This window comes from Epargyreus clarus, unplaced genomic scaffold (genome assembly GCF_041222505.1).
Source record: "Epargyreus clarus isolate Ecla_fem2 unplaced genomic scaffold, WU_Ecla_fem_2.2 ptg000009l, whole genome shotgun sequence".
Classification (NCBI taxonomy): Eukaryota; Metazoa; Arthropoda; class Insecta; order Lepidoptera; family Hesperiidae; genus Epargyreus; species Epargyreus clarus.
The window spans coordinates 15511709-15655887 of record NW_027332217.1 but is presented as its reverse complement, the minus strand read 5'-3'; the positions used below and the strand labels follow the sequence as shown (position 1 = coordinate 15655887).

At 36.3% G+C, this 144179-nt stretch overlaps 10 protein-coding genes across 13 annotated transcripts; 4 read left to right on the top strand and 6 right to left on the bottom strand.

Moving 5' to 3' along the window:
• Positions 1 to 4631: 4631 nt before the first annotated feature.
• LOC140745160 (uncharacterized) lies at positions 4632 to 10148 on the top strand. The gene is made up of 4 exons (XM_073076930.1): positions 4632 to 5341; positions 6305 to 6593; positions 6678 to 9110; positions 9516 to 10148. The coding sequence occupies exons 1-4, from the start codon at positions 4632 to 4634 to the stop codon at positions 10146 to 10148; spliced, it is 4065 nt and encodes a 1354-aa protein (XP_072933031.1).
• Positions 10149 to 52858: 42710 nt separating this feature from the next.
• Positions 52859 to 80544, top strand: LOC140745089 (calmodulin). 2 transcript variants are annotated; one of them, XM_073076860.1, is made up of 4 exons: positions 52859 to 53020; positions 57645 to 57819; positions 76236 to 76478; positions 79812 to 80544. In XM_073076860.1, the coding sequence occupies exons 1-4, from the start codon at positions 53018 to 53020 to the stop codon at positions 79838 to 79840; spliced, it is 450 nt and encodes a 149-aa protein (XP_072932961.1). In that variant the 5' UTR covers positions 52859 to 53017; the 3' UTR covers positions 79841 to 80544. The 2 variants fall into 2 exon arrangements, with proteins under 2 accessions (XP_072932961.1, XP_072932962.1); XM_073076861.1 differs by lacking the exon at positions 52859 to 53020 and adding an exon at positions 53512 to 53532.
• A 4656-nt stretch (positions 80545 to 85200) lies between these two features.
• Positions 85201 to 87264, bottom strand: LOC140745083 (cytosol aminopeptidase-like). Its single transcript, XM_073076852.1, has 5 exons — positions 87162 to 87264; positions 86971 to 87076; positions 86350 to 86499; positions 86004 to 86077; positions 85201 to 85498 (listed from the first exon to the last, which is right to left on the bottom strand). Exons 1-5 carry the CDS (start codon positions 87225 to 87227, stop codon positions 85322 to 85324), a joined length of 573 nt encoding a protein of 190 aa, XP_072932953.1. The 5' UTR covers positions 87228 to 87264; the 3' UTR covers positions 85201 to 85321.
• A 44-nt stretch (positions 87265 to 87308) lies between these two features.
• Positions 87309 to 91819, bottom strand: LOC140745081 (cytosol aminopeptidase). Its single transcript, XM_073076850.1, has 7 exons — positions 91592 to 91819; positions 90812 to 90921; positions 90168 to 90303; positions 89192 to 89319; positions 88550 to 88718; positions 87875 to 88071; positions 87309 to 87462 (listed from the first exon to the last, which is right to left on the bottom strand). The coding sequence occupies exons 1-7, from the start codon at positions 91760 to 91762 to the stop codon at positions 87324 to 87326; spliced, it is 1050 nt and encodes a 349-aa protein (XP_072932951.1). The 5' UTR covers positions 91763 to 91819; the 3' UTR covers positions 87309 to 87323.
• Positions 91820 to 92195: 376 nt separating this feature from the next.
• Positions 92196 to 93294, bottom strand: LOC140745082 (alpha-ketoglutarate-dependent dioxygenase alkB homolog 6). Its single transcript, XM_073076851.1, has 2 exons — positions 93069 to 93294; positions 92196 to 92843 (listed from the first exon to the last, which is right to left on the bottom strand). The coding sequence occupies exons 1-2, from the start codon at positions 93111 to 93113 to the stop codon at positions 92202 to 92204; spliced, it is 687 nt and encodes a 228-aa protein (XP_072932952.1). The 5' UTR covers positions 93114 to 93294; the 3' UTR covers positions 92196 to 92201.
• A 571-nt stretch (positions 93295 to 93865) lies between these two features.
• LOC140745080 (ubiquitin domain-containing protein 2) lies at positions 93866 to 96770 on the top strand. Its single transcript, XM_073076848.1, has 5 exons — positions 93866 to 94069; positions 94141 to 94421; positions 95027 to 95224; positions 95596 to 95746; positions 96521 to 96770. The coding sequence occupies exons 1-4, from the start codon at positions 93988 to 93990 to the stop codon at positions 95740 to 95742; spliced, it is 708 nt and encodes a 235-aa protein (XP_072932949.1). The 5' UTR covers positions 93866 to 93987; the 3' UTR covers positions 95743 to 95746; positions 96521 to 96770.
• A 10301-nt stretch (positions 96771 to 107071) lies between these two features.
• LOC140745079 (heme A synthase COX15) lies at positions 107072 to 113938 on the bottom strand. 2 transcript variants are annotated; one of them, XM_073076846.1, is made up of 8 exons: positions 113748 to 113938; positions 113085 to 113242; positions 112257 to 112389; positions 110643 to 110775; positions 109419 to 109605; positions 108575 to 108836; positions 108006 to 108274; positions 107072 to 107408 (listed from the first exon to the last, which is right to left on the bottom strand). In XM_073076846.1, the coding sequence occupies exons 2-8, from the start codon at positions 113235 to 113237 to the stop codon at positions 107268 to 107270; spliced, it is 1278 nt and encodes a 425-aa protein (XP_072932947.1). In that variant the 5' UTR covers positions 113238 to 113242; positions 113748 to 113938; the 3' UTR covers positions 107072 to 107267. The 2 variants fall into 2 exon arrangements, with proteins under 2 accessions (XP_072932947.1, XP_072932948.1); XM_073076847.1 differs by lacking the exon at positions 113748 to 113938 and adding an exon at positions 113589 to 113710.
• Positions 113939 to 114187: 249 nt separating this feature from the next.
• On the bottom strand, positions 114188 to 116431 carry LOC140745075 (tubulin alpha chain). 2 transcript variants are annotated; one of them, XM_073076842.1, is made up of 5 exons: positions 116270 to 116431; positions 115862 to 116072; positions 115073 to 115545; positions 114627 to 114983; positions 114188 to 114539 (listed from the first exon to the last, which is right to left on the bottom strand). In XM_073076842.1, exons 1-5 carry the CDS (start codon positions 116414 to 116416, stop codon positions 114282 to 114284), a joined length of 1446 nt encoding a protein of 481 aa, XP_072932943.1. In that variant the 5' UTR covers positions 116417 to 116431; the 3' UTR covers positions 114188 to 114281. The 2 variants fall into 2 exon arrangements, with proteins under 2 accessions (XP_072932943.1, XP_072932944.1); XM_073076843.1 differs by having other exon boundaries at positions 115862 to 116090; positions 116155 to 116282.
• A 357-nt stretch (positions 116432 to 116788) lies between these two features.
• On the top strand, positions 116789 to 118319 carry LOC140745076 (3-oxoacyl-[acyl-carrier-protein] reductase FabG). The gene has a single exon (XM_073076844.1). The coding sequence runs from the start codon at positions 116960 to 116962 to the stop codon at positions 117722 to 117724; it is 765 nt and encodes a 254-aa protein (XP_072932945.1). The 5' UTR covers positions 116789 to 116959; the 3' UTR covers positions 117725 to 118319.
• Positions 118320 to 119641: 1322 nt separating this feature from the next.
• LOC140745078 (protein takeout) lies at positions 119642 to 128948 on the bottom strand. Its single transcript, XM_073076845.1, has 6 exons — positions 128796 to 128948; positions 123681 to 123909; positions 123056 to 123186; positions 122583 to 122720; positions 120818 to 120972; positions 119642 to 119870 (listed from the first exon to the last, which is right to left on the bottom strand). Exons 1-5 carry the CDS (start codon positions 128854 to 128856, stop codon positions 120821 to 120823), a joined length of 711 nt encoding a protein of 236 aa, XP_072932946.1. The 5' UTR covers positions 128857 to 128948; the 3' UTR covers positions 119642 to 119870; positions 120818 to 120820.
• Between the last annotated feature and the right edge of the window lie 15231 nt (positions 128949 to 144179).

Below are 144179 nucleotides of genomic sequence, written 5' to 3'. Positions count from 1 at the left end.
TGATGCTAGGGGTGTTTAGCTTATTATGCTTATTAGCTTACTTATGAACGTTTGGGTATATAGGTATTTTTGGAATTTTGATCTGCTCATCCACTAATCAAGCTAACTGTACGTGAACGTGAGAACAAAGACTCTTTACAAAGTTTTACGGTGTACGGTGTCCGGAGTTTTAAGGTGTCCGGAGAGGCTCCAGCGCTCGCACCAAATAAACGGAGTCCGTTTGAACGAAGCTGAAAAAGCATAGCAGTCGGTGACACTACTTGCTTGGGAATATTGTGGATAAATATTTTTATGCAATAAAAGTGCTAATGATCACGTTATTCAGTATTCCATGGAATTTTGGTGCTGAATTGAACAAAGTTAGATTACCCCCAGTTAATTTTTTAGACATGTCTAATAAATACTCTTTTGAAAAGATAAAAGTAGATTTTGGTGTAGCACCTCCCCCCCTTACCATGAGTTTTAAAAACATCCCACAATTTTACGTTACGTTTACTCAATTTATTATTCTGTTCCGTTTTCTTCAGTAGACTGAGTAATCGTAACAATAAGTAAGTGCTCAAGTATTTTTGTCTGACTCGCATGTTCGCAAAAAAGAGAGCCAAAACATAAAGCGCCATTTTCTGACACTATAGTTCTGATGCAATCCGCTTGGGGCGCTGATTGGAATTTGTATGGGCAAATACGTAAACAAATACCAAAACAGCCATATTTGTCAAAATGTAAAAACTCATGGTAAGGGTACTGTTGAGGCAGGTGTTAATCATATCTTCTTGAAAATTTCAGGTAGAAAACTAGCATACAATCAGTTATTGCCGCCCGAACGTAGATCGCTAGTTAACTACAATGACGATTGAAATTCTGTCCGATCGGCTACAGGTATCTTGCTACCTTAAAGGACTAAGTTGAATCCGATCACAAGAACATCTATCACTTAGTAACATGTAATCTGTCAGAAAAAAAAAATGCTTTCTACACTCATAGCTTAACACTAGCATTCCCTGTATTGTGGGTGTTATGGACTGATATCATAATTCAGATATATGTATCTCTGGCCGGGGGTCCGACCCGGAACCCTTTGTGCGTCAGATCGGTGACTACGCCGCAGGTCGTCAGAAAAAATAAAGAAGTAAGAAAAAAGAAGGATAAGAAAAAGGTATCCTTAACATTATATCGTTATAGATGGTAACACTAGCCTGTGGCGAGCGCACATCGCCGGAGGGAGGAACTGGCTAAATCACTCCCCGCCTTCCGCCCCCGACTCCCGTTGAATTCAGTTTTAACTTCGCTTCTGGTTATTTTTGGCGAACACTCCGGCTAGACTTTATTTCAGCACCAATTTTGTTACCAATATAATACGAGTAGACAAGTGCCAATCCAATCCAATTCAAGGTATGCTTTGTTCAGAAAATCCATAGAGTTTGATGTAAGTATATTTTCATCATACGATAAACTAAAGGTAATAAAATATTTTTGGTATTACGTATTTGGTATTAAAAATATTAGAGTTTCAATATTACCTTTGGCATTCAGTACCATTTGGATACTTCGCAATTCTCAAAGTAAATGTAAAGAAGCACAGTTTAAAAAAGCATTCACATCGTTGCCCTTACAATAATCATTTTTATGTCTTTTTGGGCACGGTCACCTCACGACTGAAAGAGACCGTGTCATGATCCATCGCAATTTGCTGTGAATGGTGACTGCTACGACTTAGCACTTGTCAATCGACACACATTTATTACAAACCAACCTATCCACATTTCACAATGTCTGGTAACTAGAAATCGTCAAATATCCATTTTTGATATGCAAAAATCGAAAAGATTGATAATTAATAGAGGACAGCAGTAATACCAGTCGATGATAACATCCAGAATCAGTAGCTTAACACACCCTGTAAAATGCACTACAAAAACTAGCAACCATATATCAACAAGAGACGATACAAAACAAAAGTGTAGAGGCCTTGAAAAAACCATTCCATCAATCGCGTCTTGAAGAAACAAAACAAAACGCACTACACATCGACAGCGCCATTAATAACACCCGCACGCGCGACCACTTCATTACCCGCCGAGATAATTGCTCGGCCGACGTGTTCCCGCGACAGACAGCTAATGGAAAACTAATTACTACCTGACTATAGCCACGCTTGAAATATATCTGCATGGACATTGCTATTAAATAAGGGAAATATTTACAAATTAACGAATTACATTACGAGCGTTACGTTACAGTCATCATATTAGTCAATTTTAAAATATGTGATAACATGTAATAGTAATTGTATACGGATAAGACCCAATTAGTTTTACAAGACATTATAGCGACGGAGTTAATTTATGTTTATTATTGTTTGATATTTACGCAATAGAGGCAGATTTTCGTAACAAAATAGATGATAAAATATAGAAATTATCTTTTATTCGTCATAGTAAACACTACCGTATATAAAAATACAATATGAAATACCCAAACGAGTACGAAATAAGCCCAATAACTATTAAATGTAAATTTGTATCACATCATAATTCTGTCATGAAGGTTCCCGAAATCGACCCGAGCGTTTACAACTGACATTGTTACAAATTATGACTCTGTACTAGTCCCTTTGTTCAGGACGGGGTGTGTGGAGCGGTCGCCGGTTCTACTGGACTGGGTAAACACCCACTGTTGCGGACATGAACAATAGCGTTAATTTTACGTCACAAAATAATTTTATACACGCTGAGCTTTAACAGATTTGTTTGGGTCAATGTTATTGATTGTTTTAATGGAAATTAAATCGATTTTATTCGGTAAAAAATGTTCGAAATGTAATATATAGTAATCAGTACTTTGTTAATTTTTATCATATGTAAGTATAATAATAATAGAAGCGATCGTGACTTCATATACATAAAATATTTGGATACCATATCAAATTAGTTAGGTGTAACGTCGTGAGTGAAAACTACTGTTCGTGTAGCATATTTCTGGCTTATAATGCGTTAGAAAAGCACACTATATGTCCGAATCATATGAACAAAACACGATAACGCACTTTGTATATCATAACTCATTCTTTCTCAGATTTCGTAGACCTGCTACGAAAAGCTACGATGTTCGTAGACGTTATTTATTACGCTCGTACGCATTGTATTAGATTCATACTCAAGTGCCAAAAATATTAGTATTTTTGTACGTGAACAGGTATATTGCGCTGCTATTTTCTGGTTTAAAGAGTGCGGTAAGGGCTGTAACATTAACTTAGTGTCCAACATATTTATAAGATCACAAGTTCTGTAGCCGACCTCATATAAGACTTTAATTTGATTATAGAGTGATCGGGGGGATTTATGTTCGGGGGAACTACATGTGAATATGGTTTTAATTACATTAACAAAAATAAAAAGATATGTCTAAGTTAAATTATCTACTGAGTGGACTTTTTAAGTAAACTCCTTATTTTATTGTATCTAGTTTTGTATACCTTTAATAATAATATAGATAAAGACTATTAGTAATAGGCACTAATATGACGTCACAATAGCAAGGAATTCATCATTGTATTATTAGGCTTGCACAGCTAGGTTACATTACTATGTAGTTAAGTAAATGTTTATTCAGTCAGCATTACGGCGGCTAACCAATTGACATTAGCGGCTTAGCGAGATTACTTGGATTAACAGTTATATGGATTACTCCATCCATAAACTGCCTCTGCATAATCCCTTGCTTATTTAAATAATTAGATATATGACCGAAGCGGACGACTTTCAATGGCGTGATTTTGCTGCTCACCTATGATATGGCCAATATCATGCAAAATGACATCAAATCCATAAATAATCTTTTATTATATAAATGCTCTTAAAAGCGAGTTTTTAATGTAAATACATAAAACAATTTAAATAAATAAATGAAAGGCTGAGTTGCAATAAATAAATAATTTTACATTTAATAACAAAAAAAGAATAAGCTTATGTTTTTCATATTCTTCTAAATACTCTTCCATTTAACACCCATTCAAAGGGGTGACGAAAATAATTGTTCCATCATCTTTTGACGTCCTCTTTATTTAATGAATAAATAATTCATTTAAAATGACGCCACGTAAATAATCTTGAAGTGTCAAATAAAAACGTAAAAAGAACACATGTTCTTTTGTTACATTACTGTTGCGGACGGCGAATAAAATAGTCTTAAGTTGTGATTATAAATTGTTTTTTAAATGCATAAATTGTTATTTAGTTAAGGTTTATGTTATATTACGTTTTGTTATGTATTAGAAATAAGTTTTATGTAAATAAATAAAGGAAAAATATAAAAACCCCTAGGATAGAAAGAGAGGGACATGTATGAGCGAGATAGCGTGTTAGAGAGAGAGGGCTATAGGAAGTGAGCGAGACGGGAATAAGAGCGACTGCTGCGTTAGCCCCCCGTCGGTTGTAACACTCACTTTGCCACTTAAGGTGGCTAGAAATAGGGTCCGGCACGCTCCGGAAAATAGAAGAATTGTGAATAAATGGTCAAGAAAAGAAAATACAGGAAGAAAAATTCAATTGGAGTTTTTATTGCAAACCCGTACTCAACATTGGTCCTTCGATCGGCGGATACAGAAAAAAGAAGCAACCAGCGCGTCTACAATGAACACACGAAGCAAGAAGACCCACTCCGAGTCCGGCATCGGCGAATCGGAGCACCCTCCGCCAGGTGGGCGGGGGCTGTTCCACCGTATATATGAAGAATCGCCGAGATCGCCATCGACCGCAGTCCTCACCGGGACGCCCGCCGGAACATCCGTCGGGAGGATCCCACCAGGAAGGGTCCTCGAGCGCTCACCTGTACGCAGCACCGCACACCCCGAGCACCCCACGTCGCAAGAGATACCGTCGCGCTCCAAGTCGCCTATATGCCGGCCCACGTCTCCGGCATATAGCGCGGCGCCCAGTATACGTTCGCATCGTTCGTCGGTCAGCGTCGCGGCACGAGTTAGGCTAGTCGAATACGAAGCGGAAAAGGAGCTAGCTGAATTAGAAGAGAGAAGAATACAACTTAAGAAGACGCTAGTAAAGAAGCGGCTAGAAGCGGAAATCTCTGCGATCGAAGCGGAAGAGGGGGGGGAAACTATCTGCGACCAAGAAAGAATACACGACTGGGTGAACAAGAGCCACGAACACGCCGGAACGCAAGTACACAGGGAACAGGAGGTCCTACCTCCCCCGTTAGAAGTACGGGGGGAGGAACGGCCTCGGCAGAGGGGAAGGGGCATCGAACAATTAGCAAACGCCTTAGAGAAGATGATGCACGTACGACCCCCGCCGCGGCAAACGTCGGAGCTCCCAGCATTCTCCGGGTCCGTCATGGAGTGGCTACCCTTCAAAGCAGCAGTAGAAGATTCGACGCGTCTCTACAAATTCAGCGCCACAGAAAATTTATTGCGGCTTCGAAACAGTCTCCGTGGGGAAGCGAGAGAGACAGTGCTCTCTCAACTGTACACGGCGACTCACCCGGACAGCATAATGAAGACGCTAGAAATGAAATACGGTCGACCTGAATATATCTTCGATAAAGCAATGGAAGAACTGAAGAGACTCCCCAAGGTCGGCAACTCCAGCAGCGAATTGAATGAATTGGCCATCAAGTTACAGAACGTCGTCTACACTATGAAGAGTGTGGACCACCGTGGTTATCTACGAAATCCATTACTGATAAGGGATGTAATGGAGAAGCTAAGCCCTCACCTGGTGAGCAAATGGGCGGAATACGCGGCGATCAACGAAGGGAAGATTGCATACAGCGACGAAATCACAATACTCTCGGAGTTCCTGATGGGTGAAGCAGACAGGGTACTACGCTACACGCACACGGCGAGGAACAGCGCTCCGGGGCTTCTCAGAGGGGAGAGGCCAGTAAGGAGGACAGCACCTCGGGAGAAGGTCTATTCTACGAGTGAATCGACGCGTGAAGAGCGAGCACCTAGCTGTCTACGATGCCAGTCTACAAGCCATCACACTCCGAAGTGCCCTCAGCTGAAGGAACTCACCATCAACGACAGGTGGAATTGGGCGAAGGAACAGCGGTTATGCTTCAAATGCATGACACGAAGACACAGTAGAACCACATGCAGAGCGAAGCCGTGCGGAGTCGACGGGTGTAGCATGCAGCATCACGCCATCCTACACAAGACTGCAGAGCCCGCCAGGAGGGTGGAGACTTCTGAGTGCACAGATCAGGGTGCACCCGCAGCGGTCATGAGCGTCACATCAAAGGTGGCACCAAGAGCGGTACTATTGAAGACATGTGAAGTAAAACTCAGCGGTCCACGGGGGGAGATAAGGACGCACGCCCTCCTGGACGAGGGGTCTACAGTAACCCTTATAGATGAAGAATTGGCAAGTCACCTCACCAGCGGCGGACCGAACCAACCTCTAAACATAAGAGGTATCAATGAACAAAGAAGAATCGACAGCAAGGCGGTCAAGATTCAAATCAAAGGTCTACACGAACATGAAGCATACTCCGTGACAGCCCGCACGGTGAAGGGACTTCAATTGCATCATCAGCGCGTACCTCAGAACCTGGAGCGGTATGCACACCTGCGAGTCGTAAGGGAGAAAATCAGCACGGGGGAAGCTCGACCTCGCATACTAATAGGCACCGACAATTGGCACTTAATAGTGTCCCGACAGCTGCGCGCCGGCAAGAAGAACGAACCTGCCGCATCAAGAACGAAGCTGGGATGGGTTCTACATGGGTCGGTACCTAGGAGGTTCGTCTATCAGGACCAGGCGGCTGTGCTTCACGTCTGCACGGGCGACATACAGTTACAGAAGCTCGTCGAGTCGCATTTCGACGTGGACTCGCTCGGCGTATCTACGAAAGAGAAGATTAACAAGTACGACAAGAGGGCCAGCGACATCTTCGAGGCGACCGCCAGACGGAAGGACGGACACTTCGAAGTGGGTCTACCTTGGAAAACTGACAACCCCACACTCCCCGACAGCTACGAGCAAGCATACAAGAGGTTACGCACATTGGAAAAGAAGATGGAAAATGAGCCCACATTCAAGAAGGAATACAGCGCTCAAGTGGCTAACCTGCTGAAGAAGGGTTACGCAGAAGCATGCGACGGCAACGAAGAAAGAAGTAACGTCAAGTGGTACTTACCTCACTTCGCGGTTGTCAACATTAACAAGCCAAACAAGATACGAATGGTATTCGACGCAGCGGCCAAGATTAACGGAGTCAGCTTGAACGACTACCTGCTGGAGGGGCCCGACCTGTTGGCGTCTCTGATTAAGATCCTGTTTGGTTTCCGCGAAAAGAAGATCGCGGTGACGGCGGACATAGAAGAAATGTTCCTCCGAGTGAAGATACGTAGCGAAGATCAACCAGCCCAGATGTTCCTGTGGCGGGACGAGTCCAGTGAAGCCCCGCGCAAGTACAAGATGACGTCAATGATATTTGGGGCCTCGAGTTCGCCGTACCTCGCTCACAGCGTGAGAAACAAGAATGCCGCCGATTACGAAGAGGGATACCCGGAAGCTGCGCGAGCCATAAGGGAACGCCATTACATGGACGACTATTTAGATAGCTTTCAGTCAGAAGAGGAAGCTATAAAGGTCATAAGGGACGTCATTCATGTACACGAACAAGCCAGCTTCAATCTGCGGGGATGGAACTCCAATAGCCCAGCTGTCCTCGCGAGTATTCCCGACACGAAGAAATCGAAGAATGTCAACGTGCAACTGACGACACACCAGTCGGAGAAGACCCTGGGACTAAGGTGGAACCCGAGCGAAGATACCATAGGCTTCAATACGGACATTAAGAGGGTCCCCACCGAAGTCAAGTGTCAACAGCGAGCACCGACCAAGCGTGAAGCACTGAGCGCCGTCATGTCAATCTACGATCCCCTGGGCCTCGTAAGCCAGTACACGATCACCGGGAAGATATTGCTACAGCAACTATGGGTCAAGAAGGTCGGCTGGGATGAAGAGCTACCTAGGGAGGAAGCCGAAGAGTTCCAGCAATGGGTCGCCGGACTACAAGACATCTCGAACTTGGCCTTACCACGTTGCTACAGCCGCGACATGACTCCGAGCTCAGAGCTACAGCTGCACATATTCAACGACGCGAGTGAACAGGCCTACGCAACCACGGCGTATTGGAGGATCACCCATAAGGATGGCACCGTGGAAGTTGTACAAGTCATGGGCAAGGCTAAGGTGGCGCCGTTGAAATTACTCACGATTCCCAGGTTGGAGCTACAGGCAGCACTCATCGGGGCGCGTATGGCGAGCACCATCCTGAAGGAACACGAATGGAAACCAGGGCGAGTCTACTACTGGACGGACTCCAAGACGGTACTTCATTGGATAAGGAACGATAAGAAGAAGTACACACCGTTCGTGGCGCATCGACTGGCGGAGATAGGCGAGCTGTCCCAAGTGGAAGATTGGCGACGGGTGCCCACGGCCGACAACGTAGCCGACGACGCCACGCGAATCGAAACGAAGAAGATCACTGGCGCAGACCGATGGTTCACCGGGCCGTCATTCCTGGGCTTACCAGAGGAGGAATGGCCTACCGAAGCTACAAGCAGTGACACTTCAGAAGAGGCGGCGTACACCATCACCACAGACGACATCACGGACCGCATGGGCTGCCTGCCGGACATAACGAGGTTCTCCGCCTACAGACGACTCATAAGGGCCACAGCGCTAGTTCAACTCTACGTACAGAAGCTAAGAACAAAGAACAGAAGCCTGCTGTTAGAAGTCTCCCACATACAAGACGCCGAGCTGCGGTGGATACGACAAGCACAACAGGACTCCTTCGGCGAAGATCTACGTAGACTGCGGGCTGGACAACACTTACACCGGCATAGTAAACTAGCGAAGTTGGACCCCGTCATCGAAGAAGGAACACTGAAGGCCCGAGGCAGAATAGGAGCCTCTAAGACGTCGACGCACTCGAACCGACCTGTAATATTGGATGGTGGTCACCCCTTCACACGCCTACTAGTGATGGACTACCATCGAAACGCCGGACACGCTAACAACGAGAGGGTCGTAAACGAGCTGCGACAAAAATACGTTATATTTCGACTACGACCGACAGTAAGGAAAATGGCTAAGGAATGTCAATTTTGCAAAATAAGGAAAGCAACGCCGCAAACACCGCCACGAGGGGACTTACCAGAAGAGAGGACAAGTCCAGGGCATCGACCGTTCAACTACTGCGGCGTGGATTACTTCGGCCCCCTAACAGTCACTATTGGGCGCCGACATGAGAAGAGATGGTGCGCACTGTTTACCTGCTTAACTACACGAGCAGTGCATTTGGAGTTGGTGTCATCGCTGTCGACCGACTCGGCAATTATGGCACTCCGAAGGATGGCCGCCAGAAGAGGATGGCCACAGGTGATCTTCTCAGACAACGCAACGAACTTCAGAGGTGCTGACGTCGAGCTAAGAAACGCGTACCGGGCATGGGGTCCGGAGCTACATAACTTCTGTCTACAGTATGGAACCAGCTGGCGTTTCATCCCACCGGGGGCTCCGCACATGGGCGGGGCATGGGAGCGGCTCGTGCGGTCAGTCAAGACCGCGCTGAGCACCACACTGAACGAGAAGTCACCCAAAGAAGAAGTCCTTCAAACGCTGCTGGTGGAGGCCGAGTACTGTGTCAACGCTCGGCCACTCACGCACGTCTCCGTGGATCCCGCCGACTCAGAAGCATTAACCCCCAACCACTTCCTGATTGGGTCGTCGACCGGGCTGCCGCTGACGGGACCCTGCGAGGAAGCCGACCGCAGCGTGTGGAGAAAAGCACAGGCGCTGGCGGACCAGTTCTGGGGGCGGTGGGTCAAGGAGTACCTGCCGACGCTGATACCTCGAGGACAAGAGACAAGGGCATCACGACAACTACGGGTCGGCGACCTGGTCATCGTGGTCGACAACACGCTACCCCGCAACACATGGCCACGCGGCATCGTCGAGCGAGTGCACGAGGGACCCGACGGCATCATACGCTCAGCAGACGTGAGGACCCGGGGAGGAGTCTTCAGGAGGCCCGTGGTGAAGCTCGCCGTCCTCCAGATAGGGAGGGCTACGACGGAGCTGCGCCGGGGGGAGGATGTTGCGGACGGCGAATAAAATAGTCTTAAGTTGTGATTATAAATTGTTTTTTAAATGCATAAATTGTTATTTAGTTAAGGTTTATGTTATATTACGTTTTGTTATGTATTAGAAATAAGTTTTATGTAAATAAATAAAGGAAAAATATAAAAACCCCTAGGATAGAAAGAGAGGGACATGTATGAGCGAGATAGCGTGTTAGAGAGAGAGGGCTATAGGAAGTGAGCGAGACGGGAATAAGAGCGACTGCTGCGTTAGCCCCCCGTCGGTTGTAACACTCACTTTGCCACTTAAGGTGGCTAGAAATAGGGTCCGGCACGCTCCGGAAAATAGAAGAATTGTGAATAAATGGTCAAGAAAAGAAAATACAGGAAGAAAAATTCAATTGGAGTTTTTATTGCAAACCCGTACTCAACAATTACATTATGAAATGATTATGCGTTTTTACCCGACTGCCAAGGAAGGGTTATGTTTTTCGCGCGTATCTTGTATGTTTGTCTTTCTTTATTTGATCCGATCTAACAAACGGCTGGATGAATTTCAACAGTTAAGGTGTCATTATATTTGTCTCAATGACCCGAGTGTCCTTAGATAGGTGTTAGTAAAAAAAAAAACAAAATGGCGGATTTTTGGCGCGAAATAGTAACACATTAAAAAAAAAAAGTTAACCGAACCTATCGAGTAGGGTATCAAATGAAAGGAAATAAAACGGAGATTATAAAAACATATTTGTATATATATAAAACAGCAAGGTGACTGACTTACTGACTAACTAAATGACTTTTTCATTTTTCAGAAATCAACGTACAGCCTAAACCAAGGTCCTTACACTTCTGAAATTTTGCACATAGGTTCTCTATATAGCGTGAATAAGTACTAAGAAAGGCCTTTTGGAAATTCTACCCTAAAGAGGGTAAAATAGGGGAAAACAGTTTTTTTTAAATCCTTTAATTTTGAATCAACTACTATAAAATTTTGTATTTGGCTTTCTGAATAGGAACAAGGACGTACTTATTTATCGCCCTCCGAAAAATCAACCCCGTAGAGGGTAAAATAAGGGTTTAAAGTTCATTTGAACAATCGTCAATTTTGAAGCAAACACTATGAAATTTTGCATCAGGCTTGTTAGATCAAAATAATGAAATTCTACCTCTAACGAGGTAAAATAATGACCGAAACTTTGATTTACTGAAGTTATATATTTTACAGACCGTAAATGGTGGATTTTTTCGCGAAATACGAGTAATAACACGTTTAAAAAAAAAAAAAAACCAAACCTATCGAGTAGGGTGTCAAAATACAGAAAATTAAGAGGAGATTACAGGAATTAAGAGGAGACACATACATTATATAATATATCTTATATATAAAATTCTCGTGTTAGTTACCGTACTCCTCCGAAACGGCTTCACCGATTTTCACCTAATTTTATATACATATTCAGTAGGTCTAAGAATCGGCCACTATCTATATTTTTTACCCCTAAGTGATAAGGGTTGTTCACCCTTAACATTTTTTTATTTATTTGGCAACACAACGTTTGTCGGGTCAGCTAGTACATATATATTCGTATATACACATCAAGATGACTGTCTGACTAAATGAGTGAGTTGCTGTTGCTGTGCGTGCTGGAATTTTACACATTTTTTAGGTTCTTTATATAGCGTAAATGATCACAACGAGGATAAAATAGGATAATATTGTTTGAACATCTTTTGTTTTTGAAGGAGACACCTACTATGAAACTTTGTATGTGGCTTTCTGGATAAAAATAACGAAATGCCTATTTCACTACTTTTGGAAATTCTACTTCAGCCTTTTTGGTGCAGTCGGGTTTTTGATTTTTTTAATTAATTACTTGTTATATAAAACAATACAACACATTAATAATACTTGAATTCAGGAAAATGGAAATAGAACGGATATTACCGGAACAAACTCTTTATGTAAGCGTGTTATTATGTTCTTATGTTTCAGTGTTTCGATTTATCAAAAGAAGAAAAGAATTCAAAGAGAATATTATGAGTACTCTTTGGTTTTGGTATGGTGCCAAAGGTCGCTATGTGTCTTGAATATGAATACGACTGTCAATGCGACATTTTTGTACTAACGCTGCTATGTAGGCATAGTTTGAAAGTATAATACGTTAAAATACTAAAAATCGGTCTGAAACGTTTACACTAAACCCAGTTTTAATTTGCATAGTGGCGTTAATTCTACAATTGTCAGTTTAAAGGTGAAGGACTAGTTGGTCTACTTCGGTGTCATCACTGCCACTGATTTCAGTCTAAAAATGATAGTGTTCTCGCTGCTGCGTTCTTCATTAAAAAGTGATAACAGCACACAAGGTGTTCCTACTTAGTCCTAAAGGATAGCTATTTATCTATGTTCCCCTTTGTGATTTTACACCAAGAGCACTGTAGTGTATTAGTAAGTACGCTCATAATTAGACACTAAACATACATACGAGTACTAGAGTACGAGTACTGGTATGGCGTGCGGTATTGGTACGCATCTGGCGACATCGAATAACTGTCAGTTGATCTGGTACGTCACTCTTAGTGTGGACGTCGTGCGGGTAGGACAGTAGTGAACCGATTTGTATTATATTTGTACTAACCGAACCAGTACAAGCACCATCGCCACACCTATGGCTGCCTTAAAACTGCAGTGTTATGTGTTGTTGTGTTCTGCATTAAAGGGTATATTATAACGGCACACAAGACATTCCAAATTAGTCCTCACGAGTAACAATGCATCTGAGTCCGTCTTCAATAATTACTTTAATCTTCAATCAGCAGTTTTGTATAAGATTGCAACTTCTATTATAAAAACGCTTGAGTTATTTATTAACTACGTAATAAGAGAGTACAGAAAGTATAAAAAGTTTAACAAGCAAGAGTACAAGCGGACGTCACGAACGCGGCGGCGCTCATTTGCATCTCTGTACAAATGAATATGCAAGTTGCCGCATTACTCGTAAAGGCAACTCACTCAGACTGGCTCTTTCAAACTCTGAGAAAGAAAACACTGCGGAAAATTTACACTGCGCGGTCTTAGCTTAGCCGCTAAATGTAGTTTTTATGTATTTATGTAAGCGAGCGTGTTAAAACATTGTCTATAATAACGAATCCTAAATAATTTATTATATCTTTTTTATTACTTTTATTTATTCTTGCAGTTCACCCGATAGTAAGTGGCTACTGCCGCCCATGGACATCTGTTATCAACCCCAGAGAAGATTAGACTCCTACCTGAGGTTGCCCACAAAAGTGCCGCTACCCCGAGTAAGTAAAGTAAGTATGTCTCCCTTACTACGCGTTACATTTCATAGTAACACATAGGTTTCTACACCTGAAGAATAATTAGATTATCTTATAGTTATGTCAGCCTTACTGTTTGAGTGTAGAATAACTATTTAAGTACCACGATGACTTTTAAAATAATGATAAATGTACTACGAAAGCAAATGCTACGTAACTTACCATAATGTATTTTTCCAAAAAATTCAACAATATAAAAATATTTTCACTAGATACATAGATACAAATATAATAGAATTAGAATATATTTTTTACATGTTCTATAACTTGCGTAATAATAGTGTAGGAGAAAATAATTTTATAATTATGTTCTTCATTAAATATAGTTATTATTCGCACCCAAGAGAGGTCATAGAGTAGCCAACCCATCTGGTGAAAGTTTCTAAGTCCCAAACCCTCTTACCGTGAAACCGAGGGGTACAAATGACTAAGAAATATAAGCTCATTGTGTGGTAACAAATCCTGCACAGTACGACTACGAGAGCAGATGATAAACAAACATTTTACCATGAGTAATGTTCGGGTGATGGCCTAATGGACTGCAATTTATCCCTTCGTTTGTGGGGATGTATATTTGAGGGTCGGATTAGAATTTACATACTAAGTTGTATTTATTTACACACGTGCTATGTACTTTTGTGGGTGTATTAAGTTGTTTAATATAAATTGCATTGCTTTTCATTTTAAATTATGAAATACCTCTTTACCTATTACCTCTTATTTGCTTTTTGATTGGTAAAGTTTTCTGCTGTTATAAATTATATAATAGCAATATGTTATATGTAATAATTTAATAAGGTTTAAAAATCAAAATATTTTGCTAAAATCATTTGTTTTGGAATTAGTAGGACAGTAATGGATTGACAACATGAGGCCAGTCATAAAAGTAGACACCAAATTATTAATTGAAACTGAGTTAATTTAAAATTCTATAAATTACTTAAGTTGAAAGTAAACATAATCAGAATTGACAAGCAAAAGACACGATTTACAAACACGACTTCAATTACGGTTCCATAATTTTATGAGCACAGATAATATCGCAGTTTTCGTGCTCAGTCAACAGATGGCGTGAGTCGGTCGCGTGACTTGGGGGTAATTTTTCCTTTCCATTTTATATTGGACCGGTTTCACATACTTCGTGAAAACCACAAACCACCATGCAATCGATTACTCCTGGCCATAACACTAAATTAATTTTAATTTATTCACAGTAGAAATGTTTTGATTTTAAATGCCGACGCGATGTGAAGGGTGGGAAAATTTCATTAGTCAGGGTGTTGAGGGTGTAAAAAGGGTGCGGCTAAAAGCTGCATTTGGAGTTTAAGTTGTCTGTGAACTAAAATTATAGTTAATATTAAATAAAACACATTTTATTCATATTTCTCTGTATTAACACTTGATATAAGTAGGTACCAATATTATCAGTTACGCCCGCGCATTAGTTCGAAGCAAAACTTGACCATCCTTTAAAATAAATTATATTAGAGCCCTCAGTAGTGTGCGAAAATCAATATTAATCGTGAAATAAGACGTTAATCTTAATAGTTAAACTACTAGTAATATCACTGATCATATTATGATTATTGAGTTCTTTAAAAAATAAGTGCATAAATATTATATATAAAATTCTCGTGTCACAATGTTAGTTACCGTACTCCTCCGAAACGGCTTTACCGATTTTCACTAAATTTTATATGCATATTCAGTAGGTCTGAGAATCGGCTACTATCTATTTTTCATACCCCTAAGTGATAAGGGTTGTTCACCCTTAACATTTTTTTATTTATATGACAACACGGCAAACGTTGTGTTGTCATATAAGTAAGTCAGCTAGTAACATATACAATAATAAGTCCAACATCGCCTGAATACTTAAAAACGAAACCTTACTTTTGGGATGACTACAGAAGATGTAATCTATGCCAAAGCTTTTTTAAGTCAGATGTAAGTAAAATAATACATGGAAACACAAAGTGGAGCTCAAAGCACTTCAAATTTAAATTCTCAAGGGTAATTGTGCATTGAAACCGCGCTCAGTACCCTTACCATGAGTTTTTACGTTTTGACAAATATGACTGTTTTGGTATTTGTTTACGTATTTGCCCGTATAAATTCCAATCAGCGCCCCTGGTGGATTGTATCAGAACTATAGTGTCAGTAACGTAACATTAAATGTCTAAATTGACAAAATGGCGCTTTATGTGTGTTATTGTCTCTCTTTTTTGTGAACATGTGAGGCAGACAAAAAGACTTGAGCACTTACTTATTGTTACATTTACTCAATCTACTGAAGCAAACATAGCAGAATAATGGATTGAGTAAACGTAACGTAAACTCTTGGGATGTTTTGAAAACTCATGGTAAGGGTACAGATAGGATAGGATTTTAAATAAGAAAGGAAGTACTCAACTCGGCTGTATGTTTTTATAACAATAATGCCCTGAATATCAGAGACACGTCTACCGTTCGTTTGTTAGGTCTACTCTGTTAATTCCATTAAGAAGAACAAAGAAATGCTATGAAAAATATTTTAAGATGTTTCAACTGAGAATTTTTATATTGAACAAAGAAAAGCATACGAAACATTATTCAGTACTCTAAATGATTCTACTTCAATTAGACAAAGAGTGTACGAATAGAAAAAAATAGCATATCCACGAAACTATAGCCGCTACTACGTAGTAATCGTCTTTTGCAATTAATAATAAAGCGGTGAAGAGCAGGACAAATACTCCGAACGGCTTAGTTCGTTTATATTAGACGAGCGCTAAGATAACATCTAATAAAGCAAGAACGTCTCAATGTTGCAGCTGAATAAGAGATTAAAGAACGCCCATTAAACTTTGATTACCTAACGTATTGCGTCGTAAGGAGCCTTGACTTCGCAGTTCATTCTCTTTTATTTTACGAGCGAGGCATCGGAAAAAGAAATGAAGCAATTATTGCAATAACGTTTACGTAGCTCTCTCCTTCCAACGCGACGTACATCGACGCTGTCGTATGGGAAAGAAATAAAAACGTAGGCGAAAAATCGTTATGGAGAGGGTGCGAATCGATGAAACAGTAGGAGGCTTATAAGAGGGAGCAGCGGAGACGACGGGCGCCGCACGTGGCTGGAGCGCCGATCGATAGGTACACACGACAACTGTTGCGCTGCAATCCATCCTTTTCGCTCCTACAGTGAAACCTTCAGTGGCGGGAGAGGGATGAAGGATTCTACTACGAGCGCATGGCGCAAAATTCACGCATCGCTGTTTCCGTTTCGCTTGTTAATAGGGAACGTCGCTTGTGGGACAGGGACGGGAGATGCGGCACCGCACGCTCCTAAAACGTCACAAAGGAGGTCGTCCGATGAATAACAATGCGGACTGCGGAATGATGTCCTTATCGACGAGCGCCCCGAGCCCGCAGCTTGCCTCGCGTTTAACTTTTAATGTTCAACCAATATTTATTTATGATAATTGAGTAAAGTCCTATTACGGAACTATGTCGAGATCAAAGCGGCGGTGGAGCGAGGACGCGCTGAACAAATAATAAGCGTTATAAATACAAAGAATAGTTCACTCTTTCAGGCATCGCTGCGCTGTTCTGGTTTTATGGTTTCAATTTAGTCATGTTTCATTAAAGAGCATTATGAACTATGAACATAAAAGAGCAAAATATTTCTCGGAGGGAGTTGCCCCTCCGAGAAATATTTTGCAATACCAATCCAACACAAAATTTTAAACACGTCCTTGAACAAACACTGTAAAACTCTACTTTTCTCAAAGGAACACCTTACAAAGTAGTAGAGCTAAAATTTAAAGAAAAGCAGGAAATATGTTAAATAGTTTGAATAAAATATTTTTATTCGCATAAGTAGCTTACAACTTACTGTATTACGGGAACAAAATATTTCTTTGCATTAACTATATCAAGAATATTCTAAAGATATAAATTGAAACTCTTAACACTTGTCGTATTTTTAATGTCGGGTTCTTAAACAAAAAAAGATGTCCGATAACTTCGGTACCCTTAGTATGAGGTTTTAATTTTACAAAAATTACTGTATTTGTATTTGTTTACGTATTTCCCATACATTTCTAAACAGTTCTGATACAGTCCGCTACGGGCGCTAATTGGAAATGTATTGGCAAATACGTAAACAAACACCAAAAGAGTAATTTTTGTAAAAACTTAAAAACTCATACTAAGGGTACTGTTCCGGCTTCTGTATTCAACAATGACCATTTACCATCGAAACATTTGATGCGTAAAATAACATCGGCGTCGGTACATTTATCCAACACCCCATCACATGTCAACCTAAATACGTTCACATCATTTGTCATGCTTTATCACTGAGCGTAGTGGAGTCGTCATCAAAATATTTTCGCCTACGAGGTTATCGCAGATTAATCTAGAGATAGGAGGAGGTATTAGGGCTTCAGCAAACATGCTATTTTTTTGTCGGTGATCAACGTTTCAGTCGATTTTTGGAATTTTAATTGCAAACGTTTGAGTGTCGGAAGCAGCTACTTTTGGACACTTTATGCAGTAATTGAAAGCGAAAAAGGTAATGCAGTATTAATGCAGTCGCTAAAACTCCCATTTAAGTTACTGACACTGTACGTAGCATGTGGTTACAACATGGCCCCGGGAAGGACGGCGGTATGTGTGGTCGCATATCATCGTACGCACCAGACGGTGTGGCGAGTGGCATGCTTACCTGGGCGGAGCACGATGGGGCAACGCGCTAAGAAGACTCCGGTTGCGATCCTTTGGAGATCTCTCGGAGCCCTCTACGTAGCTCCGAGGACTTCCATCGAGGGGTTTCACTGCGGTAAGAATCCCACATAACCTTGCGTCGCTCCCACGAAACCGGGTACCTTTTGAAGGTTTCGGAACCAAAAAAAAAGTAGTATCGATGCAATCGGCAAAACGCGAATCGACAATTCTAAAGTAGTATGCCTGCTAGGGCCGTTAGTCCTACTCAAGGGCGGCCATAAGTAAACAATGCTTTTACTCTTTTAGCATTTAATCCGGCTTTACCTCATCGATGCGGGATTTATTCCTTTGTTTTTGTTGTGTTGTTTCAGAATGAGAGGAGTTCAAGTCGTAATCTACCAAGAGCTGGCCAAGTGCGAACTGGTAGACTTCACACTTCAGGCATGTAGGTTTCCTCGCAATGTTTTTCTTTGTGATAATTAATTTCTAATAGGTACTCATTGCTCAGTACAAGTGTGAAATACAGAATAAATAAATAGCTCACCTATTTTTAGCTTTCTTTCTTCTCATCAGTTCTCATCTCTTCTTCACCAGTTCTTGCATTTCTGTAGAAGGCTGTGGTTGATGTTGATGTTGATGTTGGCTGACTTATATACGAGATGACCTACGAGATGACCTTGTTCTCAAAAGTATCTCTTCTTGACTTGTCTGACTTTTATATGGAGTTGGTTCCCGATGTCCATGGGTGGCAGTGACCACCTACCATCCACTAAACCGCATTGTTACCTCATCTCAAAAATATATATAAAAAAGGTTTCATTTCAGCGACATAATAACCTGATATTTTTTATTAAGTAGCCAAAATTAATTACCAGAAACTTTTTAATTTAATTCAGTAGCCTTATTAAAACCTTGAGGCTTCAAATTAAATAACTTAGACGTTGTTCGGAAAGTTACAAAATTAAGAAGTATTTCTTACTTACCTACTTACAATTTCGTTTTGTTTTCTACAAAATGTCAAAAGTCACGAAAATCTTAATATAAAATTCTCGTGTCACAATGTAAGGTACCGTATTCCTCCGAAACGGCTTTACCGATTTTCACCAAATTTTATATGCATATTCAGTAGGTCTGAGAATCGGCTAATATCTATTTTTCACACCCCTAAGTGATAAGGGTTGTTCACCCTTAACATTTTTTTATTTATATGGCAACACAACGTTTGCCGGGACAGTAGTAAATAACCTTTTATTGCTATGGCACGAATATTGTTTATCTTTTATCTTGAACATCTTAGTCCTCAGGAGTGGCAACGGATCTGTACTTGGTTCGAAGTATTCCGTACCTACTTATTGGTCACAGTAGTCCATAGGCGGCAGTCATTGCTTATCATCAGGTACACTGTAGGCTCATTTGCTAATTAACTCTTTTAAAAATAAAAGTAAGAAGAAATCCTTGGATATCAATAAGCAATCCATGATAGAGGAGTCTTATTAGAGGTCTATCACCAATGCGTTGCTACTCCAAAGATATTTAGTAAGAATTATTAACTCACACAAACACAGTTTAAGCTTGCTATAATAGTACAAGTAGTCTTTGGACAATTGATTTCTAGTTTGAAATAGTATTTGTAATCGATTTGAAAACTTTTATCTGTAGCCGGTTTACTTCTAACGGCTGTTATATTTATAATTCAACTGTCTAATGTTTGCGCACCCAACATCGAAATTTGCCCATTTCTGCCTACTGGAAACTATCAAATTTCGATCTAAAATAGGTAAAATATTGGACAGATTGATTATTAATAATGAACATAAATATCAGTAATAACCTTACATCAGATGAACCTCATGCTTGTTCATTATTTTTATTAAGTTCTGTAGGACTTTCGTACAAAGGTATATTTTCCAAGATCGCTACAAAAACAAACAAAAACGTTAAGGATGAAACAAAGCGATTCCTTCCACAACAGTCGCACAAATAGGTTTTCGGACACAAAAATAAATGTGGTTGTAAAAGTATTTCCATCTTTATCACACTGGACCTCCGCGGCGGGGACCAAGGGATTTTCAGGGAATACAATGAGATTTACAATTTAGGGCGAACCGGCACCAAACAGTGTTTTGAGCGGTTCCGTGTTCTGGGCTTGAAGGGTGTGGTTAGGAAGAGACTGTTATATGACACTATATAGTCCTCAGGGGTAGCAACGCATTTGTAGCCGACTTCAGGTGAAATGATTATGCTGTCTATCGGTGATTGCCTAGCTATGTTCTTAAGCGGCAGTGGCTACCATCAGATGGATCCATTCCATCTGATGGTAGCCATCCTCACTATAAACATCCTTACTATAAACCTATTCATGACCTTTGCAAAAGAAAACATTCATAATAATTAAAGCTTAACATCCCTATTTTATATTCATGTCACCAGTACCTTATGTGAAGTTTATTCGGTCGATTTAACGTTTTATATGGTTCTATGTAAATGGTAAATGGACTCGACCGCAACCAAATGACTTAAATCGCATCCGACTAGCTTTGCTGTGCCCACACACCGAATGCGACTCTGGCTAAAATCGAGCGTGAAATTGCTAGGCGATTGCTAGCTTGCTCTACAAGTTCTTGAAGAGCGAATTATTTAGGCACTAATCTGAACGCTGGAGCTGGCTGGTTATGGTTTAGTATTTTGTTGAAATTAGGCTTACGATTTTAGCAACTTTAGCTAGCAACTTAGTAACATAGCAATGAGACGATTTAGTTAATAATCCGTCGTCGTCGACCCATGCTACTATGATTGACTATGCCACTGCTGGGCATGGGTCTCCCAGAATATAAAGGATCTGTCGTATACTAAAAATCGGCTTAAATATATAAATCTCTTATAACAGCAGTACACAAATATATTCACTTACATCAATGAGCAATAATCAATCCTATCATATTTATAGGCAATAATTTCGAGCTACCTACAATTATATCATAAATGCCATACATAGGCAAATAATTATGTTTATTTTTAATGTTTATGTTAATTTTAAAGCTTTGTAAAGTAGGAGGTATAAATAATTAATACTTACCTGAAAATTATACGTAACATATTAGTGAATACTCGACTAAGTTATAACAAGTTGTTCAAGGGCTAAAGTTAGTATGAAGGTACAGGTGTGTACAAGGCTGCCGTTGAACACACTTCAAGCTTAAGTCCCCGCAGAGAGGGATGCGGACTGGCAAAAAAGTGTTGTATTTTCTAAATAAAGTGTTAGCTTATCGAGACCTTCTGACCTTCTCGGATCTTAAGTGGGGTTCTCAACAAGCCCTTTGAGACTTGACAACTGGGCTAAGACAAGTTACTCCGACTCTGAGGTACTATCGAGTGTATTATGCAAGCTCGTACTCGACTCGCTACAATCGATCCGACGCCTACGAGCCAGCATCCGGAACTAGATGAATCATCGCGTAATAAGGACTAACGTTGCTAGGATAATATAGTCAAAACAATAAATTTCCAATTCATTTTGTGTTATGTAAAAGATGTCTTGTGTGTTACCTATGCGTGTATTTACCTTGCGTAACTGTGATCGATTATTTACGTTCTAAAATAATTATTGAACGAATTCTACATTGAATAAAATATAATATTTTAATTAAAGTTGATTGATTTTTTAATTTAATCAGAACATTCACTTGAATATTAAATATTATTAAGTCAATTGCGGTGAAAGAAAGCTCTTTAAATTTATCTTAATAAAAGCCTTATTTTCAAACATAACAATAAATCTAAAGTTAGTCTTTATGTAAATTTACCTTCAACAATATTCGGCAATATGAAAATGTAACTGGTTTAATTAAACTCCACAATTCTACAAGATTACTATTTAGTATTCCTAAGTTTTATTACCCCAGCAGTGCCGAGTCGTTAGCCAAACTATTAATTACATGAAATGTAAATGAAAGGAATATTATACATAGTCCTGACTTCTATTGAGTATTTATGCTTTCCAGGTACGCAACGCCTTGTTAGTTATAATTTTAATTTAGTTGAAAGCCACCCGGGGGAACTGTTAATCGCGAGCAAACTGCTCCATAATGAAGGCAAGTTCATTACTCACGAACGAGCCGTGAACCTATGGCTCGTATGTATTTGGTTTATGTGGCGGAGCGAACACCATATCTGTCTGATATGCAAAAAATCGGTATTCAACCAACGGGCAAAAAAATCGAATTGTATAATTTCTTCCTTATGTTTATGTACATGTCTTTGTATCCATATCACCTTTTTTTATTGTCGAGGGGGACACCTTCAAAGGTACCAGGCGCCATGGGAGTGACGCCGGGTCATGTGGGACTTTTTCCGCACTAAAACCCCCCGGTGGCCGTCCTCGGCGCTTGGTGGAGAACTCCGGGATCTCCAACGGAACACAACCGGTGTCCTCCTAACGCGATGCCTTTCTATCGGGTTCTGCCCTGGGGGGAGCAATTTACGCTCCTCTCACATGCCCCGGTGATTACAGCGATATGCGACCACACATACCGCTCTCCTTCCCGGGGTCGCTTGCTGGACGGTTTGAGCTCCCACTCTTGCCGCCCGCAACCCCGGAAGCCCCTTTTAGTCGCCTCTTACACCAGGCAGGGGATACCGTAGCCCTATTCTGGTCTCGGTACTACAGGGACAGGTATCCATATCACCTACGACACAAGAAATCGTTGTAAGGGACTACAAGAGCGCGTTCACTGGCGCGCGTGTTTCCGCCCGCACGCGCGTCTCACACCTACACATGAATTAACTCACTAGTCGCTAAATGACTTGTGTGTGTGTGCTTATAAAACGCTATAATTCAAATGCCGCGCCAAAAAGCGCTCAATATAAAAAAAGTCAAGCACCATTTAATAAACACTACGCGCCAATTTGACACAATGATCTCGAGGATTCGAACCCCAGTGGAAAAAACCTGAAACTGTGGAAACAGTGGAAAAAACAGAAACTAGATTTTCGGTATAGTGGTGTATTTTTCTTTTAGGAGCAAAGTTTTCTTTAAAACATATCTATCAAATTATGACCACAACACGCCTATTTAAGCGCATTTTCTACTAGATCAATCAGTGGACTTGTAAGGAACACCATGAGTAGGGATTGCATAATTTCAGGTAGATTTCAAGATACATTTTTTATATTAGAAATCTAACTTACTTTTAATACCTCTAAATGAATTCAACCACACCTCTAGAGCATTACAAAACTATTAATTATATTACAGTACCACATACATAATGAAAGGGCTTTCCACGAACGTAAAAACTTGTTATTTACAATTTTAATTAAGTTGAAAGCCGCCCTCGGGAACTGTTAATCGCGAGTGACGCAACCACTCTATAATAAAGGCGGGTTCTCTACTCATGATTACATGATGGGACGGAGTCAACGACTTTACGATGCGAATAGTTCGCTGAATTTGTGAGGGACTCGACAACGACTGCTGGGCTGTTGAAATAGTAAAATCACTGTGGAAAAAACACAGTGGATTTAATCGAGGTTTTAATAATATCAATCCATGTGCCATGTGACAAGTGTACCATTTTCCAACAATGATATTTTTTTAACAATTACTTCGAAAACCTACTACTGTCCCACTGCTTGGCACCACTTGCTGCTTGTCTCCTCTCAGAGTGAGACGAGTTTAGGCAATAGTCCACTGCGCCATGCACGGATTTGACTTCACACAACATAGAGAATTGTTTTAAGAACTCTCAGGCGTCTAGATTCCCTCATAATGTGTTAAACCAGTAGGTTATGAAAATGAAATAAATGATCTCGCTTAACGTTTTTATCCTATTAGCATATTTCGTAAACTACTGTAAGCTATTATAAGACTATGTTCCCGCGACATATATTGGCGCTAGCAGCATGCTGGTCGCTGGCAGAGTCTCCGCGGTCCTTTGCCAAGCCTCCTTACAGCCTCCCCTCGTCCCCGCTGGAGCCTGCCAGCATCTGCATTACATGACTGTTAACGTGTAATGCAAAAAGTAAATTATATATAAAAAAATACGTGTGGCACTCGGAGACTGCCGCGGTAAAGCTATTGCATAGCATTTTTTATGCTATGAAAACGCTCAGAAGGAATTCCAGAAATACAATATATTCTTCCATAATCATCAACATTTACATTAATACATCTTTATCCATTATTTTATCATATCTCCATTATATAAGACATTGCAAATATCAGCTGACATTTCATAACTCCAAGCAAGACTGAACATTCTAAAATATAAAATAGAAAAGTATTTAATAAGTGACGTAAAGTATTAACAACCAGCAATATAAATATATAAATGGATCAATGCGATGTGCCTGTGACATTTGGCCGAATGTTACAGGTACATCGCATTTTTCATTAATAAATGCACTTTGTTTATTCATATTTAAAACACTTTGTACACAAATTATTTGTACCATAAATCATAATGGCGTTTTGATTTTGTGCTGTCAAGTCTGTCAGTTGTAATTGTACGTTTAAAAATAACAAACACTCTTTTACGTTATTTTATCAATCCAGAATTCAACATAGCTTATGTTGATAAAACATATTATTTTGATAATATGGTAATATAATTTTGAATTTTATAATGGGAATATAAAATATACTTCACGCAATTTTAAGATTTCTGCACGGATTATAAAAAAAATGTGTATTACTGCCATCTGTGTTCAAGTTGACGAATTAAGGTTATCAAATAAAATAATAAGGAATGTAAAATAATACTTTATTCAATTATATCCATATTTTTCTATTGACAGTCAACAACTCGGTTGCCTGGAGACTTGATATCCAACAGTCCTCCACCGCTATTTTCACTTACACCACCAGGGGCGCCGGCAGCATTTGGTCAAGGTGACGGCGCACCAGTATGCCATTTTCAGTTCTGACTTCATAATGGAGTCTACCTAATCTTCGGATGACGACTCCGAACTCCCATTTAACTCTTGGGTTGGTGTAACTGCGGACTTGTACCTTATCACCTTGTCCGAACTCCTGCGTTGGCGGTGCATTGTAATGTAATCTGGATAGTGGGGCGGATTTCTTAACACGTTAGCTGCGGAACGCGGCTTAAAACACCTCGTCCATGTCTGGTCGTTATAGCGGTAAGAAAAAACTTTAACTTCTCTGTGGTGCGAGAGGCATAACTTCCGTCTGGTTCAGTGTAGGAGAGTGATAACTATATGTTTGTGATGTGCTACTGATTCCTAGTTCTATGGTACACCAACCTAATGTCGGGTTTGTTAGACCTCGTACCGCACTGAACAAATAATAATGCTAACACAGTGCGGAACGAGGTTGGGAACGCCTCGTTTCCCCACGCACCTCGTACCGCACCCCACGCTAGCTTCACGTGGTTAGTGTTGTGCAACGCAGTCGAGGCTGCGTAGCGACGAAGTAGGACCGCTGTCTTTATGTTGAAAATTATCATGTCAAAACGTTGCCGAAAAAAGTTGATCATGGAGGAAGATGAAGAAAAACCGGTTGAAAAATCAGAGCCAGAATCAGAATACAGGAAGATATTTCAAAAACAGGTAAGTCACAAATATACTCTGTCTAGGTGAAAGTCCAGTAGTGAGACTTGGCAGGCTAGGCGTATATCCGTATAGTAAGAAATTACATTATAGATAATTACGTTTCCTGTTATGGTTCAAACAAAAGTTAAGTAGCTACATTATTGATATAGGAAACGTAGGCAAAATCGTTACCGAGTATTCCGATTACTCTTTACCCTAATCTACTCGCTCCTACTTTTCAGAATCCACTGCAAAGAAAGCACATCATCTCGATAAGGGTCCAAAGAAGAAGAGATGTGTCGGATGCTACGAAAAACTCCGCACATTCTTGACATGTCGTGAGGCAGACAAAAAGACCAAAAAAAAAAAACTCACGGAATGCACTGTTTGCAAAAAACCTTATTGTCTGAAATGTTTCAATGAAAAACATCCATAACTTTTCCCCTTTTTGTATTCATTCTGTCCATAACGTTGATAAATAAAAACAATAAAATAAAATCGATATTTATTTTCCCATCACTAAATTATATGGAAACCTGCCATTTTTCAGTGCGGTCCGAGGTGCATCAGACCCACATTTTATTTTACCCATAGAATCTAAAGTAACGAATTTAACCAAGGGCGGCGGCAGTTTTAGGTTAATCAACTCATTGTTAATAATAATCAAGACAAAAGCCGTCGATTTTGTCTTATTTGGCGCCAAAAAAAGGATTTTAGTCTCCTTCGGGCGGTGGGATTTAACACGCCTCGTGCCGCCACAATGTCGGATATAGGACGAGGTTTAAAACAACTCGTAACGCAGTAATGGAAAGTACAGAAAAATCTGTGCCGCAGGGAACGTGTTAAATAAGGCATGCATATAGGTTCTTACCTCTCTGCCGAACATTAACTGATAAGGTGATAACTCTTTTGTATTAGGTGTACGTCTCAAGAATGCCTTGACAGTTAACAGTTTATCAAATAAACTTCCGCTCTTGCTGATATAAAAGAACATTCAGGTATTAGCCGATTATTTTCTTTTTGTACATTCAAAAATTTAAATTTTAGCTTTGTATATATTTCTTCAAATTCGTATCTGTATTTTATTTCCTCTTCTAAATTTTCTTCTTCTGTAAGCCATTCAATTTTGTCTTGAATCGCGTAGAATTTGTTCAAATTTTCTTGTAAAGAATTCAGTCGTATATTTATTTCTTCAATGTCAATTTTTTCTATTCCCGAAATGTAATTTTCGGTTCGTTTCATTAACCCACGTAATGTGGCTCGTATTTCCTTATTGTTTTTTAGTTCATTCGACATCTCGTCGCCAATATCAAATAAAATAATAAGGAATGTAAAATAATACTTTATTCAATTATATCCATATTTTTCTATTGACGGTCAACAACTCGGTTGCCTGGAGACTTGATAGTTGGATATCAAGTCTCCAGGCAACCGAGTTGTTAAAAGGTGTTACTTATTTTCGTTACGGAATTTCTCGATTCGGTCGCCGCGCTCAAAGCCCGCGATAAAAGCTACGCAATAGCTTAAAAAGAAAAGTTACACTTATTATGTGTAACTTTTCTTTTTTATAAATTCAACTGGCTTCCTGGGGAAAAGACTGGGAGATTTGACAAGCATATAAACACCTATGCCAAAAAATTAATTTCAAGTCATGATTTACGTAGCTGCCTAAACTGAAATTGAATAGTTAGCCCGCTGTACTCAAAGTGTCATAATGATCAACTTAGGAGGAATGAATGATGATGCCATCATTATTATTTCTTTTACAAATTTGAAAGGTGATAGAAAGGGTATATCACAAGACGGAATAATGACTCAATTGAACGGCTTTACGTGTAGGGTGGAGTGAAAGGAACCAGATCTCGCGGAAGATAGCCCACGCGATGGACAGATCAAGTGAAATCAGCTGTAGGTGGCCCTGTACACGAGTGCTTTAGATTGAACACCAATAGAGAGAAATGGCAAAATGTGAAGCGAGCCACATCTGCTCCCATACACAACACATGATGACCACGAGCGCTCTGACAATAACGGAACGACTAAGAAGAAGAAAGGGTATAAGTTGAACATGGAATGTAGAGGTTTCGAAGCGGGTAGGGCGAATGCATATGAGACGATCATCTTAGTCCTCAGCATCAACGATCTACATCAGCTAAAATTCTTGTTCTATATGGAGTTGATTACATAGATCACGCGGCAATGACTACTTACTATCAGATGGACTGCCTGTTTGTTTACTACTTCCAGGTAACAGGTAACTTAAAAAAGATCTGATACACGACAAAATGAAACTCTACAAAGGCATGTTATTTCAAAAATGCTTGAAAGTGTTCGCGCTAGTTAATTGCTAACCTGAAGCGGTTGACATCATTATCTTTTGTTGTACCGCGCGGCCCGAGAGCTCATTAAACTCTAAACTACTTCAGTGAAGCACCTTTCGATTGCTTTGTCTACGGAGACCATAATCATCTATGTAATGATCTTACTATGATGTACGGAGTATTTTTTAAGATTCGATGTGGTAGAAACCTTTATGGTTCTACTCCAGACACTCTACCACTTCTAGTTTATAACAACAATATTATGCTTTGGTGTGTTCTGTTTTGCAGGGTAATAACGTTGAGGGACTAATGTAACGCGTTCTAACTTTGTCCTCAGAAATAGCTATGATACGTGGCCGAATTTAGGTCGAACTCCTTAGATCTAAAAGCGGACACTCATTATCAACAGGATTGCTTATATATTTGCTACTTCTGTGTTTTAAAATGGAGGAGATAACGCATTATATACAACGCTGATCTAGCGCCATTTATTTAGTGTATATAATACATTTATTATTGTCAAAAAAATTGGGTAAATTAGTACCAAAACCGATCCAAATTGATATTCCTACTAGCGTGACATGAAACATTTTCTTTTACCCCCATTTATAAACTGTCGACCATCTATATATATAAAAGAAAGTCGTGTTAGTTACTCCACTTATAACTCAAGAACGGCTGAACCGATTTGGCTGAAAATTGGTGGAGAGGTAGCTTAGAACCAGGAGACGGACATAGGATACTTTTTATCCCGTTCGACCGCGTTTCCTTGAAGTCATTTTATAACTCAAGAACGGTTGAACTGATTTAGCTGAAAATTGGTAAAGAGGTAGATTAGAACCAGGAAACGGACATAGGATAGTTTTTATCCCGTTCGACCGCGTTTCCGTGAAGTCATTTTATAACTCAAGAACGGCTGAACCAATTTGGCTGAAAATTAATCGAGAGGTAGCTTAGAAGCAGGAAAAGGACATAGGATACTTTTTATCCCGTTCGACTGCGTTTTCGTGAAGCATTTTATAACTCAACAACGGCTGAACCAATTTGACTGAAAATTAATCGAGAGGTAGCTTAGAAGCAGGAAAAGGACATAGGATACTTTTTATCCCGTTCGACCGCGTTTTCGTGAAGCATTTTATAACTCAACAACGGCTGAACCAATTTGACTGAAAATTGGTGGAGAGGTAGCTTAGAACCAGGAGACAGACATATGATACTTTTTATCCTGTTCGACCGCGTTTCCGTGAATAAATTTTTAAAATTGAAAAATTCCGTGAAGAGTTGAAAGTTTATATTAAAGTCCCCCAGTTTTGATGCAAATCTATATGAAAATTGGTATTTGATAGGATTTCGATAGAAAGTAATTAAATATCTATTTTACGATATTTGCAAAATCAACCCTTAAGTTGGTTAAGTAGGGGTTGGAATTTTATATTAAAATCCGTTAATTTGGAAGCAAAAACTGTAAAAATTTGCATTTGGCTTTAGAAGACACTTCGTTTAGAAATCGGCAGATTTTGATGCAAAGTCTATGAAAATTGGAATTTAGCTTTTTGATTCAAAATAATAGAACACATTTTTCACCGTTTTTGGAAAATCAACCTTTAGGGTCGTTTAATCGGGTATGGAACTTTAATTTAATATCCGTTAATTTGGAGCACTAAGAAAATTATCATAAGACATAATGAAGCATCTGAGTCACTGTTTGTTTTTTTAGATCAACCCTTAAGACTGTTATAAATCGCCTTTCTATTTACACACCTGTTTCAGCATTTTTAGCTATTCAACAACCCGATTAGAGTACTATAAGTAAATAAACTTTCTTTAAAAAAAACCGTTATTGAAGTTATAGGTACTTCTTTTCGCGTGTTTGTAAAAAAAATAACAAAAAATACAACCGACTTCTATGTCACTACAAAGTAAAAAATAATTCGAACGAAATATATTGAGCGCCGACTTCAGAAATATGTACTAAACCAACATTTATTTGAATTATTTTTTACTATGTAGTGACATAGAAGTCGGTTGTATTTTTTCTTAAAATTTTTTTTACCCTTTTTAGTGATGACATAATAACATTTATATTAATACAATATAAAATTGTATAAACGTGATCATGAATTAAGGTACGGTCTGAATTTACATTGATTAGAACCGCCCGCTCGCAGGGCGCTGCCGCGCCCTGCCCGCTTAGTTTTATATTGTCTTATGTGTTCCAACCTAACCTAACTAAATAGTCAATGATTTGCAATTTCATTAGAACCTCCTACACCAAATATCTTCAAACACGACTCTATTATTCCCATCGGTTGAGGAGTTACATATTTTGTCTCCGAGCCACATTATCAGACCCTTAAATAGTCAATGATGAACTGACTTTGCAATTTCGTTAGAACTTACACCAAATATCTTCAAACACAACTCAAATATCCCCATCGGTTGAGGAGTAACATATTTTGTCTCCGAGCCACATTATCAGACCCTTAAATAGTCAATGATGAACTGACTTTGTAATTTCATTAGAACCTACAATAAAAAATAACACAATAAAAAAATAATTATTAAAATCGGTTCACTAACGGCGGAGTAATTCGTGTACATACATAAAAAAAAGATACCGGCCGAATTGATAACCACCTCCTTTTTGAAGTCGGTAAAAAAATAACAGAGTGCAGAGAGGTAGAGTGAATTTTATTTAATTGTATTTGTTATTTTCCTGTTCTCCTGTGGCCATTTCCTAATATTTACCAGTAGTTTATGGACATAATACATAAATTACACGAGTGAAACCACGAGGTACAGATAGTCACTCATAATTAGGTGGTACGAAGTTCACCGGGTCATCTAGTAATATATGAAAGAACATTAAACCTACTGCCATTAAACACTGCCGATACATCAGGCTGTAGAATTATCTGTTAATGGATGTTAATGATGGATCTGTAATTATCTGTTAATGGATGGATGGATGGATTAATGGTAGAACCGGTTAAATGTATCGATATATTTACGATTAATAACTAGCTAACACTTTATTTATAGACTTCAAAATAGTATATTTATATTTTGGTATGATATACATAATATGGTAATGTTGAAGACTAACGTAAGCCTTTATCGTCGCCGACCCATTACTGGCCCACTGCTGGACTTCTCGCAGGATGGTCTTAGGCCATAGTCCATCGCGCTGATCAAGTGCAAATTGAGAGATTTCACGGACCTTTAAGAACTTTTTGTAACAACTCTTAGGCAAGTAGGTTTGACGATATTTTCATTTAACGATATAGCAAGGGACAATAGTTTTTAATATAACATTAGCCTATACTGTGCATAAAATTGTGATTTGTGTGCAATAAAATTACTAACATCATAAAATGACTAATTACCCCGAAGTTACAAAAAATTTGGGTACACCATGTATCCCATATATTATATTGGACTGTTAGTTAGCTACTCCTACTGGTTACATTTTACTGTGGCTTCACTAGCATTTGAAACCAAATACACCAAGATTACGTGTCGGGGGTGTTTTCGAAGCCACGTTGATGCCGCCTAATTCAGCCGAGACCCATGATTCCATGGAATCAAATAACGCGGGGGCAAGTAGCGCCGGCGGGCATGTAAGGTCGAATCCCATTGCGCGATACACGATAATGTGTAATCGAGTTTCACGGAGCTGAATTTTCAATTTCCCTGCCACGGGATATTTATTGCGGCGCGAAATGACACCACTGCGGCGATACCCTTGTATCGTGTTACACGGTTTTCGATCTATCCTAGTCTCTACGTTTTAAGATTCCATGGTTACCTTTGATGGAAAAACGGAAGTTTTATCGTACGTGTCCATTCGTTTATCTTAAAGTATTTGTTTTTCAAACGATAATGCAGTCACAAAATAAATCAATTTCTTTTAAATTACTGTACGTTTTCATTTACGTATTATTTATTTATTTATTTATTTACTTTATTATACCTTAACTAACACTGGTATAAAAGGCGGACTTAATGCTAGAAGCATTCTCTGCCAGTCTACCTTTAGGTAATTAGTACCAATTAAACAATTATTGAAATAAATCAGAAAATTTCACTTTAGTAAGTACCAAGAAAACGTTATAGCCCATACGAATACCTCAGACAAGACTACTTTTCAATATCAATTTCAACACGCCGAGATGAATGATCATAAATCAAAGTATTCAGTCATAATGTAAGCAACACTATCCTCCAGTGACTGAACACGCTGTCTCAGGATTTGCAAAGCGAGCAAATCCTACCTCATCTTGCGAGGATAACGGGAACGTTGAAAAAGCGCTGAGTTATTTGTAGCTTTACCCTGCAAATGTATTTTACAAAGTTAGGGTGGATTCATTTTGATGGAGAATTTCGGTATCATATTACATGAGATGGAATAGTATATGAATAATTTCTGCAATATCATTCTCTGATATAATTAAGATTATTACATAGTTTCGTTTAGTATTGATTACGTTGAGATCTTATAAGTCTTGTTTAGAGTACGATAATTAAATTATCTTGTAATAGATTGTTAGAACTATATTGATATATAACTATATTGATCTTTAAGTACGTACTTATTGTTTTAATATTCGACATAAACATATTTTTAAGATGTGTGCGAGTATTAGGAAGCGAAATTATTTCACATACAATAAGATTTTTCCTCCAATGTATGTAAATCTTTAAGTTAACGTCGTTTAAGTATACGCCCAAATAAATAAAATTATCATATTTAATAAGTAAAAGAGCGAAATAAATTATACTTTTTGTTTTTCAAGCTACATTTCTATCTGATGGGCAGTTTCACCACTATGATATAATAGAGGTTTAAGAAGCCATGCATATGGTCATATAGTTTATCAAGAATTACATGAGTCCGTCTACAATGCGCTACCTATAGTTAGATACTTCTCATTTACTAAACACAATTACTTAACTAATCCCTGAGTAAGAGAACTAAGCATGAATGTTTAAGCAGCAAACTAAGATACAGTCCACCTTACATAATTGCCTAATAATAACGTAAGTGCTTAATGTAACCCAAGAACATCTATATTCACCATTAGAATTTAAGTTCTATCTGATATCTAGTTGCTTCTGCTGAGGACTAAACTAGAATGCCTCATGGAGCCTTTTTTATATTATAAGACTAGAAGACGAGCGTTTGATAGTAAGTGGCTACTGCAGCCTATGGACATCTATAATCGACCTTAGATAAAATTAGATTAGACTAACCTAACCTGAGGTCAGCCACAGATACGCTGCTACCCCTGACAAGTAAGCTGGAGTGCCTCGGATAAATATGTATACCTTACCACACCCATGATATCAGAACACAGTAGCTGTTATTAGGCAGAAATAGATATGACATTAAAGCCGCCGGAGTCGAATCAGAGTGCGTTCTACCACCAGCCTATCAAAGTAGAACACACAAGCCCTAAACACTGCTGTTAAAAAGCAGAAATAAACGGCGATGTCAACGAAATTGAGGCATAAACGACTAATATCTTCAAATACTTCAATTAATATAAATATTTGTATCGTTCAACGCTACAACGTCACTTGAGTAATTGTATGGACGAACATAATGGTATTGGTTTACAGCGTTCATCCAATTACGCCTCCGTCCTACTATCAGTAATTACAAATGGAATTTAATGTTATTTCATACTTTCACTAAAGTAGGACACGTTTTATTACGGTTTTCATTTCTTTAAAACGTTTCGACAGTAGCCACGCCCTTTATAAAATGTAGGTTTTATTATTTTTGCAGCCAAATCAATAGACATAACTTCAATACTTATTATTACATTGAAATAGTTTGTTTGAGCATGCTGTCCTCGTAATTAGATACTCCTGCTTCACGCTAGAAATAGGTGCAGTAGTCGTACCTCCTCTGTCGAACAACATTCATTATACTACCTAAACGTTTTTAGGGTTCTGTACTTAAAAGTTAAAAACGGAACCCTATTATTAAGCCGCTGTCAGTCCGTTTGTCACAGGGCTCTATCTCTTGAACCGTAATAGATGGACACTTGATTTTTTTACAGTGTGTATAACCAATAAATCATATTATAAAACGGATTTCATCATATAAATGCCTGATTTTATTTACTCATGTATATATTTGTATACTTATGTCAGTGAGTACATAATATTTATTAGGTTCGTCATTTTCCATCTGCAGAGTAGAGCACGTGAGCCGCGGTAGGGCTTCATACGGCACCCGCTGCGTACAAAGTGTACGCATTGCTGTCAAACGCCAAGGGGAAGCGGTTGAGGGTTTATTTCCTAGCTCTACCCCTCTTATGCGATGTGATGTAACTCTATAATGCTTGCAGTCACTGGAAAACTCCGCATTGCTCTTTGCAAATACAACCCTACTTGTTTACTTACTTTAATTAAATATTGTATAAGAAATGTATGTAAAGAACATTACGTATTGGTGAATACTGTTGCTGTGTCCAGCAATCTTTACAACGACAAAGGTAAACATTATAAGCAAACCTTAAAATTTTGTATAATATTTTGTGAGTCTGAGAATAAACCCGTACGCTGATGTAAAACGGAAATTGGTTCATGAGGACGTTGAAGGCAATATTAACTTAGAAATAATTAAATTTGCATGCGCTACGTAGGAAAGGAAGTAAATAATTTTCATTTACAATTTTAACAACGCAATTTTAATTTTTGTTCTAAAATTAAAAACAATATTTCATATAAAATGTTCCTTGTGAAGCAAAAGCAACCTCTTCAACTATTAAGTGAAGACCAATCCATTACTGTCCCACTGCTGGGCGTGGTTCTCCTCTCAGATTGAGATGGTATAGGCCACAACTTTGATATCTTTTTATTTTTAAACAAGTCATAATTTTATTCACTTCTAATATTCTATATTCTTTGGGAATTAGAACCGCAATTTGGGATTCTAACTGATTTGGGATAGGATTTGGGATGCTGTGGCGACGCGATTAATTTCTATATTCAGAGCGGACTAGCAGATTCACGCGGACTATACCCCCAAAAAAACCGAGTTTCTACCCTCTAAGCTATAACTGCTCAACAACATTGCTATACTTATAATAAATACAAACATTTCCTAGAAGTCCAGGAGATACTTTTAATCGTATGAACCACATTATTTCCTAAAAATAAAATACCAGCATTTGGCCTTTTAGTTGAAGTTACTCTGTTCCAAAATTACTTTTAATTCCCCATAATTACCGTTTAACTGTCACGAAAAGAGCATTACAGGCTACTGCTCAACTAAAAGAGAGGAAATAGAGCCCCAATTAAATTATATTGCCGCCCTTGTTACCCGCTAATTAGAGCTTGGAGGAACAAGTAATTGTACGGTCTTTTACAATTGATTTTAATGTTTAATCTGCTACGCCACGAGGGCATAAAGGGAACGAAAAGAACATGGTTAAAAATGTCATCAGATTTGACGAGAAAATCTCCGGAAATACTCACCTATTTAAATTGTATTTATCGCTAAATTTTTTTAATTAAAAATCCCCAACTCCTTCGAACAGAGCTAATGATCTTCTGACAGATTTTCTTTAATCATGACAAAGAATACTCAATTGAGTTACCATTAGAAAAAATATATTTGTTCATGTGTTTAGAAGCGACGATGAAATAATCAGCCATTTATACACGTTATAAGTTTTTATGTTTGGTTTAAGTTTTTAAAACAAATTTTATAAATGATATATGTAAAATTGACAATACAGTATATGGGAGATGGAACGATTTAAATAATTTAATTCTCCCATTATAGGTATCTCCCGTGGGTAAAATAAACCGAGAACAAAATAAACTGCGCCATATTGCCGACCTGTATACGATATATTGTATATATCCAAGAAATATGAAACAATAAAGCTGTAATAAGCAAGAGAGGAAATTATCACCCGGCCACACGTACGTAGCGGCGTGAGGGAGGATGTCTTATACATGCTAGTGATTGCTAGGGTACAGTATATTGCTTTTGTTATAAGACTATTGAATATCGCTGCTTACACTATATTGAATTCTTGCAATCCTTAAGGACAAATATCTTAGATTAAACGTTACTCTGTTCGAGACAATAACGATTTGCTCTCAGTAAAGCCATTCTGAATACATTCTTAAAATATATTATTGACTTAGCGATAAAATCCTATGGTATGTAAGCGTTTTAGCTCCAAGCTTTGTTATCTGCAGTTTTCAATTTTGAAAGAATATTTTGTATCCAAACCATGGAATTTTGCCACTTATTCGACAGAAACACTTTACATAGTTGTGGTAGATTAGATAGTGATGTCACTTTTAAGTTTACTTTCAACAAAAAAAAAGTGACTTAAAAAAGGCAAAAGAAAAGAGATTCTCGGTTCCTAGAGTTTTATGATTGATATGTTACTACAGCGTAATAAAAAACAAAGCAACATAAACTTTATAAGGAAATTAAGGGCGGATACACGTGCCGCGCTGTGATGAGGGGCGGGCGGTTGTCGGGAACAAGGCCTACCTCATCCATCATCTGCTAAGACACTGGAACTATGCTGGATATTAATTACATATGTGAAATGTTATTTTGTTTGTAACACAATATACAGTAAGACGTAGGATCTATAACTATAAAGATCAAATAGAAATTATTAAGCGCAAAAGTTATATTTACTATTATCTATGTTTATGTATTGAATATTTTATTTAATATGCAAAGCAAAATACACTTATGGCTGTAAATAAATTACGAGTGTATTAAGGACATTGAGAATTTTGTTTCTTTATGCTAATAATAAAAGAAAAATTTTCATAAATGAAGACCTCGTTTAATAAACTAATAATTTGTAAAAGAGATTCTTCTACGAAAGTAAATTTATGCGCATTTTGTATAACTAAAATACCTAAAAAAAATATTAATAAATGCTCATGTAAAGGTTGGATACTTTTACCAAACAAACCAAGGTATTAAAAAAAAGACTTTTACAAATAACCCTAAATCAAAAGCTGCTCGCCCCCAATTCATAAAGAAAGCAATTGCGTTCGTGCGTAGCTTCGTAAATAGTGATATAAGTGAATTAAAAGTTAATTACCCGGAACAAAAGAACTAAAACACTGAAAAGATAAAGCGAGCGTCGGAACGCATGCGCGGCCCCCGGGCGGCGCCCTAATGAAATAAGCAACCTCCGCCAGACATATCCCGGAGAAAATAATTTATTATATTTGTTTGGTTAAATTAAATGATATTAAACGTGTTTATATATAGAAAAACGTAGCCTAGCTAGATATTTTAAAGGTAGTGGGACCATTTGTGGTTCAACCCTGGAGTAATCACGGCCACGCCTATTTTTGCCTTATAACAACAGTGTTAAGCGCTGCTTAATTCTGACTTGAAGGGTTACGAAACCTTCCTAGTCCAAACTTATCTGGGTGTGATTACAGATGTCCATGGATATCAGTAGCTATTTACCATCGGATGGATTGTATGCTTATTTTCTATTTATTATTTTTATGATAATTTATTTTTTCCCTTACATGTACAATATGTACATTGTACATGTACAATATGTACATTGTACATGTATATATCTCGGGTGATACAAGGATCCAGGAAACGGACAACAATAAAATATCGCTAAACGTATTTATAAACAATCCCTTAAATTTAATCAAATTAATGCTTACGAATTACTCATTAAAACAACCCTAATACCTCCGATGTTTTCTATCCATCTAATCTAATTATCTTAAATTCGTTGGAACAAAGCAAATCTTTTCTGTGAAAAACAGACCAGGCTAATAGCTAATCACTTGTATCCTAAATACCACCATCCCTTATTTAGAAAATAACAAACAAAATGTTGTATTTTTATCTTAAAATGTTAACCATAAGCTTACGTACTGACTATTGAACGTATCAAAAGAAATTAGTGTGTAGACTATCGTCGACCACGCTGGCCAAGTGTTGATTGATAGATTCCTGTTTGAGTGTCAGGCCCCAGTGGTGAGCTGGGCGTCCTGGCTTTGAATAGAAACTCGCCAAATATGGTTTGAACTGTGTATTTCCAAATAAGGGAACGACCGGCGTGTGCACATTGAGCGGGTTCGCGAACGAGTGTTCTGGACGCGAGGAAGGGGTGCGGGTCCCCCGCCAGCCGCGGACGGTCGCCTGTACTGCGCGAAGTGCGTTACGCAGTAACAATTCCACATACCTTCGATAACTTTTTATTAAAAACTCTCAGACATATAATTTTCTTCACGATATTTTCGTTTACCGCACATCGTCATCAACCCATGAATGTCCCACTGCTGGGCACGGGTCTCCTCTCAGAGTGAGAAGGATTAGGCCATAGTCCACCGCTCTGGCCAAGTGCGAATTGGTAGACTTCACATACCTTTGATAACTGTTTTTTTTTTAAGATTTCTCAGGTATACAAGTGATAATTAATATCTAATACGCATATAACTTTGAAAAATCAGAGGTGCCTGGGTCTTGAACTTCGGACCCCCCGATCAAGAGGCCCAGTTTCTTAACCACTAGACTATCACTGTAGCACATAACTTCTAAAAATTAAAGCAGTGTCTTGGATTCGAATTTTAGTCTAGATTGAGAAGCCAAATGTCAAACCTACGCTACGATTTCTATTTATTTTATTTTCTATAAAATAGAAAGTCAAAAATGGCCTGTACAAATATAGTTAGTAAGATAAATACACAACCTTACTAACTCTACTACTGAGCTGAGCTCGATAGCTCTCTACATCTTGTCCGTATTATAGGGTATTTGTTTAGGTACTTGACTGGACGACCTAAGTAAACCTAAACACAATGAAAGCTATATGACTTAATTAAGAACAAGAATGTAATGTGTATGCGAGGCTGTATAGAATTTGTAAAATCTTACGTAATACATTTAAGGTTTATTACTTTGTGAAAATGATAACATTGATTTTAAATGGTTTTTAAATAAAAATTATTTTATGGTCTACGAAGTGAGCAAATTATTAAGATTTTTGAACATATTTTTTTCATCACTAGAAATCTTACAAAAACACAGATATACACGAACAATTTAACTTTGTTACACTTCAAACGACTTTTGTTAAATTGAAAGCAAAACTTTTAGCATAAGCGAAAAAAAAATTAATTTATGGTTTTTAAACTTAATCTGTCAAATTCACTCAATGATTTTTAGATAATATGCATACAAATAAAGATTTTGTTATATGAATTATATACGTTAGCGGCTGATCAGTAACAGCAACTGTAATCCTCACTAGCAAAACTGTTATTAAACGTCCACGCTCTTCTGCTGCGCTCATCAATAAAAAAGTATGATTTTAGTGCAAACTAATGAAACATTACCAAATAGTACCAACCTCAAAATGTACATCACCGTTACATAACGCGACAAAATTTAGGCGTTGCAGCTTTTCAAAAACACTAAAGCATTGGACCGTGACCTGGTTACAAACTTGCGCAATACGAGAACAAGACTCTTTTCTTTGGCATCCGCACTGAAACGTTTACTTTAGCCACATGAAATATTTAATGCACTGACACGGGCCGTTGTTTCGCTTTGTTCGTTCCACTCCGCTGGAGACTAACAGCTTTTTAAGATACATAAATCCAAAGTGAACTGCGGAGTTTGAGCTTTACGCTTGTTTCAGTGTGCGGGCTCACCGCAGGCGGTGAACGAGTTACATCGGAACTTTTAAAGATTATAATTGTATGTCTATATGTCTCGTAGGATATAATAATCATATTATTGTTTGCTCTAAAGGTCAAAACGTCGTGAAGAAATGTACATGAAAAATAGGTTTTAAGGGTGCGTGAAGTCTACCAATCTGCATTTGGCCAGCATGTTGGACTATGATCCAAACCATGTTTGACGATGATGATCGTCATTATGATAAACAGGTATATAGCAATTCACCATATGACGTGGCGATAGTTTATTCTCAAACTTGCTTAATGCTATTTTTTAAGATCAGAAGAATGTTAATAAAAATATGAACTACTTTCTTACCATTTACTTTTTATACTTTAAATAAAAAAGTTGTTTAACACAAAGAGGTAATTAATCCTCGGCTCCTCATCGTGGCTGAGGTACACGAAACCACACCCTCCTCCAATCTCTCCTTAATTATGAATCAACATGAATTAAAATATCGATTACTTAAAAATGGTGGTATGTATGGTGGTGTATATTTTTATTTTTTTGCATCTGCACGCATCCTTAGTGGGAGGGATGCTACATACTGCATAGTTTTTACATAGTTAGTACATATTTGTAGCGGATTGTTGCGAAGTAGTTTTAATCTTAACTTAATAGCATGGATTTCCGCAAAGTAACGCCTGATACAATTAACTAAAAGAAACGCAATTGTAACGAAGGAAAACATAACTCTGTTTTAAAACATGGTACTTAAACTTGGTAGCAGTTAAACCGACTTTAAAAGTCGATAACCAATGTTCGGGCTTCAGTAGCGAGGGGTACCGGAATTGGATCGCTCGGAGTAAAGGCTCTCGACGGGCGCCGCTCGCCAAATTGAATAATATTCCCGGGCATAACGGGAATATTCGGGACTTTGGGAGTGCTGCCACTCACTTCTACCTCTATGGTGCAAGATATAGACGTTGGAGATTTGAATATAAGAAACACGTGCATCCACATAATTTTAATTCATGTTCCTAAAAAAGAGAGTCTTAGAATATCTTTAGTCAGTTAAATCAGCCAATCACTTTGAAGGCGGTAGAACCTTTTGTGGTTCGACTTCGGCGGCACCACCGCCACACCTATTTCTGCCTTATAACAGTAGTGTTAAGCGCTTTTGTGTTCTGGTTTTAAGGGTGTGGTAAGGGAGACATACTTTTCCGAGGCGTTCCAGCTTAGTCCTCAGGGGTAGCGACGCATCTGTGGCCGAGCTCCGGTACGAATATCTAATCCTATCTGGGGTCGATTACAGATGTCCATGGGCGACAGTAGCCACCTACCATCAGGTCGGTCAGACGGCATGCTCGCCTACTACTTAAAAAAAAATGAAACACCAAATGTATAAAAAGGTTAAACTATCAAATCTTCACTAAATAAATAAAATTAAATAGGCCCTAAAACTCTTATTTGGTCAACTTACATGAAAGAACTTAATTCTATTATATACTTAGTTTATATTACACGATAAAAAGCTACATCATTATTTATTGTCTCACGAAAATATATATAGATTTTAGTGTTATCTATTTTTATGGATTAAATACTCAAAAACTCTTGCACCACTCAACGTGATCGAACGCTATCCTGACTTTAGCGTCGCTCCGAGCCTCGTGCGAGTAAAGGCGGACTCTACAAACTTCCTCCTTTTTCTGCTAATACTATGGAAATTAGCCCCTCGCTTTGTACCCGATGAATATTAACTGGACAGCGGACGGAACGCCTACTTTGTAGTGTCTCGACGCTCAAGCGGGATGAATATACATTACTTCGCTAACGTAACATAGTATATTGAGTTTGTGATTATTATGTTTCTTACACAATAGCATGCGGCCCCTACATGTAATTTTATTCAGAATGTAAATCATATCTTTTTTGAGACTAATATGGTTAGGGGAGAGTCTGAATTTTGTCGGTTAGAGACACATTATCAAACCATATTGACATTTCACAAGGTCTTAATTGAAACTTTTATAACTCCCGAGTCATCATTTACTTTAATTTATTGTTCAAAAGGCAAAGCTATTGAAGCTGCAAAAGCAATAGTTTTTTTTTTCTGTTTCGTGAATAGACACTTTTTATATACATTTAGTACGGTGTATTTTACAAAATCATAGGACATGATTTTGTTCTACAAGTCAACATTGACGACAGAATATAACTTAATTCCAATCTGTTTAATTAAAGATAATATAAGAATCCAATGTTTTCTACATAAAAGCAATATGGTAGAACATAATATAAAACTCAAAAGTTTAATCAGTTGTACACAGTCAGAAATGTATCATAGACAAGAAAAAAAATCTTACCTAACTATATAAAAACCCAACACGAATTTCTGTTTATTATAAATACATTTTGGTGTATTCACGTGGGTTCGCCTCGGTTCCCCCAAGGAATAAAAACTCTCCTAACTCCGATATTTTATTACGGCTTTAAAAAAGTTATGTGCATGGAACAAAATAACTGTTTTCTTGAGATATCTAATGTAATTTGTCGATTCACTGAACATAAGAAAACACGATGAATCTTTAATGTTTCGAATAAAAATGTGATTAAAAATATAATGACAAAAATTGTCAAAGTCTATATAAGTGAAATTGTATCTCCAGCTTGGGTAATATAATAAGGTTTATATTAAACTTTGCCTTTATACTGTACCCTTACCAGGAGTTTTACGTTTTGACAAATATGATTGTTTTGGTATTAGTTTACGTATTTGCCCATACAAATTCCAATCAGCGCCCCTAGCGGAATGTGTCAAAACTTGGAAATAGTATGGGCCAATAAGTAAACAAATACCAAAACAGTCATATTTGTCAAAACGTAAAAACTCATGGTAAGGGTACAGTATTACCCACACTAATAGCATGACTATAAATATATCAGGGGGTGTGAGACTTGCCCGCGGTGCAACATTACACTTATCTGGTTTAATTAACGTGAAAATAATTAATATTCAAAACGTGCGCAGCACTTACACGAGCTCATTTACATACTCGGTGCGAGTGGTGGGTGGCGAGTGGCGAGTGGTGACGTAATGACCGCTGAACGACCCCACTGTCCGCAAGGAAACCGTCGATTCTAAAATGATTTGTTTTAAACAAGCGACAGGGTGTCGACAAAAGTGGTATAAATATATTTCAGTACGTATATTATTTGTATTGTAGATATAGAGGATGGAAATGTATTTTTACGGGTGTATCTCCCCGGTCGATTTGAGATACTATGATACTGTTCTAGAGATTTTGAATATTTTAAAAATACTTTATTTTGTTTTAAAATATTATACAGTGTGATTTAAGTATTATTGATACGTAGACAATAAAATTACTATGATAGATATTAAGAGAGCAGTAGCAAGGGTCATTAAAAAAAGAGGAAAAGCTATAAAACAAATTAGTAGAAACGTAGTACGCTCTAAAGTATACGGAGGAAGATGATTTAAATCATGCGAGTGACATTTTCCATATTTCTTTTATAAAGCATGCACATTTTTGTATAATATCTAATTTATAAACATGAGCTCTTGATAGATTTATAGAGAGCTGTAAATCAATTCGTTTAAGCCTCATCTGTTGTATTTATGTGACTTTCTAATGTATTTCAAAGGTAGAACCAGTATAATATAACCAGGTACCATCGCCACACCTATTTCCATTTCTTACGTTTCGCTGGAACGAGGTGGATTCCAGCTTGCGTACTTATGAGGCGATCATCTTAGTCCTCAAAAGTCTACACATCTGATTGCAAGTAGAGCCAATTCACTATAAATTTTATTACACATGTCCATGGGTGGCAATGACCTCTTACAAGTGAACTGCACGTCTGCTACTCCATTCTTATAAAAATATATTAGCATCCACAATGCGCAACGTTGCAGTGAGATATTTATTGCATACCGCATAATAGCGGAGTGTATTTTTACGCGATGATTGCAATAACGAGAGCGTGCACCGCACTGCGCCGTCTCATTCAGCTGTATGCAGGTAAATGTTGGAAATACAGATTTCTCCGAGTTACCGAGGGTTGATTCGCGAAAATTATTGTAATAAGCATACTATAGTTTTAGTAGATCGGTTAATACACAAACTACTGTCACAGTTACTTAGCTATTAGTAGAAATCATCTTTAAGAATGCCAAGTTTGTACCGTTACCAAGGACATAAGCTATACTTATATTCCTATCCATTCTGTGTTGCTCAGGCTATTAGTACAAACAATTCTTAAGAATACCAATTATTATTATATAATAATTATTATAGTTGTACGAGGATGAGGATTCCATACAAAAAATATACCAGTGATCCTTACTCTACGATTATTTAATGACATAACTTGCTTTTCAATCCCCATCTATACTCTCTGAGGGCAACAAGAGCGAATTAGGCTATTTTTATAAAATATATAGAAACAATAAATTATTCACAGAAAATAATATAAATTACCTGATATCGATTATAAAGATTAAAAAAAATACTTCACCAATAAAACTAGGTAGGTATTTCAAAAAGAATTATGTACTTATAATTTAATAATTACGTGTAAATATTCGCCAACAAACCGCAGTATAATCCTGCTGCCGACCACTTAATTAAAACGGGTTATTACACTCGGCGATAAAGTCATAATAAGTATACGACACTGAGGGCTTACTGCCAAGCTTGTCCTTACCAACGCCAAGGATATAATTGCTAAGCTTGCTTATTTGGCACTGCACAATAATAATAGTGTGATTACAAAAATAGTTGCGTATTATTAAAGTAATTTTGTGTTCATCAATGGAACATTAGAGTATTTTTTGTAAGATTATATGAATGTAGTGCACATGATGTTAAGTGCTCATTGTCGCCCATAGATATCTGTAATCAACTCTACATAGATATAGAATAGTATCTGAAGCCTACCACAAATGCGTTACCATTTTCGAGAACAAAGATGATCGTCTTAAGTATATGTAAGTCAACCGGTGTCCACATCACACACCCATCCATCGTAACGCAAACCTGTAAAGCAGTCTGAAATAAGTGTGGCGACTTTACCTACCTGTACCCTTACCAGGAGTTTTTACGTTTCGACAAATATGACTGTTTTGGTATTTGTTTACGTATTTGCCCATACAAATTCCAATCAGCACCCCTAGCGGATTGTGTCAGAACTAAGAAATCGCATTGGCCGCGTATTGGTCCATACGTAAACAAATACCAAAACAGTAATATTTGTCGAAAGATAAAAACTCCTGGTAAGGGTACTGGTCAAACCCTATTACCGTCGTATAAATTTTCCCAACAAATTAAAAAAAATATTTTAATTTCCCGTTATGCATAATATATTTTTGAACATTTTCTCGTTATGATTCCCGTTGCATAGCCAACCTATTAATTCATACGGGTTATTACACCCAGCAGTAAAATCATACGCTAAAGGTTTTTGCTTCGGAAACGGCTGCCAAGCTCGACGCTGCCAATGCGTGCTGCCAAATGGTCAAACTTGGCATGCACATGACAACTTAATTTAACATTGGATTCAGTGGCCAACATAGGCCTACGGATTAAATATTGCAAATCATTTTGTGTTGTTTTTGGCTCTATTTGGCAATTTTCAGTATGCAGCTCTAAAATATGAATGTAATCTCACGATAAGTATATAAATGGGCTAGTTATGATAGCATCTACTGCATAGAGGAGGTCGATTCAAATGATGTCATAGGCAGGAGGCAGGTTTGGTGTAGCCAAACCGAGAATTCCCAATCGCTCATATAATAAATAACAGATTATTTTAATAATAAATTAATAAAAAAGTCAGGATGTTGAGGATAAGGTATATTCAATATTTTCGTACCGCGAGGGATCTCGTATACTCCAATGAATTCAGTACTTAGTTAACTTAACAACTAATTATCAGAACATTAATTCATAATTGTTATTATACTAACACAATCAGATGCTACGGGTTATTGCCAAGCCAGTGTCTGCCAAAACGTAGCTGCTAAGCTTGTACATTTGGCAGAAAGCATTGGCAACGTCGCAATGGAAATTACAACTTAACTTAAGGCATTATGCAGACAAAGGATCACACACAAGGACTAAATAATTTGCCGGTGATTATGTGTTACGCATTATTTGTCTTACAATTTAATAAACCCACGTAAGTTAGACTGGAACTAACCAAGGAAATATTTTAATTCATACATACAAACATTACTACTGGCTCTGGAAAACTCATTTTGTAATTGGTCTTATTGATAAAATCATAGGTACTTAACCTTTATGTTCACTGTGTTTTCATACCATAATCGATTTAAGAACATTGTGATATTTATGTAATTTTGTGACCTTTGAAAACATTGTATTTTTAGGTATATGAGAGGAATAGATTATATAATACATTCTTAAATAAAAGAGTATTTTCCTATCTTCTGTCTGTTTTTACAGACAGCAATAACATTATTATGTAAACATAACCGAACTAAAAAGCAAATAAGCCAACATAAACTTAAAGCTTTTAATCCACGGTATTATGATGGCAAGTTTGTTATAAGTTTCGTCGTAATCAATTATTACACGCGAAACGAAACCTTGGCACAAAAACCACGCAATGAAACTTTCGAACATTTGAACAAAGAAAATTAATAAGTTCGCTCTTTGTTTGTCGAGAATTAATTTCACCGTGGACTTGCTGGAACTACAATTACGACATTCATTTTAAGTGACCTGTTTAATTCTGTTACCTATTGTTATTTTGCCACTATGGGGACTGGAGGTGGAGAGCGAGTTCTGACTATTTCTTTTTGTTACTTTGAATAGATTTGGCAGTTTAATTACTACTCGCTGTTTTCATTGTTTCTTAATGTAAACCAGCGTCTTACAATTATTCTTATTCGAAGTAAAACACAAAAATAATATAAAACTACGTAAGTACGGAGTAGTAGTACATTAACAAATCGCTTTTAGGTCCATTTCTAAAAAGATTAGATGAACGTCGCAAGTAGCTTAAAATTAACCTTTGCAACAATATGTAAGTTATTACTTGCTTTTGTATTAGTCTGGTTGAGTCCTCGATGCCGAGCGTTACGTATTGTGTATTAAATTGTAAAGTAATAACTTACATATTGTTACACCTTTCAATTAATAGCCTAGTCTCTTTACTAAACGGTGCCGTTTAAGTAGCTTTTTGAATGATAATTATAATAGCAAGGCAAATGACTTGATAAGGTTGAACTACTTTCCTAGCCTAGTCATTTAAATTTAATTCGATTTTCTGTCACCTAACTCTGAAACCTACACACTGTCTCACACAGAGCTAATAAAGTTACTTATTTAAAAATTTCATTATGTTTATTAAAAAAGGATTAATTGTCTTTGACGCTGATTTATATAATATTATACATACGTATAGTTACGTTTGTTTTTTTTATTTTTTATAAATTCAAAATATTAAAAAGATCTTAGGTATTCGTAACAAACTTGAAAGCTGGAATATGTACTATACGTTACTATATACCTAATTTAACAATTAGTTAAGTATCAGAAAGGTTTTTACCAATGTTAATGATGCGTCAGTGGCGGCGTTATCTGAGGATACGGTGGTTGGCGCGGTGCCACCCCGGGTGGCCCGCATGGCTTACCAATGATGTACACACTTAATGATCCATTCACGGATTTGCTGGGCTTTGTCATCGAGAACAGTCATGTCATTATACAGTTTTTTAGTTAAGAAATGTGGTAGCATTCCTTTAGTGTGTACCATTTTGGCGTGATAAGTATAACAACTCACTTGACTACAGAAAAAAGATCTACTTTATTGAAGACAATTATTTCATTTGTGTCTTTTAGCTTTTTACATGATAACGAATTAAATGAAAATATATACTTTCAACGAAAATACATCAGAAACTAACTCTGTATCCAGCCACAGAGGCATTATTGTTCCCGAGGACAAACCAAAACGCCGCAAACAATTACCTATAAGACCCACCCTATCAATAAAAATAATTTTAATGCAAAATACATACAATGTGTTACGAAATAATCCAACATAACGGTTAATATCTTAAAAAGGTCAATGTCCTTTTTGTAGATGACTTCGTAGAGCAGAAAATGAAACAGCAAGCATGATGTAGCCGTTTGCTACGTTCACCCCGCTACGTGCGGTGTGCTACGCGCTACGTTGCACGCTACGACGGCATGAAATAAAACAAGAATTGAAAGTAAATAAGCGTAGATGTTTATCAAATTTTGTTATGTAGTAAGCACTATTTATTTAGAAGGTAGTGTTGTAGTAACAATTAAATACCAACGACGCTCGAATATTTCTAATTCTGTTCACTTTCCTTTTGTTTGTTGTTTACTCACATATATAGTTATCACTATAATAATCTAAATTATATAGTAAACAAAGAACTACTAAAGACACAATTGAAAAAGGAATTAATAAGACATACAAATATGAGCGTCAAAATAAAAATTACAGGCTTTCCAGTAATTGAAAAAGCATTATAATAAAAACACTAGTTTATCGTACAAAATTACTGTTATAATATAAATATAGAACCGACAATCATGTTTGTATATTTATATAGCTATTGATGAATTGAACGAACCGCATTTTCTAAGTTGGTCTAAACGCATCTGTAAGGCAAAGATAAATATAATCTTACAAGATATTCAGACTTAGTTCTCAGAAATAGCAACACATTACTCTACTAATTTTAAAAGTCCTATCAGGAGTAGATGACTGAAGGTAACCATTTAGATACAGTAGATATACTCTTTTTGCTGATTTCAGACCAAAAAGAAAATAAAAAAGCTGATTTAATAAGTATTCTTGTTAACTTCGACAGCAGCTCTACAAATAAAATACACTTACGTTCCAATTTACAGTAACAGTTGAGCTCTCGAACAAATGCTACATAAGGCACTTGTGATTTTTGCCTCTCCACAACTAGGTCGCCACTCCACTACACTTGTAACGTGAATGCGACTACTTCGCATATAACTGACATTCAACTTGTAGGCATAGATATGCCTACTTAATGTCAGCTTTGATACTCAAACGATGGCTTCAAAAAATATACATTTATTTATGTTTTTTTTTTCATTCCATAAAATTAAGGGTTACTAATTTGGTCTTATAATTACGTAACCATACAGAGCTTATGGTCACAACGTATTCATAAATCAAATAATTAGTTTAAGATTTATCAAAATTGAGATATACATACTTACTAGTCGTACATAGTACATACTAAACACACATGTGTCTGAAAACATAAATAGGTAACAAACATGTCATTGTAATCAAACTATCAACCTATTTGTAATTACTAACATTCTGATGACAAAGTCTTCTAAAGGAATAATATTTATTTGTATCGGATAAAATAAGGAAATAACATGTAAGTAATAAAATACAATGCAGCAATAAGGTTTTATAAACTTTTCGAAACACTTAAAAATCAATGACTTCGTCAAAACATTGTAAAATATATAAGATCTAATCGGGGTAATAATACTCTTATATTGAATAATGATTGAATCTGCATGTTGTAGCTGCAAACCCTGGGTGAGGCGACGCGGCGACGCGGACGTCTCCTTGTCGCCATATTTACAGAAACGCCCCGACTTTTGTACTTATTCGCGACTCACCCCTTTCTGTAGCGTATTCAATGCTGACGATGTTTGGAAAACAAATAAAAGGCTCGTAAGAAGAATACCGTTTGCATTACTGTGTTATGTCTCAATTTCTTTGTCGTCGCTTACTTGATAGGTATTAGACGGGTCTGAATATGAAACCCTTTAATGTGTTCTAAAAATTATAATCTCATTTACATAGTATCAGAAATTCAGACTGTAATACTAGATTAAATATATAGACAGTGCAACCCAATTCCATTCCAATTAATAATTAGATAATATACTCGTATGTTTCAACTAAAATATATTGCACATATTAAATGTATTTACAAACTTCTAGATCTATTTCTAGCACATAGATACAGCGATAACAAAAGTATCTAAAACGGATTCGATGTGATAAAATGTTCTCTTTAATATTTTTATAGGTATACACTTAAAAGTATAAACGTAATAAGTTCTAATGTGAAACAAAGTTAATGAATGTACGTAAGCACTAGCGTAGTGTATCCTAAGTAATGTATAAGAAAACTTTAGTCTGTTCAAATAGGTAAATCCTTTCAGAGAGAGGAGTTAGAGTGGACCTCGGTACTATTAACATATAGTTAAGGGACATAGACGATAATCATTGTGAGGATAAAGTCTGCAGTTTGCCAAAATAGAACTAAATGAGATATCTCCGTCTGACGCTTTTTTTATTACACTCAGCAGCGAATTAGCTTCTAGAGAGCAGCAAGAAACGACCACTATAAAGATCGCTTCATCGCACAAATTACCTGTCTAGACTCCACTTTATGCTTGCCAAGGAAACGAATGATCTTTGCATCAAATTTAAAACTAAAACTCTTTAGCTTGGTATTAGCTTAGCAGAAATTAAAAACAAATTTAATTTAAAATATGAAAATAAGTAGCGTAGGTATACGACAGTACTTATACGTATTATAATACATTAACCTAAGCTACACAACATAATTAGTACGTAGATCATTACAAAATCTAAACTAAAATTTTAAAAAAAGTCTTGTAAATAAACATTTTTTCCTACAGATCCGTATTTTAGGTGTATATTAGTAAGAACTAGTATTCAAAGTAGACAATTAAAGTTTTAATGATATATTTAGATTATGCATCAGGGGAATGTCAAATAAAATGTATTTTTATATTTTATATTCAATGACTTATAAAAGACTCTAATTCTATACGTTGTCAGATCTTCTCGTGGGAATCGATTGTCCCGGGTTACAATACAAGCGCAACCCGCTCAAAGTACCCCTATTCGGGGCAAATCTCTTGAAATATTCATGTCGTCTCGAAGTTTGCCGTTGCTATTTTACACTATTAGCAAATTCATCATGAAAATTATGTACGTGTTACGAATATTATGATCGCTACCATCGTCAATTAAAATGTTATGCACAAACGTACATTACATTTTTTTATTAATTTAATATTTTAAATTTTGGAAATGTTAAATTTCTGAATGAAACCCGTATAAGTTAATTTTCAAGTAGTTAATACCAATATAAATTATGTAGCAATCAAAGCCAGGATTTTGCTGACTCCAGCACATGCGCCAATCATGAATTAGTGGAGGATAATTTAATATTACACAAAGTAAAAATTCAAGCTGCTGTCCAAATATATTGTTATAAACGTTTACGTTAACAACAAATTCCTATTCCATTTACATCATTCACCTAACATACATTGTGTACAAGAGATAGGATTTCCGATAATACCACAAGGCTCCGTTTATTACAGTCAGCTAAACGATTCCGTGCCTATTCATTGTGGTGTCGATCTCTCCCCACTCGTCCATATGGCTTCAGCCCGTTTAATATTTTGCCCTAATGCAGTGTAAGGATTGGTATTATACGTATTACAATGATATCTCCAATAAGTCTTAAATTCAGTCAGTTTTTATCACACTCCAGAACCTCCATGCACAGAAGTTTCACATCAATACTTTTTCCCGCCAGAATCACATTTTCCTTAATTTATTGCGAATACGGCTAATTATTTACAATAACAATTATTAAATACTAGCAGACCCGGCAAACTTTGTACCGCCTCGAAATTTATTTATCAAATATATTACATATAAAATATGCTATAGCTTATGTTACTCGTAGATAATGTAGCTCTCGAATGGTGAAAGAATTTTTAAAATCGGTTCAGTAGTTTTTGAGTCTATTCATTACAACCAAACAAACCTCTTTATAATATTAGTATAGAAGTATAGATATAAAATTTATACGGCTAATTATATAATATGGCCGGAATGTTCTTTCCAGAAAAGTTTAAATCTTTTTTTTAAATTCACATCGAAAAAACATGAAAATAAATTAAACTTCACACTAAATTATATTAGAAGATAATTAAATTTATTAATTGCCTAGTCCAAATAATTTTTAAAAATTCTATTAGTCCTATTGCTCTCAATAATTGTGTAGGCGTTCATAATAAACTTTATATAAATGTATGATTAAAATAATTAAATAATGTATCAAATAATATTATTATAATTATTAAGTTTTAAAGTTCCTACACATAAATCGGCTATTTACATTTTCATGAAGTTACCGAACCTAATTTTAAAAATCATATCCAACTTATTTATTTTTCTTTGTTATCGCAAAACTGTCACACTAATGTCATTGTCAACATAAAGTGTTGAACAGATAAAACATTTCGAAAGAACAGACTAACACTTATTAATAATCGATATCGATTTTCTGGGTAAATCATAATCCATTCTAATTTTTATTGAATGTTTTTAAGAATAATTTACTTCATATGAAATGTCTGCTTGATATAAATTAAATTTTCAACTTCGTTATGTTTGGTTTCCCTAAAGTAGGTAACTACACATTCAATTATTTGCAGAGGAAGTAAAGTAATCAAGGGGTATTTTAAAATATTGAACCTTATTTATCCTGTGGCCTATTAGGGTAGAAATATTCTTTAATAAATAATATAACATACATGAATGTGTCTAATGCAAGTTTGTTTTAAAGTCATAATGCGTGTCAGGCACGTATAAGGCGGCGGCGGGAAGCCTGCGCACAGTGCGCACTCTGCGCTGTTATCTCGTTAAGCAGCTGGCAATGCGGCGCGCCCCGCGCCCGCGAACTAGGGCACCGGGGTGACGGTGATCGGGCCCGAAGCGCCGGCCGGCGCGCGGCCGCCGCCAGCGCCCCGCGGCCCGCAGTGACGCATTGCAGGTGCGCGGTGGCCAATCGGCGCGCGCCGACCGACGCTCGACGCCGCCGCACCCGCCCGATATAAAACCGACTATCCTTTGCGGATCAAATCTAATCCCGTGCTGTGCGTCCCGAGACATGGACTTGGACGTTCGCGAAACGCACGCCTAAAACGAACGATACGCGAACGAAAACGAGAACCGGCAACCGGAGAACGGATATGAGAATACGTCTATTCGATTGAACGATTCCGAACGATTCGTGCGAAACATCGAGTGAATCGCGGTCGCGAGTTTCTCGGCGCGGCCGCTCGCGCGAGTGAGGGCGGCAGTATCGTTTCAACCGTCGGTCCGTGCGGTCGCTTTTGCGGCTTAGTCTGTGATTTTTTTAGTGTAGCTCCAGATAATCCAAGTTAATCTACGATGGTGAGTGTTCCTTTTTCGAAAAGAAGCCAAGAGTGCCTCCAGGGGATGACCCCGGACCCGTTGCCAGGAATATTTCGGGAATTTAGTGCATCGGTGTTTATAGTGATGACGGCCTCCATTATATTATTGTGATGGCCGTTTTTTACCGCAATGCGGATCGACGACGTCGCCAAAGTCGGGACGAGGATGCGAGCGAGGCCAAAGAGGAAGCAACGGGAATGATACTGCGGTCGGGGATCCGGGACGACGTCGAGATGACCGTTACGATGTGTCGAGAGTCGTCGGTCGCCATAGTCGTTAGGTGTTGCCGGTGAAGTGACGTTTCCCGGGGCTGCGCCGGCCGGGCGGAGCGCCGGTGCCGGTGCAGCGCCGGGCGCCCCGCTCCGCCATCGATCGCCGGCCGCACCTGTCAGGCCCGTTGACTCATCGTAGCCGCCTAATATTTTTCATACGCAATTCGTCAAACGGGTTCTGTTAGCTTTCTTTGCCGGTCTGCGGTTGCGATATCCATGGTAATATTGATGTGTTCCCATGCTTTGAATTATAATCTTCGTCGTTGAGCCGCCTGTGATCGTCCGAGGTGATACTTTTTCTGTATGTAACTTGTATGGCTGTCGGTAGCAGATGTTTGTATTCCCAGGCTTCGAAGGTAATCGCAAAACGTTATTTGTGCTCTTGAAAAGTGTCAGGTAAGTAAAGTGAGCTGAGTGAAAGTATGTATTTCACTTCTTAAGTTTTCTCTGTCTTGCCCCTTCTCTGTATAACTTTTCAACTAGGAAATATAATTCCAATAAGAATTAAGTCCTTGTAAGTGAATAATGCAGGATGATGTAATTGTGCAATACTTGTATTTTACATACTGCATTACAATCAATACAGGTTATCAATAAACTGATAACTGGAATAGACAGTTGATAAAGACATAATTGAAGAAGTGTCAATTACTCATTGAAGTGTAGAGCATCACAATCACAAGCAAGTATAAATAGTATAATTGTTATTTCTAGTTTGGATCTTATAGTCTCATATGAGTAAAATTGTTTCATTACTCATTCTCCAATTATAGTTTATTACGGCATGATTACTAACATTATAATTGAATTTCAAGGCTTTGGTTTTTTAATTTGTAGGTAATTGAAATTTCTTATTTGTTTCCTCTAAATCCATATCACCCTTTTTAAAATTATACATTTTAGTATTTTATATGTATAAGTTTTATTCATAGCACATCTGATGCAATATGGTAGTGACCATTTAAAATATATATTGGCATTTTCGTGTAAATTTATTTAATGAATTTCTCCAGATTTAGTTTTTATTTTCTATTCTTTGTGTCTTAACTTTAAATTCATAATTATCATAATATTATAATTATGATTTGCCTATATTCCAATATTGTTTTTTGTGATTAAATTGTCCTGCATAATAGTTTAACTATTAACTGTATTTTTTTTTATTATCTTTGCCACTAACACTAAAACATGTAACTTACAAGGAAAAATCTTTGCTTTTAAAAATAAATTTCTTAAGTATACTTTCATTAACTTAAAGGTAAATATGTCCAATACAATCAATTAGTAAAAAAGAAATAGTTAGGAAACAAAACAGTAAAAATAACTAAAACAAATCCTCTGATAAAATGTTTTCATGGTTTATGGTTATCTAATTGGTGTTCCATGTAAGCTTTTTAACGACATGAAGATATTATATCTGTATCATTGGGTAAAACCAAGGTCCATTTTTAGTGTATTTTCACAATCACAACAGGACATCCTGAAACTGCATTTACAGGCATTAAGTGTTGATAATACCCATTATTTCAAAACATCATTAAAAACCTTGAAAAAATTTTAATCATGAGTAAGTTGCGAGAAAAACTAATTGTCCTATGTCCGCCAACTCACCATAATATAGAAAAAATTAATAATGTATCTATTAAGCATTGTTATTGGCCGTTCACAGTGCCAACACAATGCCACATCTCATTTGTAATAATTGCACATGCCTGATACCCTCCCCATATTATTAGACTGTCAACTCTATTATTAGCGCAACAGCTATTTGTAAAGATTTAATAGTGACGGAAAACTGGCGGCTGCTAGAAATCACACTTTCTCAATGTGAAATTTCATTGGCCATGATCTTGATCTTGTAAATTGGATGAAAAATGACCTTTCAATTTATATTTAGTTTCCATTACAATTATAAACTGTTTTGTGTGACTACCCATATCATTGTACATTTAACAAAAGGTTTAGACAATTAAGTTTTTATTGTCTGCCATTATAACAATTAGAACCTATTTCAGATAATTGAATTATTGTATTGTTTCTTTTGACATCTCAGCATTTTAGATAAGAATCTTTTTCTCATAATTGATGGTGACAAAAAAAGTAAGCAGAAATCTCATTATTCACAGATTTTCTCAGAATTATGACATCTTTATGGATTGTATAAAACTAGCTGCCCACAAATTGAATTGGTGATAAATCTATCAGTTTAGATTCAGATTGCAGATATGAAACAATGACAGTCAATCTGATTAATATAATCAAATCACATTTCATAATGAAATATTCTAAAATCTTAAAAGGAACTAATATGTATTGATAGGGTATCGGGAAAGATATGATTGGGCAAAATATGTTTGTGTATAAAAAATTAACAAATAATCAATATGTTTAGAAATAACAATGTGCCTGTTTTGAGCTGCTAATATTTGACTGACTTTCATATTAGGTCCCTGACCAGCAGTAACCACTTACAATCAGGTGGACTGATGATGCAGTAACCACTTACTACCAGGTGGACTGATGATTGGTTTCTACTTCAATGTTATAAAAAAATTGCCACGTTTTTTTTGTCATTCCCATTGCAGCAAGGTTTAAAATGTTCTACTGTGTTACTCTTTAGTCATCGGGGTTACTTAAAAAGACTTGCTCATGAGTTTATAACTACATGTTACATATGACGCTATCTTTTAGTCATCTTACAAAGAAAAGAAATACTGCACTCATATCAAAATAAACTAAACAATGAGATAAGGTCATCTCTTGACATTGAATGTAACTTAACGTAAACTAACATTGATGCCAACAAAGTAGTCATTCAATGTTATCATAAAGATACTGTGGAAAATAAGTTTTGTTCAAACACTTTGATAAATAAAAATTTGAACCAAAATGCTCTTTAAATAATACAAAAGCTAGAACAGCAGTAAGGCATTGCCTTTAAGCACAGGACTCTACAGCTATCTAGTTTGAAGGGCAATAACATTAGCCCTTCAATTATATTGCAATTTACTGTGCATTATAATTTAATTCAGATATGATTCCTTTCCTATTTTGTTACAGATGAGCAAAGTCTGCATTTCTGCAGTGACCATTTAACTATATAACAATAGATATTATGTTTACTATCTGTATAAATATATACATTTACTATACAGATAGTATTTCTATAGAACAGCTTAACATCATATTGCCATAAAATTACCACAGCCTTATAACAAGTGACCATGACAAAAACATACTTTATGTACTATATCTTAACTATTTACTGCTTAAATAGAATTAAATGCAATAAATAAAAACATTCCGAAATAAGTTCGTAATCTTTCACCTACCTTGCTTGATAAGGCATAATATGCAATCTATGACAACTCACTAACCATTGACTATCAATTGCTAAGTTTATTGTAATGCAGCATTTGATACCGCGTATCTTGAGTGTGTCGCAGTGTGACGTGTCAAATACAATAATTACTTACAATCTTATCACGTTATCACACTGGTTCAGCTCAGTCTCAGTTTTAGTGGTGTTCGGTAAGCCTAGCAAAATGGTGGTCACAGCAGTACGTATTTCATAATATAGAATTCAATTTATCTATTAATATATTTAATTTAATTAACTTCCCGTTTAGTTGCGAGACTAATTATATTTGTCATTTACGAACAAACCACATTTTAATTAGACTTTAAATTAATTTTCCTGTATATGACGAGGATATTGTTGTAATAGTTTGTTTTTAATCCCAATTTAGAACATTTGCCTCATTTTACACACATACTGATAACGTTTTGGTTATGTCATTTTATCAAATTGAATAATAATTTTGAAATTACGCAGCACCTAAAGTTTAGTTTGATTTTCAGCTGTAGTTTTGTTCTTCTGAGGTCTGATAACTTTTAATCGTATTACCGATTTCGTCATATTGATTTGCTGTTTTACTACTTCAAATTGGTTTTATCTACTATTCGGCGTGGTTTATCGATCCGATCGTTCTGACGTGAAGTCCAATGGTTAATTTAATTATAATTTGATCAAGTGTGGTTCGACTCCGGAGGCACCACTGCCACACCTATTTCTGCCTAATAATAGCAGTTTTAAACATTTGGAGGGTGTGGTAAGGAAGAAATGTTTATCCAAGACGTTCCTTCTTAGTCTTCAGGGGTAGATACTTATCTGTAGCTGACCTCGGGTAGGATTTATCTTACTTTGGGTTGATTACAGATGTCCATTGGCGGCAGTAGCCACTTACCATCAGGTGGACGACATACTTATTTGCTACGTGTACATTATTAAAAAAGAATGTAGTGAAGTAATCAAAACGATTATGTTCCAGGCCGATCAGCTAACAGAGGAACAGATCGCCGAGTTCAAGGAGGCGTTCTCACTGTTTGACAAAGATGGCGACGGCACCATCACCACCAAAGAGCTGGGCACCGTGATGCGCTCGCTAGGACAGAACCCCACAGAAGCCGAACTGCAGGACATGATCAACGAAGTTGACGCGGACGGTAAGTGCCCTGAACATCTTTTCAACCCCCCCTTACGCAAAGAGCGACAAGGAAAGTATCCACGCTCTCAAACGGATAAATTTAAAAACATTTTGATTTTGTGTTCGAAAGATGACAAGATGATAAAGTATTCTTAGGTATGATTAAAAAACTGTTCAGATAAATATACGTGACGAATAGATAACTATAAAAATAGATAATATTATCATCACTTTTTGGAATCACGGATTAGTATGCGTACAAGAAAGTACTATCAGGATACTTCATACTTAGCATTTAAAATTTAAAAAGTACGTATATTTGTCAACAAATACTTTGTTAGGTATTTACAGAACTTTAAGTTGATACTAAATATTTCATCTCTCAAGAAATATGCAAATAGTTTTACCGCCGTTATCAGCAGATAATCATAATCGTTCCTTTATCGATGGATGATGTAAATATTGAGATTAGATACACCATTATCATTTTATACTACATACCTATTTAGTATTTTATTTATCAAACGCGGCTTTAGATCAGTGCCTGAATGATAAATAAAGTCTATTTAAAGTGAACTTTTATTATAGTCCTCGCCAAACTGCTAGTCCGCTCTGAAGTTGTTGCGAGCAGGTGTATTCATACAATTTGCTATGGCGACGCTATTCATTTTTATATTCAGATCGGGCAAGCAGTTTTACGCGGACTATATCAATAATCCAAAGTTTATATTGTTGGTAACATAGTTGTGACATTATGAACGAGAGCGTTGATTGCATTTGCAACTTGAACCAATGAGCGTAACCATTCAATGTTATTACTTTTAGCATGCTCGGGGACTTAACATTAAATCACGTATTATTCATTGTATACAGTTATGATTAATTCATGTGTAGTTTTGTTGTTTGCCGATACAATATCTGTAATAACAGGAATATTTGCAACTGTTAATGCGCCAATGCCAGCGGTTTGTGCGGATCGTAAATCTACAATGTTAAGCAACTTCTGGAGTAGTCAGGAATCGTTTATAAATCGAACATTAAATTGGAATACAGGCAATTATCAATCGCCGCCTAACTGTTATCAGTGAATAGCAGTCGTTAAACTTTAAAGGTGGTCTTGTGGGCAAGTTCATTTCTATCCCACACCTCTACATCAATTCGCAGCAGTATTGAATGAACAGTAACAGTATTAAATGTGCAGCAGCTCGGTGGAATATGCGCAAGGCTTTCAGGCTCCCAAATAGTGAACATGAAATGTTGCAGCAAAATATATAAATTTAAACTTCGGATGTTTTCAAAGAATAACATTTTTACTTGTATGTTTAAAATTTACCGCATGGTCTGGTGGAGGCAATGAAAATATTATCGGTGGCGACGCGATAAGCAATCGATGTCGGCGACTTGGCTTACCCTTGTACCTGCGCAGTGGGCGTGACCGCTGCGAGATGGCAGATCGTTATTTATGTACTTATTCTACTGTACTCGGATTACTCACAGATCGTAGATGCAGACTTCACTAGATTCTTAGTTACATAGATACTAGGTACATATAAATATTTTCCTAATGCTTTTAGGTCGTAGTCGTATGTTTTAGTAACTTGATGACATTGAACTATCAAATTAGTTACGTAATCAATTTAAAATTCGAAGCAATAGTATCTAGTATCTAAATAAGCATCTTTTAAAATGTGCTGACTGATGGATTAAGCCCTCGAGATTAAACGAATATTACTGCGTGGACAAGGAAATAATAACTCAATATGTATTATGTAACTTTGCGCTCATGGCCTCATTTAAAAATATTTGTATTCTTCCTTCGCATTACCTTGTTGAACGCTGTAAAGAGAGTTCTTTTAAGGTGTTGATTAAAAAAAATCGTCACCTAAATGTAGAACAATGTAGAACAAGACTAACATCAGGTTGATAATCGAATATTATACTACTAGTTTTTAATACAGTTCAGTTGGCCATTAATTAATGAGTTGTAATGAATCTTTCAACGACTTGATACGGCCGTAGTCCTATTCTGCCGGAGCGTGAACATACGTGGGCGCCGAGATATATTATCGGGGTAGTTACGTAGGCTGCAGTTTACACCGAGCTTTATCTAATTGTAAATATTTTTCGTGTTCACGCACGCCAAATTAAGGCGTAATCGAGGCAGTCGCGTGGCCAAGGTATAGATAACTAGAACTTGGTGAGCAACCGAAGCCTTGGTTTCGGTTTTGGTCAAGTTTCAGCCTAAAAAGAGGTTACGGACGAACCTTTCGGCTCGGACGAAATGTTCGCCTGTGCTCAGGTTTGGCGTCGCAGGGCTTTTGAGTCTTGTTCAAAAATCTATCCGACTTGACTGATAAGTCCAACTATTATTAATATATATTTTAAAACTTAACTCCTATTAAATCAAAAAACATAAGATAAAAAGGTAACTGGTCCAAGTTCTCTTAAAAGTCTGAACTGTTTCTAAATTTCAGAATGGAAATTTGTACGTTTTTGTAAGTCTTAAAAAATCTGTTTCAACTGAAAATAGGACACAAACCGAAGATACCAGTTTCGCCCGGTTGGTGACCGACCGAAACTTATGAACGATACTTACTAAACGATGATTATAGTTCCAAAAAAATAGCCGGCTGCTAACATGACATAGCGAGAAGTCCGAGGGACGTTTAGACCATATGTGTAGCGCGCTGGTTTATGACCTGTCGATTTACGACTGCGAAATGTTGATCCAACGCAAACGTTAAGCATGATGCTTATGTATCTCGATCAACGAGCACAATGGCTTATAATGACATCAAATTGCAATGCGTACTGCGCTTTAGGTGTGCGGACCGCTATCCAACAAATCGTTTTATGCAACCGGAGTAGACGACAAATATAATTCAACTAACCCGACCAATGGTGACGTTTGATGAATAATAAATTGATAGACGCCGAGGGGAGTGGACTGCAACTTCGTTTACAAGATTTTATTTAATTTGCCTTGTTAGTTCGTGTGTAAGAGAATGGTGACGTTTGATGAATAATAAATTGATAGACGCCGAGGGGAGTGGACTGCAACTTCGTTTACAAGATTTTATTTAATTTGCCTTGTTAGTTCGTGTGTAAGAGAATGGTCCAATCTTGCATCGACAATGCATGATTAGCTTAGTGATGTCATTCCAAATCCAACATGGCGGATGCACCAAATTTTTTATGCACCACATCATAAAGTTATAAAGTAAAATTATTTTCGTAGAAGGATACGAAAATATGAAATATATTTAGTAAAATGTTTAATGATAGCATTTGTCAACTGAGTTTTTAAATAATGAAACTTGAATTAATTTATCCATATTTTATTGCACCTGGCACGGCTTCAACGACTTGAAAATTATGATTTAAAACGTGATTTGCAATAAATTTTATCTATGTTTTTAGTTAAAGATAAAATTTAAGGACATTTTAGAGTCAATATTGGTTTAATTTATTAAGTTGAAAGTTGGAGCGTTGTCTTATGACTGAAAGTCACGTGGCTGTGTGCTGTGTATGACTCCGATTTCATCGTACCTCCATTGCTTGTTTTCAGCTTATCTGATGTACAGAGCGTTAAAGAATGCAAACATCGAATAGTTTTGTCCACTCGCTGCTAAAGATATTTGCTAGTTTTTTATAAAATAGAAACGTCGACGAAAATGCCTTCCTGATTTTAGGGGCTTATTGCTGCCCAATTACATTTACTATTAACAGTAAGTTAAAAGTTGGATTTTTTTTTAAATATATTGACTGATCAACCAGAATATAGTTTTATGTGGTTTTACACCGCTGTTATAAAGTACAAATAGTGTTTGTTATACTACTGAAAACAAACGAAACTTATCATTTCTAAATGTTAAATTTCTTAATTGAGGCATAATCGCCGCGTGATAATAAACGAGTTAGTCTCCTGCAATTAACCTTGTTCTGCTAATGTAGACTTAAATAAAATTATCTCAATTGTTAACTCGAATTTAATGATCAATATAGAAGAAAAAATATTATACATATGTAAGGCTTAAAAATATTCCAATTATTTTCTGACGTTGTCGACAACCTAAGACTGAAATTGTGAAGAAAGAAAGGATTCGATTCGATTGTCTACATAAGCATATAGAAGTTGGAATGACATTCAAAATTGACCGTGAAAACATAGTGAATGGAGTTGACGAAATAATTTACGACAGTTTCTCTAGATTATATTTATTTTATCCACAGTGTATATTTCAGTACCTCTTTGAGTCCATTTGAGTAAGAAAGTGAATAATGCGTGTTTATATCGAACTACTCAACCACAAGTTTGATACATGTTGGCAATCTTAGAACACTACGTAGGATGCCCCCGTACGCTTGTGGTCGTAACGATTCGTTATCAGCTGCGCGAGAGTCACATGCATGATGTCTCCGAGAGTCAGGGAGCTGTTCCCGTGGTGGTGGGAGGGATGTGCTATTTTCGGTTTTTGTTTACAATATGTTTGGGGAACGCGGAGCGACGCGAGACGACCCTGACATTACACGTTATCAACGTGGCGTCAAGTCGATGCCATATTAATAGTCGATACGCACTCACCTGTACGAGACGTCTTGGCTTCAATTGGAAATTATTCTGAGATGACCAGCCCTCTAAAAGAGTTAACGCGGAAGTCATTGGATTAATGCAAAACAGACTGACTCGATGAAGGTGGAAAGTATTGTTTTGCGTATAGTAATGGCATGATTCAACGCATTTCTTGGAGATACAACGGGAAAGAACCGCAATTTAAAGGAAATATTTAAACCCTGAGTCAAATAATGGATTTTACGTTAGTGACTCTTGGAATAAAGGCACGCTACTGGAAATTGTTAACGATCGTGCGTCACTGTAATACCTTCAACGAAGTAAAAAACACAAGTGAAAACTACAATTTATACACATGTGGATCGTAAGCTAAGTTTGTCAGTTTTGCTTTCATATCAAGTTAACTAAATTAAGCAAATTACTTGAGACCCATTGTTCTTATCACTGGAATATTATTTACATTTTAAAAAATCCGAGTAATTCACTTAATGTGGTTGATCTGGCTTTGCTGAAACACAGAAGGTTTTCCATTGTGTACTTTCACCATATTCGGAAAGAAATTGGTATTTAGCAATTTTGTTTTCTCATATAGTGTTACTATGTATTTACCCTTCCTCAGCGAAGAGTATTGCATTCATGTCTGGTGATCGCAAGCTAAAAGTGAAATATGATGTATTAGTTAGAAAGGAAACACGCGAGCCAGGAGGATGTGTGCTCTGCGCTGACGGCAAACAACAAACAGACACCGAGAGATGTTAAACTGTTGCTTCTGATGTGGGTGGTACCAGCAAACTATTCTTATGCGAAATATCAGGAAACGAAGATTTCCAACGTCAATATTAGTCTACGTCACGCGAGTTACGTCACTACGCAGAGAACGACCTCAATTTTGCACACTTGGACCGAAAGTTCCTTGGCAGCAAATGGATATAATTAGCTTAAGTTTTGCGACGTTTGACACCTTTGGCTTGTACTTGACGAAGCTTAGCCTGAAGTCGTACGAATGTAGACTGTTTATGAGATTGACCTGAATGTCACGTAAGTACGTTCTGACCAGGTGATACAATTTTGCTGTTATTGAACTTTACGTCCATCATAACAAACTTTTATATTCTCGCATTATTTTCTGGACAATCAATTTGACGCAATTGTTTACCATGATCTCTCTTTATGTAGTTCCCACATTATTTCATTGCAGTCGTAAACTCGTACGTAACGTGCTTTGTGAATCTGCAAAATAAAATCCACTATTGAAAGTATCGTAACGAGTTCCGTTAATTCAAAGCACCTTTATTCTCGAAGTCCTCGAACAGCTGAGTATCAAAAAGTGGGATACGAGACAACAAAAGCCAACACACATTGTGATGCAGCTGCCGTACTCGCCTCGCCGTGTTTATTGTTACAGGCATCCTTGTTGCTCCGGGCGTGAGATCACAATTAACATAACAATTGCCTACTCCATCGGGTATACGTGTAACACAATACTCATTAGCGTTTGCGGAACTCGCCGCATGTATATAATTATTATAACCAAACTACTACACGCGCTTGTTTGTTTGGACAATAAACCAACATAGAAATTAATCCGAGTCGACGTGCCCACACAGATAAAGAAGCTCGTGAGTTGCGGTCACGTGAGGTTTCATGCTCGAAATGAAATTCGGAATATGCTTTTATTTCAGATGTTCAATCGACTTTTAGAAAGTAAGTGGTAGGTGTTTAAAAATGTACCTCATTTCCGCTAAAGACTTTAATTACACCGAGAATTGGCTCGCATATTTTTTCTTCGATTAGAAAGATCCTCTTGCAACTAAACGAACAAATTTCCTAATGGCGTGCCGCTGATTGCTGTTTTTACTTTATCTTGGCAATAAAATTGTTCATTGTACAACACTTCGATGTAGGTCGATTACAGTATTGAAATTGTGATATAGATAATTTCAGTTTCTAAGTACTGCCGATAACAAGGTAAGTATTCCGGATAGCGACAATTATTTTTTATTACTAACGCTAATTGAATATCGGAGTTTCTGTTTCTTTCATGCTCAATATCATGTACGTGATTGCATTTCTGAAGGGAATATTTTTAAAAATGTGATGTCACTATACCCATCTTCCGTTATTTTGTATATAATATTTATAAACCGTGCCGATATGTCGAGAATTTAATAGTACCTATTGATCCATAGCACGGCTTTTTTGCGGTCGGTACCATGACACCGCGTCTATATTGGGATTCAAGCTAACAATACTATATTGTCACATCCGCTCGTAACGGCCGCACAGCAAATTAATTTGCCACCAACAGGAAAGCGCACACGATAAACAGTACCCGTTTTCCTGCAACAGATAACGAACGAATATTCCACACAAATGCGCCAGAACAACGCGCTTGATTTTGATCCCGACACAAATTTACCAGATGCGTCTAAAAGCTACCAGTTCAATCCCGCTAATGCAACGTTTGCAAGTTTCTGCTGAATTGTAGTTTCTTCTAGCATCGAGGTAAATAAGCAAACCTAAAAATATTATGGACAATAACCCCACCTCGAAGGACGCCTACTGAGCCGTCAATAGTAACTATTTAATCGTTATGGATCCGTTTGATCGGGAACGATAATAAATTCGCTGGGCAAGTTTCCATTTGTAATGAATGTCCGTCTACCTGGTGTGCAATAATTATTTTGATGCACCATTTATGTACTACCTACCGATTGTCTGAATCACGACCAAGTCCGATCTTGGGCTTGTTGGCAATTCCAGGCTATCGCAAGATTAATTTGTGACAATTTATCACAGGCCGAACTGAAACTGTATTCTAATACTTTGCTATCCGACAAGTACGAATAGTTTTAATATGAAAAACTGTAAACAAACATGATTACTCTTATAATTCACCCGTGGTCGCGCCTCGTACATTCTTATATACCATTACTCTTGCTGAAGTAAATTTTAAAGTGTATGCGAATCACTTAAAATAATCTGTCCAGTAGCTACATCGAGAATTTGAGGAGGCGTATTGTTTGATACGGGGAATATTTTATCTAACGTGTACAAATACTTCAAAACTGATCGGAAATGTGTAGAAAACATATCTTAAACTTCGAGTGGGCGATATAACCCGACAATAACGACTCACTTTATGACTTAAATATGAATGTATTTCAATTATGAAATTATTTCGCGTCCTCAGAAATCCACGATGTTAATGAACATACAGCTCTGACAAATTGCTTAGTTTGTGCTACATTTTGCGACATATCTTTCAATGTCCATAGCAATCCTCTAAGAGACAACTAAACAAAACTAAAAACATTTGGCGGTTAACAAAAGATATTTTTCGCCGAATAGAAAAAGTGTCCGCGAGTGAGGGGTAACCGTGGCGTAATACGTGGCGGCCAGCGGAGACGACCGCGTGGGCTCGGCGCCAGCGCAGCGCCTCCAGTGGCCGCAACCGGAGGCCAACTTGCACCGGCCAAGATTCATTGACCCCCACTTCACTCCTGAAAGCAAATTTTATTGCCTTTTCATTGTACTTTTATGCGGTACAAGCTTTGCATAACATGGAGCCGAAATTGTCGTTAATTATTCACGGACTCTACGAACAACTGAATTTTATGCACAGGAAGTAGCATGACCAACTTTCTCCATACCATCCGCGTGCTTTCGAATTTACATTTGCGACAAAAATCGCCGTTGATGTAAAATTAAATAACCTTCTCGAACAAAAGACATTGGATATTTATAGAACATAGTATGTATCGAAAACAGTTTATTACGACGTCCGTACGAATGGGTGACCTCCTCATATTGTTTATAGATCAAATTTGCTTGGCATGAGTAAACACTAATATGTTTATGCAAATTAACGAAAACTTAATCTTTACGAACGATAACAGTTCCAATGTTTACGTTTCTCCTGTAATTTAACGTTGATGTGACATTCCACGATAAGAAGTCGTTCACTCGTCAGAGGGAGATAGCCTCCCATCGGCCGTGCGTACTCGTGTCTAATGCTATTTGCGGAACAATTCTCTTGCTACTAACCGAGAACTAGTTTGGCTCTGGCTATTAATTGCTGGTCACATCACCGGCCACCTCTTCCTTACTGATTGTAAAGCTTCCTACTAGTCATTTTGAGACGTGAAGCATAAAGTAATCAATAAGTATTTATGATGCGTGTGAATAAATGAAGCAGCTGTAATAACGTTATTTTATATGCTATCTAATTAGAAATTTCCATGTTACCGCTTATAGTAGAATACTAATTACATAAGTTATTATTGCTTTTACTCAAAAAGTAGAAATCCCTTAGCATAAGTGAAAAGCGCCTTGACAGATTTATCTAAGCCTAAACTCAGTTATCGTAACAAGTTATTTCGTTGCGAGACAGTCTCGTGAGGCCTCGTCAAAGTAACGAGGAGCAGTCTGCGTGTCAATAACTTTTAATGAGGTGATACGGCACGATGTAGCTAAGCTAAAGTTTTCTAGATCACCCTTGGGCACTTTGAAATGAAAGTAGGAGACGGGAGGGTGTCAGCTGTGGCGGGGGGTGCGCGCCTCGCGATCGATACCGTCACGTGGCGGGGGGCGCACGGCAACCCTCGCCGAGCGGCTTGCACGCCCGCCACCTCGAAATCCTTTTTGAGCGACGACCGTCGATATAATCCCCTGTGAACCTATCTACTGAATTCATCGAATATTTTTAAATTCGCTTTCAAGCTAAACCTCACCTCGAAAATCTTTTACAGAGCTCTGGGAAAATGAAACAAATTATAGTACATACGAATAGGTTTTATATAGTTTAGCGCGCTATCCTATACAATTTGCAGTATAGGACGGAACGCGTTCAATTAGTTTCTATTGTTCCGGCGACGAGTTTTGTACCTCCCGTTGACTGAATGACCCGTTTCAGTGAATACAATTGCGGTCGTTTCGCCACGCATTGATTTCGTTCTAAATTGTTTATCTGAATATATTCGCGACAGTTGATAATCACAAACGAGACCAGACGAAGATTGTTTATCGTCATCGTAATTGCAGTAACTGGTCCACACTCGATACAATCAGTTCAAGTGCAAGTCGTAATGTTGTCCAGCGTAATTGCAATCACTGCCAATTCCCCCTGTGACAGGAGTAATTGACAACGAGATATCCGCGACATGTACTCATCGGTTTGCTGATGATTTATCGTGCGCGTTCGGCGCGCGGCGGACGCATATTGCTCGACTGTGCCGGGACAACAATAAAAATAGGTCGAAAGCCGGTCAAGCAACTTTGCCATCGATAATGTCCGCCCGTATGTTGATCGGTCCATCAGCGTATGTTTTAACAGACACGTCCTCTATTATTACACTGGTACTACAGTAATGATTACGTAGATTATTTCCTGCCATTATTTTGACATTGGCATTAACTTGATATACAGTAAACGACGCTTGGCATACGAAGATTCTTCGAAATTCAAACCTGTTTACGCTTATGTGAATATTAAACATAATGCATATTTTATAAATTATATTTCGTGTCAAAGAAATTCTGCAGAGAATAAAGACGAGAAATAGTCCGTAACAAGGTTACGAAGAAAATTGATGGAGCTAATACATCGTGTGCTGACCTTTCCCGGCCCATTATTATGTAGTTCGCGCCTCGCTCCGACGTTTATTGTCCTTCTGCGGCAGTTTCCTCGAAAGGCTATTTGTTTTCCTCGTGATTTTCGATTTTTATCATTTCCAAAACTCATTAATCTCATCTAGCCGTATTTTCCGCTACGCCAAATTATGATCTTGCCTGTGCTATCAATCAATACATGACGTCTTTTTTTTGTTTTTCGTTATAAATCAGACAAGAAGGCGAATAATGAATGAGAGTGGACCGACGACATCGTTCATTCGATCTTTGCTCGATATTAATTTGGAGTATTTTCTTCATTATTTTTCTTTTGAAAAAACACTTAAGTTTTAAAAATTATTATTTTTGCGAACCAGTTTGCGATATCGGCTTTGATTATATTTTGAACTAGTACTGCATCGCTAATGCTTTTGACCCGTTGCATTACCTGAGTCGCAATACCAGCACCACTGTTTAGTCTCAGAGTTTATTGTGCTGTTGATACGGCGTTTGTTTTGAGTACGCTATTTTCGGTGTACAGATCTCTTACTATGTCAGGTATTGTATTTCAATACCCGCGGCATACTTGGAGAATAGCTTGTCTCGGCGAAACAATCTCAATATCAAATGTTGACACGGGGATAGGGTGAGAGTCAGTTGGAGCGGCGCCAAGCTATCTCCCGGCCCATCGGCGTTTCATCAGGAACACCGCCCGGACATTGTCCAAATAGCTGAGCCATTGTCGTCCTAATTGCTCCGCCGGTGCCCTATTCGACTCTGATTCACGGACTCGTTCCCGGATCTATTTTAGATCTAATATCATCTGCCGCTGTGTATTAATCAGGTTAACTGACAGCGACATTTAATGAAACACATTGCCTTTCAACATTCGTTTGATCGATGGGCGATATCATGCTCCCTGTCACTGTTATAACATTTTTCAAACTATTTAATGTTAATCATCTCGAAATTTGAAATCAAAATGCTATAATACCAATACCACGCAATACAATTCTAGATGTATATACTAGACGATGTTTAGTGTACGAATAAACTTTAACTGCTAATAAAACAGAAAGAACTTTTCCTTTAGGGAGTCAGATACTTTCCGTATGTTTATTATCAATACGCCTACGTGTTTGTTTTCCTCCAAATGTAAATATACGATATTAAATGAAACCTCGTAGATCAGATTATCGGTATTTAATGCTTATTGGATTTGATATTAAAAAATAGTTTCGTTTAGATTTCGTGCCAAGCTTGCAAGTGAGCGTGTTGACATCGTACTTATCTGGGGAGTCTTGTCAAGAATGGTGGCGTATTGCAAATGAATTTGCATATTGGGTTGGCGGAGGGCCAGCGCTGACGCTGGTCGCGATTAGCAGCGGTGCCGCTCGCGTGTCCACGTATACGGCCGCTGGCCCTTAGTGTACTAGAGATACACGCTTATTGCAAATTACTGAAGGATATTAATAGAAGTTCCGGGATCGTTAGGAAGTTTTATATAATGAGGCAAAGACTAACTAAAGATTTTTGATATCTGTAAATTTGGCAAATATTAAACAAAAAAATGTTGATTTAAGATTGTATGAGATACACTTAGCAAAATCGGATACCTACAGAGAATACGAGATGCAAGCAAAAGTAAATATCGGTATTGAAAATGAACCGAAATAAATATCAGTAAGGCAAAAATCGGAATCCGCATTCAGTATTCTCATTGTAACAATCCCACAGACGGCTAGTACCGGAGTACGTGTACGATACGGTGCGAACCCACGACCCACCGTCCGCGGTGCGCCTGGCACGCTGACAAAACGCTGATTAGCCATCGCACATTTATTTACCTTTTTTCTTTATGTTTACCAAATGACAAGTGTTGCTCGTTCAATGGAATATGAAACATTAAATTGAACTATGTTATTGTTATGCGAGTTATGTTTATTGAAAATTTCTATATTATTATTTTTTGTTTTAATGATTAGTTCTTATACGAAATTTAAACGTTAAACAAATAAATCCTCAATATGTATTTTATTGAGTAAAACTGTAGCCAAATTGTATACATTTTAAATTTTCTGACGCTTATGTAGTCTATTAAAATATTAATTGAATCCACGTGACTTGTCATCATACATGTCCCGGCAACACATTCGCTATGACGATCCCTATAAATACAATCTTAATAGCTTTCTATTAAATGTTGCTGTCACAATTATTTCTAACAAACATGTTCATGTGACAGCTGAGATGATACATGGAATAGCTAACTTACAACATACTGTTATTGTCTTTAACTGATCATCAAACCCAAATTTAATATATTCTTTGAGAGTATAGCATTTGGTTCACTTTAAATTATTTTAAAATAAAAAATCAAATTATGCTGAATGTATATGTATGTATATTTATTCTATACGAGCTTCTGCATGCAATTCGGATCGAGCGACTTCACATTATTACACGTTTTCCAAGAGCCAAAAGTTTCCCTTTTTTCTTCCTAAAAATCTTACGATCTGATTAACTTCAAATAACCGGACAATTTCCTAAGAGTACAGAATCCTGAAATTTGTCTCCAATAGATGTTTGAGATTTCTTAACTTTGTACAGAAAGTTCTAATCTTCTAATATCTTTACATGGTAAATCCCAAATTAGTTTTATTTTTTAGTATGTTTTATTGTATGACATAGCCAGCCAGATAGGCGTGAGCAATTTTAGATTACGCATCTAAAAAGGAATGTTCTGGCACCTACGTATCGGTTGTTCGCTAAACGGCCGCCTCTGACGCCATATTGACTCACTCGTCCTTGCGCCTTCGTAAGGCTTCGTCTATTTGCGATTCTGTCAAGCCCAAACTTATCTGATTACCCGTCAAGGCTCCCACGCTCCAATACACATTTATATTGCGATTCTTCCAATCGACCGTGGAAGTCTTACAACTGTCTCTACTTCTATCTATGTTGTTTGTCATCAATACGCCGCCTATACTTTCAAGAAATCAAGTTTTATCATGGTTTTTACGTACATAAACGTACGAGGGTGCGTTTTTAAGTCCGCGGAATGGCAGGGTTGGAGGGGTGATAGCGGGCTCGTTAAGGGCGGTACGTGTTAAGTGACTCATAAATAGTATAAATATAAAGTTTTATCACAATTGCATCATTAGTTTTAAAACTATCGACAATTAAACAACTCAATCCGGAAGAAAATTGGAAGTATGGAGAAAATCGAGCATCGCGCCGTTATAAAGTTCCTTACCAAGCAAGGAAAGTCTGTGCAAATCATAATGGAAGAGATGTCATCGGTTTACGGGGACTCTTGCCCTGGAAAAACGATGGTTTACAAGTGGAACAACCTTTTTAAGCAAGGCAGGGATTCACTTGAAGACGACCCACGACCAGGACGGTCTGTTGAGGTGACCATTCCGGAAACGATAGCGGAAGTCGAAAAATTAGTACTGGAAGATGCTCGGCTAAAGTGAAACAGCTTGCAGAAATGGTTGGAGTATCGGATACAACCATTTTTAAAATTCTGCATGACCATCTTGGCATGACTAAGGTCAGCGCGCGGTGGGTGCCGAGAATGCTCACGCCGCCTCAGAAACAACAGCGCGTTGAATGTTCCCGTGCGTTTTTGAACCTCTGTGGAGAAGATAAGGATATTGTACTGAATCGAATTGTTACTGGAGATGAAACTTGGGTTCACCATTATGAACCTGAGTCTAAACAAGACTCCATGCAGTGGCATAAAAAGGGTACAGCACCTCCTAAAAAGTTTAAGGTGTCACAATCGGCCGGCAAACTCATGGCGACAGTCTTTTGGGATGCAGAAGGAATTTTGTTAATAGATTACAAAGATAAAGGTGTCTCTATAACCGGAGAATATTACGCAACAATCTTGGAGCGGTTAAAAGAAGCCATCAAAGAAAAAAGACGAGGAAAATTATCCAGAGGTGTCCTGCTGTTGCACGACAATGCGCCCGTACACAAGAGCCGTATTGCACTGGCTGCCCTGCATAAGGTGGGCTTTGATATTTTAAATCACCCACCCTATAGTCCAGACCTGGCTCCTAGCGATTATTATCTCTTTCCAAAAATGAAAAAAGAGCTTCGTGGAAAGAAATTTTCTACAGACGAAGAAGTAAAGGACGCAATTTCCTCGTATTTTTCCGACAAGGACAAAACATTTTTTTATGAGGGTTTAAATAAGTTAATACAAAGATCTGAAAAATGCATTCGTCTTGCAGGAGAATATGTAGAAAAAGAAAAATAATTTTGACATTTTATTTTCGCTCCTTGTCCCTCATTCCGCGAACTTAAAAACGTACCCTCGTAATTGCGACACTTATCTCCAAATTTGCATCGACTTCCTTAAACTTTTCTAATTGCGTGACTCAGCGTGCGAATTGTATATTTTTTCCGTTCACATTATTTCATGGCTGCGACTAATTTGGATAATGTGTAAAAATGATCTCATGCTCATCAACCTAGCAGTTGGTCATATTTCCATGCCATGAGTTGAATACCTAATGAACTAACTCGCTTACTCATTGCTACGATTAAATTTACGGTCTAGTTGCTTTACTACCATACTACGTGGTCAATAAGTCTTAATCGTTTAAGAAGTTGTTACACCTAGTAATGTACGAAGTTATCTTATTGTTATTTCCTCTTGCACGCAAGATAATTAGTTATCTTTATATATTTCCCGGACTACGTCAGATGTTACATGCAAAATGAATAAGCGAACACAGAAAATGAGCGTAATATTGAATAACAATAACCAAGTTCCTTGCATGACAAAGATTTTTATTATTTCTTTTTCATTCTTATCGATAAGACCCGGAATATTATAGGTTAAAGAGTTCTAAAATCGAACTATCGATTATTGTATAGTCACGGCAATCGCTATTGATATAAATTCTAATTTAATACCAACTGATATTAAAGAAGGTGAGTAGGTATTACGATAAGGTACATGTAATGTGTCCATAAAGTTTCCCGTAATAGACAGTTTCGGATCAGATATCAAAGAACAGAAAAAAGCTTCCTCGATTAAAGTACAAGATTTTGATTCTATTGTTCATTAGTCAATAATGTGAAGATTCGTATCTTGTTATTTCGTGTTGCGACGTAGTCTTCCTCCGTTAGTGTAAGAGAGTATTCTATTTTTTCAATCTGTGGTACCCAGGATTTGCGTGATGTGAACGTGTTTATCGACTCTACACGCCAATTTGAAATCGCTGAATAGACTTTTCCTGAAAAGCGATGTTTATGTAATTGCTTTTAGATTGCCGGTTTGATTGCGCGCTGCTATTGTGTTTTCTGTTTTATGTTGCACTAAACACCGATGGATTTAAAGACACGGATCAGATTTTGCTTCTGTTATATTTTTGAATTCTATGTCCAAGTTTCTTAGTTTCAATAGATCTATTTTTATCACTTTCAAAAATTGTGAAGTTATGTTCAATTTTTTTTTTATATATTATAAGTATTATCGTAACATTTTATTGTAAATAAATTAAATCAAGAACCTTTCATCACATGGATTTCTTCCACTTCAAATGGTAAGTTTCGTAAATACCAAGAACATAATGCCGTTCTATATTTGTACATAAAGCAGATATGATATACGAGCTCATATTGCACGTAGCGGTTGAGCGCAATCCCACCAAGACGACCGCAGACCGCTCTAAACTCATTCCAACGAATATTTCCTTTTCCACAATTCATTCCGACATCCTTTGCTCTTGTTATTTGATGCTTGTAAACAAATACCTATGACGCATTTAAATATCTATCAACTTTATGATTCTCGTTCTCTCGGTTTATTAATTGAGCTATTTGGAAGCGATTGCAATTTAAGTCAATATCATTTTTTATCTCGTAAATAATATTAAAACTTCCTTGAATTGAGTTACTTTTTATCGCGCTCCATAGCTTTCCACGCTCTAATTTGATACAATATTCTTGTAGATTGCATTCCGAGTGGTGAGTTTGTACAATGTTCTTGTATTTATCGTCATGCATAATGCATTCCTAAAGCGGCATCCTCCACAAGGACTCCCATCCCGTCGGCCGCTGACGCAAAGCGTGCGGAGCGTGGAGTATCGCGAAACGAGCACGAGCTGCGGGTTCAAGGCGACGCCGGCCCATTGTTGTTCTCAGAACACAATGCCCCGTTCACGCTCCGCGAATGGCTCTTGTCTTGAATATTCTGCGACGTGCCGCAAATATGTTTTAAACGTTTGTTGCGAGACGAGACCGGTTGGAGAATGTAAGAGGAATAGCAAAAATATCAACTTGACGGTAGCAATGTTTTGCGTATCGTTTTTGGATACTACTCATTCATTATGCTTGTCCAACGAGAGAACAAAGTGATAATTTATTTGTGCATGGTGAAAAAAGAGGGAAACTAAATAGGCAATCAATCGCAGTTGGATAGTGGGAACCAGGTGCGCCCTAGAAGCTTGAGGCAGTGGGAATGCGACGTGCATTCTCGAAGCTCGGTTCACGCGGCCCGGTTATATTTAGCCCGCGAACCACCTCGGAAAGGTTAATCCCAGAATTAGACGGCCAAACTTAACTCTCACTTATTTTCGCGACGTCTCGCCCGGCGTTCACCCTCACCACATTTATCTGATTGACGGTGCAAATTATCCTTTCGTCACCCTCGTCCGATATGTCTATGCTGTCGCGTACACCTCTTTCGCTCAGAACTGTCTTACTCGGAATAATGAAACAGTTTTTATTGACGCGTCTGATAACTTAAAACCTATCGTAAATAATAGTTTATTTCTTACAATATTCGAACCGGTAAATATATACTGCCAGACTATAAATTCTCCCAGAATTGTATTCGTCGATCGACGTAACTTTTGGCTCCATTTATTTTGTTTGTTACAAGCAAAATATTGATGTTTCCGCAACTATAATGTTTACTGTCGCATTGTTTATAAATCTCGTGTTTGCTACGTTCGCAGGCTTTACAAAGTTGACACTGAATTTACACAAATCGTAAATATACGTTAGTCATCAAATTCATTTATGTGTATTTATTTTGTGAACGTGTCGCAGCGTTGAGGAATTCTGTGAGCGTTCCATATAAAGATACTTGTTTAACCGATCGTTTTATGGAAGTGTTAAAACGGAGCACTCACAAATAACTGTTAATGAATGTTTGAGATCACTTATACAAATTATCTATATTTGGATAATGTTTACGGCATGAAAAAACCTTTTAATTTTTTCTTATCGGTGAATCTGAATTGTGTTTGTTATTGTATACGAATTTATTATCGCCTGTAGCCGATTTTGTACATTCTTAAAATGTCTTGTGAAGTTTTTATCGATATCCAGAAATAGATTGAATTGTTTATTGTCTCTAAATTCGCGGAAACGCTAACACTGCTGGCGAGGCATGTAGCGGCTGGGTTGGGCCACGGCCGACATACAATGTTCTCTTTTATAATTTACGACACATGAATGGCTCATTTGCAGATACGCCTTCATTAAGTTATTATGTGTCGTAAACATAAACACTAGATTCCTGGTGAAGCGCTGGTAGCTAGAACTAGAATGAGACGTGATAGTGAACAGCTGGACATAAATCGCGATGTTCCTAACATTACTGAGTAGTGATTCATAATTATTTACCGATCTTCACATTTCTTCGCCGAAAGAACAATGAACAAAGATCTGGATAACGTTTCTAGGATTGTAACTATGAGCCGTCCGTAATGATTAAAAATGTTCTAGAATAGTACAGTCCTAGTATAACTTGTACAAGAGATTCAACCGGATTTAGGTTTTATCACATTTACCTTACTCTCGTCTTCAATGGTAAACGTTATATTAATCTAATTTCAATATTTTAAATCATCTATGCCATTAGTTATTCATGTGTGCGTTGAACAAAAATCACTTCGCAGTTTAATAGTTCCGCGAGCGCAATATGTAAACACGAGCGTTTCTTTTGATCAGCTTCATTAATCTCAAAAATAATATTTGCTACACCTGGAAAACTTCCCATTATATGTTCCAACTATAATTCGATAATTCAGAAGCTAGTTTACAAAATTGATGTCTAGTTTCTAGATAAAAGCTGCATTTTAACTCGTAAACAAACTTCGTATCCTTGAATATCGGAGTTAAATTAGTCATCTTGTCAATTCAAGTTAGCAATATAAATCTGAAGTTAAAAATACTCAAGATAATAATGAGCTATCTTAACACACGTGAATGTTATATTCCAGGCAACGGCACGATAGACTTCCCCGAGTTCCTCACGATGATGGCGCGCAAGATGAAGGACACAGACAGCGAGGAGGAGATCCGCGAGGCGTTCCGCGTGTTCGACAAGGACGGCAACGGGTTCATATCGGCGGCCGAGCTGCGCCACGTGATGACCAACCTCGGCGAGAAGCTCACGGACGAGGAAGTCGACGAGATGATCCGCGAGGCGGACATCGACGGCGACGGACAGGTCAATTATGAGGGTGAGTGTCGCTTCTGGGCTCTCTTGCGATTCGATGGCGGTGGCGTCCACCCGCGTCTCCGATTTGCTATTTGAGTTAATTTGTGGTCAAACGCATTAGATAAATCTAAAGTTTGACAAATTTGCAATTCGAATTCATTGACTTGTGGTCAAACGCTTTGCACAAATCCAATTATTTGTTGAATTTACAGTTAGTATTGATCGACATGCGGTCAAATGCTTTCGACAAATCTAAATACTGGTTTTGTTTGTTGATGACATAAGTTTGTACATGGACGTTTTTGCTCATATTTAATATTGAATCGTAATACTTCAAGACGCCACTGTCGATTAACACCGCTGCTACTCTACCTGATCTTAGAGTTCACTTTGCTAGTTCAAAATTTAAAGATTTCTGTTCGCTTATATGTGTAGAGTATCAAGAACAGTTTTTACTATATTCATTGTGTTTGATGCACTAATATTATTTTTTTACTTTGAGTAGTCAAAACGTTACAAACAAATAAGTCATTTATAATTGTGTTGTTATTTTATTAAAATTGAGGAAATCCAATTATAAGTTAAAACAATTAGGCCCAACAGGAAATGTTCTTATTAAATTTAAAAAAAAAAGTTGAGTAAATAAACTCGAAATTTACCTTGGACTGTATTCTAAGTAAAGTATATTTTACGTACTTATATTAAATTTTACTTGCATTTGAACAAGTAGAAGTAGTGTAGTATCACGTAAAGTATTTAGTTTTTTGAAAACTACTGCGTATGAAATGAAAAGTTCCTTTAGATTTAATGCTATAGTAAGAAAGTTGGTCTTGTTAATATGAACTGAAACATCTAAAATTTTAGTAGGTTTAAGACATACTCAGCTTGCAAATTATTTGGCGCGGTAATACGAGTATATTATAAAGTTTGTTCATGCATTGTTGGAATTTAGTTGTACTAAGCTGTCACGTACAAGGGGCTCTTAAGTCATTAGACACGTAAAGAGTATTACAACTGGTGTACAAAGATTATGTGGTATCACCCTCGTGACGTCATTTACTGCACACATGTAGATATGTGACAAACAAAGTTAGCCTAAAACAAACGTTATATTTCACACGGGCAACACTACCGCCCTCGTTCATTGATTTAATGCCCACACTTTTTAAATCTGGCTCATGATGGAATTTTTCGCCATAAAAATGATGTTTGCTCTCTCAAGTCTACATTGTTTATGTTGCTCTTGATTTACGAACACCCTGCTTTTATGCAGTGAATGATACATTATACTTGGTTAGATAAAGAACTGATTCAGGGTTAAGAAATGAATAGCATTCTGAATATTAATGTTCTTTCGGTGGGAAAATTCATTTACATTATAAACACATGATGTAGGAATGATTAGATTTTATAATGGAAATTTTAGTCGTTGCCACGTAATAAAGTCCAAGGTCTTCGCTATTTCAATACATAATTGCCTAAAATCGTTGATAGCGCGAGATTACACACTGATAATGGAAACGCGCAACTACGGCGTTGTCCTGTATAAATTTGTTGTTCAGTAATATGCTATGATACAAAAATATTGTATTGTAAAATTTGTATCGAATGGGTACTTTTAAAAATGTGGCATAAAATTTGCAAGCATGCTCAGAGAATACCGTTTGTTATAACTAATTGGTATCTGATGCTCATAAACTGTTGAAAATAAATGCGTTCCGAATACTAAGTAATTCTCAAGCCGTGCTAAACTATAGGGGACAAAGGGCACGTAACTCGGCAGTGACAAGTTTGCATGGCCCCGAGGGATATAGAGACTTGATATCATAGTACTTTGCATAAAATAAGAGTAATGTAACTTGAATAAAAAATATGTTTTGGGCGACCGCCAGCTGGTGGCGTCGTGCCGCGTCGCCGAGCAAACAACATAATTGTGCTGGCGAGCGCCGCGTACACAAACACTGGCCGCGCCCACCACCCCCTGTTTATTCGCTCTCGAGCCATGCGTGAACTTGAATTCCTTCCACGGCCCCACGTAACGAGATATTGATCGATTATACGGTTTATAAATATTGTGCAACCGACATATATTTGCGAAGCGTAACATACTCTTCGGTGGTGGCAACGAAGCGTAGGAATCCTGAATGTTTCAACTAAACTTATAACTTGCATGACAAACATGTCCTTAATCACGATGCAACTCCTACCGAGTTTAGGATAGAATCGATAAGATACGATTTCCTGTAACGTATGCATGCAGGTGCAGGGCCACTAGACTAACCGTTGACTAATCTCGCGTCCAGTGCAGTCTCAACCGACCGAGCGTTCTCTCTCTTGCAGACTTCCATGCGCTCGCGCAAATCATATTCGCGCGCGGCGACGGCAGCCGCTAGCGCGCGGCCCCGCCCCCTTGTGATATTGTTACCTTAACTAACCATAAGAACGGACTCCGCAATAGCGCTGTGATCTCGAACCGATTTCCTCTTGTAGTGTGTAGCGAGGGCTCCGAGCGCGCCGCGCCTCTAGGTACTGACAGTGTTATCTCAATGGTTTGCTGCTCGTTATTAACTGTTCCTCCTACCTTTGATATGTTAGCTGTCCCGCCCACCGCCCTCTCACCCCTGGGATCTCACCTCGACTCTGTTGTGTCTCTAACTCACGCGGAGCGGCCGCAACCGCCGCGTTGCGCCCGCTCCGGGCAGGGGCCGCCCTGTAGATTGGTTTGCATGTGTCTAATATCTGTATAGAGTTTCTCGTAGAAATACCACCTGGCGCCCCGCTTGCGCTGTACATAGCTTGCACACCCTCCGACAACGAGCAGCAAACTCGCGGCGGCCGCCCGTCGCCGTGTCGTGTCGTGTCCGTAACCAGAGGGTGGTATTTCACATAATCCCCTAGTAGTGGCATGACGAGGTACGATCGTTTCTATGGTTTATTTATGTTCTGGCACCATCAAGTACATGCCTTGCCGCGCTCCCATCGGACGATCGATAAGGCATATGTTTGGTGTTACGTTATGAGTTTCGTTTATCTCGTAATGAGTCTAGTGGTTTATCTTGTCTAACAGGTTACTTGTTTGATAGTGCATCTCTACTTCTGTCGGTTACTACTCTGTGTTAATATTGTGTTTATGTTTCCTTCCCAAGTTTGTACAGGGGAGGATCTATCAATTTTTAACCACAACATTGCAACTTGTATTTTCATATATCGACGACCGATAAATCATAAATCCTGTACCAACTTTGGAATACGTTTTCTCGAAGGGTTATGTGAATATTTTTCTGGATCTGTAGCTGCCTTAGCTACGAGGCCTCCCCGAGGACATGTTGTAATCATTGTTTTCGTTTGTTTTCAGAATTCGTCACCATGATGACGTCGAAGTGAGCCGCCGGCTAGTGTGTGTGTAAAAAGCAGAGAATTTAAATATACATTTTGTTTCATGACACACAATATTACCATCGTATTGGACCTGCATTTCTCTAGTGTTTGCGATAAATTAAATATTGTCATCGTTTCAGTTTAATGGTATAATTGTATATCGGCGGGTCGCGGCCCTCCCGCGTCCTCTCCTTATTTAGACTTTAAAGTATTCCGTTAATTTTACTACGTAAGGATTAAATTTTAACTGTAGCGGTACAATGGCGAACGAGTAGGTGTGCGTCGCACTGTGATGGTCCGGCGGAGCGGCGGCGGCTCCGAGCATCGCACCGGTACATTTAATGTAAATTTTTTTCAAGTATGAGATATTTATAAAGTACGTGAGATTTAAAATTTTAAAAAATCCCAAAAAAATTACTGCGGCCGTAGGTCGGCCGGGCACGCTCGCGCCGCTCTCCCTTTCATGATCGTATCGATGTTTACATTTAACTAACTCTGTAAACGAATAAATTAGATTTATTGGTACTGCATTGTAATTGTATCTGTAAATGACTTGATAAATATTATATTTCTATTGTTGGTGAAACTAATTCTATCGAATGGAAAGTACTCCGCTCTGTTATTCTCTTACCACATTTGATTCATTCTGTTATTAAATTTTACAAAAGACATACTGAAAATAAATGTTTCTTCATTTTTAGGTCAATAAGGATCGGTGTTTTATTTGTCGCCCGTTTAGTTTGTATCCTTTTAGTTATTGTATCCTCGTAGCGAACATTGAACTCATGAATCACTGGAATGAAATGTTAAATGTATTATAAGTTTAATTATTATTAATTAATTGGAATTAAGATACTTATGTCTAATTGATACGCTCATATGTCTGAAATGTGGACAATCGAGCGCAACATACTTATAAAATAATTTAATCACAATTAAATATGTGTTTTTCTAATTGATTGAATGACCTAAATAACATCCGATGTACCAAAAGATGAATGACACCCTATTACTAAAACATATTTTAGACTACTCAAAACTAAGTTAGTTCATATTTTTCAACTATTAAATATTATTATTTGCATCGAATGGTTAATAATGTAAAATGAAAATGTTAGTAAAGAAATAAATACAAGATGACAATGCCAAGAAAAGTAGCGTCGATAACTTTTTAATTACACAAGACACATACATAATACACGTAAATTTTAAAAAATAAGAACAGGTACAAATAATGTAATGGCCCTCATGAACGTTACAAAATTGTTTTAAGATAATTAAGGTGACAAGCGAGCATGTAGTTCATCTGACGAAGGTCATTGCCACTCGCAGACTGTCAGCACCACGCGCACATCTGAAGGCGTTACTACTTTTCGATTACAAATTCAAATGCCAACTTCATCTAGATATTATTATAGTTCCAAAATTTTTGTGGCAGTTGCATAGATTAGTAAAGATTACTCACTCCTAACAAGAAAATGTAACCAATTTTGAGAATTAAAATAGTTCCGTAAAAAAAGTTTTGCCACGTCTCCGTGCTAAAATGTCCCTAAAATATTTGAAATAATTATTTATTTATTATGTAAATTACGCAATAATTATTATTTATTTGTAAATTTTCTCTAAAAATGTTTTTCTTTGTCAAGAATTCAAAAAAAGAACTTACTAATAAGCCGTTTGTGGCTTCATTCAATTTCAAGGCGGCAAAGTATCTATACTAATCTATGGGCAGTGGGTACAAAATATCAAATTATCAATATGATGGTTGTTAGGTTAAAACATCAGGTCTAAACACTATTCTTGTTACACAAATAACAGTCTAACCACGAAAAAAATACCATCTTTATCTAAATATGTCATTATGGAATAAAATGGAATAAACATCTAATATGTAATTTATGGAACGTAGACAACAATTTACATAACAGATAAGAATAACGCTTTTAGCTATAACATTTTACACACTTTATTATTTTTAATAATGCAAATTATTACAAATAGTAACTAGAAAATGAAAAAAAATCATAGAAATAATGAACTGAAAAAGGAAATAAGTGATTTAGGCTATGAAAAACACAATTTTGGCTAATTAAACGACATCCGTTATTAAATTAAAATCCCCCATACCATTATGCAGTGCCACAGAATGAGACATACATACAAACATACGCTCAAAAAAACATTACTTACTAAAGTTTTTAAAAAGTACCGTCTTAAATAATTTAATTATTTTATTTATTTATTTATTTTATTACCCTAAAATGACAAACATCACTTCTCAATATGTAGAAGACATAGGTATCTTTCGCTATCTGCCTACATTAAATCTTAATTATTTAAGCTAACAATCGAAATACTTCTGGCTTCAACTAACAACAAATCCTATTTATTGTAAAATCTTAAAAGCAATTGTAAAGAACGTCGCTGTTGACGTGTAATGTGTTTTGTAACAGCTTACACGCGCTCATTTTGAAGTGGCCACCCACATCCCGAACACGGGCCAAATGTCAGAACTACGGTAAACCCGTAGCCCTCAGCCATATACGTGAAATAAATCAGGCCCACTCAACACTCGAAGAAATATGGAAGGAAAATTAGTTTTGTGCCTATGAGTTTTATATAATCGCGTGTTTCTAACTATGCTTTCGTAAATAGACTCGAATCATGCAGCTAAAATACGGCCGACTGAGTAAATGAGTCTTTTTACGTTCACGAAAAGGCGCTAGTTTCAATGTAGCCGGCTATATCCCTAACAAGAATGCACCAAATACGTATATACCTAAAACTCCTCCCATCAAAAAGAATCCCTTCTGCACCCACAAACAGATTAACAGATTTTTCATGTAGCGTCTGCTGATCGAAGTTAAGGTTCTCACTTCAAAGGTTGTCTTGGAATCAGCTAGAATTAAGTAGGTACTATTTAACAAGAGACTGATGGATTTTTGTTAGTTTTAGTTAAATAAATTAATTTATCAGATGTCCATGGGCGGCAGTAGCCACTTACCATCAGGTGGACTGCATGCTCGTCTGCTTCTCCTATATTATAAAAGAAAACATGGTCCCTTGTTCATTTTGTAACCCTTAAGTCCTTAAATCATTTGATTACGATTAGAAAGAACTGATGCCGAATAGTACAGGATCCCTAGTATAGTTTTCATCATTTATTAATAACAAGCTGATTTTTCGTGAGTAGCTTCGTTTCGACAAGACGCCCAACATTTTTCCTTACAGCAATGTTGGTAAACGGTAGCTTGATGGGGCAGCAAGGATAAAATATGTTGACCGGACGAATTCTAAAAATTTATTACTAACCAAATTTTTGTTTGTTAATTATCAAGATAATTATTTAAATAACGTGAAAAAATATTTGTCCTACAAAATATAAGGTTTTTATTAAGGCGTCCCCCCTCTCCAACATGTATCATAAACAAGGTCATGAAAAATAATTACTAACCAGCTGATTTTTTTTTATTGGCTGTCTACCATTTACATAGTCTACCATGCACATTGTCCTACAAATTGCATGGTATGTCATCTCGGACCTACGCTGAAAAGATGTTAATTCCGCAGGATTATTTTTTTTATTAGTAACTGTAGGACAAAGGTATCACGTGATAGGATAATATAATTTTTATCTAAATAAAACAATGTCCTACAAAAAAAAGGGTAACTTTTATCAATCCTACAAGATTTGTAATTTAACTATAATATAATATAAATAAACTATAAAACTGGCGGACTGGAATAACGTACTTCGCAATTTGTAGGACAATGTGGGTAGTAAGCTGTGTAAATGTTAGACAGCTAATAAAAAAAAATCAGCTGGTTAGTAATTATTTTTCATGACCTTGTTTATGATACATGTTGGAGAGGGGGGACGCCTTAAAAAAAACCTTATATTTTGTAGGACAAATATTTTTTCACGTTATTTAGATAATTGTCTCGATAATTAATAAAAAAAATTCGGTTAGTAATATTTTTTTTTGATTCGTCAAATCAACATATTTCATCCCTATTATTTTAGTTATAAACCACAATCGAGAACTTTCGTACGAGAATTTGTTGGGCGTCTCATTGAAACGAAGCTATTCTGGAACACTCAGCTTGATACTAATTATTTTTACATTAAGTATTAGTACTACAACTTTTAAGTGTAGGTCCGAGATGACATACCATGTAATTTGTAGGACAATGTGCATGGTAGACTATGTAAATGGTAGACAGCCAATAAAAAAAAAATCAGCTGGTTAGTAATTATTTTTCATGGCCTTGTTTATGATACATGTTGGAGAGGGGGGACGCCTTAATAAAAACCTTATATTTTGTAGGACAAATATTTTTTCACGTTATTTAAATAATTATCTTGATAATTAACAAAGAAAAATTTGGTTAGTAATAAATTTTTAGAATTCGTCCGGTCAACATATTTTATCCTTGCTGCCCCATCAAGCTACCATTTACCAACATTGCTGTAAGGAAAAATGTTGGGCGTCTTGTCGAAACGAAGCTACTCACGAAAAATCAGCTTGTTATTAATAAATGATGAAAACTATACTAGGGATCCTGTACCAGAAGCAATAAACTGACGTTTTAAAACAGATTCAGAAGGGTTAGGTGTCTAAATAAGTGGTTGGTACTAATTTGAAATGTGGGATTACGAAATAAAAAAAAATATGTTTAAAAAATATATTTTATTGTATACATTATTCAAACATTAATAAATATGATAAAATTCTTGTACTTGAGTTTTTGATATTCATTAATTATTAGTTTTTGTAAATCATACTTGGACTACGTTTTATTATTAACATAATTACTATTACCATATATATATATTACTATGTTATTAATAAAACGGTTAGGGTATGTTTACAAATAATAAGTAGCTTTGGGCATATTCAATCTCAGTGGTTTATCAATAAGTCAAAGATATGTAGCATGTATCTATTCATGTTGAGGACAGGGTGATACATATATTTAGCAGTGTTTACGCGTGCGCATGTGTGTCTGCGGCTTTGTATTTAACAATGTCTGTATGTGCGAACTCGTCGCGGGCGATGTGTCTATACGCGTATAGAGTTTATAGTTTATACGAATGCGTATACAGTATAAAGGGTGAATTTTTCAAACGAGCCTTCAGGGCCAGAATTTGATTCTTATAAGCGACACTATAGCCCGGTCGCCGAGCAGGAAGAATTTCGTACAATTTCAGATAGTGGAATAATATAAAGGTGTATTTTTATTTTCAATATTAACTCGTTCGATTCCCGGCTAAGCAAAAGGATATTTAAGAAAACGAATGATGCAGTTTTAGTTTTTATCAAAATCTATCTCGTATTAGCGAAAAATGCTGTAAGGAATACAGCATTTTTCGCTAATCCTTATAGTTTCGGATTTGGCCCTGAAGGTGTATTTGAAAAATTCACCCTGTACATGCGAATGCGTGTCGCGTGTGCGGCGGCGTGTGAATATCCCACAAGCATGTGTCTAACAGCCCCCGGGTTTGGTTTCCGGCGATGCGGTAGCGGCGTCCCGCAACAAGGCGGCGAGCGTGCGCGCGGGGCGGCCGGCCATGCGGCGCGGCGGCAGGTAGGGCGGCGCCGCGCGCGCCAGCTTGCCCACGCCCGTGATGTCCAGGTGCAGCCACGGCCCGCACACGAACTGCTGTGGATGATGCGACGATACTTTGACACGCATAGGCCGAAACGGCATATATAAGAAAAGTGAGCTGGGGACGGACCGCCCCGGGCAATACTTTTTGGGGGCGGTAAAATTTTATATACAGTTATTGTATTACAAAAAGTTTTTAAATAAATCGAATCTCCTCCTCAGATAGCTAGAAACCACGCTACGCTACTACTCTGTAATATCAAAGTATTTTCATTTTGCAAATAAATGGATGGAAAGATGATGTAACGACACTTTGACACGCATAGGCGTAAATAGCAAATGTAAGATAAAAGTGTCCTTGGGACGGGCCACCACGGGCAATATTTTTCAGGGGCGGCAAAATGTTACATTAGAGTTACTGTATTAGAAAAACTTTCAAGAAATTGAAACTCTACCAACATCTAAACCCCCACTACGCCACTACTTTTAAACACAACATAAAAGTATGATCTGGTATCAAATAAATAAATAAAATGAATATGCTTATTTTATTTCTTACTTTTAGAAACGCAGCACCTAAACATGGAGTTGCGGTTCCCGAACCTTTATTCCTCAAGTCAACTGATGGATCATCTGAAAACAAAATATGATTTTAAAGAAATTTAATGAGAGATCAATAAAATAAACAACAAGACGTATGTTTTGTATATAACAAACGACAAGATGTCGTGTCGCGAAACTTTTGCCAAATTGCCTGAAAGAAAAGTGATAAAATACGACTCCTAGCCTCCTTTAGTATCGCTAAGAGATATAGTACCTACAGTGGGACAGTAACGCTATAGCACGTGCCCTCACTGTTGCTGCAGCGGCCGACGTGGCCGCAATGGGCGAAGACGATACGGTACCCGTGATCTGCGCGGTGTAGTAGTGCCAGAGCGGGAAGCGCCAGGCGCGGTCGCCGCAGTGCGCGCCGGCCCGCCGCAGCGCGCGCCACGCCTCCGAGCTGTTGCTGAAGCAACCGAACGCACCGCCGCCCGTTGCCAACAGGACGCCACCTGTATTAGCGAATGTCATTCACTACTACAAAACATTCGCGTAGCGTTAATTCGACTGGAACAGAAGTTAAATCTGCCGCTGTAAAAGAGTAGCTAAAAGATGACTTTATTTATTCTATTGTTTCGGTAATGAATCGGAAAAATATGTTTAATTAAGAAATCATATTGTGAAATTTTGCCGCCCCTGTCATGCAACGTGAGACAAATGTTGAATATGCCGCTTGAGCAAATGGGCAGTATTTGGGGCGGCAAAATTTCACATGTGGACGACCCCTTTTTAACTAGAAAAGGGCAACCAAAAAAAGTCCATCATCGTCCGCCAGTGCAGGATTGGGCCTCAAATATAAATCCTGCACAAAATAAATAAAAAAAATGGTTCAAATTAATTATATATAACGGGAATTAATCTACCAGTTGCTCAAACCATAGTAGCCAATAGGCAGTCAGCCTAATAAGGAAAAGTGCACATACGCGTGAGCGTGGCAACGTCAATCACCAGGGAAGGCTTAAAAATGCTCTGGCCGTACACCAGGGCGTCGGCTAGCAGCAATCTACCCTCCATATCTGTGTCCTCTATCTGTAATCAAAGTGTAAAATTCGTTGTAACAAATCCGTGAGTTATTGTATTAGTAACAATGCATATACAAACAAATAGAGTATACCTGTACAGAGAGCCCGTTAAGCGTGCGAACCACGTCGCCAACCTTCATGCACTGCCCGCTGATCATGTTCTCACACAGTGGTATTACCGCACACACGTTTATGCCTACCTGCAAGTATATACATACACATATGCATTTGTACATGGGTTCTATATAAAATTCTTACATGAAAATATTGAGTTGAGAAATATAAACCTTAAGTTCCGCTAGTGCTTTAAGAGCAGCGAGAGTAACAGCAGCACCGGCCATGCTGCCACGATTTTCTTCCATAAGTGGAGCCGGCTTCAGGCACAGCCCACCGCTAAAACATATTTTTTATAATTATGTATCGATCTGTGTATAAATCAATCTTCCGAAAAAATAACTAGTACACCTCATTAGATGCTTGTAGATGAACTGTTACGAGAAAAGTGAATGTTCAAGTTGGCTTCAGCAAAACCTAGCTGAAACGCCTCACATGCCAATAAATGTTGAAAAACCTAGCTATTTATTTATTTTAGACACAACAACAGCATAACATACAAACATTCATATAAATAACATACACAAGATATAGGCCAGTATGCATGCCACTTACTGGAGTGTACAACAATCGCCAAATTTGAGACATGTTATTAGCTAAACAGAACTTAACTAGTACGTTTTACGTGTCGGTAAATTTTAACGATGACTACATTGGTTGTGAAAACTAAGATACACTACGTATAACTAACCTATCGAACGTGACTCCCTTAGCAGCAAGCAACACGGGTTGCGTGTCAGCGGCGTGGTAGTGGCACTCGAGCAGCACGGGCGTCTCGCACGACCCTCGCGATACGGTCAACACGCCTTCCATGTTCTGAGCTCGCAACCATGCAAGATCCCGCACCGTTACAGATATACCCAGCGGGCATAGTGTGTCTAGGGCCGCCTGCAATACATTGGCAAATTGGACTCTAGTTAATCTAGGCTTAAGGGGGAGGGGGGGCACAAGGGGCGGTCTGCCCCGGGCCTCCGATCCTAGGGAGTCTCCAAACAAAAAGGTCGTCAGAACTAAATAATCTATGAAATGTGCATCAGTCAAGACAAAAAACAAAAGGTGGCCGAATCACAGGCGAACTTATTAAACTGGGGGCCTCCATTCAACTTTTCGCCCCGGGCCTCCGAAGACCTTAGTCCGCCACTGTACATAAGGTTTTCCAAGTTTTCCGTCAAGATATTCATTTGGCGGCCCGCGGCAAATTTTTAATTACGCATCAGACGGTATATTTAAGGGGCGGCAAAATTTCCTAAGCATCATTTTTATCGAACTATTTTGGGGCAACAATATTTTTTTTACAATTTTCTCATATAATAAGATTTAATGTTTAATATGGCTTTAATAATCAAAAAATATTGCGTATGATGACCTGTGCCAAGTCGACGGGCGTCATCCTGTTAGCGGGCATGTCGGACAAATAGCGTGCCCAGTTCTGTGCGCCTCCTAGTATTGTGCCCTCCGCCCACTGCTCGGCATCGTCCTTCCCATACAGCGCCAGATCCGCTGCGGGCTGCTGTACTGACTTGAACTCGGAGAAACTGAGAACATAATGTTGATGTTTTAATTGTTGTATTCTGAAGATTTTTGGGTTACCCGAAAACGATAAGTTTGAAAGTCTTTTCTTGGTTCGAGACGGAAGATTCCCGTACACCTTTAAGTAAACCTTTAAGAACCTTGTAAACCTTTAAGATTTTGAAGATAGACGCATTTTATTAGTACCTACAGCTACACATAATTAATTAGTAAGTACACTATTTTGTAAGGGTCGACCACGACTACAGAAAAAAATTAACATATAATTACCATACCATATATAATTCGAGAATATCGCAGTAACTCGAGCCATGCGGCAAAATGAGGAAATTGGGTTTAATAGGGACGGCAAAATGTTCCCTTTAAATAATATAAATATCCCTATAAATAATATATATATTTTCATCTATTTTGGAGAGGAGAAAGTAATTTTTTAGCAGAGTTCACTTATCCAAGATTTTGTAATGGAGATATGTACCTCCAAGCAGCGAGGTGTGCGGCCTCAGCAGCAGCATCTGGTATGGAAGCGCCGTCCACGTCGATGTGTCCGCAGCCGCGCGCGCGTAACAAAGACACCCCCGCGCCCACACCCCAACGAACGTTTTCCTGTGGATACTTCTATTGTACTTCTGAGTAGACATTAACTGTACCTCACTATTAACTCAGTATTGAAATATGACTGGATATGAGTCGCGCTTAAGAAATAAAACTCCATCAAACTAGGCAATGGGATGTTGAAAAATCTATATATATAAAATTTAATTCCTGTTCGTTACTCTCGCTAAAACTCGAGAATCGCTGGATCGATTTAGCTAATTTTAAATTATTTGTGGAAGGCCAGGGAAGGTTTTAAAGTTGAGTAAATATGAAATATATTTCATAAATAGATTCTGAGGCGGTACGAAATTTGCCGGGTCAGCTAGTCACACATAATTAATAGATTAATTAGATTGATATTCGTAGTGAAATGCTACTTCTACAAGCAGTAGTAGTGTATTCATCTTAAGGAATAATAAAATGCGTTTAAACTTAAGGAAAACATTACGGAAAGAGTAAGGGGGGGTCGTTGCAATATACTCAAGCAAGCATATTGTCACAATAGATAGTTACACACTTTAGTTAAAGTGCCTACTGTTCGGATTCAAGATAATAGGTACTTAGAAAATATAGCTATACACATAGATTATTTGCTATACATAAGACCTCATGTAGACCTGTTAGGAATAAACACAGGTTAGTTCTGCCCAAATGCAACCTAAAAATTTACAAAAGAAATGGTTATTTCATGGCTATAAACATTTTTAAGCTTGTAAAAACCAAATATATAGTTTTTGTACCTTATTTTGGCAAATAAAGATGTTTGATTGATTAACACAACTTCTGCAAGCTTACTTATCAATGGAACTCCTTATACTAAACCATCATTAAGATTTTTATCCAATAGTCGCCAATACCCTAGCCTCATCGAGTTCCTCCAGCTTATTGTATCCCGCGTCCTTGGGGCCCATGGACGCCAGCGCCACCACGCTGTACTCCGGCACCACGTCCGTCACCGCAAAAGCCTTGCCCAGATGCATTTCGCAAGACAATCTGAGGAAAGAAAAAAATATATTTATATTTAAAATTTTTAAGTAACATGAGATAGGTATAATCCGCGTAAAACTACCAGTCCGCTCTGAATATAGAAATGAATGTATAGCCATAGCAAATTGTATGACTACACCTGCTCGGAACAACTTCAGAGTGGACTAGCAGCTTGGCGCGGACTATACTTCAAAGGAGTAGCAAGCCACAAAGGTGAGATATTGCTGCCACACATATACATCTGTTATTGACTGAAAAATAGGAATGAAGTCCTAAAGACGTTGTTGCTAAGTTGATTTAACTAAGTTAGTAAACGTTATGACTGTTTTATTTACTTAGTAGTAAGTTCTGACTTAATTTTAGGGGTAAAAGTTTTTTTGGCATGAATCCTAATCTGTATGGAAATCATTAATTATATTACAGATCATGGTCTAATAGATAAATATTAACAACTTGTCATATGAAATGCCGACTTAGCCTAGCAGTAGCCACCCTTTACAAATTGAATACCTACTCATTCAAATGTCGAGAGATCTTCCCTTCACTCTTCTGGTCCAATTCCTGAGCAGCTGGCGATAGTTCTAACTTGCCTTTCTCCTCATACACGCCTAACACCAAACCTTTCTGTAATAATAAACATTCACTTCAATAAAGTCTTCTATTGGAATTTTATGATTGAATAGTGTCAAAATAAATACTAAACTGCGCTATTTTGTGATTAAAATGTTACTGGTGATTACAGGAAACTGATGACTTTCCTCAACTCTTCAAAAGATGGCGCCAGGAGTATTATGAATCACGCTATTGAATTTTTTTAAATATTTTGCTTAAAAAAGCACCAAGATTATTAGAGCACATACTGTGGAGCGGACACAGGCAAGCTATACACAAGCTGAAATTGCAATTACATAGATATAACCACAGTAACATTACAAAATACATAATACCGTCTAGTACTCGACAAACCACAACATATGTCTTTGCTCCAGCGAAATTCTTATGGAAAGTATGTTAAAATATATAAAATATATACTTAACGGATGACACTAAGAAGGAATTGTCTAATATTTTCAAATCTAAATTAAGGACACATTTATTATTGAACAATTTTTATAATATAAATGACTTTCTATGCAACCGATTCTATTCATTTTTTCTTTATAATTGTATATTTTTATGACAACTATTTCATTTGCATGCTACCATATTGTTAGCAGAATAAGAAGACCTACATTTTGTAACATTCTGATCATGTACCCATTCAATGTAAATAAATTATTCTATTCTATATTACCTTGCTTCCATCAGATGTGACCTGACTCCCTCCTGTGGCTCCTTCATGCCCCCCACAGGCATTAGCACCATGATGATCATCGCTGTAATTTCTACTTGATACTGATGCTCTACCAAAATTTATGCCTAATTGTAAAACTTTTTTTAAACAAATTAATTTAGATAAACCCATTATAAAAAATACACAATAAAATCAATCTCTATACATGATCAAAAGCCTACTAGATTTTGATAATTTAAATGTTATAGATGTTAAATTTTAAATGTAGAATAAGATTAATACAACCTATCATAATTGTTGTAAATTTAATTACAGTCATAGTCTGGTATCAAAGTACATTCTAAGAAATGAATGGATGATACAATTTTTATTTGTAAGTACTAATGAATCAATTTTATAGTGATAATAAAAATTGAAATTTAATAGTTTACATAGCTCTCTACTTTTCATATATAAATATCACCATTTACATAATCTTCTTCACTATTTTATAAAATTTGAGGACTTTCTTAAGATCAATACCCATAGCAAAATTTAATACATTATTTTGTGAATTTGACATTCACTAGTTTTTAGGTAATTGAGGATTTAATAAAAGAGAATATCCATATCATCTTTTATTTCCAATATTAATTTTAAATGTAGTTGTTTTTGGTACATGTCTGATCGTTAGTGACACTCTGGTATTCCTTTTCAGGGTTGTATCTTTAACATAACTATTGGAACACATATGTAAATTTAATATAGAATCATCTAGAAAATCTTCATGTATCTCTTCTATACAATGTAGGTAATGACTGAAAAGTTTGTCTTGTAGAACTAATAAGCTCCTTGGTTCCAATAAGAATGAAAAAACTGGCTTTAAAGACATATTTTCTTCACTTGAAGGTTCTAGGAACTTTAAAACAATGTGAGAACCAACAGAAATAGTTGTTATTGTTGGGTAGAACAGCGAACCATCGAGATGGGGCAGGATACCCTGGCCAGATAAGTACTCATTGACCAACACATGGTTAGGTTTATTACCCCCCATTAAGTTTAGTCCATGTATTCTATTCAAATATGTATCAAGCCATGGTGGTATGGTGTCAGCTATCATCCCCTTGTTGTGGGGTATTCCACCCCAGTTCTGAAGCCTCCTGTTCGATAATTGCGTCCATTTTGGCTTCGGAGCAGCATAAATATTTGACAAGATATTGCTTTCTTCACTATCAGATAAAAACTCTGATACATAATAGGCTGTAGGCTCTGCCTGAAAAATAAAGTATACCACAAATGGTGTATAATAATTTCATCGTTAGAATAATAACGATTTCTTGTAAAAATTGAACTTCTATAAAAATTATCAGTGCTGTAATGATGTTATGAATTGTTAATAGGATTTCGAAATATACAATTGATAGGTGTATTTATGATAACTGTATTACTCAAACCAACATTTAATTAGTGACTTAAGAGAGAGATAAACATTACTTACAGTGTTTACTTTATAGTCATTTATGCAAAAACCGTCTTTCGGCATTTTCGTTGCATCTACACTTCAACACAAATAATATGTATTATCATCAATAACTAAGTATCATCTATATATTATTTTAACGACACTATTACTAAATCTTTATAAAATATAATTACAATATAATCGAATAGTCAAATATATCTTCGCTAAATAAATAAATTAATAAAGTTGATAATTTTGAATTGTCAGACTGTCAGCCATAATTTTGACATAACATGTTGACATGTATTATATGTATCATTTTTAAATTATTATAATAAAGTAAAGAATTCACAGAACCGTAAAGCCACTGTGTATTGAAAAAATATCGTATCGCCATTCTTAATTTTTTATGAAACGTAGATGGTCAATGAAACGATATTATATTAGAAATAGTTATACATTTTTTTACTATGTCCAAAATTGATTTTTTGTTGCGTCTAAATTATTAATTTCTATTTAAAATGTATTGGGCGCAAATGAAATAGGCAATATGACGCTCATTTTGAGCTTTTATTGGTCTAACGTTCGTTTATGTTTAGTGGAAAGACAAGGCCTATATTTTATAATCCTCCAAGCGTTATTCTTTATCCTTTTTTTCTAGCAAAAATTACGTTTCATTTTGCACTGCATTGCATACTATAGTTTTACAAATTGTAAAAAGAATGTTGTAGTTACTGAAATTATTTCATGAAATGTATTTTTACAATTAAAACATTTATATAACATTTTCTTTATATCCACAATGACGTTTTCATACTAATACCAACCACAACCAAAACCAGAAACGAAACATGTACAGCTATCTTTTGACAGGAGCGGACAGGCGATAAAATGTTATTTGTTAATATTTTTTTGTAAATATCCACTAATTGGGTGATCGTAGAATGTGATCAGGATGGGCGGTTGCATAGGAATAACTAGGAGTAGAAGCGGGCCCATCGATGAGTCTTCGGGGACGGTGTCGCGGCCTAATTCCGGTAGGTGTTCTGTCGCCGTGGATACCAGGCGAATGTGAGTGGACGATTAACTCTTTGTCGATTTATTTTAGGAGGGCTGAGGAAGAATCAGTCGTTGTGCCATGAGACGATAAGGTGGAAATCTGATGTGCCACTGACGGAAGGACAATTGCGGAGTAAAAGGGACGAGTTTTGGGACACGGCGCCGGCCTTCGAGGGCCGAAAGGAGATTTGGGACGCGCTCAGAGCGGCCGCCGTGGCTGCCGAGGCCATGGACTTCCAGTTAGCGCAGGCTATCCTGGATGGAGCCAGTGTGTCGGTGCCCAATGGGTATCTCACTGAGTGCTATGATGAATGGGGAACAAGATATCAGGTAACATATTTACAAACTTGCTGAAGTGTCCTTTTTTGAATTACTCAATTATAATAAATAAGCAGTGTTATAAAATAAAGTGTTGTTAAAAATACCATTGTGATGCTACTCAATAATTTACCATAATTGCCCTAGATCTGAATATCTGATCTGAGTATAAAACATAATTATATAATGAAATGAAAAGACACCAAAAAGGAGCTGTAATTAACTAAGAACAATGAAAATACATTGTTGACCTTTTCAATAAGGTATTTGGAATTTCACATGTATTGTATGCATGATGTGCAATCTAATTGTAAGGTGTTAATCTGCCGTACATACTACCCCTTTAAAGACACCTTGGACATTGGCATTCTATTACAAAAGTATTGATAATTTTCTTAAACATTTATTTTTTATTGTTTAACCTAATGATTAGGCAGATGTGTTAACTAATGGAAAGTAGTCAATGCCGCCTATGGACATTTGCAACACCAGAGGAGTCGCCAATTCATCGCTGGCTTTGTATGAGAACTTTTTTGCACCTTTTTTGAAGAAGACCATGTGATAGCGCTCCGGGAATACCTCCGGAGGAAGCTCATACTTTAATTAATAATTTCCAGGTGCCAATCTACTGTTTATCAGCACCAATAAACATGGTTAAGGAGGCCAGTGGTCGTGACTCGCCGGCAGAGTGCTCGGAGCCTGCTGAGGGTGGAGCAGCTGCTGTGCTCAGACTACGGTTATCTACCACTTGCAAGGATGTTGAGTTAGCTGTGTGCGCTAGACACACTATTGCACATTGCAAGGCTAAGTTACAGGTAAGTGGTTTTAATCCTTTTTCAGCCAACTCCACTTTTTTCAAAATGTTTTTTTTATTTATTTTGATAATAAATGGTGTCAAAACTTTAATGATATTAGGATGGATACGTGTCGAAAATGGGCCTATTAAATTGTAATGACTATAGTTGTAAGGATTTAATTGGATTACCTCATATAAACTCCTCTCCCTTAGCACTCCTTCCAAACTAGGAGTCCAGGATACCAAAACGCATAATACTACTGTTATAAATGTGGTCTACTTAATTCTGTGGCATTGGCGCTGCAATATGAGAGTATGACATTCATAGAATAAATAAATGTAGTGCTGGTGCCTGTAGTTGAATTAAAAATATGTTTGTTTGTATTGCAGGCGCAGGAGAACATCGAGGCGTGGCGGCAGCGCTGGTTCTACGGCGGCAAGCTGCTCGGCGACCGCCTGCTGGTGGAGGAGGCGCGCGTGACGCCCGGCTACGTCGTGCAGGTCATCGTCAGCTGCGAGCCGCCGCCGCCCAGCTAGTGCGGTGAGTCCCCGGCCGCTGCGCAGGAGGCCGCGTGACGCCCGGCTACGTCGTGCAGGTCATCGTCAGCTGCGAGCCGCCGCCGCCCAGCTAGTGCGGTGAGTCCCCGGCCGCTGCGCAGGAGGCCGCGTGACGCCCGGCTACGTCGTGCAGGTCATCGTCAGCTGCGAGCCGCCGCCGCCCAGCTAGTGCGGTGAGTCCCCGGCCGCTGCGCAGGAGGCCGCGTGACGCCCGGCTACGTCGTGCAGGTCATCGTCAGCTGCGAGCCGCCGCCGCCCAGCTAGTGCGGTGAGTCCCCGGCCGCTGCGCAGGAGGCCGCGTGACGCCCGGCTACGTTACCCACTAAAGACTCCCCAATGGTCTTACTCGGCGCAACGTGGAGGACACCGGGACCTCCAACGGAACACAATCTCTGCCCTGGAGTCGCAAATTACGATCCTCCCGCTCCATCTTGCTTGCTTACGACAGCATGTGGCCACACATGCCGTCTTTCTACCCTGGAAACCCCATTTAGTCGTCTCTTACGACGGACAGGGTAGACCGTACTATTCTGGTCTCGACTCTACAAGGACATAAACTCTGTCTCTAATAAAAATTTGTCAATGTCAATGAACAGAAAAAACGCAGAAAGCGTTATTTATATAATTAGTTCAAAAATGTACCCTTTTAACAATACAACACACATTATATTAAATGGTAATTCTGCCATTGAATTACAAAAATATTCCTTATATTCTACAGCCTGTGAATAATTGTTTTTTTTTTATATAATTACAGGAAGTCAACACTAGCTAGATGTCTCAACATGAAGTGTGAAGGCTTCGTCACCAGCAAGCTACGACAAACGAACCGACTGTGAGAAGTAACCTTACGTACGTATAACCAATGCTAAGTGATGATAAATTGTAGTAGTAACATTATCCATACCAGTCGCTAATTATAAGGGATCTGATAGATATAGTTTAGGGTGGAGCTACCATATAAACAAAAGATATACATATAAGATTACAATTGTTCAAAATTTATGTGTTACTCGTGTGTCTATACTCGGCTTCTCAATCAAGGATCGGAGTTCAAATCTCAGACTATCATCTTTGGTTTTTCCAAGGTTATGTGAATATTAAAAATTATATATCACTTGCTATGACATTGAAGGCAAACATCGCGAGGGAAACCTATACCAGAAATTAATTTAATAAAAAAATCTTGTACAAAAATGTGTGTAGCCAGGACGGTAAACTATGGGCCTATTAGCAGGGCCGGATTTAAGGGAGGGCAAACGGGGCGGCAGCCCCGGGGCCTCCACAAAAGAGACGTCGGATTTTTTTTTAGTAACTAGACTAGTAAACACTAGTAAAAAAATACCTACCTATAATCTACCTGCGTTTCACAATAAAATATTTATTGAAAAACTCAACTGAAAAAATTGTACAATTTATTCGGAAAAAAATTTGGGGCCAGGGGGCCTCCACTCCTTTGTTGCCCCAAGGCCTCTAGACCTCTAAATCTGGCCCTGCCTATTAGTATATATATAATAGTCCACTCAGTGAGGACACCCAAGTCCAGCAGTGAACATCAATAGGTTGATGACTACAGATCATTATGGCCATTTAATATCAGCATCCAGTGCTAAATAGTTCTGCAGGATACCTTTGCGATGTATACATGTCAAGTGTCATTTTGATGTGAAGGCTACATGAACGGTTCAAAAGCTTGTGTTTTTGGCTAAAAGAGATCTCCCGCCGGGATCATGCTCAGAGAGCGATCATACTCCGATTGACTAATTTCGGAGCTTGCATATGTACAAGTACAAGGTGTTTAGAAAACTTCGATAGCGTGATTCAGAAACGTGGAGCGCCATCTCTTGACGAGTAGCGGGAAGTCTCTACAAGAGTTCAAGAAAAAAAATTTTAAAGGGTAATTTTTGTTTCATATCTCCGCTCTGGTTGTTGTTTTATATCTCCACCTCATTAATATAAAGAGTCTATTTACATTTTACATAAAATAAATATGTCCATTACAGGAATAAATTGTATATATTATATTATATCCACTTTAAACTTATCTATTTCGATCCCAAACTTTAATGGGCAATTCTTGTACATACCATAGACTGCCTTGTGTTAATAATGTTTCTGATATTCTAAAAAGTTGTGAGAAATGTATGAATTTTATACTATTATCATATGTGTCGTTATTTAATTATTAATTTTAAAGTTATTTATTACAGTAACTATAAAATTAATAATTGGTTATTTTTTTACAAGTTCTTTTAAACCTTTAGTTATAAAATGTGACACATAATTTGTTTAAATTAGTTCAATAAGTACATGCATATAATTTTATGTATTTCAATAATGTCACTATGTATATAATGTCACAAAATCTACTTAGAATCGCAATGAATTTTAACCTCAAAATAGAAATTCTAAAATAATGTTATACCTAAAATGTATGTTAGTACCTAAAATAATTGCCCCAAAGTTTAAAGTCTGCTTTTAAAATATATTTACATTCATATATCAAGCATTATACGGACATTATGTTTTGTACCTATTTATTTTTGTATGATATGTGGAAGATATTGTCACGTTGGTTTAATTTTGACTAACTTGACTCGTCCTTTTTTATTCAATCTCAATAATTTAAAAAACAATAATCCATTGTAATAAAACAATATTTTGGCTCTAACGTGGAAAAGTCGAGAATGCAATTTTATTTTTTTAATATCAAGGGGGGTTAGTATAAAAATATTTGCAACCATGACATGCAAAAAATAAAATTGCGTTCTCTGACTTTTACACCTCCAAATGTAACTTTTCAATGGACTATGAGACTTAAAAAATATTACGTCTTTTTCAAAATATCGTATATACATTTCACTGCATCATTTTCCTAATATTCAAACATATTTAGCCAAAGTAATAAACCGGCCAATGGGAAGCCTGTAATTGCAAGCTCAGTGATTGGACGTTGGAGGGAAAGTACATTAATTTGTTGTTTTTGAGTGCCAAATAAGCTGCGTAAGAGCCTTTATATATACCACAGATCGGCTATTAGTCTCGTATTTTATTTTGGAAAATATTTTTTTTTCTCGTTTCTGCATAAATTCAGGCCTTTTATTGACTAATTTACAGTAAAGGTAATTCAGACTAAATATGCCGTGAAAACCCGTAATATATTAAATATCGCAACTAAGATAGCTTTATAAAGCTATGGCACATGAGGTACTGAGGTTTCTGAGTTTTATTTATGCAAGTATCGCAGGGGACACATGAACCCATTGGCCCCACCAGTATATAATACGCATAAATTGTGACTGCCATGTATTGTGATGTGAGAATTTTGTTTATTTACTTATTTTATTAACGTATTGTTTATTTTTAGTGTGTAATCGGAAGCTGGACGTTATTTTGCATGTTTATAATTATATATCCTGTGGATACGACCAACTGTCAATGATTCTTTGTATTGTCACAATGGTTCATATTATGGAAAATATTAAACATATTTAATGTTGCAAGTTTGCTACAGCCAAGACCTTGAGATTTTAAAAGCTGTATACATTGCCTCTGTATATTTATTTTATACGCAAAAATGTTAATGTGTGAGTACTAGTGAGTCTAGTGACGCTAATGTCGACACTAGTGTCGTATATCAGTGTCATTGTGTAGGAGTGTCTGAGATTTTCCGATTGTCATTTATTTTTTATTGTGACCTAATTATTCAATGAGGTACGAAATTCGCACTTCAAATAATGTTACAAATAACGCGAGAAATTTCGTTAAGTATATCATTTATCGGAATTGATTGAAAATGTTGACTGAGTACAAGTTAAGAAATTATTTTTTTATAAATTTTAAATATTTTTCCATACAATTGGCTTATGTGTTGTTGTGTGGCGTTGTCTATTTATTTATATGTGCACTCGTGAAATAAATTGAGAAAGTATAATACATATATGTAATACATTTTTTTTTCAAATATACAGTTGTGTAGAAAAGATATTTATTAAACTATATCTCTCCTCTTAATATATATGAATATAATAATTTAATATGTATTTATGTGTGTGTTTATTTAAATAATATGGACGCTGAATATTGTATCGTTGTATGTATTTAAATGTAATGTATTAGATGTTTAGATTCGGGTATGTCTAATTTTGTATAGGAAATATAAATAATTTTTCGATATCATTACTAATATTCATATTATTTTAAAATTATGATATGAAATTAATTAGAAAACATCTGAAATTATAAATTATCTTCTGGTGCACGAGATCGTATATTTTAATTATTGTAGTTCCCTTACACAGAAAGAAATAGTTTAATAGATAATTTACTGAATGAAGGAATGGAGTTTGAGGTAAAAACATCTGTAGATAGGCTTGAAGTGGAAGACATCAGGAGTAAGGTCAAACAACCTACTTATCAAATAAAAGTCGATATCGTTCATTATTTGTCATATCTCGGAAATTGACCTCCTTAAGTGTATTGAAAATGTCCGAAACTTAGTATGGATCCACTGATATCGGGCATTGAAAATGGACCGATGGAATTCTGGGCTAGTCTTCGATTTTCTATGGCCCGATATTAATAAATCAATCTGTCCAATTTCTATATCGATTAAAGATAGAATTTTAATAATTTCTCGCAGGCAATCATTGTCAAAAATCTTTGATAGGCAAACGTTTGATAGATTGATTATAAATAATGACGAAAATAGTTGTTTTGGATTCTTATAGCGCTATTTGCCTTTTATGGAGGTACCTTCAGACATTTTGTATTCATCCAACTAGCTATAACTATTTCTTTTCGTGTCGGGTACTAATCAATCTCACTCTACCTCTGCGCTAGGATAGTGAACCGATATACTCATGTTTCAGCTTTCAAGTAACCTCGTTATGTACCTAACTAAGCTTTACTCGTGTTTCACGGAAACTATTTGTTACTGCACAGTATTTCGGAGTTCTGGAAATATTCGACTGATTTTAGGTAACACACTTATTGATTCGTGTTACGCCATTTTAGTGATTGGGTTGTAGATGATCAAATCAATATTTGAAAATTGTACTCGTAATAATCATTTATTCGATTTGCGTGTGTTAAAAAAATTATCGCTGATTTTCTAACTTCGTGTCATCGTGTCATGATACCTGTAAACACAGCCTGTAAGTTTTGTTGAACGTAAATAAATTTGTACACGAAATAACTCATTAAAAATCATATTAAATGTAAAAATCGCGGCGAAAAGTAATAGAAATTCCAACATATTATAACAATATCTGAATATTATATACCGAGTATAATTATATAATAACAATTTCTTGAAAAAACACTTCTTCCGTAAAACCTGATCATGAAAACGAGGTAAGTCACAACAATTCATTAAAGTATCATTGTAATATTTATATAAAATAATAAGATCAGCCGTAAGGCCCCGATTTGTATATAATAATTTGATTTTTATTGTTTTTTTTTTCATCTACTCAAATCTCCCGTACAATTTGTAAACATGTGTTAGATAAATTACTTATATGCTAGCTGGTTAGTTAAGATATTAATGTATTATAATTCAGAAGAGGCTTTATTTCCTGTGAATAATACAAGTTATCCAGATATTCAAAATAAATCAGTTAAGTAAATAAGTTACGCCTTAAAGCATAAGAAGTGGAATTGAAATGTAACCTTGTAATACAACCGCCCTTTTTAAATTACTGTGTGATTTATTAAGAATAAAATATAAAATGGTTTTAAAGGTATACTTTTAAAATATTGTTTAAATATAATATTACCGTAAATAACTGTTGTCGCAAACTTTCTCCGGCCATTTTTCTATTTTTTTATATTTCAAACAGATAAACTGTTGCCATTTGGTTACCATAGATTATAAAAACGCCTAAAAATAGACTTTGAAATTTGTTCACAAAGCCAACGCCTAAACAGAGATTAGCATAAATTAATCATAAGTTGTGTTTTCTGATTGACAGACAGACAATATTGTAATCCGACCAATCAGAGGGCATTTTTATTAAATTAGGTTATGATTTTATTATGAAAATTAATATGCCATATTGATATAAAAATACGGTAACGACAACTGATAGAGTGACTTAAGTTTGAAATATTTCAATATCAAAATATTTTCAAAAATAATTGCTTCGAGTTTTGTATAATATCGGTATGTCATATCTCGAAACGTATAACTTTTGTCATGTCGACATATTTTTGAGTTGACTTAAAATTTGTTATTAAAAAAATCAAATAATTGTAATCAGTAAATTAATATCACCGATCGACTATTCATAATTAATTTAATTCCTGAATAATTTTGTGGAAAATTAGACTCAAGTCACTATATCAGGAGCTATAATTTTGGATACAATTTCGTTTATCAAATAAGGAATTATAGTATGGTGCTAAGACATTTATTGTTCGTTGGTACCAATTTCATAAATATACAGGGTGAATTTTTAAAACGGGCCTTCAGGGCCAAATCCGAAACTATGAGGATTAGCGAAAAATGCTGAAAGGAGTTACGAGTTTTAGTTTGTCATTTATCATTACTTTCCAGATTTTGATCCTTATAAGCAACACTATCAGATAGTGGAATAATATAGAGGGTGCATTTTTTTTCAAAATGAACTCGTTCGATTCCCGGCTAGGGAAAAAGTTATTTTAAAAAAGTAATGATGCAGTTTTAGTTTTTATCAAAATTGGCCTCGTAACTCCTTTTAGCATTTTTCGCTAATCCTTATAGTTTCGGATTTGGCCCTGAAGGCCCGTTTTAAAAATTCACCCTGTATATTGTAACTGATATAAAGAGGGTTTGTTTTATATCAACACTATATTACTATAAATTGACAAAAATAATTATAAATATACCGATATATGTGAAGAACATCTAAAGTAAAATATTTATTAATTATTTTTTAAAGAAATTTCTTTCACTTATTTGTATTTTAGCAATACGAAAAGAGGATTTTTCTTAATTAATTGAAGTAATATATTACAATTTACTTTAGATGCTGACCATACGATATGACAAGGCCTTAAAGTACGTCGCGTTAAAAATATTGATTACTGCCATAAAGTTACCAAGTAAGCATTTGTGCAGACTGATGGTGATGATGATGATTCATTTAGATTTCCTATTGCATTATGAAGTGGGTCAATCATGTTTGAAGATTAAAACGGATTCAGGCGATTCGAACCACTTTAAAGTGGTAACATTTCTTAAAATTTGAGTATGAAGGTTTATTTTTATTATGTATGTATTATGCTCTGTAGCTCTCGGTCGATGGATGTGGTAAGGGATATATAACTTGCTTTATTCGCTAGCTCAATCATAAGGAAGGAATGAGAGTGAAACCAAAGGTCTATCTATCGTCAAAGAACGATCTATCCTTGGTATTGTTTATAAGATTGTAGCTTGCAAGTTGTCCACTTGATGGTGATTAGTCACTGCCATCCATACACATCGGTTACAATTCTATATAGATTTATTGATTTGATTCGAGTCGTTTGAATCCAAATTCAGTCGATATTATATTCTCGTTTCTTTCTGTCCCTGTCGCAATAAAAGATACGGGTAAATCCAAAACTATAAAATTTCTCATTATATTTTAATTACCAAGGCCTACATATTTTTTGTATCAAATAAATATTATAACTTATATCAAATACCCTTACTTTCAAAATAATAAAACAAATTCACAGATGTATCTTTTAAATATATTGTATAAAATAAAATATAGTATGATTAGTTATTATCATGTGATTATTGTATAGCAAATCTCAAATGTGTTTACAACTTAAAATTTAAGATTATCTTTAAACTATTAATTTGATGTTGTATTAAGTTTATCAAAGGGTTTGAAAGGCGCTTCCTCACGTGTAATTTACAAACCAAGATACAATTTTAAACATTACCTTACAAGACGAGGGGAGACACACTATTATAGTTTTTGCTTGTAATGTAACAATTCAAAAATGAATATTTTAGGAAGAATCAACCATATGGATTGTCATTACTGTACCGTTACAAATTGCACAATTACAGATTGTGCAATGTAATGCACTGTTCTCCTGTCAATGATGTAATGTTGTAATGTAAATTGTTATATTACAGACAAATTAAAATGAAGAAGCGACCTTAGCTATCTAGTAAATTTATTTGTAATTAATAATTCGTGTTTAACTAACTATAAAATATAAACCAACTTACCACATCGTGTCAGTTAAATTGATTATTTTATAGCAACTTTTGCCATACTCACCTTATTCGCGAAAAGTTCTTATTAAATCCTAATAACGCAGCATTTAAATCATAAATGTTTATGGTGAGCGGACTAGCAGTTTGGCGTGGACTATCCGCTCTGAATATAGAAATGAATCGCGTCGCCATAGCAATATGTATGACTACACCTGCTCACAACAACTTCAGAGCGGACTAGCAGTTTGGCGCATGATGTAAAAACAAATATCTGACTTCACTATGCAACTATTTAATCTTAATTTTACAATGTTTTTGTTATTCCATTGTATTCATTGTGTAATTTAAAACGTATCTTAATTAATATTTAAAAACTATCAACTATTGTATATCAAAATATATAACATAAAGATGTGTAATTAAATTTTATTCTTAGTAAATTTGTCCCATACCCGTGTACCTTTGTAAATGTCACAGATAATATATGATTTAGTTTTATGCATTTACTCAGAGCGAGAATATAATGTGTGTTTTGTCTATGGATCAATGTTTTGGTGCGAAAATTATAATTTCACTATGACTATTTAAAAATATGATTATGCATGTACAATATAGTATTTATAACATGGATCGACATTAAGAACGACGACATTATTTGTCGACTGAAGTCTTAAAATGCTTCCATGCTGTACAATCTTAATCCACAAATTCATATCGGCAACGTTATAATATTCGTATTGTATAGTATTCGTAGCTCTGCGTTCGTTCCTTCCGTGAAAGTTGTAGAATATAAACCAGAATACAAATATATATTACACAGTTTATCCCTTATTACTGTCATACAAACCATCGCGATGTAATGTTTAGATCTCTACTTGAAAACTATATTTTCTCTGTACCTTATCGCAGCACACTTTGAAGAGCTTTTGGTGTGTTTAATAAAAAAGCGCACACCTCAGTTGTATTTCATGCGTCTGTTGCGTTGTCTAAATGTAGATAGATAGGCAGTAATGTAATAACAAATTAACAGCGTGGCGTAAGGAACTTTTGTATATTTTGACCCGAATGTAACGTCGATTGGTTCCTTTATCATCATAGATGGCGTTAGTGATTTAAACGAAGATGCAATTGATATGAAAAAGTTTAATTTGTTGAGAGTAATAGCAGAATTAAAATACGTTATTTTCATTCATAATATGTATATAAATATTGTTGTCAATTCAGTATAGAATTATAATATTAGTAGTATATGAAATTATTGTACCTAGTAGTACCTCATGTTTGGATCAGTAACGCCATCTATAGACGATTCCTAGACCTCAGTTCATAAGTGACTATTACACTGAATAAAAACTAAACAGAATTATAAATAATAGTTAATTATTACATAAGAACTCTATAATTCGTCATGTCATTTTATTTATTGATAATTATTTTTACCTACCACCGGTTTATGTCACAACATATTTATATATACCTACATTCCTACATACACGTTGATTTTATTTTACATTGTGCTGAGATTTGTCAGTTATATTTATAGTTTTAGTTCGGTGTAATAGTTGCCAGCTCAAGGCCGAGGCAGCATTTTGTACATAAACAATAGTTTGAGTGTGTAAGCAATATTAGCGTTTTAAATTTTCAAATAAAATCACTTTGTGAATAACATTCTTGATTGTTTCATTGGGCACTACTCCTCCTTTAAAACATATGTATTGTTTATATTATAGCATATGATCGCAGTGGCCAAGGATTCATTCGCTCGACTCGGCTTTGTCCTCAGGAATGCAAAAGACCTCTGTTCCAATAGTTATCAAAATTCTTTATTATGCACTTGTACGCAGCAAAATAGAAACAAGCGCTTGTGTCTGGAACCCACACCAAGCCAAAAATACATTCTCCTTTTGGAAAAAGTGCAAAAAGCGTTCCTTAGATTTCTTTACAAACGAGAATACGGTTATTACCCGTATCTGTACCCAACTAAATTCCTCTTGGGTCACTTAGGGTTTAATTCTTTAGATGTCCGCAGAAACCTCAACCAAATTGAAATTATGTGCAAGATTTTACATAATGCTGTTGAGGCGCAGGAACTTCACAATCAGCTTTGCCAAATATTTGTCCCAGACAATTATCAACGAAGCCGAAAGCACAAGTTATTTGTGGTTCCGCCTTCCCGCACTGTGTCGCGCGCTAAATCACCTGTTCCGCGCACACTTGCGACATTGAACGCGCTCATGGATCATTATCCGAACTGTGATGTGCTTGCTGATGACTGGAAGCTGATCATGTCTGTATGCTTGGAGTTTTGTGAGTTATCAGTATGTTAGATCTGTCTAGTTAGTGTAAGTGGCCTCGGCCGTTCTAATTAGATCAATAAAATAAATAAAATAAATAAATAAATAAATAGTTTTGGCGCGTTTGAGAAATCAGAACAGTGTTTTGGCATCGCGTAGGACGAAGTTGCGCGTCGATGTAACACATAATTATTTTTAGTGCATATTTTCGTCTGAGAAATCATTTTGATCTTTGAAAATTTAAAAAAAAGGTCTTTGAAAATTTTAAAAAAATTTGAGTGTATGAAAAATAACTAAGAATTATGCATATTTTTAAATAAATAAATGATGAAATAAAACAATATTTACACATTCGCTTATTTTAAATAAATAAGTGGTTGAAATAAAACAATATTAACATTTGTACCTACTTTTATTGTTAACAATTTATCATCTTATTAAAAACTGTGTTCTTATTTTATAATGTGAACAAAATATTTTAGTGTCTTTGTTGGAAGGATTTATCTTAAAAAATGCATCTGTATGTTAACATAACATTTAATTCTTAAAAATAAAATACTTATTTGACAAGCCACTCTCATATATCAGTCGTAATTCGTTTCCTACTTATAACTATAGTTAAGTTTAATAGTGATTTTATCTGAGTAAATTAACTCATATATATATGACCTATGTAATAGTTATATAGTACATTCATTGAGACTAATCTTCTTTAGTAAACAATACTAATGAAGTTGTGTTTATAGAATTCTATTAGAATTTCAAACTAAATAATTGTTTACGATTTTTTTACGAATTTGCTTTAAGAATTCATTAACCATTTTTTTTTTCATGAATTACTTATTTAAATCCACTACATAAGTATAATATTTGTAGGGTATTATGTTTTAATTAAATGTACTCACTACTACAATGAAGCCACATAAATCCACGAGGTGTTACAATACATAATCCATAATAAACGGTGACTGTTAAACTATAACTGTTGAATATATACCAGGCTTTTTTATTCACTTGGGTATATACTTAAGCAGTTTGATCTCGTGTGTGAGCCAGATGGCTAATGACAGCAACATTAAGGAACCAGACTGATGCGCAGCGGCTAAGGGTGTTGGAACATAGTGCAGTAGCGTAAGGAGACCCAAACCCACCTGAAAACAAAAATACATTGTCAACATGATTGTTGTTCATTTCTGATGATAAGATTCCATAATAATAAGATATGTAGGCAATAGTCCCCTTTTAGTATAGATCAATAACATTCTAATATCTTTGTTAATATCTTCGATAGGTAACATTTAATGCATAAATTGAAAATTTAAAAAAATGTATACAAGTTAGTTTTGAATCCCAAAAAAAGCACTTCTATTCAAACTTCAAGAGGGAAAGGCTTAATTTGATTGCAAATGCTCTTACCCGAGCAACAATCCATTATCGATCAATAATTATCATAAAATTGGAAACGTTTTTATGCTATATGTTATGTTATAAAAAGGGTGACATCATTACAGACCAAATGAAAACAATAAACATACAACACGGGCTAGTGCCCAATGAGGATGTTTATTGTTAGGTTAGTACATAGCTCCATTAAGAATAACATGAAGGAGGTCACTCGCAAATAAAGGAAGTATTAACTATCACAAACATATCAGTATAGAATATGCTCCAGGCCTCTGTCAGCAATTTGAAAGAAAATGTGCCTAATAATGAGACACCGTTAAGTTGTATATTTATAATAATCATACCTGTAACCACGCCATAGCGCCAACACCATGAGCAACTCTCCGAGCCATCGGCGACAGTGGTTTCCCCCTCGACATTAGCCAAAGCGCAGTAGCCACCGCTAGAGTGGTGGTGCCCAAGACTCTATGGTCAAATTGAACTGTAGTGGGGTTTTCTGTAAAGTTGCGCAACGTGGGCGTGAAGGCCAGGATGTCCTCTGGGATCCAGCGGTCACCCATCTTCGGGAATGAGTTGTATACTAGCCCAGCGTCGAGACCCGCTACGAACGCACCTAGAAATCAATGACAGAATATGTAGAAGATGTCAGTGTTTTCCTTAATATTTCGACAACATAAAGCAAATATAATTGTTTTTGCAATTTATAATTATGAGATAAGAGTATTATGTGAGTTGAAATTATTTAATAAGAAAAAAATCCAAAAAACAGTTACTTAAAGTTATCTAATAAATAAACGCATGCATATCCTTATGTATGCACATAAGAAGATAAATTTTAAAAGAAGTAAATGTTAAATTACGAGCATAACTAATCATGATCAAAATAAAGATTAGTTGACCGTTACTTCCATACCTGAAACAGCAGTAAAGAATGCCATAGCTTTAACGGTATGCGCAAAAGCCGTAATGCCCTTCAACTCTCGGATCCTCTGGAAGGTGGCCACCGTCGGGAAGGGGCGTAGCACCCGCAGGGCTCCGGCGAGCAGCCCCGAGTACAGTACGAAGGCCAGGCTGAGGTGCGCCGCTAGACGGTACTGGGATACCCGGGGGACATCTGAAGGGCCTTGGAAACGGTCCTCGAGGCCGGATTTTACCATGTACCAACCCATCAGACCCTGTGGAAGAATAAAATACTACTTAACGGCGTGGAATAAAATTGATTCACAATGATAAAGTAGGCTATTGACGTAAAATAGCTCGTCAAGATTTAAATACTCTAAAAAAATCGGTTGTTAAAAAAAGGTATTAATCCAAGAAAAAAATTAAATTTAAATCTATTTTTAATCAAAATTGATTTATATAGAATACTTACTTTGTGAAAGTCAACAAACTATCACCGCTTTGAAAGGAGTTTCGCTACGAAACGGCAAAAAAAATTCCATTCAAATCTTCTGTTGTAGGCTACTAACGGTCTAGCCTAGCCTTCTAGCCTTAATGTATGTTTCGCCAATTTCGCAAGCTACCTTATAATATATGTTTCGACATAACATTTTTTTTTTAATTTTGTTTCTAGACCCTATATCCGTTTATTACATTCGTAATCAATAATCAACCTATCCAAATTTGGGTTCAAAAATTTGATCAACCTATTCAACGTTTTGCGTTCATAAATTTACACTTGAAAATTTCTTCCTACTACAAACCATCAAATTTCAATCCTCAAGGCCTAAGTTAATGTGACAATGATTGTGGTTCACCTGAGCAGCAACAAGCGCGCAGTACGCAGCCACGCGGACCTTCATGCCCGTGTCGAAGTACCCGCGCAGCCAGAAGCCCGCGGCCGGCAAGAACACGGCGGCGCCGATAGCTCTGCCCCAGGTGCGGTGCGCGTACTCCATCCACCAAATCCACTTGAACTCCGATAGCGTCATGTTTTGGTTCTTGCTGGGGTCAAGAAATTTGGTTTTTAATCTTATATATAAAATTCTCGTGTCACAATGTTAGTTACCGTACTCCTCCGTAACGGCTTTACCGATTTTTACCAAATTTTATATGCATATTCAGTAGGTCTAAGAATCGGCACTATCTATTTTTCATACCCCTAAGTGATAAGGATTGTTCACCCTTAACATTTTTTTATTTATATGGCAACACGTTTGCCGGGTCAGCTAGTTTACATTTAAAAAAATACCAGGAAAATATTATAAGTCACATATAGGTACCTGAAAGGTGGTATAGACCGCATAAAACTGCTAGTTTGATCTTAATATAAATATGAATCGCGTCGCCATAAATTGTATGACTACACCTGCTCACAACAACTTTAGAGCAGACTAGCAGTTTGGCGCGGACTAAAAAACCAATGTGGTTCGACCTGGGAAATACCACCGCTACACTGATTTCTATAGCGTGAGGCAGTTGTTTCGTTTCAGTCGAAAGATATAATGACGACTGACTTAGATATGAGTAACGCATTTGTCAACCTCTTCAGGTCTGGCTTCAGGTCAACCTCTGCTTTATATGGAGTGGAAAAAGAAATGGGTATGTACAAACCGCGCAAAACCTCTAGTCCGCTCTGATTATAGAAACGAGTCGTGTCGAACCACAAATTGTAGACATTATTGTCCGCTCTCGCCTGCGGGGACATAGCTGCGTTAATGTGCCCTTACGTCAATATGGAGTATATGCTTGTGGTTGTGGTCGAACGCATTGGCTCTCTTGACTACATCTGCGCGCAACAACTTCAGAGCGGACTAAAAGTTTAGCGCGGACTATACTGTGATACAGCTACATTTATGAATAAATAAAACACTATGATACCTTATATAATACGGTATTATAGACACAAAGAAAGACATTTAAAGATCTACTTAGCCAGGGTTCGAATCTGGAATCCTTATGTGAGATTTAAGTGAGGTCTATAATGAATATTGACATTTTGTGTATTATTGATATGTGTATATATAAGAGATTATACTAACTATTTAAATTCAGGGAATTGCTTGTATTTTTCAAACTCGTGATGCCATTCCTCCTCACTTCTGGGCAGCTTTTCCCCCAGGAGTTTCCAGGTCACCATAGACAGACCTGACTCTGTGAGTCTTGTGACCCCACCTAAACAGACAAACATAATGATTATTTTTTATATTTGTAATTAGCTTTAAAGGTGGATATGGCATTGAGATTTTTTTAACTAATCTATTAAATGCATGCTTGGTAGGTATTTAATTTAAAGTCCAATTTGGTATAATTTCTTTATTTTTTTTATAATATAATTTATTATGAATATCATAATAATAACTTAACCTAAATTATAATACAAAATTAAGTTTTTACTTCATTTTAATATTGTAATCTTAATTACTTAATGTATTTTTCAAATTAATAAATAAATAACAAAAATCTCTTTGTACATTTGGAGTATCCAAATATACAAAGAGAAACCTCCATTTCCGATGTTCTAGTTCCTAAGCTTAAGCTTAAAATCCCTACAACATTCTAACTCTTTACAAGACTAAATTTAAAACGTGCCTATTTTTAACAATTTTTAATATCAAAATCAGCCATATACAATTAAAGGATACTTAATATAAAAGTAGATGAAAAAGTAAGTTAATACTTGCCTTCCACTTAAATTTTATAAAATATCTTTGTTATCATAGCATCACACTTGCTTGATACAACAATGGATTAAATGTACTTAAACTGTAAATATTGTCCATAAGTTATACCTACGCCTTTACATATATTCAGAATATAAGTATTATACAATGCCTATCAAGCTCACAAAGCATATAGACCAAATTTAATTTCTGTGCTCCGCAAACACATCATACAATATATTTATTATTATTTATTATTGTAATAACTTATAATCATCATCAACAACAACCCATTACTGTCCCACTGCTGGGCATGGGTCTCCTCTCATAATGAGAAGGATTAGGTCATGGTCCACCGCACTGGCCAAGTGCATATTGGTAAACTTCACATTGAGTTTTTTTTTCATAAATCTCTCAGTTATGCAGGTTTCCTCACAAGGTTTTCCTTCACAATTTAGCAAGTGATAATTAATTTCTAATACTTCATTTTATTAATCATAATAATTTATAATGAAGTAGATCGATTTGAATGAAATAAAGACTTAAATGTTTAGTCAAGAGATGGATTATAAATATATTTTTCATATTTTGATGTGATGTGATCTCAAACACAAAGACAAACAGACATACAAAAATGATTATATTTGCTACTACATATCCTCACTTATTATAACCATAATTTTTCAAATACATCCAACATAGACAAGCAAACCTTACATTTTATATTGTATAGATATTGTGGCATAATTCATAACAAGAAATATCCATAAATATGGTTGTGAATGTTAATAAATAAATAATATATGACTGTACAAAGTAACATACAATATATGTTATGTTTAAACATAAATAACCTATTTTACTCATTCATACTGTATTTAAGACAGACTTATTTACGTAAAGAGATCTATTTACTCCCATTAGTACTATTAACAATCACATTGACAACATAGTAGATGCTATACAGTAGGACCAGATAGCCACCGACCATACCTAAGACCACAGCTGTGAAGACCATGCCGCTGCAGCCCAGCAACCAGTAGCCCACAACCTTGGGAGGCTTGGGCTTCGGTGCACTAGCGCAGAACCTTGCGATGATCCCATTTGACTTCACCAGTTCTCGTATCTAGAAATCGAGATTATAGTTTTGGTTATCTACACTTTTAATAAGCGCCTGGTGGTTCAAATTCGGTCTCTCAATTGAGGGTCAGAGGTTCACACTCCTGCACACCCAATAATTCTTTACAAAATAAAGATCTACAGTGGGTGTGAAATCAGACAATCTGTACTTGGCCAGTATGGTAAGTGTGGCTACCAATCTCACTCTAAAACAAGAAGGTTGTAGAACCCTTTGTTGTTCGACTCCGGCACCATCGCCACTTCTATTTCTGCCTTGTAACAGCAGTGTTGAGTGCTGCTGTGTTCTGGTTTAAAGTGTGGTAAGGGAGACATATTTTTTCGAGGCATTCCAGCTTAGTCCTCAGGGGTAGTGGCACATCTGTGGCTGACCTCAGGTAGGAATATCTAATCCTATCTGGGTTCGATTACAGATGTCCATGGGCGGCAGAGCCCACTTATCATCAGGTGGACTGCATGCTCATCTGCTACTCCTACATTATATATAAAAAAAAATCAAGATCCATATCCAGAAGTAGAACAATAATTGCTTTGCAAATATTTCTTATCATCCATCAGACCAAAAACTGCTTTAGTTTCAATCAATTTTCTTTAGACACTTTAATGTCCTATTTGGGCCGTTAGTATTAATGTTATATGTTTGGGAAAAATTTTGATAGATGGTATTAAAAGACTTTACCATACCTTTAATCCTCTGCTGGTAATTCCATTGCTGTGTCTAGCAGGTGTGATCAGCTCCCTAGCAATGACTCTGGTTTGTGCCCCATTGACCAGTAGCCTGCTGGGGGCCACCCTCAGCGGTTGAGAGCATCGGCATAGCAGGGCCACACTTAACATGGTTACTGAAACATTCACCATAGCAGAATACAGCTCACAACACTGTTGTTATAAGGCAGAAGTATGTTAATATTGTGGCTTACAAGGAAAAATAGCTATGATATTATTATAAGCAAAGATTCTATTTTTCTCATGTAATATATTAAACTGCTCATTTGAACAGAACATATTAAAGATATTTCTGATGTACAAAAGCGAAAATAACCAGTAAGGTATCCTTTGGTTACAGTTCAGAATTACTTGATGTTTCTGCCGTGATAACCTGCTCAAAAGGTTTAAGCCGACTAATAGCGATGCACCGGTAAATAATTGTGTACGAATTACAATTGCAGCACGTAAATTAGCACTTACCTCATGCAAGCAAACAAGCTATGCTTTGTTACACGCATAAACTGTTTATTGCGATTAAAGAGTACTAATCACTATCACTTTTGGATATTATGAAGAGGTGTATTTATCTCTTATTGATAAGCACAAATTAAATATAATATATTGTGTAATAATACTTACCTTTTATCTTTTAAACTATTGAATGAAATAACTCTGCCTTTTTACATTAATTAAATATGAAGTCTACATACGTAAACTATTTACTTATTTAACTTTCGGCACAATACACAGTCCTTGTATTTAATTTATAATAACAAATTAACATTGAATATATTGCATGTGCATATTATCGTAAACGAGAATTGTGTAAATCAATTTGACAGAGGTCAACGTCAAAAATCCAGACTGTTTTATATGTCACCCACAATGGTTTTGTCTTTTTAAAATATATTTGCGTAGCTGATAGGATCATATTCACAACCATTATATTATACATTACTCTGAATAATGAGGATCATTGAATAATTAAATCTTAATAACAATTGTGTCGAAGCATAATGAAGCTATTAAGAATACAGTTATTGTTCGTAGCAACAACCGACAAAATAAACTAAGCAATGGAAGTTTTAATTTTGCATTTATTTGTTTGTTTCATTTTTCCTAAAATAATAACACACAAAGTTACATTTTACTGCACAAAAGTTCATCGTAATATTAAGTTTCTAATTCTCTATAATCGTTTGACAGAGCCTTTATATTCTGAAGAGCATTCTGTAACTCCCCTTCTTCCAATCCTTCTCCAACAAAATGATGTACAAAGGCACGTTTGGAATACATCAGGGAAAATTTCTTACAAAGGCGCTGCCATGCGACGCGGACCGCTGAAGAATTGGATACCATCACTACTGCCCTTTGTAATGCAGCCAAGTCTCCTCCAGGGACTGTTGTTGGCAGTTGATAATTTAATCCGATCTGTTGAATCATAGTTTTTTATAAACATTAACAAATAATCTACTCTGGTAACCAAATTAGACATAAGATAATAGTTAGACAATGCACCTTAAATCCAGTAGGAGACCATGGAACAAATTTAATTGATCTCATGCTTTTAATCTGATTTATGGCTGTGTTGATATCATTCGGATTCACGTCCCCTCTAAATAGCAAACAGCAAGACATGTAATTGCCTCGCCGCGGATCGCATTTCACCATTTGATTAGAAGGTTCAAAACAGGACATCATCAGTTGATGCGTAGTCATAGTTTCGTGAGCAGCTCTTGAAGCAGGTACGAATGGAGCAAATGTTACGAGAGGGAAATGTATTCGAGGATATGGTATTAAATTGGTCCTGAATTCAACAAGTTCAACGTTTAACGATCCTTCAAATCTCAAAGATGCCGTCATGCACGATATTACCTGAAAATAGTAGGCTCTTATATTTTTTTAAGAATATACGAAATGTCTTTAAATAATGTCCGTTATCCGTATGGTATTTAATTGAATACCTGAGCGATAAGCCTATTTAAGTTGGTATAAGTAGGTCTTGGGACATCCAGAAGTCTTGCCAGAATATCATAAAGAGCTTCGTTATCGAAAATAAAGCATACGTCTTCGGTGTCCATACAAGCATGTGACGTCATTACAGCGTTATAAGGCTCCACAATAATCGGAGATATTTTTGGAGCAGGATATATTGCAAACTCAATCTTTGAAAGCTTTCCATAATCTTTAGATAAGCCTTCGAGCAAAAGGGCTGTAAAGCCAGATCCAGTGCCTCCTCCGAACGATCGTACTATAATGAAGCCCTGCAGATGACTACAATCTTCAGCCACAACTCGTATGCGGTTTAGAGCTAAGTCTATCATCTCTCGGCCTACACCAAAGTATCCGCGAGCGAAATTACTTGCTGCATCTTCCTTTCCGGTGATCAGCGATGTGGGATGAAAAAGCTGTCGATACGCACCAGTTCTAATTTCATCTGCGCTAATAAAATTTATTAAACAGTACAAAAAGAAGATTTAGTATATAGAATAAAATCCTGTTTAGTTTTTTGTAATTAATATTTTTATCATCATTATCAATTCATTGCTGTTATACTACATGCAACTACATGATGATGGTGATGATGATAATACATGCACGGGTATCTTCTCGGACTGAAAACAGTTAAAGTCATAATCCATAACTACTTAAACTAAGACTCGATAATGTCATTTTAAAAGGTAAAAGCATTTAAGTTCGACCTGGTCCCGCTGCGTAATAAGTTGTAAATAAGATGTCTTAAAAATGCTAACCAATAGGAGTAGGCTCTAGGTCAATCATAACAACTCTTGGTACAAGTTTCCCGGCGCCTGTTTCATTGAAAAACGTTCCACAACTCCGCTCATTGTCATAATATTGAAGGATACCATCGTGCCTAATACCATGTTCAAGGCAATATAACTCCCAACAAGCATTTGCAACTTGAACTCCTGCTTGACCTATATGAATGTGGATTACTTCTTTCTGTAACAATCAAGAAAACTGAATGGTTATAAGCAAAAGTAACACTATATAATATTTAACATATTTAAAGTTCTCTACTCACTACAGCCATTTATAAAATATAATAAGAGCTATAACTTAAAATTTGGATATTGTGGTTCCGATATATTTTTGTGATGTTTTATAATACTAAAAAGATACTGCAAAATTTTACTTACGCCATCATCAAACGTTGACACTTGACATAATAACTTATTTTGATATTTAAATTTGGCGTTTGTAATATTTTTACTAAATCTATTCGGCTTTTGGTACGATTTGAGAATTATGAACTGTATAATTATGTTATATTCTTTCATTATCATCTTTAAAGTAAAATATCCTACGTAATAGGGTACTGTTTGTATAGCAACGTTGTGTTGTACGGATAGCAACACCGAGACGAACACAGCGACAGCTAACTTGCTCGCACTATCACTATACGTTGGTCACACTATAACAGCTGTTATTGACATTGACATTCAATTCGTTCGTTTTCGTTTTCAAGTTTCATTGAATATCGACTTCGAGTTTACGAGTTATAAACAGAAAATATAGCAATCGGTATTATCAATCAGAATCAGAAGTCTAAATATAGATGGAACTAATAGTAATTGACACCAAATATTATTAATATATGTATATACATACTACAAATATTTTAGCACCTTTAAATTTTATGAGTTCTACATCCACAACTTCGTAAACGAGAACATACATAACCTTTGTTATTTATAGGGATGTAATATTGTTTGCTTGCTGTAATATTTTTGGCCGTTATCTATTAATATTCGTGATAAGATTACCCAACTGTAATAGTTCGCCGGTCGGTCTTTCTAGAGATACTTGGTTCCAGAGAATTTTACATCATGAATTTTGCTGGCAAAGTTGTGATTGTGACCGGTGCGAGTTCGGGGATCGGAGCGGCTACTGCCGTGTTTCTATCTAAACTGGGCGCTAAACTATCGCTGACCGGCAGAAATGTAGATAACCTCCAGAAGGTCAATAAGGATTGCGAAAAATCAACATCTACGTTCGTCGTTGCCGCCGATTTGACTAAAGAGGCTGACATTGAGAAGATTGTGAAAAATACCGTGGACCACTATGGACAAATCGACGTCCTGGTCAACAATGCGGGCATTATCGAGACCGGAACGATCGAGAACACCAGCCTGGCGCAATACGACCGGCTCATGAACACAAATGTTCGCTCCATATACTATTTGACTATGTTAGCAGTTCCTCACCTTCTAAAAACGAAAGGAAACATTGTCAACGTGTCGAGCGTCAACGGTATTCGGTCGTTCCCGGGTGTTCTGGCGTATAACATATCGAAGGCGTCAGTCGATCAATTTACAAGATGTGTCGCTTTAGAATTAGCTCCAAAGGGTGTAAGAGTTAACTGTGTGAACCCAGGGGTCATTTTAACAGAGTTGCAAAAGAGAGGGGGCTTGAATGATGAGCAGTATGCAGCTTTCTTAGAAAGAACAAAGGAAACTCATGCCTTGGGCCGCCCGGGCAAGCCAGATGAGGTGGCTGCTACCATTGCTTTCTTGGCTAGCGATCTGGCCACTAACATCACTGGAGCAAGTGTTCCTGTTGATGGTGGACGACATGCTATGTGCCCTCGTTAAATTATATTATACAAGATGATGAATCTGTATCCACACATGACTTTACACTGATCGCCAATTGATATGAATGGTTTTAAAATAACACACAGAAATAAAAATAATCTCAACTCACAAACAACAATGTGCAAAGCATTCACAATTAATTATAAAGTAATAGAACACAAGTCAATCTGAAATATAAGTTAACTATCAATCAATCCAAGCTTATACAAAAACTTTCATCCAGCTTCACACTAAAGTGTCTACCAAAGGCATTACTGTGAAACGGGATGAATGTTTATTTATTGGAATCTTACGAATGACTGCCCTATACCTCTATATGTTTTAACTCTAGTGTAAAGTCATGTAGTGTGACACATTATGATTTGAAGAATTGTAAAAAAACTTGATATTTTGTAAAACAAATTAGCCATAGAAATGTTATTACAATGCTTAGCATTTTTGTAATATTCAAAGTTGAGTGCCTTATTTTCTGAGCAAATTTAATTAGTACATAAGCGCAAACTCAGTGTATCATTTACTTAATATGCATTTACAATTGTTAATATTTTTCTTCTTTATATTTTACTTGCTATAAAATAAATTGTTTCATAAATTATTGTCTTTTCAATTTTTTTGGAACCATGTATTAACTATTATGTAATATTTATTTTTGTTGCTCAGATAATATGAATAAGAATCTATTCTTATATTCAATCGAATGAATGAAATCTTGATATAAGGGGTGAAGGATTGAGGTATAGGCAGCCAGAACTGTGATTTTCTTAGCATCATGGTGCATGGTGTGGGGTAATAAATAATACAAGTTTAAATTTAAAATTAATATATTCCTATGGAATTAAAACAATCTCCCATCACTTAATTAGTTAAAATCAAAACTTAATAACGATTATCACATTACCTGTTTATCAGTATACTGATAGGGTAGCTTATATTTTATAATCTAAAAGATCTGTTACCAACTGTTGAAGAAATAAAGTACAATTTTTGTGTATAAAATATAAGTTTTCAATACAAATTATTACTTGATTTCAACACATAAATATTGAATATAATATGAATATTGAAACTGAAGGTACATAGATAACTACCTTTACAAATATTTAAATATTTTATCGTTAATTTCACGTGGTAAATACTAATAAAATAAAAGTTAACGCACTTTACCCTTATAAATTAAATTATATACTTATAACATTTATGCTATTCACGAAATAAATTTAATATTCAATTGATCTATTGTACTACAGAATTATATTTAATCAAAAGGGGTAGGTATATAAACAATAAGCGAAATTATTTAGTACAATTGACAGAGTATATAATTTTTGTTTTCATTTTGTGGTATATAGCAGTTTAGTAGGTAGGTAAATACGTACTTATAAGTAGTATTACCCACATACATTGCCAATTCAAAGTTTATCTGGGTTTTGGTGATAGAAATTTGCTAATATAGTTGTCATTTTAGTAATTAAAGTAGGAATATGTTCAAATTATTACGTACCTATTTATTTAGTTACTAGATTTTGATAAGGTCGATGTTGTTCTCACAAAATATTACTGGAAATTGTTGTTCGATTACTCTTACAATTTACGAAACCGGATAGGTATTAATATATGTATAAGTTACATGAGAAAGTATTTTACTTGCTTTTTTTTCCTAATTGGAAACATATCTATAACTATGTATTTAGTTAAAATGGCCTTTTATTAACTCTATATTCTATTCTATTAGTGCAAATATGTAATGATTTATCTAATAGGTAAATTAATTTTATAAATATATGCAATACGTTAATGTAGAGAAAAATATAGGTAATAACAACACGTAATTTTGCGCGTTGTAGGTCCTTACCTAAAGGTAAATTACGTGTTTTTAACATTTTAATTATTTTCTATATATTACCTACTTATCTGGAAATCTCCGTTGGTAACAGAAGGATATTATACCACCATGTAACCATTTAATACTACAATTTATATTTGAACAATTATTATGGTAATAGTAGCTGATCAGCCGGCACTGCGGCGAAGAGTTTCTTGGCTTCGGTGACGCAGGCCTCGATGATGGTTTCGAAGGCTGTGGGCGCGATTTCTCTGATCACTGGATCCCAGTTCTCATTGATCACCCCATGAATAGTGTCTCCTGGAAATAATTTGCCTGATAAGCACATTGAATAAGTTATTTTAGGCTAACACCCAGTATTAATAATGAATCTATAGAATTTTTGTATACAAAAAATTTCAATCTTCGATCATAGTACCTATGATTGATTGATGGACAAAACATTGAATGGATTGGTTATTAATTTATTAATAAAGGGCGTATCTAAGTATGTATAAACGTGGACAAACAAGTTGTTTGCCACTGGATATGACTTTGTTTAGATGGGCGCTTAAAAAGCAGGTTAAATTTAAGAATTATGTTAATGTAAGTAGATATATTATGTTAATAATATAGCACTACTGTAAATTGTTTTTAGTTTGGTTAGTTATTCCATATTTCTAGTGTGATTATGATGATGTGATAAGTATCGTACATTATACGTAAAAAAATAATAACTCGTTCTATAAGCCAGTTTTCGCGATTAACTGCTTGACACCATTATACTATTGCAATGTTTAGTTATTTCTTCCGGCTTAAAGAAATAGAAACATTAAAGCCCGAGTATGACGACATGTAACGTATGAGATTGCACAGTAAATCGATAGTGGCTATGGGTTGCAAAAACAATGCCGAAGTCATTCGTCCATAAAATGCTCGTGTCGTCCGCTCGGTGCCAGTAATTGTGTTATATGTACATTTAAAGTAGCTTCCTGCCCATTTCGTCAACTAATACTTACTTGGCTATTGCAACCTTATCAATAATACACTGTAAGAAGCTGGAACTATAACGCTGTTAGGCCACCGAGATTACGATATGTGGACTACAGTGTAATGATTCTTGCCTTTGCTAATTTGCAACAAATGAAAGTAGTATTGTAATCGGATAGTAACAACGCGGGCATTAAAAAAAGTCGTAATATATGAAGAAGTGTTAGTTTCAAGTTAGATGAATTCCTTTGAAGACCAGAAGAGAGACCAGTAATCACCATTCAAGCCGTCAAGAGTTGATCAGCGGGGACAGCACCGAAGAATTTTGTGACTTCTTCAACACATTTTCGGATGATCTGGTCGAGAGCGGGTGGAGCGATCTCTTGAATGATAACGTTCCAGTTCTCGTTGAGGAATTTACCTGTTGTGTCGGCTGTAAAAGATGAAAATGTGTGGTTGTCATACTGTGATCGTGTTATGAATCAAACATGTTGTCAACCAGTCGTAGCAAGAGTCGTGTGTTCTCCTTGCAAGTATTGAATTTTGCACCTATAGCAAGATTTGAAGTTTGTGCCCTGCCGATTTTTTCTAGAAATAGAATCATCCTTCTAAATTTTTTTCGCAGGCTTATTTTAAAGAATCTTTATATATGATGTGTTTTTGTAGTATAATATCATTACCGTTTTTCACCAACTCTTCACAAAACAGATTACAATAGTCTTATATGGGTCAGCAGCACATACCTACTCTTACAATACACAGCTACATACTACAATACAATACATACTGGTCCTTGCTACACTACTGGTTCAAACCAGTAGTTTTGATCAGATTCGATGAAGTGAGTCAGGTAATATTTTTAGAGTATTTGGAAAATGTCTGTGTTTCCGTTGCTCTAATCTCATCAAATGCTGCGTAAAATCAGATTACAAACTTGCGCAAGATATTTTATACTGATATCTTATTTATTTTCACTTTACCTATGAAAGTAGGTATTTTGTACCAATTACTCTTTTTTATAATATAGGAGTAGCAGACGAGCATACGAGTACAGTCCATCTGATGGAAAGTGGCTACTGCCGCCCATGGACATCTGTAATCAACCCCAGATAGGATTAGATATTGCTACCTGAGGTCGGCCATAGATGCGCCGCTACCCCTGAGGACTAAGCTGGAACGCCTCGGAAAAGTACGTCTCCCTTACCAAACCCTTCAAACCGGAACACAGCAGCGCCTAACACTGCTGTTATTAGGTGGAAATAGGTGTGGCGGTGGTACCGCCGAAGTCGAACCACAAAGGGTTCTACCACCTTCAGATATACTGATAACTTATTTATTTTCACTTCACCTATGAAAGTAGGTACAAAACAAATTACTTTCCGTATAAGACACATCTGTCTGGTTAGGATTCTTGTGTGTTTAATTGTGCAAGTGGTGGCCAAACAGTAAAAGTTGTTTTAAGGTTCAGTGCCGAAGTATGGCGTAACTGTAGTTACATTATCATATTGATAACACGTTTTAAACACTTTGGATATAGGGCTACTTGAGTTTTTACTTTGGGAAAGAATTTTTTGTTTTTAGATTTCGGGCATAATATGTAGATTGATTATGTTCAAAACTGTTTGTTGACGATCTAATTTTGATGTTATCTTATTTTATAATCTTACTCGATCAATATTTGCCTCAGCGACGTAGTTTATATCTGATATAAATATAAGTATATCTAATATCTATTGCTAGTGCTTATAGTAGATACTGTGGCATCGTTGTAACGATAGTGATAAATGCAACAACGAGTTAAATTCGTTTCTTGCATCTGTGCTAGCGAGAAATAGTTATTGGCACCAACTTTTTTATTTTTAATGCATATTAGTTATTCTGATTCAACTAAGCTGGGAGTTCTAATTATCGACATACATTTTTTCATACTAGTTACTCTTATCTTTACCAATCCATCTCCAGGTCACGGAAGACTCATATATACCTACCTAGCGGTATGTAAGAATCAGAAAAACATGTTCTATGTAATTAATGTTATGTTACCTAATTCCTTGTTTCCTCCGAAGAGGTTGTTGAATTTGAACTGGGCGCGGTCCATCTTGTAGCTGTCCTTGTAGCTGGGGACCACCCAGTGGCCGTCGACGGTCTTATAGTCATACTTGATGACGATGTTCAGGTTAGCTGTACAATAAAATCATGATAAGGAAAATAATAGAAATAACAATATGGTTTGAGTTTGAAACGATGTATGTCATTTCGTTTATAAATGCTATCGAAAGCTTTAGCTAGATCAATGAAGTAGTCATACCAGAAAGACTTTTTTCTTACCCTTCTTAATTACAATATATCATTATTATTTATTGAGACTAAACTATGCAGTTTTTGTACATATATAGGTACTTCTGGTTTAGAGACATTGTTTTATGCTCTATTCTACATATAACTCATTTTTTCAATATTATCAGTACATATAACTTATATCGCTAGCATAAAGGGTTCCCCTGTGACATACTTACTGATTTTAATTTTAGCCTGGCCGTTTCCTTTGATCGGTAGAATGAGCACTTGGCCATCCATCTCATAATGCGCCTTCAAGGTCACGTTTGCGGTAAAATCTAAAGCAGCCTTGCCTTTGTCAGTGTTGATTCTGATGACAAAATTATTTTTTAATTAACAATATTTTAAATAATTTAGGGTTAGTTGTTTAAATGTGGTGTAGGTTGAAGAAAGACGTCATCAGCGTCACAGTTACTTCGGAATGTTAACAAAAATATTGAGCGGCGCTGTGTTCTGATTTGAAAAGTATGGACATAAAATGAATTCTCTATTACTGGTGGTGATAGTCAAGTATTTAAAACTCGCTCTCTCGAACGGGGGTCTGAGGTTCGAATCCCATAAAACTACTGAATTTTTAAAGTTCTGTGCGCATTACACATTAATTGTCACCTTCTATTACAGCGACGGAAAATATCATGGGACAACCAATACGCTTGAGTTCACAAAAAAGTTATCTAAGTTATATAAAGTCTTCGCACTTGGCCCGCGCTTGGACAATGGTCTAAACCTCTCGTTAACGATACATGCCCATGGGTAAAGACCACCTGATATATGCGGTGGACTACATTCCGTTTCATTACTTACTTGAAAGAGTTGACAACGAAATCCCCTAATCCTGTAAGAACAGTGTCCGTAAAAATGATTTTCAGCGCAGGGTTGTTGACGACAATCTTGCCCAGGTCGACGGGGTCCATGGACGCGACGCCCAGCTCTGGGATTCCCTTCGCGAACTTGGGACCGATCGCAGTTATCACCTTCTGAATGCAGTCGTTCAGGTTGGGGTCAGAGGCTGAGCAAGGCTTGATGTAGGATGCTGGAGACAAAATAATCATGTTATTTTTACAAGTTATTAAACTTTGGGTGCATAAAATAATTCTAGATGTTTTTTGGGGTTGGTAAATAGTTTTTGGACTGTAGATAAACAAGGTAATGCCAGCATTACCTGGATATTTATTACTGGACATTTCCTGGCCTGAGTTATTATATGTCATTGTATAAGGTTTTATAATTTTACACTCGGGTGTAGCAACGCATTTAATATCAACTAAGTTAGTTGCTATTCATAGTACTTAATATCATATAGACTAGCATTTCCCAACCTTTTTCAGTCCCCGGACCCTTAGGAAATCAAGCACAATCAAATAATTTGAAAGACCGATTTATGTATTTTGTTTTTGTTTTTTTTTTTAGATCAATAATAGTGTTATACATCATTGGATGCATCTTTTTTATTTTTTTAAAATACCGTGTGCTTACATCTCGTTTTAAAAATAAAACTGGTTTGCTGATTTTTCGTTTAGCGACTGTTTTGCATTTAATGAGCAATTTATGTATGGTCCGGAGATGACACCGCGGACCCCCTTACATATACTTGCGGACCCCCAGGGCTCCGCGGACCACAGATTGGGAAACGCGGATATAGGCTATTCCTTATACCCACGATTTTATACAATACCTACTAAAGATGAATATAACCTTAACACTTTAATAATTTTTTTTTTCACTTTCATAACTGATATACTCTCATAAGAAAAAAGTAAATAAAACGTCTGCGTTCGCGTTAAACCGTGAAATAATGTAATTACAAGTGAAAAAAAAAAACTAAAACGCACGATAAAAAACATAGTGTAATAATCTTAATTACCATAATAACTGCTACTCTACTAAGAATACTTAATAAGGAATAGACATTTTATGTCACTAATCAATGTTATCCTTTGCTCTTAAATAATTACGACAAATAATAAAATAACCAAGTAAAACTGTATTTAAACCATATGTCTCAGTAGCTACAACCAGTTTCGCGGGTCATTGTCGGTCAGACCCTAATGACGTCATCACGTACGCAGAGTCTTAATTATACAATTGCATAAAAAATGATTATAATAAATCTTAAAACGCTCAATTTGCATAAGCTATCATTGCAATAATCTATAAAAAAATAACGAATAAATCTTTTCTAGAACTAGTTCATTTGTTAGACGGTAGAGTTGTTTTGATTTTTAGGGTTCCGTATCCAACGAGTATTAATGGGATCTTATTATTGAACCTCCATTGTCTAACCATCCGTATGTCCGTCTGACACAGGTCTGTATCTCTTCGTCCATTAATCATTATAAATATTTTTTCAGAGTGTGAATTCCGATCTTTTATAAAAATATCCGAAACATTAATTGTATTATTATTAATTATTTTAATTATAATAATAATTTGACTGGATCCATCTCACGGTAAACATCTTTAGATTTCCTTGTTTAATGTAGCAACTGAACCGGTCAATAAAATAAATATTCTTTGTATACAGGTAACCCGTTCGAATATCCTGTCATACACGTAGACAGTATAAATGGCCAGTCGTTAGATTTTTTTACTATACTCAAATTATCATAAAATATAATAGGACGAGTTTTACTTACGTCATATCGTAATAAAATCACTGCCAATTAATCAATCATTGTTATCAGTATCCTTTTTGAGGTGGGTAGAGATGTGGCAAAAACAGGCGTACATTTCATTCGCAGGTTATTGGCATTTAACACACGAAATTAATGAACATGTCGAAGTAGAATATACTATCGTGCTGTAATATACGTAATTGGAAAATTAATGAACCCATTTAATTGGATTTAATTTAATAAAAACTTATTTATTCGTATTAGGTAAGCATTTGTCAGATACGTATCTAATTTTAAAGTCGTGAGAACTTTAAAATTATAGACGTATTAAAATTAGAGTAAGGATTCTGATACGTGTAAGATTATCTTTAAGAGAAATTAATAAACGATCCTTTAAACAGAAAATCTTAAACTATAAAAAAAAAAAAAATAATAACTGATCTATATAATATTATGACAAATTTTTCGTACGTTTTGAGTTATCGGATATATTCTATTAACAAATCAAAGAAAGGAGAAAAATATCACCTAAAAATTGGGTGCGAATGTTTAGCTCATAATCACCGTTGTGGTGTAAAAGCGGTAGGTAGAATACCTACACTTAATCCAATAACACACATCCGTCCAAATGCTAGAATACTCGTATTAGTAAAAAGTTACAAATTGGTCTTCAAAATAAAGAAGTCATTAGCGGACTATAATTAATTAGATCTGAGTTAATAAAAAATATTTTCAACGAGGTAACAGGATAATTAAATGATATGGTCTCGTGAATAATAGGTACCATTATTGTAATCTCTAATATTATGAATATCGTTATAAGATTATTGCTCACCATTTTATTACAAAATTACAGGAAAATATACATAATTATAGTAAGAAATCTTATAACGATATAGATATAAAATTACACAATTTATGAAGTGAGTAAAATATAATCATCTGTTTGCAGATCAACAGGTATTTACATATGGGTATAATTAAAAATATATTATATTGAGTTGTTTTATATTTTACCAATAAAATTGACGTGTCTGTTTGTAATCTCAAAAAACAAAGCCGCGACTACAGCTCGTTTAAACATAAATATAAAGACATACATACAATAAAGACATATAACACATATGCAAGTCTTTTATAAAAATACGGTGTATTTCATATACCTATAATGGACTCCAAAATAGGCACTTTGGACCTGAATTAGACATGCATGTAGTTAGTTAGATATCGTGCAGTTGTTATGCTGAACCTAAAAAGACTCTAGATTGGAGGACTATTAGATTTCAATCACAGATGTCCTACCGCCACTAAGGTTAAGTTTTATAAAAAATCTCATGTTTTTTTCACATTTTCCTTCACCTTGTACTTTATGTAACGAGATAAAGCATTATGATTTAACTGGAATTAATTGATGTAGAGATCCATGTAGAGCTTATCGTTACAGTTTTAATGGCGTTACCTCACCTTGAAGGGCGCAGGGCTGACATTGGCGTGCCTTACCAACCTTACCTAATCTTACCTAATCGACCTCTGGCCATCTTGCTCAACACCATCGGAATTTGTCTTTACAAAATCGACTGAATTGCCAAAATCTCTCGTGAAAGGTGGTGATCATTTTCGCATTCCGACCCTGGCCTACTAGCGCCACTTTCGTTACGATTATGTGTTATTTTTATGATAAATACTAACATAAAAAAAATCTTAAAAATTAAAAATATGAGCTAAGCTCATAAATGAAAATAACTACTAATATTCTAGGTATTTTAAATCGATACTGTCCATTAATTAATTTGCAAACGGACTGCGAACGAAATATACAGCGAATAAAAAATCTGTTACTGTGAGTAGTCTCTTTGGATGGTATTATATTCGTGTCCAATTGTCCATTAATTTCTAAAAAAGATGTGTTCTGTATCACGTTGGACATAATTTTAAATGGCTACATGCATTTTTTTCGTATTGTATATTTTATTGCAAAATATTTATTTTTATTATCTATTGTTACTGATAAATGTACTAGCATACATAAAATAAACATACTGCATAATGACCGTTGACAAATAAATCAAGTACGCTTTAAACACATAGTGCACAATTATTTTATCCATTATCGGTTTTATTTATTCGTTTAAAACATCTTATACCGAGTTTGAATTTCTATTAATTTTCATTCATTATATTTTTAATTTACGTTTTCATACTGTTCTAGCAAATTTCTAAATATCCTAGTACATTATTTAGGTAAGCTCTACAATACTATTGTTAATACCATGTTGTTACCAGACTACAATTAATAATCTAATATTATTACTATAACTTAGATTACTGGTTGAAACGGCTTACAACATTTTTGATTAAAACTTGTATTTTTACATAAAGCTCATAAAATATATTGCATACGTTATAGGTACGTTCCACGTCAATCCTAAAGGGTAGTAATGTATCTATGACCTCAGGTAGTGTTCTATCCTATCTGGGGTTGATTTCACATATTTATTAGCGGTAGTAGCCACTTATTATCAAGTAGACTCCTTGCTTGTTTGCGACTTCTATAAAATATGTAAACGTAAGTATGTATAAATATGTTATAGTGTTTACAATGTGTAAATTGAGTGTGCATACTCAAGCATGCTTGGTTAGCAAGGCGAGTGATGTGGTAACAAATAAATAAAGTTAACACTTCCTATGTTTAGAACTATGAAATCAATATTTACTGTATTTTAATAAGCTTATGTGTGTTTTGTAAGAAAATAATAAGGAACAAGTGAGATATAAATTTGGTTTACGAGTTTGAAGAAGCAAAGGAGCATGTAGTAACATAAGGGCGGTGGGTAGGAAATTCGGGTCTTGAGGATACCCTCTTTGCCCGGGCAGATCAAATGCCGGGCGGTGGTCAAATGCGCCCTGGATTAGGAACATGTAGTGTATGTGATGGTAAAATGATCACTGCCGCCCATGGAAATCTTTAAACATATAAAACAGGATTTCTACCTGATGCTGATGCGTCGCTCTTCAGGACTAACTTATTTGATTTTTTGTATGTATGATTTTTTATTTATAATTTGTTTTTATTTATTCTCTTAAATATTTTAATGAATGTATTTTTTAAGCTTACACAGTTTAATATTCCTCATGAAATATTTTGTGAAATATTTTGTGTTGTGTGTTATTTTTTGCAATAAGCCATTTTCTTCTGATCGCCTGGGGTTGACGCATTCCCTATCAAGAGCTTAGGAATTAAGTTAACTTAAAATGTTTTCATAAAAATTCACAAATATCAAAATTAACAATGTTAAATACTCACGTAGGGAGCCCGCGTTCGCTGTTGCAATAACAGCCGCTAAGATACACAAGTGCACACGCATTTTTATGATTTTCAAAATATTTATTTAAATTATGTGTAAATGGACCTCTGCCTACAGAGACGAGCTTCCGACTGCGCCGGCGCCGCGCACCACCCGCCTTATATCCATTGCGCAAAAGTTCATGCACTAACCGCTTTTATGAATAATTAATATCGTTAGTTGAAGTTTAAGTAAATAAAAAAATAAACAATAAGTAATAATTTTAGTAGTTCAAAAGAAGATCTTTGATCTTTGAAAATCCCGGTACAGTTATTTTCTACATATTCGAGCTGAATAAACATAGTTGAATGTTAAATAACATTTAGATTTGATAATGTCTTCATGATTAAAAATTAGGCAATTTTAATTTTAAAAAGACGCAAATGAAGTCGTGAAAATGAAAAGCTAGTGGTTCCGGTAGATGTGAACCTCGTTATCAGAAATATAATGACGGAAATTAATAAATAAGAACTTAAAAATTTAAATAAGTATACTTAGCTACCCTTTTAAAATAGTTTAACGAAAAGGAATATCACTGCTGGTCCCCTAAAATGCCGCCCGAGGCCTGACGCGTAATTTTGCCGCCCAAGAGAAAAGGTCTCCCATATAGATACAATAATTTTAATACTACCGGCGATCATCATAATACATATGTCTAAGAATAGAATACCAATCCTAGAAAAAATTGAAAGCTGAGACAAAAAATGATGAATAGGCCTGAGAAAAGCGCTTACGTGTATGTAAAGAAAAAGTTTATTTTAATTTATTTTTTGTGTATGTATTATTTCATTATTGTCTATTTATTTGTGACGTTCAATTCAATGTCACATAAATTTAAATATAAAAATATTTTCGTGGATAGAATACATTAAATTTCGTTTCTCTATTTACAGGTTTGTTTACTTATTTATATCATCTGGTAAGTTTTATTATTGTACATAGAATATGATTAACAGAATAAAAACTCTATTTACAGAACAACAACATTCGTTTCTTTCCACAAGATCATTATTATAGGTATACATATATCTTAATTTATCAATATAAATTGCTCGATCATCGTTGTCACCCACAATTGTTCTATTTTTGTGCTGTTATTTCCTCTCAAAGTGGTAAGGCGTAGGTCAGAGTCCACCACGCCGACCACGTACACAACTTCAACAAATCCAAGGTTGCTGCTGGGACTCGAACCTCAGATCCCCAGAACACTGAATTACTTGGCCACTTTGAGGAGACGTTCTTTTTTACGGGTTTTCAATGTTTAAAAACGATAAGCTTACGGAAAAAATAAATTATGATTCTCCGCTTCACATAAATGTCATGCAATCTTAGAAAAAATACTTCTGACTTAATTATAAAACCTTTTGATAGAGTAGGTACATTAATTTGAAATAAATAAAGACTAAATAAAAAATTAAGATATGGACTATATATATTATTAATATATATATTATTAACAATATATTATTAATATATACATATTATTAATTATATATTATTAATCCTTTGAATTCAATTTAGTAGTTTTGGTTTCATGCGATTTCAAACATGCAAACAATCAGACAGACAAAAAATATAAAAATGATTATTACTTATTGTCAGCTGTTCTATCTACTTTTTTCGACTATATTTGATGTACAGACTTACATTACAAAGCTTACATTATTTTTGTATGTGCTTATAAATGGATGAGGGTTCTTTCGCGTCATTTTGTAGAGAGGGAGCCACTTACCTAACTCATTAACGTTGAGGAAACATTGTGAGATAGGTATGACCATAAAGCTCATTAGGTCTTTACTTCTAAGTTGATTAATGACAGTAGGAATAAATTTTATCCATCCATCTTTCTTACTTAATGCGAGTATGATGGTTGTTTGGTAAAGTACCGTAGAACAACTTACAAAAACTCTACGTAACTTTTTTTTTTTTTTTATAATATAAGAGTAGCAGACGAGCATGCAGTCCACCTGATGGTAAGTGGCTACTGCCGCCCATGGACATCTTTAATCAACCCCAGATAGGATTAGATATTCCTACCTAAGGTCGGTCACAGATGCGCCGCTACCCCTGAGGACTAAGCTGGAACGCCTCGGAAAAGTCTGTCTCCCTTACCACACCCTTCAAACCGGAACACAGCAGCGCCTAACACTGCTGTTATAAGGTAGAAACAGGTGTGGCGGTGGTGCCGCCGGAGTCGAACCACGAAGGGTTCTACCACCTACTGTACTACTAATGTACTTCTATTGTACGTTAATGTGCCATGTACTACATCCAAATCTGTAGATGAAAATAAAACAAAACATAAGCTATTTAACACGTTAGCTGCGGAACGCGGCTTAAAACACCTCGTCCATGTCTGGTCGTTATAGCGGTAAGAAAAAACTTTAACTTCTCTGTGGTGCGAGAGGCATAACTTCCGTCTGGTTCAGTGTAGGAGAGTGATAACTATATGTTTGTGATGTGCTACTGATTCCTAGTTCTATGGTACACCAACCTAATGTCGGGTTTGTTAGACCTCGTACCGCACTGAACAAATAATAATGCTAACACAGTGCGGAACGAGGTTGGGAACGCCTCGTTTCCCCACGCACCTCGTACCGCACCCCACGCTAGCTTCACGTGGTTAGTGTTGTGCAACGCAGTCGAGGCTGCGTAGCGACGAAGTAGGACCGCTGTCTTTATGTTGAAAATTATCATGTCGAAACGTTGCCGAAAAAAGTTGATCATGGAGGAAGATGAAGAAAAACCGGTTGAAGAATCTGAGCCAGAATCAGAATACAGGAAGATATTTCAAAAACAGGTAAGTCACAAATATGCTCTGTCTAGGTGAAAGTCCAGTAGTGAGACTTGGCAGGCTAGGCGTATATCCGTATAGTAAGAAATTACATTATAGATAATTACGTTTCCTGTTATGGTTCAAACAAAAGTTAAGTAGCTACATTATTGATATAGGAAACGTAGGCAAAATCGTTACCGAGTATTCCGATTACTCTTTACCCTAATCTACTCGCTCCTACTTTTCAGAATCCACTGCAAAGAAAGCACATCATCTCGATAAGGGTCCAAAGAAGAAGAGATGTGTCGGATGCTACGAAAAACTCCGCACATTCTTGACATGTCATGAGGCAGACAAAAAAACCAAAAAAAATCTCACGGAATGCACTGTTTGCAAAAAACCTTATTGTCTGAAATGTTTCAATGAAAAACATCCATAACTGTTCCCCTTTTTGTATTCATTCTGTCCATAACGTTGATAAATAAAAACAATAAAATAAAATCGATATTTATTTTCCCATCACTAAATTATATGGAAACCTGCCATTTTTCAGTGCGGTCCGAGGTGCATTAGACCCACATTTTATTTTACCCATAGAATCTAAAGTAACGAATTTAACCAAGGGCGGCGGCAGTTTTAGGTTAATCAACTCATTGTTAATAATAATCAAGACAAAAGCCGTCGATTTTGTCTTATTTGGCGCCAAAAAAAGGATTTTAGTCTCCTTCGGGCGGTGGGATTTAACACGCCTCGTGCCGCCACAATGTCGGATATAGGACGAGGTTTAAAACAACTCGTAACGCAGTAATGGAAAGTACAGAAAAATCTGTGCCGCAGGGAACGTGTTAAGCTTACTTTGAATTATATTATGCGTTCAACTATTTTATGAGCCAATTGCTCTGACTGGAGCCAAAATAAAAAAAAAATACATAAACTGGAAAATAGCCCTTGCAGTCCACCTGGTGGTAAGTAGTTTCTGCCCTCCACGGACATCTGTAATCAACTCCAGATAAGATTCGTTTTCTACCTAAGTTCCCCAGATGCGGTGCTACCCTGGGGGGTAAGCTGAAATGCCTCGGAAAAGTACGTTACCTTTCAAACCAGAACGCAGCAGCACTGGCTTAACACTACTGTTATTAGACAGAAATAGGGGTGACGGTAGTGCCGCCAGAGTTGAACCACAAACGTTTTGCTACTTTCATCCAAGGATATTTATATCGAAACAAGGTATTTTTAAAAATTACTCTTGTCGCACTCTCCTTCTCGAAGAGTGTTATATGGAGCCACAGTTTTTTGATGTGAAACATCTATAGCCGCACGTAAAACCGATTTCTGACGTGGCGACGCATGCCGTCGCCACGCTATACGATGGTGTATATATACAGTCTATGTGCAGTAGTGTGTACGGTGTGGCGATGCGTCGCCATGCGCAATCGAATTCAATAAATATTCATCGTTATCTGGAAAAAAATCGTAATATTTTATTTTATCATTATGACATATTTAGTTTCTATCACAATATGTTCTTTTCTGCATATTACTTTTACAAATTAATGTCGATGTTTCACATCTGGGCGTCCGGGCTGCCGGGCGTCCCGTGACGGCTCACATTTTTTTTTGTCTAACAAATGGCGTCATCATCTCATTTACATTCAAAAATACAAGTTATTCTAGAAACCAAATAAATATGTTCCAACATGTAAATATCCCCATTAGCAGGTCTTTTTATTAGCAAAAACTTCTACGATAATACATTATACCTACACATTTACGTATATGTACGTACATCTAATTATACCAAACAGTATGACAAACGGACAAAAAGTAAGATAATTAATTGGGGACGCGGAAGCGATGACAGTAAGTTATCATTATGTTTTTACTGAAATCTGTAGAATCGTCGGTTTTGTCTTAACACAGACGAAAGAACCGAATAGACGTCTAAAAACTTTTGCTTTTTTAAAAATAAAGCTGTTTCACTCTCACATACGCTTTAGACGAATCCAATGACACCTCTAATCGTTAAAATTCGGTATGCCGTTGTAGGGGCGTATCCACGAATGATATAGGTATATATAGGTACACTAGCTGACCCGGCAAACGTTGTGTTGCCATATAAATAAAAAAATGTTAGGGTGAACAACCCTCATCACATAGGGGTATGAAAAATAGATAGTAGCCGATTCTCAGATCTACTGAATATGCATATAAAATTTGGTGAAAATCGGTAAAGCCGTTTCGGAGGAGTACGGTAACTAACACTGTGACACGAAAATTTTATATATAAGACTAGCTGACCCGGCAAACGTTGTGTTGCCATATAAATAAAAAAACGTTAAGGGTGAACAACCCTTATCACTTAGGGGGATGAAAAATAGATGTTAGCCGATTCTCATAGATACCGGATAAGCACAAAAAATTTCATCAAAATCGGTCAAGCCGTTTCGGAGGAGTATGGCAACGAAAACTGTGACACGAGAATTTTATATATTAGAAATATTATGCTCGAAAAACATTACCCTCTGCAATCGGGTAAAATGTAGAGTATTTTTTCTACGGATAAGGGTGGCAACCCTCAAAAATCATCTAAGTAGTAGCACATTGAATGTAAATTAATCATAAAATTTCCGGAGGTGATATTTTTATGTTCCTAATAATGTTGTTAATAACAAAGATGATATGCAAGCTTCCTGTCTATCTTATTCTCAAAAAAGTTCTATTTGACTAGGGTGTTACCAAAAACTCCAGAGAGTTGTATTTTTCCATTAGGTGTCTATTTGTTTACATCTTCTACGAATGATAATAACATTTAGTCACTTTTCCAGTTGTATTCTTCATACAAATTGGTTAATGATACATCTATTCATGGTTCTATGACGCCGACTGAATGCAAAATTACAAAATTATTAGGCCTTTTCAGGGCTACTTTCAAATCAAATCAAATAGTTTATTTGTTTATAGATATAGGTATACATGGTGGTTTACATATTAATGACAGTTCCATTATCTTCCATTATCAGTCTAGTCATGTTGTTATGACATACAAATATTCTAATAATTATTTATGATACAAAAGATAACAAAAAATACAAAATTGAAGTATAATATAAGTCAGCCTATAAATTAGTCAGTATAATAAGTTAGTCAAGTAAAATTTCCAATAATTATGTCGCTGTTCATATTCAATTAATATATTATTATGTGTATACATTACTATTATTATTCCATCCCATAACATTTTATTAAATACACTTTCAACTTGTTCGTCATTTATTAATTTGAGGCAAATTTAAATATTCCGTAATAGAATAGAATGTTTTATCTATTTGCCATGTATTCAGTTTAGGCTTGAATAAGTGGAAAGGTAACTCTTTGATTTGAGTGGGCAGAGCATTGAAGATGCGACCACACATAGCGTAACAGTTTTTTATATATACCGCAGTCCTTGGTTTTTTAGGTAAAACAATTCTGTTTTGGTTTCTCGTATTTCGGGGATATAATTGGGAGGCCGTAACAAATAGGTTGGAGTTAGTTTTAACAAAACATGCTGCTTCTAAGATATATATACAGGGTAGAGTCAGTATACGTAGCCTTTTGAATAGGGGTTTACAAGACTCCCATGGAGCCTTGCCACATATGACTCTGACGCATTTTTTTTTGTGCAACAAACACTTTTATTATGTCTGGCAAGTTCCCCCAAACTAATAATCCATATTTGAGTATGGAACCTACATAACCATGGTATGCCATGATTAACGTGCTAAGCATTGATGTTCGTCTTAATTTAAGAAAAACATATATGGTTCTGTTAATTTTATCACATACTCGGTTAATATGAGTCGCCCATGTTAAACATTTATCTATAGCAATTCCCAAAAATAAAGTTTGCTCAACTTCCTCTATCGATTGACCCTTGTATTTAATATTGAGATTAACGCATTGTCTGTTTTTTATAGTAAATTGCTTATTTGCTTCCAAATTATTTTCATTGAGCCATAAAATAATGTCATTTATTGTGTTATTAATGTCATTAGAAAATTTAGAATGATTATATTTAGTGCATGTCAAAGTAACAGAAATGTCGTCAGCGAATAAAATACAAGGATTACAAGTTACATTAGGTAGATCATTTATATATAGCAAGAAGAGCAGAGGACCTAAGATACTGCCTTGGGGTACGCCAAGTTCATTTAGAGCATATGATGACCGCACGTATTCCTTCTCATTATTATTATTAACTCCCATTATTTCCACGCATTGTGTTCTATTATGCAAATATGTTTGTAGCCATTGTAAAGCTGGACCACGAATACCATATTTATTTAGTTTACCTAGCAATAGCTCATGGGAGACATTATCGAAAGCTTTGGACATATCAAAAAATAAACATATTGTATGTTTCCTATCATCAATACTTTCTACTACTCGCGATACAAGATCGAAGCATGCCATAGTTGTTGATTTACTTCTCTGAAATCCATACTGTTCTGGTCGTATTATCTTATATGTTTCATTATAAAGCTTTGCAGTCTTATCAACATAGCTGTTTCGAAAATTTTTGATAACACCGAAATGAGTGTTATTGGTCGATAGTTGTCAATAGCTAATTTGGATCCTTTTTTTATGAATTGGCTTTACTATCGACTGTTTTAAAATAGTTGGAAAAGTTCCACTAGAGAAAGAAAGATTAATTAAGTAAGACAATATGGTTGAAAGTTCGCGTGCACAAAATTTAAGTGGCTTGGTGGCAATTCCGTCAAATCCTACCGCTTTCGTGTTCTTTAGGGATATTATTTTATTTATTTCATCATGAGTACATGGCACAACATGCTACAACTTGTCATATATTGTAGAGCTTTACGTGTGTTTCTAATTGTATTTTTATTTGTCAGAGTTTTATTAAAGGCGTTAGCAATTTCAAATTTGTCACTTATTCTATTTGTCTCAAAAATGATTTCGTCAATTGTTTCATCCATGTCAATGTTTACGCAGTCCTTTTTTATTAAGTTCCAACATGCTTTACATTTATTTTTAGATTTTGACGTGACAACGTCTTAAATTAGGTTGCGGCTGGGAGTCACTTATGAAAAAGTGTAACGCCCGGTAACGTTACGATGAGTCACCGAACGAGAGAGAGGCCCGCCGAATGCCTTGCGTCTCTCTCCCACTCAACTATGATCGGTCTGCCGCGCGCGCAGCACTAGAGAATTAGGCGCATTGAATCGGCGCATGCTTGTGTCTCTGTCTTTGTCTTACTCGAACGTTCTTGGCGTTGGAAAAACAAGAAAGCGTCACAATACAAGTTCACACGTGTGGTTAAAGTATCGTCAGCTGTGTCTGTAGTGAAAATATGGAGTGCTTAGATTCGTCATTTATCATTTACAACAACTACAACAATAAAGGTAAATAATTGTACACTGATATTTCATTATCGTAAACTATGATTGATTGATTAATTGTTAGATTGACACAAAAGTTGAGAAACTGAGTTTATAGGTTATGTCATACTATTGATAAATGTTGATAGTGTTAAGTAAATTATTAGTTTAAAATTAATTAATTAATTAATTATTATTTTACAAATTTCTTTTGAAAAATGCAACCATTCCATCAGTATTTTCATATGACGTTGTCACGTTCAACTATCGTCAGTAAACCGACTTTACAGACAACCGATTTTTTTAATAATTAAATTGTTATAATGCCTTTGTGACGTCTCTATGCATTTTCGTAACAGTTTGGAGTATGTCTTATATTTATTCTTAACGTCTTGTGATTTACTTCGGTATGATTGGAATCGTAAGAACCTTTTGTTTTTGCAACTAACTCTGAGTCCTTTGGTTATCCACTTCTTTTTACCGTTTTTTACAATTTTTACTTTGATAGTTGGAAAGCACAGCTTGGTAAAAAAGTGAATACATTTCAGAAAAACAATAATAAGCATCGTCCATGTCTTTTTGTTCCATTACTTCCGAAAACGAAAGACTAGACATGCATTCACGAAATTTCCTAAGGTTTTCTATGCAATAATCTTTTTTCAGAATATAAAAGAACGTGTTAGAGATTTCTATGTTCTTACAAGGAATATAAAGTAATTGTGCTGTTTCATGATCTGAAAGGCCAAGAGGCAAAATTTCACTATACGCGTTAACTATGTTACTTATTAAGTGATCAATGCAAGAATTCTGTCTTGTAGGGTTTTTTACGTGTAAGATCAGATTGTAGTTTTTTATTATATTTAATAATTCACAAGTATTTTTACTCAACTCTAATGTATTTATATTTAAATCTCCAGCTAACACATTTTTTTTTTTAGTTTTGTAGGTTAACTTTTGTAGTATGATGTCAAGTTTCCTAATAAATATGTATATGTTGGACCGAGGTATTCTGTACAAGCAAATAACAATAAGATTCTGACTAGGTATTTCGATGCTGCAACATTTAAAACTATAATCAGTAGATAGTTCGTCTAGATATGGCAACCTGTTCCATTTTAAGCCTTGTCTAGCTAATATGCATACCCCTCCTCTTTTATTTTTGTTGGCCCTATTATATGAGGATGCTAATTTATAGCCATCAATTTTAATCATGTTTTCATTTTCCTGTTGTAAGAAAGTTTCTGTAAGGCATAATATATCTGGATGTTTCTTTTTATCTATTAGGTCAATTAAACAAATATTGAGAATATCGATTTTAGAGATTACGCCCGCAATATTTTGGTGCATTATTTTAAAACATGTTCCACCAACATTTGACGTTCCGAAAAAAACACGTTGGAGTTTTAGTTACAGCTTCATTTGTATCGGATGGATCTGTTTGTGTGTATTGATTTACGCATATTTTTCTATACCCTGTATGTACGAGTTTCACCGCGTCTTTGCTAAAAGGTAGAAATTTGAGATCATAATCTAATTGATCCAAAACAGAATTGATTTTTTTACACAATTGATGAATGTAGTATTTGTGCTGTAGTTTATACTCTACAGAATAATCCACAAATTTGCACTGTGAAAACTGTTCACTTATCATTTTTAACATATTATTCAATTTGTTTTCATTTAAATAAATGTTATTGCGTACTTTTAGAATGAGCACATGACACATATACAAAGATTTTAATGAGTAACTTAATTCAGTAATTACTTTAATAGGATTAGAGTCATGTTGACCCACACATAAGATCACTCTATCATCTTTTGTAATGTTATAAAGTTGACAACACTGTAATATATGTTCCGTCGATGCATATGGTTTCACAAAAGATGTTATTTGATACCTTTCATACGGGCTATGTCTTCTAGATTTTATTTAGTTTTGTGACAAGTGTACACATTGTTGACCTCTAAATATAAATATTCTTTTGCGGGTGTTATTTTCTGTCGTGATGGATTTTGAACTTGGGTTGACTTTTTGAGTAGGGTTTTATTGTGTATTTTGTTTTGTTTTTTTTTATTTTGTAAAGTCATATTTGGAGGACTTTTAAAAAATAAAAGATAGAGAAAAGATTAAAAAGACTTTTCTTATATCTGAAGTCAATAATGTAGTAGGTATTACCCACGTCATTTTCTTAAACAATATAACCTATGTTAAATTATCAGGTAAAAAAATACGTCATATGCAATATACTGAATGCGGTACGACTACTAGCCTAGTGGTTAAAGACAGATAGATCGGGAGATCTGAGGTTCGAAGCCCAGGTAAGGGTTTCCAATTTTATATACCCTTAATTATAAAAGGATATTGATACATATATAAATGGTAGTGTGGTAAGGGAGACAGACATTTCCGAGGCATTCCAGCTTAGTCCTCAGGGGTAGCAGCGCATCTGTGGCTGACCTCAGGTAGGAATATCTAATCCTATCTGGGGTTGATTACAGATGTCCGTGGGCGGCAGTAGCCACTTACCATCAGGTGGACTGCATGCTCGTCTGCTCCTCCTATAATATAAAAAAAAAAAAGGTAGAGGAAAGAATTATCATGGGTGTGTGAAGTCTTCCAAGTCGTAATTGAGGTGAGCGGACTAAGGAGGTGGACTAAGGCCTAAACCTTCTCAGTAGGTATATAAAGAGTCTGGTGCCCAGCAGTAGGATAGGATAGTAATAGGTCGATGATAATATCTTCGTTTTCCAAATTCATAGTATTACATATTCTAGAGATAGAGTCCTGTAACAGCTATACAGACGGTGGAAGCTTAGTAATAGGGTTCCGTTCTTACCCTTTGGGTACCGAACCCTAAATAGTATTTAAGAGAGGTCAGCGGTTGGAGCTGGTTAATAAATCACAGCAAATAGATATTAGTTTGTGGTTTATCTTTGATCATTGTTAACGCTTTTCCTTATAGGTTATGTTATTATTTATGTTCCCCATGATGAGCGGAGTTGATTACTTCGTATTTACTGTTCAATTAAACAAAACTGCATAACAATAGCCTTTTTTATTATGTTTTTTTTTTCTTTTCGAGGGGGAAACCTTCAAAAGGTACCCGACGACGTGGGAGCGACGCCGGGTTATGTGGGATTTTTCCCGCACTAAAACCCCCCCGGTGGCCGTCCTCAGCGCTTGTTGGAGAACTCCGGGATCTCCAACGGAACACAACCGGAGTCCTCCGAGCGCGATGCCCGGAACGGGCTCTGCCCTGGGGGAGCGTTAGCTCCTCCCACAACATCTTACGGTGATTACTACGGTATGCGACCACACATACCGCCGTCCTTCCCGGGGTAACATACTGGATGGTTCGAGTTCCCACTCTTGCCGCCCGCAACCCCGGAAGCCCCCTTTTAGTCGCTTCTTACGATAGGCAGGGGATACCGTAGCCCTATTTTAGTCCCGGAACTACAGGAACAGCATAACATCAGCCTAGTGGTTGATTCGCGGTTTTTCAATCGAGGGGTCCAAGGTTCGAATCGCACGCACGCACCTCTGACTTTTCTATATTATGTGCGTATTAGAAAATAATTTTCACTTGATTTAACGGTGAAGGAAATAAAGCGAGAAAACCTTCTCATTCTGTGAGGAGACCCGTGCCCAGCAGTGGGACACTAATGGTTCACTGATGATACAAAATATCTAACATGTTCTTCTTTTCTTCATAATTTATAATATTTTCTTTAGATTGTAGTTACCTTAAAAACATTGGATAGATCGTTTATCAATAATAGGTTAGCCTATTTAAAGAATACATGCCTATTATGTCGTCCCATAACCGTGCTAGGAACGTGTAAGTAGAAAAATAATTCTTTGTAAACGTTCTTTATTAATAAAATCAAACTATTCAATGATTTGCCTGCGAAATTCAACAATTCTAGAAAATGCATTGCACTGTGCATAATGCAATATTTTCAAAACAAAGTATTTTTTGACAGCGTCGTTAAGAAATAACTTATTTTATTTTAGTCTACATTTGCTATGCGCAGTTAAACATTAAACTAGTTATTTTATCTTACAAAATTAATTCTTATCATCAAATAAAGACTTTTTGCGTGGAAACAATTTTGACGCAAATGTTAACGACATCCTATTGGTCAACGTCAACAAGTTTTTGTTTTTAGATTTTCCAATAAAAAAATATTTAATACATACCTAAATGTGTTAATTAGGATTGTTATCTAAATAGCATTAATATTTGCCTTTTACTAGTTATCTTTTTTTTATAATATAGGAGTAGTAGACGAGCATGCAGTCCACCTGATGGTAAGTGGCTACTGCCGCTCATGGACATCTGTAATCAACCCCAGATAGGATTAGATATTTCTATCTCAGGTGGGCCACAGATGCGCCGCTAGGCGTGTGGTGCCGCCGGAGTTGAACCACAAAGAGTTCTACCATCTTATCTATAATGTCAATGAAAAATATACATAAAGGTGGACAATTTGGATTAGTCATGTTGTTTATTGAAAAGATTTAAGTATTTAAATGTAGTAAATGTTTTCATGATTCGATTTAGGAGGTATCAACGCTGACCGCCACATACAATTCTACCTTATAATAACAGCCTTTACCATTGAACGAAATTAGGTGTCTCAAGCTGTGGCCCCTGGGCCCAGGAGCTTACGGGCTTCGAGGTGTCCCACTTTACCTGGGTAAAACTCAAGAGGTCAACCACCGGTGCTAGGTTCCGACGTTTGGCGGAATTTTTGAATAAAATAAGATGGGGTGGTCTTCGCGCTACCCCCAGTGGGTTGATGGACAACCCTTGGTGGTCGTGGTCACTGAAGGGTGTCGAAACGGAGAAAACTTATAAGAGGCATCGTATTGAGTTCTATCGTACCTTCTTCTATTCTACCTATGAGGATTACGTTGGAATGCCTCGGATTGTAAGTCTCCCTTATCCCCTTAAGAGTGCTGTTACTATGCAGAAATAGGTGCGGCGGCGGAGCCTTCGAAGTGGAATCCAAAGGCTTCCACTACCATTTTTAAACAGGTCTCTTTTACTTTGTTTATGGTTCAATTCCACTTTATTACTACATCAAATATGTCATAAAAACGAAGACTTAATACGCTATCAACACGAGATGGGTCATTTCTGTGAAATACTTTACATAATTATTTATGTAATAAACTACACCGCTGGGTTCATAAGTGGATTTGCTTTTATCTGAAACCGCAAAAATAAATATTAATAAAGAGGAGTATATAACTACTCCAACAGTCTTCGGAGAATAACAATGAGTGAACGACAACAACAACGACAACTGCGTGTAAAAGGTGGTAGTATGCTCTATGGTTCGACCTCAGCGGCACCACCGCTTCACCTAATTCTGCCTAATAATAGCAGTGTTAAGCGCTGCTGTGTTCTGGTTTGAATGGTGTAGTGAGGGAGACATCCTTTTCTGAGTCATTCCAGCTTAATCCTCAGGAGTAGCGGCGTATCTGTGACAGACTTCAAATAGGCAATAGACACTCACCATCAGGTGGACTGCATGCTCGTCTCTTACTCCTATATTATAAAAAACACGGATTGTGTGTGGTTATATTAGATACATAGGTAAGGAATACCATGGGAACTTTTGAAATATAAGACACTTCAGTTTTTTTTAAGTACTTAGTATAAATCAAGTCGTATGTATATGTTGAGTGCCATGTGGCAACTCAAAGTTCGATTACATTGTCAATAGAGTTGACTACAGAGTCAATATGTTAAGTTTTTAAAAGATTCGGTCCCATTGCTAATTATTTAGTTAATATTCGAATGACGTCATTGACTACACATCAATGCACTTGACTCGTGGAGCCTTTTCCAATTTTACATATTAGCTCTACGTAATACTACAATATTTAGTTTTCCAATCGTGATAATAAATAATAAGTATCATTGAAGTAAAAGTTAGGTAATACCATCAAAATTACATTTTAGCCCTTGCATCTAGCACAAAAAAAATGTTTTCGAACTCAGTCTTAAATTTTAGGTACAATATGACAACTACGTAATTAATTGAATAAATATATATAACAAATACGCTAAAAAGTATGAATAAGTGGAATATTCCTGTCCATCTCTTAAAAAGTTGTGATCATACAATTTCTGACCATAGGTATAGATTTGGCAATACACTATTATAGTATTACTTACCCAATAATTAACTTACCCAATAAATTACTTAACCAAAAATACTGATTTTATGGTAATATTTTAGCTAATAACAAAAAATATTATAGAAAAACTAGTTTCATTATTATTCACACTTCATCCATAGACTTACAGAATAAATAAGCAAACTTTACTTCATGCACGTTATTGCTTGTCAATAACCAATCGCGTGCAACCTGCGTTATTTCATCTTTAAATCAATCAATCAATGCAAGTGCATAAAGCACAGCAAGTTAAAGAAGCAGTGAAGTGAGTTGTAACTCGGCCTCTCAATCAGGAGCCAGAAACCAACTGAAATTGTCATATTTTGCTTAAAAAGTTAAATTTCCTGCAAAAAAAGCAAAAATATGATTAAAATAATATTGTTTTAAGAGATGGTAGGTAACCCCCCAGGGGTTCGAATCGATCCCCGGACCCCTCATTTTCGAAGTTATATACGTGTTTAGAAATAAGTTAATGCTTGCTTTAACGTTCAATGAAAATATCGCGAGGAAACCTATTCATTATGAATTCTGTAAATAAGTCCACAAAGGTGTATGAAGTCTTATAATTTGCACTTGGCTGGTGCGTAAAACCCTTGGAAGAGCAGACCCAAGCAGACCGATGTCCATGGGCGGCAGTGACCACTTACTATCAGATGGACGTAAGCTTATTTGCTACTCCAATCTTATAAATGTCGTTGACTATTGTAAACACGTTTTTAAAGTTAAACGGATGACTCTACATGACTCTACATCATTAATGAAATTGCCGAAAAACTATGAATAACTATGTAGGACGGAATGTAATTGTGTAATGACAGGTACAGTATAGGCCTTTGATAAAGTAATATAACGTCTATGCCCTACAGAATTAAACCATTTTCGTTTGTTTGGTTTGGATTTTTTTATACAATATAGTAAATATGTACTTTTCTTATTTTTGAAAATATACAGAAACATTTAGTGTAACTGTACATAGACAAATTCTGTGTCTTAAAGT

Excerpts from the sequence above, each read along its gene's own strand:
- LOC140745089 (XM_073076860.1), top strand. Across the intron at positions 57,820-76,235 it reads CAACGAAGTTGACGCGGACG|GCAACGGCACGATAGACTTC; the intron begins GTAAGTGCCCTG and ends GTTATATTCCAG. Across the intron at positions 76,479-79,811 it reads CGGACAGGTCAATTATGAGG|AATTCGTCACCATGATGACG; the intron begins GTGAGTGTCGCT and ends GTTTGTTTTCAG.
- LOC140745080 (XM_073076848.1), top strand. The coding sequence starts at position 93,988 with ATGGGCGGTTGCATAGGAATAACTAGGAGTAGAAGCGGGCCCATCGAT. Across the intron at positions 94,422-95,026 it reads AATGGGGAACAAGATATCAG|GTGCCAATCTACTGTTTATC; the intron begins GTAACATATTTA and ends AATAATTTCCAG. Across the intron at positions 95,225-95,595 it reads ATTGCAAGGCTAAGTTACAG|GCGCAGGAGAACATCGAGGC; the intron begins GTAAGTGGTTTT and ends TTTGTATTGCAG.
- LOC140745079 (XM_073076846.1), bottom strand. The coding sequence starts at position 113,237 with ATGTTAAGTGTGGCCCTGCTATGCCGATGCTCTCAACCGCTGAGGGTG. Across the intron at positions 112,390-113,084 it reads TTACCAGCAGAGGATTAAAG|ATACGAGAACTGGTGAAGTC; the intron begins GTATGGTAAAGT and ends CTCGATTTCTAG. Across the intron at positions 110,776-112,256 it reads CTTCACAGCTGTGGTCTTAG|GTGGGGTCACAAGACTCACA; the intron begins GTATGGTCGGTG and ends TTGTCTGTTTAG.
- LOC140745076 (XM_073076844.1), top strand. The coding sequence starts at position 116,960 with ATGAATTTTGCTGGCAAAGTTGTGATTGTGACCGGTGCGAGTTCGGGG.
- LOC140745083 (XM_073076852.1), bottom strand. The coding sequence starts at position 87,227 with ATGATCAGCGGGCAGTGCATGAAGGTTGGCGACGTGGTTCGCACGCTT. Across the intron at positions 86,078-86,349 it reads CTACACCGCGCAGATCACGG|ATGATCCATCAGTTGACTTG; the intron begins GTACCGTATCGT and ends TTTTGTTTTCAG. Across the intron at positions 85,499-86,003 it reads TAGGTGCTGCGTTTCTAAAA|CAGTTCGTGTGCGGGCCGTG; the intron begins GTAAGAAATAAA and ends CATCATCCACAG.
- LOC140745160 (XM_073076930.1), top strand. The coding sequence starts at position 4,632 with ATGAACACACGAAGCAAGAAGACCCACTCCGAGTCCGGCATCGGCGAA. Across the intron at positions 6,594-6,677 it reads GGTATGCACACCTGCGAGTC|CTGCGCGCCGGCAAGAAGAA; the intron begins GTAAGGGAGAAA and ends GTGTCCCGACAG. Across the intron at positions 9,111-9,515 it reads TATTTCGACTACGACCGACA|TATGGAACCAGCTGGCGTTT; the intron begins GTAAGGAAAATG and ends TTCTGTCTACAG.
- LOC140745078 (XM_073076845.1), bottom strand. The coding sequence starts at position 128,856 with ATGCGTGTGCACTTGTGTATCTTAGCGGCTGTTATTGCAACAGCGAAC. Across the intron at positions 123,910-128,795 it reads AGCGAACGCGGGCTCCCTAC|CATCCTACATCAAGCCTTGC; the intron begins GTGAGTATTTAA and ends TTTTGTCTCCAG. Across the intron at positions 122,721-123,055 it reads CCAGGCTAAAATTAAAATCA|CTAACCTGAACATCGTCATC; the intron begins GTAAGTATGTCA and ends TTTATTGTACAG.
- LOC140745082 (XM_073076851.1), bottom strand. The coding sequence starts at position 93,113 with ATGCCGAAAGACGGTTTTTGCATAAATGACTATAAAGTAAACACT. Across the intron at positions 92,844-93,068 it reads ATGACTATAAAGTAAACACT|GCAGAGCCTACAGCCTATTA; the intron begins GTAAGTAATGTT and ends TTTATTTTTCAG.
- LOC140745081 (XM_073076850.1), bottom strand. The coding sequence starts at position 91,762 with ATGGGTTTATCTAAATTAATTTGTTTAAAAAAAGTTTTACAATTAGGC. Across the intron at positions 88,719-89,191 it reads GCACACCTCGCTGCTTGGAG|TTTCTCCGAGTTCAAGTCAG; the intron begins GTACATATCTCC and ends TTATGTTCTCAG. Across the intron at positions 88,072-88,549 it reads CGCCCGTCGACTTGGCACAG|GCGGCCCTAGACACACTATG; the intron begins GTCATCATACGC and ends AATGTATTGCAG.
- LOC140745075 (XM_073076842.1), bottom strand. The coding sequence starts at position 116,416 with ATGATAATGAAAGAATATAACATAATTATACAGTTCATAATTCTCAAA. Across the intron at positions 114,984-115,072 it reads TAAATAGGCTTATCGCTCAG|GTAATATCGTGCATGACGGC; the intron begins GTATTCAATTAA and ends TACTATTTTCAG. Across the intron at positions 114,540-114,626 it reads GGTCTCCTACTGGATTTAAG|ATCGGATTAAATTATCAACT; the intron begins GTGCATTGTCTA and ends ATGATTCAACAG.